This window comes from Cydia pomonella, chromosome 13 (assembly GCF_033807575.1).
Source record: "Cydia pomonella isolate Wapato2018A chromosome 13, ilCydPomo1, whole genome shotgun sequence".
Lineage (NCBI taxonomy): Eukaryota > Metazoa > Arthropoda > Insecta > Lepidoptera > Tortricidae > Cydia > Cydia pomonella.
Window position 1 is genome coordinate 16150737 of NC_084715.1, and position 127634 is coordinate 16278370.

Sequence of the window (127634 nt, forward strand, 5' to 3'; positions counted from 1 at the left end):
CCAATGGTTGACTGGTAGAGAATGCCTTTTGGCATTAAGTTCGCCATTTGTACATTTTTCTTTATGTGTGCAATAAAGTTTAAATATATAAAATAAATAAATAAATGAGAAAAAATCTTGCCCAAACTATACATATATTCCACGTTATCCTAATATCCCAGATACATATAACTTATAGTCACCCTAATTAGAAAGAGATGCAACGCCCCACCTTGATTTCTCATGTGGACACACTTTTTGGCCAATGTACCCTATCCGGTTAATCTTTTAAGTCCGTGGTTAGCTGCTGTTGCGTTTCGTTTCGTACGATTGTTTTGTATTGTTCGGCTTCTTTTCAATCATCCAAATTTTGACAGACGTGTGTATAGTGTACGGACGGACGGTGGCGGCGCAAAAGGAAGTGTGTGATACTGACTTCGAAATAACACGAAAAAAAACAGTTTCTGATTTAAATATAGATACAAACTCAGTGTTAACAAAATATACGTAGTGTTTATAATAACCTAATAAGTGTACTGTGTGTCTCGACTTATAAGTAGTTAATTATTCGGTCGTGTTTCCACTGCAATTTGAAAATACAATTGTGTTTTGGATTTCCTGCTCCAAGTTCTTCGCATGTATCTGACCCATGGCGTCCCTTTCATTGCCCCGAGTCCTTCAACTAAAGAAAAATAGTTTGGACGCTGAGCGTGAGCACTTTGAGAAGTTTCAGGTGAGTGCAAAGTACCTTGAAGTACACGACATTATGCTAACCTTTATTTGGGAAACTAGTGTATTAGTATACTTAATGACTCATTTCCTAATATGTAATTGGTTGATAGGACACTTGTATGTTACCATGAACATGGATTTCATTTTTTACAATATAATCTTCTCTATTTCTGTACCTATTAATAATTCTTCAGAACGAATCATTCAGAACCCGTTTAATTTATGTACAGAATTGAAGTTTTATCTTACAGCACATTAGATCTGATAGAGTCCCCATAAAGGGCTCTATCCCTCAAGGTAGCGTCTTAGGCTGTGTTCTATTTATTATTTACATAAATGATCTTACTGACATTCTTGACGAGCATAGCACGCTTTTTGCAGATGACATTTCTATACTATTGCCATGCGCTACTACTGTAGAAGCTCAGAATAAATTACAGTCAACCTTAAATACAATTACTAATTGGTTGCAATCCCACAACCTACAGCTCAACATAAATAAAACAAAAATTATCCAATTTAAACCACATCAAAAATCATCATTGCCAATAGACTTTAAATATAATAATTCAAAATTAGATAACGTGAGCTCTGCGACTCTATTAGGAATAGAATTAGACTCAAATATGAGCTGGAAAGACCATATTCTAAAATTGTCAAAAAAGTCATCGTCTTTTATATATGCCCTTCAGCATCTAAAGCTAGTTACAGGCCTACAGACATCCCTTGCGGCATATTACGCATATGCGTATTCGCGAATATCATATGGCCTGGTCCTTTGGGGAAATAGCTGCGATATTGAAAAAATATTAATTCTGCAAAAAAAGTGCATTAGAATTCTAGTAAACATTGATCAAATGGAGTTGTGTAAACCTTATTTTATTAAACATGAAATACTGACCGTTGCGTCTATATACAAATTCGAATCATGTAAATTCATTAGGAAACATTTAAACTTATATTTATTCAAAGATACAACTCAAAACAAAAAAGAAATAATCGTAACCTAAATCAACTAAAAGTGCCTTTCTCGAATTCGTAAGGAAATAATGTAATAATACAATCAAGTGATCATGCATGAATGTACGTGTAATATTAATTTAATGAACTGTGCGAAATAATTGTAATTTAATCACCTACTTGTAGCCCTCTTATATTGCTGTGCCCTTACAGGGTGTCCCATGTATACCTATATGTTCCATTCCATCCATGCTTGTAATGTGATATGCAATAAACTATTCTATTCTATTCTATGAAATACTAGTATAAGGCTCAACATATTTCGGGATTTAAGTTTTCTTATATCTCTGAACAGAGGCAAAGAAACTAAAATACCTGTACAAACAACTGTCTTGTATTCTGTTGCATGTGAATGAGCATTTTATTAGGTAATTAAAATAAGATGAATAAGAATAAGAATTGTTTATGTAAAAGAAACAACCTTATTTAAAAGATATCTTGCGGCCCCACACTAGGCTACGCCTGTTATGTGGTAGCCAGATTCAGTTTAAAAAAAGTAGTTACATAAAAAGGCTAGTTACTCTGGTAACATACAGCCAAAGATATGGTTAATTAAGAACTAGGTAACATTATTAAGGGAGAAGTATATCTAATAATTTTAATATGTAATCTAATAATGAAAGAATGCACAAAAAATTTAATCAGTGTGTGTGTGTGTGTGTGCATGTGTGTGTGTGTTAAATATTTAACATTACTCATAATTGCCATTACCATAAATTATATATCTTTATATTCACATGCTGTGCTTTAATTGCATGCATCTAAATAAACACTACACTTGTAAAATCACCTCAACCATTATCTCCATCAAATTCCAATCCAAAAGTTAATTAAATCTCAAGATGTTCTGAGCTCCAAATAGCTGTTGGCTGCATTACTTAATTAATGTGTATTCTAGTTAAGGATGTCAAGGCTGAAGTTAAATAAACTAGATGCAATTAATCAAATTACTTAACTCAAGGTCTTTAGAATTTGTATGTAATCATGAATTATGTTATTAAATTTGAAAAAGTCCCTTTACCCCCAGATTGCAAAAACATTTAGTACGGTCAAATTAACTCAAATTTCACTAAAGTCAGGAACTAATTCTAAGGACTAATAAAATCACTACGGATTGTTTTGTATGGGCTAAAAATCGAACTTTATACAGTCGTTACTAAATTCACCCCCCCGGAAAGGGGTGAAATCGGCTGAAAATAATGTAATGGTTGTAACTAAGAAGAGAAAAAAGGTGTACTCGGTGCAATTTGGCGTACGTTTTACAGCACTTATATCTAAATTCGCACGTGTTATTTATGTTAATTTAAGCTACGGAACAGGTAAAAAAAAAAACAACATACAAAAAAATCTATTTTGGCCATTGCGGGTCTGGGGAAAGTAATGTACTCGGTGCAAATTGAGTATATAATTAGAAAAAATATCTAAATCCAATGTCAAATTCGCACCAGGGTGCGACACCCGGAAAGTAGTTTTTCATGTTTTACTCTAGTTGTACTTCGGGGGAAATTTTAATACTATTGGAAATTGATGCAATCATATTCATTTGATTTTGTTTACATTCGCACCCCATAAAAAATTGGCATTTTTATACGGAACATGCAGTTTTGTAATCAAGTACCAAAAACGTAGAGCAATAAATACACAGAAGCGACAAGCGCGTGATTAGTGGCAAGAGAAGGAACGCGCGTAGATGCACCGACGAAGCACGGCTCTTGAGGCACGAGTAGTGGCATGTACGTACTGCAAAAATAGTATGTTTTTTTTTCTTTTATACTACGTCGGTGGCAAACAAGCATACGGCCCGCCTGATGGTAAGCAGTATCCGTAGCCTATGTACGCCTGCAACTCCAGAGGAGTTACATGCGCGTTGCCGACCGTAACCCCCTCCCGCCCCTCGTTGAGCTCTGGCAACCTTACTCACCGGCAGGAACACAACACTATGAGTAGGGTCTAGTGTTATTTGGCTGCGATTTTCTGTAAGGTGGAGGTACTTCCCCAGTTGGGCTCTGCTCTAGATCTGGAATGACATCCGCTGTGCTGTGCCCTACCACACAGAGCGAGATGACATTCACAATGCCCATACCTCTCGTAAAAGGTTTCTGAGTATGCAGACAGACAGTCAACAAATTAAATACAGGTACGCTCAATGTTTGTTAAATTCGAAAAATCGCGTTTTTCCATATACTTACGAAAACGTTAGACTACTTAGTTCACTCAATGATTGTTTAAAACAATAGTTCCGTTTTAATGCCAGAAGAAAGATTTGTGCTCGTTGCCCGTCAAAAGTGTCAAACAAACTGTCTCGGAACAATCGCTGCGCGTAGGGTTTGAGATCCGGATATCCGAAATATCCGGATATCCGTCAACTATAAGATCCGGATATAGCGGGTCATAAGATCCGGATATTACGGATCCGTTAAATATGGTTATTGACCTATAACCGAAACAATTTTCTAATGAAATTTATGAATAATTTTGTCATTTAAATATAGTATTTTCATATATTTAAGCAATTCAAATACTAACAGCACATCAATTTTGATAAGTACATCATGTCACGCAGTAACTTTATACAATGAATGCGAATGTTGCTTAATGCAAACATTAGATCATTGGATATCCTGATGACTTGGGGCTATCTATAGGCTCAAAACAAAAGCGACCTGGAGGCCAAGGCTAGGATAGTAGAGTAGGAAGGAGAGAAAATTGGTCTGATAATCAACCACTAGAATATCTCCAAATGAATAGGGCTAAGATGGTCGGCTCTTTATCATTTGTCATGAAGGGCATAGTGACAAGTGATAAAAATAGAACCATGCTGCCACCGCAGATCGAAAAGAAAAGACCTACCTAAAGTAATCGGGAAGAGGAGATAGATGTTCGAATCCAAAATGCCCTAAGATGCTCAGCAGCGCTTCACCGAGTTCTAGTATCCAAGCTGATCAATAGACTGTCCATGATTCAAGTCTATAATACAATAATTAGATTTTGATGAATGGCATCGGTAAGTATTACACTTGGACTCTGAATCAGAAAAAAAAGAACAAGTTCTTAGTTTAGAAGACGAAATTCTGGCGGAATATTCTGGGACGTATCAGAGATGAAAATAGAGAAGATGAAAGCGTAGGAAAAATAGGAAGCTAGAGTAGCTAGTTGCGGCACCCAATATAATTAGCGAGATTATAGCCGCACGACTTCGCAGACTTGGTCACTTGGAGTGGACGGGAGAGAATCGGGCTGTGAGAAGATAGGAGCGATGTAGCCCTATAACGCCCTCGGAGTATCCAACTAGCGTGGAGTGGTGCAGAATAGAGCAGAGTGACGTTGTACTTGTGTCAAAGGCCAAGATTCTTTTTGGGTCACTGATCCAGTGAAGTAAGTAAGTATTGCTTTCATACTTAGTATTTCATGACGAATGAACACGAGGTGAGGCATTGGATGTATTTCCAACTATGCACCAGCTAATCCAGATATAAACCCTCCTTATTAAGTACGGTTTTAGAGATAACATTATGTTAGCTATTATAATAATCAAGTAATCATTTAAAATTGGTTGGGATAACATCATTGTATTAAAGGATTAAAACATAGTTAAAAACGTTATTTCTGTGTTATCTAAATCCGTTTATTCGGATATTATTTTGGTGGATATTCGAATAATTAGAATATCACAATATTCTAATTGCAAACCCTACATATAGTAGTGGCAGCCAGTAGTGACACAAATAGGTAATGTAAATACTGCGAGGAGGATCTTGTTTAGGAAATAATCGGACAGACAGACGGACATGACGAATCTATAAGGGTTCCGGTTTTTGCCATTTGGCTACGGAACCCTAAAAACAGAGCGATCGAGTGTATTCCTTCAACAGGATGCTCTCTTACAGCATATAAAAAGGGCTTAACAGACCCACATTGGGACCAATTTACCGGAATAGCGACCCACAAATGCTAGATTCTTGCAACTAGGCTTGGCGAAAGAAAAATGATGGACCAGCGTACACCTCTTTGTAGAAAACCTTTCCTGATGCTAGTCTCAGCTGCAAGGAGCTATTGTCTTGCAAGTGCAAAGAACGCTGTACAGGGTGTGGGTGAGTAAAACACGGATTTAAATACACTATGCTTTGCGCATGCGAAGGTGCATGCTCTGGGACAAAATAACACGTAAAAAATAATTTTTGTTTAATTAGTGTGTAACTTTAATTAGCTAGATCCGGAGTAAATTACAATAAAACGATCTCAGTATTCTTAATTTTGATAATAATACTTTTATCGAAAATATTACTTTACTATAAATATCGTTCAGCAAGTTACCTTTACTTAAACATCATTTGCCTTGCAAATTGTATTGAAACAGCCATCCGACTCTTGGTGGTGTCATCCGGTATGAAACAAAAATAGTGTAATTTGCTTGTTTATAAACCGATTTTCAAAATTTTAATGGAATTTAATAGCTTACTAATGTAGCATTCATATCTTGATACAATGTTTTCCTGTAAAGTTACTAGTAAAGTTGATGAAAACAAAAAACGGATTTTTTTTCGGGAAAATTTAAATAAAACTTAAAATTTCTCGCAAACTATGGTACTTACAAGGTCAAATGTATAAACGATATTGTAGCGCATTTAATTTTGCTTTTTATGACACCCCACACAAGCTTACATGTGATATACTTTCTGTGGTATACGCAATATTCTGAACACGGCACCGGCCATTTTGATGACGTCATAACTGGTGACTTAACCACGTTAGAAACTGTCTCCCGATGGTTTTTTGTCAAAATAACATGCTTAACAACATACTAAAATATGGTGCTGGTTTCATCAAAGGCACCTTTTGGGCCCTATATGACCCTAAGGGAAGCGCCTTCATACCTACTCGTATAACATTTTTTTATACAATCAAACACATTTGAATAAGTAGTCGATAAAGCGGTCAAACACCGATAGATTATTAATATTTTGTAACATGACATCACTATTTTTGATCTCACATAGACAATTTACGCACAAACTTGCATTTCATTTTTGGTCGCACTTTTGAAGTTTGACAGTCGTTCTTGATATCCTATTTCTATGTATCCGGATCCGAAAAATTGTCGGATATTGCAAACCCTAGCTGTGCGCTGCGCTATCTCCCCGCCCCGCGCGCCCCGCGCCGTGTGCGGCAACCACCTTCGCTTGCAGTTCGTTGCGATTAATTCTATTTACTTTTTGACAAACTTCCGGTAAAAAAAATCTATTTTTTATTTAGTGCAAATGTAGTGTCTTTAGATAAGTACCGTTTTTAAAAATTTCACGTCTCTCTTAATTTCCCCCGAAGTACAATGTACAAAATAATTAAAAATACATGTTCCATAATTTGCCCAGGCGTGCAAAGTTAACTGAATGTTTATAATGCTTTAAAAAGCTTAACTTGAGATTGCACCAACCGACTGACTTATCCTCGAGCCGCAATCGAAAAAAAAATTTTTTTTAGGGTATCATACATTGCACATCTTTTTAATTAAGATATACTATGCATCAAGGTGTTCTCTATACACTACTTAGCTTGAACCCAATAGCTTTTAATTTACTCCAAAATTACGGAACTTTATAGTTTATACCTAAAATTTAACGGTCTTCCGTACATAATAGAAACGGTGCAACTCGGGGGAAATAATCTAGTTGCGCCATCTAACCAATCCAAAAAAAGCACGACTACACGACTTACTTCCATACTTTTCGTTAACTTGACTATACTAATTCAGAAGAACCGAGGATCTACTGCGAAAGTCGAAATATCGTTATCTGCCTCTCTATCACTCTTGCATATTGGAGTGATAGTGAGGCAGATAACTAAATAAATATTATACGACATTATTACATAAATTTACTAAGTCCCACAGTAAGCTCAATAAGGCTTGTGTTGAGGGTACCTAGACAACGATATATATAATATATAAATATTTATAAATACTTAAATACATAGAAAACACCCATGACTCAGGAACAAATATCCATGCTCATCACACGAATAAATGCCCTTACCAGGATTTGAACCCGGGACCATCAGCTTCGTAGGCAGGGTCACTAGTCACTACCCACTAGGCCAAACCGGTCGTTCGAGTTCTCAGATACGTGTTAGCAGCAGGTGTTTCTTCCTAAAATTTTTGTCGATGAAATTATTAATAGTGTACTATTTTAAAAAAAGCTTATTCACGGAATTGCCTCTATGACGGATTTGGCAGCATTGACCTCACAGAAGAACGTCCGAATCAAGCTACTTGTGATCGAAACTAGTTCGAATAATCAAAATGTGGATTTTTTGGGCGAAATCAAGTAAATTATTTTATTAGTTATTATTATAAAACACCTGAAAAACGTTCGCATGGGTTATTGAGAGTTCAGATAAAATATTCGGATAATTGAGGGTAGGTACAGATTACCGAGGATCTACTGTACCATAAAAGACGGTCCTCCATTGTCCTTCATAGTAGCCGAATATGGGGTTTGCCGAATACGAATATTCGGCCGTATGTTCGGTTCAGATCTTACCGAACCGAATATTCGGCCGAATTAATCGGTTCATCTGTACAATTTTAATAACCATTTGAAAACACTTCAATTACATTAGCAGCTAGAGATGAATTACTTTTTAGATAATTCCCTCAAAACAAACTGGTCGAAGGACTAGGGACTCGCAAAAAAAAATGCTCAAAACATACATGAATAATGACAATGGGAAAATGTAACCTGATGAAAGAGATGGAACGCAAAATAACAAAAAAACATAATAAACTTATTTGCCGAATATTCGGCACCTTTAACCGAATTATTCGGTCGGATACGAACATTGGAAAACTTGCCGAATATGTCGAATACCGAATACCTAATTACCGAATATTCGGCCGATCTCTATTTATAGTGTGACTGCTAGTAAGAGTAGTAAGTGTAGTATACTAAAGCATATAAGAATTAGTAGTGTGCAGTCAGTGGACTACACAAAGTGGAACTGTGTCGAGTTGCGTCATCACTCCGTCCGTGACAGCTGTGTGTACAAACATTGCATATCAATATCGTTTACGTAGACAGACAGTCGTTGCACATGATCTAATACCAAAAGTCGACACATTAACGATTATCTGTATTCTTTACAGATCTGATTTTGGTAGGTACGACTACGACGATGGCTGTACAATGTTACAATTTGGTTACAATACGGATGTCCAAAATGCACCTTATTCTTTTATCAACAAAGTCGTATTCATTTTGAACATCTCGCGTATTTAGTCACTTCTGCTGCAGACTACACAACGTTTAGGTACCTACTCTAGCTTTTCCGCCATCGCACTACGCGACAAAATTTCCAGCTTCACCACTTTGATGGTTGGCACTCCTCAACTCTGCATTTCTCCACAAACTTCCTGCCTTGCCTTCCACTACTAAACTGGAATGAACTGTCGCCTTCGGTTTATTGTATTCGGAATTTCGGACCCCTACGACCTTCATACCTTTAAGAAAAGAGCGTGCCGTATTCCTATCTTAAAGGCCGGCAGCGCACGCAAAAGAATATATAATTTAAGCGAGGCAAATACGAAGTATTGCTAACAACGCCAATGCCAGTCTCAAAGACATTCTTTTCCACACTACTGTCAGCGATGTCGATTATGACGACAATGTCTGGCCTAGTGGGTAGTGACTAGTGACCCTGCCTATGAAGCCGATGACCCTGGGTTCAAATCCTGGTAAGGCCATATATTTGTGTGACGAGCACGAATATTTGATTTCGAATCGTCGGTATTTTCTATGTATTTAAGTATTTATATATTACGAGTATTTATATCGTTGTCTAAGTACCCACAACACAAGCCTTATTGAGCTTACCGTGGGACTTAGTCAATTTGTGTAAACATTGTCCTATAATATTTATTTATTGTTATATATTAATATTATAAGTATCTACTAATTACAATGTGTCAATATGTCATGACGTGAGCCATCTATTATGTATTATTCGTCATAAAAACGTCGATTTATGCCCTTTTCACCATAATTGGCTCAGTTGTTTTGGCGCATACATTTCATACATACATTCCCTAAGAGTCGGGACGGGTAAAATTACGAGTTCACAAAGTCTTGATTTCAAACAATATAGCATAGTGTTATAATCTATCGCAACTATTCAGAGCACGACAATTATATGAGTCTTGGAGGATTTAACAACAAGCCTCCAAGATATGAGTATATGACAATGCTAATAAGTATGTCATCGTTTGTAACAATTGTAACGCAGTGGTTAAAGGTGGGGCAACCTTTGCACTTAAATATTGCACTAGCGTTACTATACTGACTATTGTCATGTGCTCGTGTCGTAACAGCGAGTCAGTCAACCATCTCAGAGCATTCACTTCCTAAGTGAAACTAGAAATGCTATATTTATATTAAATTACTAGGTTTCCATTACAGCTTTGTCCTTGTGCCGTGAGTACTTTTTATATCCTTCGGTAACCTACTGTGTTTAGCTAGGTATTTTGATATGTTATTAAGGAAACTATAGGTATATTTACTGCTGCTTAATCTACTGACTGATTAATGTTAATGAATGACTGTTTGTTTCATAATAAATTAAAATGAAAAAAAAAAAAAAATCGGGCTAGTATAAGTAAATAGTTTAGATCTATGACTCATTTGTATACGCTTTATCATTGTTAAATGTTTATCACTTACTCTTCGGTAAAGAAAATATCCTGGGGAAACCTGCTATTAAATCTGCGAACTTGCGAAGGTTCAAAGGTCTGTGGGAAATCCCGAGTCTGCATTGGGCTAGCATAGAGACTTTAGCCCAAATTCTCTTGCGAGATTCCTCCCGGGCTATACCTAGCAATAGATTGAATATATCTAATCGTCACACAACTTTGTCACTAATGTATTTGATATTATTCAATTTGGTTCCAATAAAATGCATCACAACACAACAGAAGTCAGAACACTGCGACAGATCGCATTGTTTTAATCTATTAATGCCGGGGAACGGAGGAGATTCAATTTATGATTCGTGTGGGTTTCCCGTTCAATAATTTACATTCAACATTTCTTATGGCTTGCGTAATTCCCTTTGTTCTGAGAAATCTTCCTAGTTATTTTTACTTTTTATTAGTTATCCGCAAGAATCATCGATAGATACGAAAGTTAGTATCTGTGATGTGAATCTCTTTAGTGAATAGTTCGTGTCATCCACGAGGACGCGCAAATTTGTCAAATTTAACCTTTAATAATATGACAATATGAGTCAAGGCACGCGTCGTCTTTAATGACACAATATATAGGTACGTACTTACTTAAGCCATTCAGTAATGAAAAAACGAATGTCAGTAACAGCGCCTTATTAACAATAACAACCCACTCTGCGACACCCGGTGCCCAAAATAACGAAAATAAATGATATATATATTAGGTAGTTTTAAAATGTATAAAGGACGGCAGTTTATTAGCCCGTTGCACTGCAGTCGAGGCTGCGGCGGACATGCTGACTGCAATTTACGAATTTAAACTACCGCCACGCAAATGCGCGCCGGCCCACTTAAATTATCCAGGCCATGTGCTTCATTCTCGTTGTGAGGGCGAGGGCGAAGAGTCTAACAAATTCGTAATAAAAGAATAATTTGTTTATAAAAAATCTGCATACTATTTTAAATCATTTGTGTACGAAATTTAAATAGAATCATATCCATGTAAAAATATTCGTCTAAAAAGTGCTACCGGCCACCGATCATTGATAATCAGCATCAAACTAAAGATCATTATACAGTAATATTCATTTTCTCAAACTTGCTATGAAATGATGACATGAAATGAAATGAAATCGTTTATTTCGGACATAATTATCCATAGTTTTGCTTAAAATATAATGAATAATTTCTAATCTAATTTACTTAATATAAATAAAATCTACATTAAAATAATTAATTAACTTACATTAAATTAAAATTATTATTCTGTCTCACATGCATGGACATCCACGTCAAATTAGGTCCGGAAATACTACATATCAGGTGCGATGAGTGAAGATGATATGTAAAGGAATTTCATACTGCCTTACACAACTAGGACTGTAAAGCAACCTTCTTTTGTTTTTTAACGTCAAATTGTGACACAACTTCTTGGCATCCAACCATCAACTAGCTTCAGTTAGCTTGGTATGGTGATTTGTTGTGCATATTCGTTGCTAAGCAACGGCGGTGGCGCATCGCGCTGGCGCGCGGACTTACGCGCGCAAGTTTGTACACCGCTGATACAGTAGCGAGCCGAGTAGGTCGCCACAAAACAAATTGACTACAATTTTTTGTTTTAATTGCAAGTTTGAGAAAAGCACTATACATATCTCGGCGAGAAACGGGGTAGCCGGCCGCGTATCTCTATCCGGTTTCGCTACGCTCAACCGTATATATCTACTTGGCCTGCAACCCTACGTTTCCCGGCCTCTATTGTAATGTACTATTACACATTTATGACCCTAACTCTAGTCGGTGGAGTACCGCCGATTTAATCCTGTTTTTTGTTCAGTTTTGATATCCTATCATAACATAACATTAACCTCCTCTTTAGCCTAAATCACAAATGCCTTCTTTGACATCCACATCCTTTAATTTTTCCTTCTATTACAGTAGCTATTTAATTAATCGTCGTATCGTGCCACCAACATGAACGAAAAAGAAATCCTCTTCTGTTCTCAATCATCGCCATATTAAATATCTTCTTATCTTACTAAATCTAAACTTTTTCATTCGTTCTTTGTTCTATTTAACTCATACCTTCCATCAGTCGCCTTTAACTCATCTAAAACAGTCGTGTGTGCTGTATTTAGGCGTTTTTTTTATCTTACCGGATCCGGTAGGTTCTAAAAAGTGCCGGATCCGGCCGGATTACCGGATCCGCCAGAACGGATTGCAATCCCTATTCGGTTCATCTGTATCATTCTAATAAACCATTAGAAAACACGCGGGAAAATAAATTTAACCTTTTGAACGCCAAGAACACCTAAAGTCATCGTCACTAGTTGTGCCCACACAGCGTCAGGAAAGACTATAGGTGTTATGGCAGATGCTGTCAAAGTAACCTTCACACTTTTAATTAATGTTTAAATTAGCTTGCTTGCACCCGGGACCTAGAAGTGTCAGTGACGTTTTTGAAGGAACTTACATTTTACAGTGTTGCAACAACAACTAAAAAAGAAATACTTATTTATTCACTTCTATTAACTATATGTAAAACAGTAAATGTTTAGGTCATTTTGAAATGGAAATCTACTTTGGAGTAGGCAGCAATTCAAGCAATTTGGATACGCTTGAGCCAATTGCCTGTACGAACGTTATTAAAATCGATAAACCGAGAAAGTGTAACAAATAAACAAACACTTTCATATTTTACTTTCATATTTTAAGTCGCTGTTTATAACTACGATGTCCACATTTGGTGATAAAAACAGTTAAAAAGTTCATTTTGAACACCTCGGCCGCTTATCTAATTCTGCTGTTGACTATATATGTAGTACGAAATGAAATATGTAGTATTTTCGGCTCTCGCTGTTGGTCTGTTATACCTGTTTCTTCGCGTCCATCCCGATTCTATTTTCACACTTTTACATGCATTTGAAGGAGCTGTTGTTAAGTCTAAGATTATTAATAAAACCGGCCGAATATTGGACATGATATTTGTCTCTTTTGCTATCGATAAACAGTCGATAATGGCGATTGTTGTGAAAACCTGACGCATCTGATAACTTATCACTCGCCACTTCATACTCCCACTTTAGTTTTTCACCGTACGCCCTTTTATTCACAGGGATTTATCTTTTTTTTTTCGAGAAAAAGTTGTATTGTTGTATTTCATTATTCATCGGACTAAAGGTAAGTCTTTAACTTTATTTTTTCAAGTCTTTAAAAAATGTACGGTTAATGATCTCCTGAGATGTTTTCATTTCTATTCTGCAATTTAGATAACATTGAACGCCTTTTAATCTCATCAACACATGCCATTCTTTTGTTTGAAGCCGTTAACGGCTTTAAACAGTTGGAAATCTCTGAATGCAAGCCACTTGAGATCGCAGACAAAGGATGAAACAAGTCGAGATTAGACATAAAGTGGTGTTCCCGTACTTAAATACACATTGCTCTTGCATGAAGACGTCTCTGCCCGTTGAACCTTCAGCTTTTTCACTGGCTCTCAAACATTTTGGCCGCAGACCCTTTTCTTTTTCTTTGAAAGTTGGAACCTCTAAGGGCGTCTGCTAGCTGGCGCGGGTAATATCCGTCGCATGCGTCTGTGCCAGTTATAGCGTTGTTCATACTATTTTTCGTTAACCCGTTCACCCGCTCCGTGCAACCGCGCTAGCTAGCGAACGCCCTAAATATTTGAGTAAAGATTTCTAAAAAAAATCTGCTATGCGAGAATAACAGCTGTGCCGGCGCTTTGGACTGGATTTTCAGAAAGCCCCACAAATAAATTTCAATGACCTGCGGTCTGTGCAAACTTTAGAATAGATGGTGTAGGTAATCAGATCCCACGTTCCCATTCGAGAACCTACTGCGATGCGAGAAACCCACTTTATTCGTTCTCACAAACCGATCGATTTCAATTTCCTGATAGCATGGAAATCTAATAGCATTAATATTGCCTTTATAGCCTTAATAATCTTATCTTGCTAAGCGTACAAAACCAGTAAAACTATTAAAGTAAACCAAAATTAAAATTCTATTGTGTAAAAATCTCGCTTAGGTAGTTTTTAACGTGTCGATTTATGAAATAAATTCGCGCTAGATTTGTGATAGCGGCTAAAGATACTTCAACAAACATGCCAAAATATTTTCAAATTACTTTGTTAAATATTTTGCCTCATTCAAGTGAGTTTTCTCACTTTAATGAGGCAAAATATTGCGTTTATATTATATAATGCGTTTATGATGATTACCGAAGTTAAGATAAAAATCTACTCTAAGATAAAACGTTTGTGGTCATACACAGCTATAACCAGTTTATGCAACCGCATACATGCATTGTTTGTACTGTCTATGTATTAATAACATGCAACCAGCAATGTTACGCCATCCTACGTTGTATACTTATATAGTATTTATAAATATTTATATATTATATATATCGTTGTCTAGGTACCCTCAACACAAGCCTTATTGGGCTTACTGTGGGACTTAGTCAAATTGTGTAATAATGTCCTATAATATTTATTTATTATTTATTTACTTATTTTTATTTTTTTAGTTTATTCAGAAACCAAACAGTCATATAAACACATTAAAAAGGCAATACAAATGTACTGCAACAAAAGAACAAGGCAACAAAAAGACCTGTACCCCTAGTGTAAATATTTTCGACAGCGAAACGTGACGTACGCGTTTGCGTTAAGTGTCATTTTGTATGAGATTTTTGACTTTCCAAAACGTCCCGCTTGGCGCGCTGTTCAAATACCCATACAAAATGAGACTTAACGCAAACGCGTACGTCACGTTTCGCTATCGACTACATTTACACTAGGGGTACTGTTGGTTCATACTTATAAATTATGTTAACTGAAATAAGTACTTATAGGTACAAGTATATCTAATGTATAAATCAAATGTACAGATGGAAAATGAACTGCATACAACATAAATATATAAGTACATGGGTACTAAAACAACTTATGTTTAACTATATTTTTTAGACTAGCCAATGAACTTTGAAAGCAATCTACATCGTATAAATGTTTATTATAGTAACTCGGAACTCGTCTGAAAAAAGTATGTCTGGAATAGTTCTTCACACAAAAACTGATATGAAACAGCGATCGAGGGCGTAAGGGGAGATGCGGACAACTGAAAGTAATTAAACTTAAGAGATTAGGACAATTAATAATACCTTTAAGCATTTTAAACAAAAACATGACATGTAATGACATGATTTATTTATTTTTATACTGGCCGTATATTCCAATTTTAGCGCGATCATAAGTGAACTGTCCGAGTTGTGTCTTCTAATCTAATCTTACCACTTTACCAGCCAGTGTATGGTGAGATTGTTGAGACATCAATTAATTAATTTTCTACGAAGCGGGCCGCTTGTTATCGATAGATTTCGATTTGCATTTTTAGTATCCTAGGTAATACAAAAATTAATATAAAAATAAAAACAAGGATACAATTTATACAACAACAACTACTACTTACATTACTGCAACAACTAATAGCAAAAAACTACAGTTCTTAGTATAAAGGAAAAATTGAAGAATTTATCGATTCTGGCAAAATGGTCGGGTATCCCAGGTAAATTTTCCAAATTAAACTTTATTAAAAAAGTACTTGGATAATAAGAATTGGAGTAGAATCTACTCCAGTAGATAATGATTAATTTCATGTTTGAATAACCAAAATTTTACAGCATCATACAAAAGGTCTAACTAGTTCATCCGATTCCAAGGACTCTCCTAGCTCGGCTTGCGATGTGAAGAACATAACGCATATACTTAAGAGGTACGGGCTGTTTACTAACAGATATCCGCGTATAAGATGTGTGATGATTTACACCACACACGCAATCTATATGTAGTTGCTATATAGCTATAGTTATGTGTAGATGTTACTTGCTTACCTTGCGATGTTAATGTGTTTATAGTAATTGTTAGCTACTTTAGCGAGTAGGTAACACATTCCGATTGAAGCTGCAAGCAATGCTTAATCAAACTAAATACGTTTTATTCCTCACCTTATGCGTAAAAGACACGGAACAAAGTAATACATAACAAACAAAATAATTAGATAAGGGGTCATTCTGATAAAAGTGTGATCTGTTTTTGGCCACCAGAGCAGAGCAAGGAAGTGGTCACACTGGTTACACAATTTACACATCAACTATAATTGTAGTGCCAGGAACCACATGAACCCACAGATAATTTTAATTTCCAGATCAATCTGAAAATCAAACTAGATATCTACCTAATACATATTTTTTTACAATAACAAGAGCTCATACACAATTAGCAGGAATAATCTTGTAGCTAGGACAAATATGTATAATATGCATACCTATGTCTCTGGAACATCGATTTAAATAAAATCGATGCTCTGTAAACCTCACCCAACCGAATCGGACCCAAGGAAGTCTCAAGCAAAAAATGGTTAGTTTACGTTTTTCACACATCGCTAAAGTTGTTTTGGCACAGCTGCATGTTTTTTGAAAGTAACGTTAGCACGTGAGAACATTCCCAACATGCAAGACGTGTAAATAATGACAATTACCTTTTGTACCGCAAGTTGCCGATACCCATAACATACCCCTGTTCTACATTCTTATTGGGACCCGATTTACATACCTCGATTCTTCAATAGGCGCCGACAAATTAAATATAGTGTTAAAATCACGGTTTAATGATTATGCAGTTTTTGCGGTGTGCAAAAAGGTTCAATCCTTTTCAGCAGCTCTACCTTTTTTTCGGGATGTCTGAATAAGCTCTTTTTTTACAATAATGCCGATTGTATTCAGCTATCTCGTCTGTGGGTGTTTTAACAGCACCATTTTAATGCACAGCCAGTCATTACCAGCAGTCAGACCGTAGATATATTATAATAACCTTCTGGGATATGTATCAAATACTTTGACCATCAAAAGACATTCAAACGAATTGACTCCAAGTCGAATACGTATGGCACATGGCACAGTCTCTTACTTTAAACTTTTTATTTTAGATATTTTGAAGTAAAATAGTGCTGCATACGAGTATGCACAGTACCTTGATGAAGATAAAGATACTTAGTTTATTTTCCAAGTAGGCATATTACATTTCGCTTATGAACGTCAAATAAAACTGTAATAAGAATCCTTATCTATGTTCTCACCTTACTTAATAGCCAACGGAAATACTTGCCTATGGTGTGTAGTTTTTGCTGCCGACTCGGTAGTCGGTATTTATCATTGAAAAAGTAAACGTACAACCTGTTTGCATTGAATTTTTTCATCTATCATTCTTAGTCAATCTGTCATCATAGTCGTTGAATTATTGTAATAACGTCGTTCTATTTGATAGTTATGTCTATAAGATAACATTTTCCAGCGTTTCTTGTATGGAAGGCGGAGGTAAGGAATGAAATCTTCATGTACCAAAAAGTGTCATCAAAAAAACCTTAAATAGGTGGCGACAATACCTAGAATACTTGAAAAAAAATCTAATCATAGACAGCGTACCTACTTCACTCCGTCAATAACGCCTAGGTTCTTAGCTACTCTAGCGCTACTCTGGAGGATTTTGGAACTATTATTTATAGCTGACAGCTGGACACTTTTGCAACAGTTCTACATAAGAGATTTCACTCCTTTTAATATCACACTCCATAGTTTCTGGAATAAACAGACTCTTTAAACAGAGTGTCGTATGTTTATACAGTAGTCTATCCAATTAGGTATCTAACTGTCATATAATTCCAATACTATTCACACCACTTATGACTCTTTTCGACAATAATCTACGAACTATTTTCGCCTATTGAGAATAACTTGTCGGGCTCCTTTCCAGAGCAGTGGTAGTCCAGAAGAACCAAAACACTCAAACCAACTTGCATGCTGGCACTTAATAAAATGATATCTTATAGTAATTTACACAGACTAGTTGATCAATCTACTGCCTTATAGGGAAGGAAATTAAGCAACGAGGTCTCGACGACGTTACGTTTAAGAATGTCCGTCCATATTTTGCGAAATCACTCCACCGTAAATATCATTCGTATCATTGTATTAAACTTCAAACATCAATAAGCTTTCTTAGAACTTGCTTATCGAGAAGGATTGTTATTTTTTCAATAACATTTATCGTTCGACGTGACCGGAGAAAAGAAACTTTGTTGAGGTTGCTTGTACTTCTTTTTACACGCAATATGCGACGTGGATAAAATAAAACATGTGTTGTTATGAAACGTATGAGACATGAATGAAATACGTTTAAGCTGGAAATCTAAAACTTTGAATTGTGGATTTTCTTTTAAAAAATCACTTAATCAGGTAGAATTTTTATGGTACGATTTTTTTAATTGAGAAATTAAAAGTTCATCCGTTAGCGGAAATAATGATACATAGCCATAAGGAAGGTTAAAAGTTCTTTGCACCAATGTGTATTAAAGCGAAGTGAAAAATATAACTTTGTATTGAGCTGGCCATACACAGTAGGGTATGCCTGCGCAGTTTTGCCTGTACAGTTCAACTGCACAGGTAAAGCTGTGTAGGAAACTGCATAGTCGACTGCCACACACGCTCCGCATTAACTGTGCAGTTGATAAAACTGCGCAGGCGTACCCTAGTGTGTATGGCCAGCTTTAGGTTTATAGTTCGTGATTGGACGGATACAGATAGGTAGATTATCACAGGAAGAGTTCGTTGAGCAATGGCTTCCTTGTTAGTCTAGAGAAAGTACAATTTTTAACGGTTAGAAAAGTGTTTAAAAAGGAAATTCTTCGCGGCATGATAAGGAAATTAGCTTTGGTGTAACAGTCACGCTTCAAAGTATTTATATGTCGACATTTCAACATTGAACAGCATATCCCCAATGTTCTTAACTTTTGGTAACAGAAAGGAAAACATTGAGTTAAATCTGTCTGCTTGATATTGTTTTGTCACTTTTTATCTTAGTTCAAAGTGACAAAAATGTGACAAGGTTATCAATTATTGCAATTAGGCTGTCAAATGCAAACGTTTACTTTATCACCTAAATTTATGAATTAGCTTACGCCACATGTTGCATGGACCGGTAATAATAATGAGTCATTAGCAAGGAGTTTCCTCTGACTAAGCCGGCATCGGCAAATTTGACGAATAAGAGAAAAACATAACGTAACAGTAATTTGTAAAATAAATTTTACAATAAAGGTAAGAAGTTATATGTTGCGCGGCGTGGTCTTGCCATAGTCTAATTGTCATAACTAATACAAGAAGAAATACATAACTTATTAACGTTTTACACTTTCTCACTCGTAATAGGTAGCATTAAAATTAAGAAAATTAACTGTCATAAATGAGCCGGATTCCTGTTTCTGCACTTTTACAACTTTCTTCCATTTGTTCTTAATGGTAGCTTGATATTCTTTCTGATTGTTCGGTCTAAAAATTGTATGCGGTATGATTTTAGTCCCAAATAGTATCTGTGCGTATTTAGTTACGGATTATACTCGTAATGTAAAACTGCAGGTACCTACATTTCTTTGTTCTATACGTGGTTATACACTCGTCAAGAAACGAGAACGGGTCTCTTTGTCTGGAAATTTTGGATAAAATCCCCCTTGTGCATTGCTCTCGAGTATAAGTTGTACAAAATTGGGAAAGTGTGAGCGAAGTAAGCTCTCATACACTTCGTGGAAGCGACAGCGATTTCCACAAGTCTCGGGCTTAATGCGAGCAGCTTTCTAATTATCGATTCCACGACTCTTACGGCATTTCTTTATCGTCTGCGAATGAATAATAATTAGGTACATTGTTGCAGTCGTGCAGCAAGCCAAATTAAATTCTTAATGTATTTACATACATTATGTAGTCGTTACTTTTCGGACCTATTTGATCTTTTTTATTCAATTTAAAACGGGAATGTTCGGTTCGATTTATCTAAAGGCAAGGAACCGTTGGGCCCGCACGGCCGATGTACACCTAAAGAGCAGAGGAGCTCTTTTGAGCTATATAATGATGATTATTGATTATGGCGTCATTCAGGTTTTACCTAACTAGTGCCTCGGTGAGCTGTAGACCTCGCGATAAGTTATGATTATGAGAGTCTTGAGTCATTATCACAGTGAACTCGCAATGGTCGTAAGTGCCACAGACCCTATCGGCGCTTAAGTACTATGACAGAAAAAATATCTAACTCCCGAACCCGCTTACATAATTTCACAAGAATCGGTTGAGAATTGCGACCTGTTGCGATCCGGACATATGAAAGCATTTTGCCCGCGTTAAAACGGAGACCGTCGCTAACGCTTCGATCAATAATTTTTTATCATTTGTTTTACTCTTCACCAGTAGGGCTAAGATGGTCGGCTTTTTATCATTTGTCACCATGCCTGTCACGTTCTAACAAGTATGTAAGTGCAAAAGTGACGGGCATAGTGACAGGTGATATAAATGGAACCATGCTGCCACTGCTGCGTGGTATAGAGTAACACCTCTGATTATATTTGGCCAAAGTGTGACATGTCAATCAATATGTCGCCAAAGTCGCCATTTCTCTTTAAAACTAGATGTCCTTGTGCATTCGCGTGACAGCCATCTTCTGTTGCTGTAATTTCATCTTTACATTTATCTACTCATCCCTCACACATGTTATGTAGTACATGATAATCACTCATGAGAATCCCTTTGTATTTTTATGTCTATCGTCCATTCTTCTGTCATCTAGTCATTAATCTAGATACTGCTTTAACACCGTTCTCTCAAATGCCCTTAATTTTGCATAGATACCAAATTTTCCACTTTTACTGGTTACTGTTAGTTTAGCGTGGTTATGGGGAGCATCGTGTGTGACCGCACTGATTAACTCAACGGTTTCATCTGGGCTATGCAAATTTACTATGATATCTAAATGTTCATCATAAAAATTAGCTTTTCTCCAAGTGAGTGAGCAACTAGATTATTTTTGAAAGAGTTACTTCATGTAAATCTATTACAATATTTATACGAATCGTTTAACCAGATCTCGATGTCTTTTTTATGGTCTGTTTAAATCATAATAACACTAAAGTTTAATCGGAGAAAGCTATATGGACTATATCCCAATATGGTGTAGTTCGCTATCTTAGTTGCAAGAGTTAAGATTGCGAACTTAACTGTCACTTTCACAAAAACCGATACAAATAAGGAGCGGACTATTTTTCCATGCAAACGCGGTAAAATATGCACGAGAGTAGTTACAATTACCTTTAGTAACAAGTGTGACGGTGATTCAATAGAAGAAAAATGTCGAAACAAAAACTTTCTGTGAAGTTCTCTATTGGCCTAGAAATGAAATTGTTTAAGTATCGAGGTGTGGATAGGTGCGGTGCCCGTAATGTTTAGTTTAGACGTGTACGCTCATAATAGTGTATGCATTAATAACTATGCATGTGTGAACTCGGCCGCTCCTCTATACGCCCCATCATATGTAAGGCATATATATATATATACGCAAAGTCCATAAAAGGAGAACAAAATTTCATATCTAGACATTTATAATAAGTATAGCTCTTATTTTTATTGTTATAGATTTTAAAGCTTGTAACATGGAATGGTATACGTGATACGTGTGGCATTGTAGAAATCATCATGGTGTGAAATTACATGTTAAATGTTAATCATTATTCTGTTCTTAAAGTTGAGTCACAATAAGCCCCATAATTGCTGGAATGAATGTTTTATTTTTATTTTATAATGTATCCATGCCATTTTGCAGCTCGTTATTGTTATAATATGAATACACAACCACGTAACTTAAGTAAATCAGGCAATTTCATTATAAAGTCACAAACAAGAACTAAAATGCTTACTAATTTTCGAAAGCAAATATGATTACGGCAATTAAAAATATATCTGCCTTAATTCAGCCATTGACATAATACCTTTATCTCAATTCATGTTATCGAGTGTGGTTTTATTTGTTTACATTGTGAAAAATGACTGAATGATTTTAGATCACTATGACGGTAATAGTTATAAAACATAAAATAGGTAGTATTACGAATTCTATTGCTTTGTAATGTCGTGATTAACCACCCCAATTGCTCTGTGACGTACCTAAATATGTATTTCTTGAATAAGACCGACTTGTGGAGTCGACTCATTTCGTTTTTGTGTTACTGTTAAATGTTTATTCCGAAATTTTCACACTCTTCTGCCATTGTCAATTTATCACATTGTCATCAACCATCCACCAATTTCCGCCCTCGTAAGTACCCGTTATATTATTGTCCGCCAACTGAATGTTAGCTCTATCTCTCATAATCATCACCATTCATACTTACCGTGGCTACATTATAATGGTCCCTGTTTGTAGGGAGGAGTTGAATGGAGGGAGATCTTTGTTGTGTGGTCTGGTTGGTGGCAGATGGCAAGTGGGGGCAATCACCGCCACATCCTCTTCCGGCAGCATCCCGAATCTCATTTATGTTCCTGTTTGTAATACCAACTTCTCTTTTAGTGTTTAGCTATAGATACTACAACGTACTTATACTTGTGATACCCTACAAGGGTGCCATGTATTTCTCTAATTTAATTGCAATAACTACATGTACCATGGTTCGCAACGCAATAAATGATTCTGATTCTGCTTACTTACGGACATATTGAATTTAGTTAGATATGCCTAACCATTCTATGGTTTTCGTAAAAGGAAACAATTAATCAATTTAAAAATGCACATTGAAGACTACCAGATAAACTTTTGTTAAGAAACTTTATGTCGGGAAACACAATTGTCGTGATTTATTTTACAGGGAAGCGTTTATGTACAATTGTACATTCAATCATAAATTTCCCCGTTGTGATCTATTGGGAAATAAAACTTACGCTATAAAAACCCAATCACATACTCGTATATACATATTTTCATTGACCTACTGATACTCCCCATAGGTAAGGTGTTATTTGCTAAATGTCTGCCGTCATATTTCCACGAAATGTTTCTCTGAAAATCCCACCAGTGTCAATTAATATCATGCAAGTTTCAGTTTAAATTTTATTCATATTCCAAAAATTACTCCTAATAGTCCTAATCTATGTAATCGTCCATGCATATCGTGTTGCACGTCCATTTCTCGTTGTAATTTCGTCAAATATTCAGCAGTTACGTGCCATACCAGGTCGAGTGTTCTGCATAATTAAATTCGTTTCCTCACCAATAGCTGGCACCCTATTCACAAACCAGTTTCTACTCAGCTGTAAGCTGGTGACCAGCACTTATCTATTATTGCATACCCTTAACTAATAAGTATGTCAGTAAAATAAAAACCCCAAGGATCGCTATAAATTTCTTTTCTAAGATCGGCGCGAGGGCATTCTTAGTGGGATGCGCAACGGCTATCTACTAATCTAGTACCGGGAGGAAGTCGTATGAATAACCCTCCTCAACACAAGGGGAGCAAATACTGTGGTCTGGTTGCAAATCCCTGATCTTACAGATTCATGGGCTTCAAGCACATGGTCCGATGATCCGATCATATTGGCCATCCCTGAACTCTTTGGTCCCGGAATAGTACCGGAAGAACTAGTTTTCTCGGGTATTATCCATCCCAAAAGGTTAACATTGATTACCTACTGCTACATCTAGCTAGAGTATTTAGAGATCCCAGTTCTCTCGTAGTATCATACAGAGTTATACTAGTGGACTACAGCATAGCCGACGATTTCATGAATTGCAGACCGTGTTTACAATGGTTAATGCCAGCGATAGTGATACCGTTTAGCTGCATCGGCGTGTGAACACCCACGAGATCATTACCCTAGTTGTCAGCACGTTTAGTATACGTAATGCACGTTTCTGGTATAAGCGCACGATATTGGCTTTTTGTCTATCGTGCATAGAAATTTTGTATGCAGGGGGGTACTTTTTCTACCGTATTAGTCAACATTCATCCACTTGTAATATTGGCTGGGTCGTTGTTTTGGCCGTAAGGCAGATACTGTTGGTAGTTATAGTTATCCTAAATTCTGTAATCTGTATCCAATTATGCATACACATATTAACCCTTTTCCCAGTAGCAATCTGGTTTAGAAACGGCAAAATGGTTACATCTGACCTGTCAATCCAAAAGGGGAATCTAATAATGTTTTGTATATACATACACATTATTAGAATTTGTAATGGTTTGGAAATCATTCAAAGATAAAAGATAGTTTATTTTTGAAATAGGCATACCCTACACATCTGACCCGAGAAGATTTAAATCCCTCCTAAATTGTAGGAGGATATCCAAATATGGGACTGGCAAGAGAATCTAGACCCAAAAAAAACACACTTCATTTGAGGTTTGTGGTGTAAGTATTTCACTTGTCACTCCCTGACACTGCGAGGTTGCGAACTGCATCGCAGTCATAATTGTGTTTTTAGAATTTAGATATAAGTATATTTATAATAATATGTATGCTAGTTTATAAGGTATTTATCTATGGGCCAATAGTTGCCTGAAAATAAAGATTTTCATTCATTCATTCAATAGACAAAGACTAACGCAGAAATCTTAAGGTAGACGGACTGCCATGACCGCGCCGATTCGCACGCTCGATCCAAGTCAAGGTACTGATTATGATACTTATGACTATACGTGTAGTATTATGAAAGAACAAGGGCACGCTAATCTGGGTTCTACCTCCTATTGAATATGACACAATGTACAATGGCACCTTGTGAAATCCGTCGCTATTGTCCCCCTTCCCGCCTTGTGGATTGTGTGGGCTAACTAAGTAGCTGCGGAGGTGGCCACAACGGGCTTGAAATGTTAACATAGTAAAATTAATAGCATAAAGATGGTATTGTAATTCTAACAAAAGCTCGCCTAACGATTAAGTTTTACTCGGTGGCTCCCTGCATAGTTAATCTCAGAAACGGTTTAAAGTTTCATTTTAAGCATGTCGCCATCGCCCACACAGACATGCGGACGCAAGTTAATTATAGGCTGCAATCAATTGGAAATTTGTTTAGATAACGAAAATGAAATCAACTACTCAGGTTTCCGGGTTATATTTCTTTATTGTAATAAAATAAAATAATCGTGTGTGTTGTAAATCTTGGTTATCATGCACAGGAGGCATCTAATCTAATTGACATGTGAGTAGGTAAACTAGGTAATGGTATTGGCTGGCCTTGTCCTTTATAATAAAAATACAGTTTAACGTCACCAACGTCACATATCACAAGCATTCATACCATCATTTTAATCTTAGTTCGGCTTACTACATTTTCCTATTCAGAAATAGCATAACCTACATAAAAACAAATAAAGTCCCTTCCGTTGGGTGTTTACTCGGATCCGTCTCCAGTACCAAGTGTAGTAGTGTTTTTCTGATCCTTCATAATTTATGATAATCTGCCATATGAGATACTAATAAAGTGGTGTTTAAAGTTTTGTAGAGTAGGTATAGGTACCTAAGCTAACAGTCTCCTAAAAATATATCTCGCGATTCAGGTATTTTTACAATTGATTATTTTTACAAACTACTCTTACGAGTATAAGTTGGGTGACAATGCAATGTTATGGTACCATCGAGCTGATCTGTGATAAAACAACGCAACCTAATTGTGTTCGGGTTTGTTACAATTGTCTCGATGATAGTTGCCTGTGAAGAAAATTACAGTCAGTGATGAAAGCTTGTATCAGTAATTAATTGTTTAACAAAAAAATATTTTGACATCATAATACTCCCGCCAACGTCAGTTAGATAGATGCATCTATCTATGGATAAAAACCATTAATTTCCACAACATGGTCGGTAGGTATATATAACAAAGAAGGCATGTAGCTGATGCTTGCTTGCTTAGCATGGAATAAAAATAAATGCTAGTTTACACTACGTCATTCGTTAGAATCATTAGGTACTACTACTGTACTTACTCGCTTCGCTCTGTTAGCGGGGATCTCGCTCGAGACTCGTAATCCTGAAGTACAATTTCCTGATTTAGCCCGTCCGCTGCGCGTGGGCACGGCAGTTCTAAAAGGAGTTCTAAAAGATATAGACTATAATGTTTTGGTACAGTTTCTTACAGAGTCATTCACGAGGACGCGTGCCTTGGTTCGTATTGTCATGCCATTAAAGGTCAGATTTATCAGATTCGATTATTTGTAGCGACAAGAAGTTGCTAATATTTATGCAAGGATGTTTCTAAACTTAAGTTTAGCATTTCGTTGCCGAGTTGGTACCATTTCGTGCGGGACGGGACCAGAAGGACTATCTGCCGAGCGCTGGTTCACTCCATCCGAATAACGTGCATCTAAATGAAAGTCACTTAACAATACCGAGATAATACTTATACCTGTATGTATTATGTAATGTTATGTTACCGTTACCATTCCATTCCACATTCCAATGCGCTTTTAATCAAACTGGTACAAGATAAACAACCACGCAGTTTCATTATCTAATTTACTACTATTTCATTCATGACACAACGGAACTCGACCATTTATCCCGATGTACATTATTCATTTATGTATCATATTATTTACATTTGTTACTGATTATTAAATTATAAAGACTGTCAATATTGTACGTATGTGGTGGTCTAAAACCGTGGGACCAAACCTTGGTCGTGGTACTTATATAGTGCAGTAACAATCGTTTTCGAAAAAAATGCAAAAAGGTTACTGTAAATTCGCTCAGCACCCTTATCATACACATTATACACAGAGAAGAGGTTCGTAAGTGTAACACTGTTCGTAGTAGTAAAATAAATGGAAGTGAATGATACGAAATGGAACTGGGACCTCGCTAATAAGACGCCATCAATAACAGTGAAGAGGAACGTAGCCGTGATTTTATAAAACAGTCTAACCCATTCATTTGTCTCTGCATTTATTAACATCTAAATGCACTATAACGTAATTCATTTGCTCACTTTGTTTTCATCACCAAGACGAGCTGGTCCTCTTACTTAAGTAGCTAGTATAGCGTCAAGTTTCATGTAATTTTGGTCGTTTTTTTTCGTTTACGTCATGTAGCTGACCTGATTTTAATTGCCGCTGAAGCAGCACTAATTCAGAGATTATGTTGTGCTTGAAGCCTTACAGTTTAGCCCGCCAACGAAGACAGTACTAGGTTAAGGTGGTGTGTCTTTTGAACTGTACCCCTAGTGTAAATATTTTCGACAGCGAAACGTTACGTACGCGTTTGCGTTAAGTGTCATTTTGTATGAGATTTTTGACTTTCCAAAACGTCCCGCTTGGCGCGCTGTTCAAAAACCCATACAAAATGAGACTTAACGCAAACGCGTACGTCACGTTTCGCTATTGACTAAATTTACACTAGGGGCACTGTCCTCTAAGTGAACGTGTCACAAAATTAATGCAATAAAATAAATAAAAATACCTAAATAATTAACAGCGATCAAAAAAGTACGTTTTTTAATTAAATTACTATTTTTTCTTTACAACAGTATGAAATTCTTCAAAAAAAGAATGTATAGATTTATAAAGGGTCGGCAACGCACATATAACACCTCTGGCGTCCATAGGCAACGGTGACTGCTTACCATTAGGTGGGCCGTATAGTTGTTTGGTATTAAAAAAAAAGTATAGTTAGATTTTTATTTACATTTTTGGGAGAGATTTTAAGTATAAAATTTAACTTACTGTAGACTGATTACTTCAATATACATACCTGAAAATGGGAAGAATGAGTTCTGAATTTTAATATACTTTTTATCAACGCACCCCCGAGAATCTCATAATAAACCAAGTTATCAACATTTGCCCTCTATTTTTGGACCAAATTTTAAAGTTTAATTATGTTGTTTTTAAAGAATGTGAATACTTATTTTATTTTATTTGTTTCAGGTAATAAACGACTTCTAACTCTCGACATCTACTTGAATACTTCAAGTATGTTTTCCTACTTAAACAATGTAATATAATATAAGTACTACTTAAACAATTCGTATTTAGACACGCTTTTGATGAAGATTACTCGCTTCCGAAGCTGGAAATAAAACAATATAACTTTAATTCTGTTTGTATAACACAGAGTTCATGGGTGAATCAACTTTTTCCTGTCACTCGATGCCATGGTTACTTTAAAACCCCTGGTTTTATGGTATTTAAAATAACCAAACATACATTTTTTTTAAATGTTATAAGCCCTTTCCATAATGGGTCATAATTAGCATAATTATAGAACGCAAGTATAACATTTCTATACTATATTATTGTTGCCTGACTGAAGGGACAGAATAACAACGAAAAAAGTTGATCCACCCTCATATAAATACTTACTTCATATTAAAATATGCGTGCCAAGGGACCGCACTGTAGCATTTTCATTTCTTATTTATATTACTTAACACAAGCATTAGTTTGTGAGTTATTTGAACTTCTAGTGTACCGTAAACTCCTCAACTTTGCCGGCCATACCAAACAGTTGTCTACAATTGAATTGACCAGGTTTGACAAATAAGGCCAGGCAACATCACACACACGTTCACATGGTGGGCAATGATGAGCAAGTTTAGGGCATCAGGCATGAGAAGTTTCGCTAAATTCAGCGAGTAAGTTCGCGTATTTTGACTATTTTGAGTATGCAATGGATGCCTCCTTGTGTTATTTTGTAACGTCGCATTTTATCTGTTTACTTACTTGAATCATTTTTCTTTTCTAGTCTTTCCCTATCACATTTTTAAGTGGCGATACTACTCATGTCTTCTTACACAGAAAAAAGTAGCTCTGGAACCAAGGAATATTATTTGTTTCAAGATTTTTTCGAAATTCGATATAAGGAAACTCGAGAATGTTTTCTTCCAAGAAATATAATGTCTTGTATTATCCTCCTAAGGCCTAGCTATACAAGAAAAAAGTCCAAAATAAGCCAGTAAAATTTGAACCTGCAAGAGTTGATATTGTTTTGTTTTAAAGTTGAACAAAACAAATAAATGCAATTCTGTTACAATCGAAAATGATTTAAATTTCATCGTCGAGCTTTTTTTTTATCTCTCTCTCTCTCTCTCTTTATTTAAGAGCTTGTCACCGAAGAACATGTCGCTCCATAGAAAACAACAATACAATATTCTTGCAATTAACTTATTCTACAAATAAGTACGCAAATACAGATTTCGGGCCAAGTAAGTACTTCTTTATTGTATCAAATAACAAAAGGTCAATTTATTCAATACACATACATACATACATATAATCACGCCTATTTCCCGAAGGGGTAGGCAGAGACCACGGATTTCCACTTGCTACGATCCTGACATACCTCTTTCGCTTCCTTCACTCAATATATATATTTATTCAATATGTACCTATAACTGGAAGATATCACTCTTGGGGATAAGTTCGCCTTTGTACTACACAATTATGTTCTATCTGGTATATTCAATATTTATTAAATTTTTTCTCGTACAATAATGTGTTTACTTACCTACACCCAAAGCCAAAAATATTGAAATAACGTTGTTTCCTTTAATATCTCATGTTTTTATCTTTGTTGTAAATTTGTAACCTAAAACTTACATTAGGCAATCCCAAAAGATTAAAAATGCATGCTAAATATCAAAACATCCTAAAATATTGTCAAAAAGATAACAAAAAAGTAATTAGGAAAGAGTAACATAATTGTACCCTTTTAATTACCTTACAAAATGTGGACCTGGCAATTTTATTATCATAGCCAGAATTTGAGTAATTATCTTTTAAAATGTTTTATTATTATTATTACCATTTATTTAATTGTCGATGAGTAGTGTAAATTACATCGCTTATAAAATCACACTTATACTTGAAATTTAACCTTGTCTCCATACTTTTGGCCGGTAGTGTACAATCTTGATCCAAGTTATAAGATTCTTGTCACAAGACTTGCAATTTTCAGAATTTAACGTCCATGAACCGTTGGTGAGATTACCTTAGTCCAAAATATATGCATCTTGGATTAAAATGTCAGTTGAGACATATCTGGTTCTTGTTTGTAACTTTTTTTTCTGTGTACCTATGCCTATTATTCGGAATGCGTATACAATTAAATCATGTACATATATTCATAAATAGTTTATACATAGGTATACTCAATGCTCCTGCAGTGGCATTTTGAAATTATAAGTTGTCGATTTAAATGTATACGCAATTTGTGCTGTCTTTCTTCATTAGTATCGTTCTCATGCAAAAGGTACAACTTTAGTGTTTTTCAATAAGTCATAATTAAAAATCATTTTTATTACTCTTAGAGTGCTCCACGAACCCTTGCAAGCGTACAATGTAAGCGGTTGTCGAAAATATATGCTAGAAAATAATGTTACTCACATTAACAAATGTGACTGCAGAACAAATCTGTCAGTTTGGCGAAAATCTGCCTCCACTTAATTCCATTCTAATACGTGTCCACAGACCAGATGACAATCGTTTACGCTCCGTAGCGTAGCGTAGTTATCTTTCTCTATCACTCTTCATTATTAGTGCGACAGTGACAGTGCGTTTCGTTGTCTAATACGGAGCGTAAACAATTGGCATGTTGGCTTCGCATCCTGAACTTAACAGGTACATTGACATATTCGCCCGCCAGACAAAATTGACGGACAAATATATTCGTATATCCATAGTTATTAATGTGTTTGGAAGTAATTTTACAAACGATTGCCAAAGTGTACCCTTTTGCACGAAGACTCATTTCCATTTTCCCACTAACAGTACTAAACTGGTGTGGCGCGTCTCGTTTCAGCGCCACATCCCGCACTTTAACTAATGCATGCCGACTGCCGAACACTAATATAGTCATGGCCAACCCGACTGACAAGCGCTTCCATCAGCTGGTAAGTACGCAATACTTATTGCACATGTTCATTTCATATAATTACTAGTGGTTACTTGAGCTGTAGTCTTCGCGAACCCCAATGGCTCTACAAAAACATAATCGACGAAAAAACTATTAATTATCCAACTTACCAAATTTCAAGAAAATGGCTTGAAAAATGCGACGTTTAGATGAGAACATCTGGACATACCTACGAAAGAATTTTTGCTCAAGCTGAAATAGAGACCTTCTTTTTCACTCGGTCAACAAGGAAACAATCCTCATATCCAAAGAAGGCAAGAGAAGAAGAATGGGAGAATCACAAAAATTACTTTAATTTTGTGCTAGTAAAATGATAATTTATACGTAATAGGTCGGAAGAGGAAGGCCTTATAATAGTGAATAAATTAATCTGAATCACTATCGCTTCATGCAAAATTTTCCCGTCCGATTGGCCCGATTGGTACGTTGTCCGGGAATTTTATTTTATACGTACCGAGATGATCATGTTTTTGTTGATTTTGTATAGAAATGTTTTAAAATACATATACAGCACCTGAAAACAAATTACAACCTTAGGTTTTTACACTGTCTAGCTAACGACCACTTCTTCAATAGCTTGATACAGAGAAAAACAGTTTAGTAATCTAATTTAACAAAACTAAAGATCTGTGTCCTTACCTGAAGGCCCTTCCATCGTAAAACAAACGTATTGTAGAATGTATTGGATCCCATACATATCACAACTCTTCTCATTCCGCACAGACTATCAATTCCGTTTACTTAGTTTACCGGCTGTTCAAACAGACTTTACAAAGTTCAGACTTGCGTAGATTATCGATAATCGATTATACTTGCCTTAAGACAATTGACAGTCGTTACTTTTAATAAAAGCTATCGAAACAATAGTATTTTGAGGTAACCAGGTCACGTAACCAAATAACTCATTTCTACGATTCTGTATTTGGTATTATAATGAGTTATACTCCGTATACATTGTAGGCTGCTTGAATGATTTCGTGTGTCAAAATCTTTGTTTGTGATTTAGGCTTAATAATTTTGGATTTGCCTTTGCACATCAATTTGATGTTTTTTTACGTTATGTGCATAGTGATGGATCTACAGAAAAAAAATATATTTCAAGCAGAACAAATACGACTACCTAGAGCGTGCTATATTAGTTAACCGATAATATTTCGCTGTTATTTTTACCGCCTAAGATAGTGTTAAAAGATACATATTTAAGAAATAATGAGTTAATGACCCCTTAACTAGCCCCGGGCTAGCTTTTTGGCAAATTCAGTTGGTGTATAAAGTCTCTAGAGTATAAGAATTAACAAAATAATACTTTTGAATAATTCAACAATCTTAACGCATCCCTACGTTTCAAGGCTTTGCCTATCTGAGGATGGTACAGATACGTGCATTCATGTAATCGTCTTCTGAATCCTCACTTGTCTCATTTAGAAAGCGTGTCAACGCCCTTTGCATTTTTAGTTGAGTCTAATTTTGTTAAACCCACGCGTGCTGTTTTAAATATAACAAACATAAACATTACAATAAGTGTTGTTCTACTTCTCACCTTATTGTAATATTAATAAGATTGTATTTAACTCTATTCGCTATACTTTCTACTGAGCCGATTGTTTTAGATGCATAACTAGAATATCGCGGAAACTGGGAATTGCTTATTTGTGTATTTACAGGTGTTCCAGAAATTGAAACGTAGATTTCCTTTTATCATTTCGAAAAAGTATATATAGTGGGTAAAGAATACTGCGGACTGCGGTTCATGGTTATTCTTGGAGGGCGGGATGCGCGTTGCACCGCCCGCAATGGAGAAACTCAGATACGTTTAACATAGAACTATATGTATAGTTGTCCTGCCACCATTTCCCCGTACAAGTCTAAATGAACTTCGATTGCGCTTACGAAATTACGAGTTCTATTTATTTGTCTATCTAAATTCAGTCAAACTAAAATATCTATGTTATGGGGAGCAGGGAGAGAGCGAGAGAGTAATTTTAGTATTAAAACTATGTTGAATATGCATCCGTAACATTTATTTATGTAAACTACACTAGATTGTTACTTACCTGGTTTACAATCAAATTTCTTCGCTTTACATTCAAACGAACTTCGTAACGCGGCGGCGCGTCGTCTTTTCAGAAACGGTCTCGGACATTCAGTGACGTGCGAGGCTAAAAGAAACAAAAAATATCTCTGTACACAAAGAGAGCTCAGTGCACTGATTTGTGGTTTTTTGGGGCTGAAATAACTAAAAAATTGACTGAAGAAGTGCGGCAGTGAACTCGAACTTTTACGTGAGTAATAGCTACTATAAATTTAGTTAAAATACAAATACAAAATTCTTTATTCAACAAAAACACGTAAATTATGATAAAAGGGATGGAGTCTCCCTGTAAGCAAAATAAATGCTTGTATTGTGTTGGGAGACACCGCTCTTCCTTTGGTAACTTGAGGTAATCATGAGATTATTTTTAAGTATAAATATCTTAGGATAATTATAACCATATAAACTATTAACTAAACTAAACTATAATAAGTTAAATATATGTATATATCTTATCGTTATCGTACCGAAACTTTAAAAAAAATTGCTTTATTTTTATCGCGTCTTTAGAATTTAAAATGTCAGCCATTCGACCTGCGTTCAGCCCCGCATAGATTAGATCAGAGGCTACCAAACTTATTTCTGTTGAACTCCTCTTAAAATTATTTCACTCAAGCGTTTGGCTGTTTCTTAATCTAGAAGAGAAGACAGGTCGCCCACCATATAAAACTGTAAATTAGCGCTTATGCTATTCTTACCGATATTCTAGTACAAACCTATAGGTAGTACAGATCTAACCATAGTACAAACACGTGTTAAATGGGGGGCAGTGCCTTATCATAGTTATCTAATACGCATAACGGCCCAAATCAGTAGTATCACTTCCACTGGATATGATTTTGAGCTTTAAGCTTAAATCACTACAAGGTACCTAATCCAGATATTGCTTAGTAGAGTGTATTGTGTAATTTGTGTATAAATAAAATTCGTAAGATAAAAATCGTAGCTGTAACAATAATAGCTGAAGGATACAGATACAACCTACAGTATAATATTATTGTGCGACCGGGCATTTAAGACTATAAGTTCGGTTTCGCGAGCCATATACGTGCTCATCAGAGGAAATTGTAAAGGTCGCCGTTGTCGGATACGACATGGAGGACTATACTCGTATATAAAATATGACGATATGGCAAACACAAACAGTATGGTAACTCATAACATATGTATCGCGTTGTTAACAGCGAATTATATGGAACAATTTTTGAAGCTTTCTGACTAGTTTTTATTAGGGTTCCGTAGTCAAATGGCAAAAAACGGAACCCTTATGGATTCGTCATGTCTGTCTGTCTGTCCGTCCGTATGTCACATCCACTTTTTTCCGAAACTATTACAACTATACTCATACTCATTTATTGGTAAAATATACAATTTTACATGTCAGCAATAAAATACACAGTTGAAATTAAATTAAATTAAAAATTATTTACTTGATCTACATTCGATTAAAATAAAAGGATACAAATACAAATAAATAAAAATGACAAGTATACTGTTGAAACTTGGTAAGTAGATGTATTCTGTGAACCGCATTAAGATTTTCATACAAAAATAGAAAAAAAAAAACAATAAATTTTGGGGGTTTCCCATATTTAGAACTGAAACTCAAAAAACGTATTTAATACTGTATCCGTGTAAATAGCTTTGCAAATGCCACATATTATGTGATCTTTTTCTAGAAGTTAAGAATGGGTATAGTAAGTCATCCTTAAAAGATAGACATTCAACTTCGCGGACTTTTTTGTAGACCCATGAAAGACAGACAACCCCAGTATACATTGTGTTATAGCTCAAACTGATTAGGCAGCGTTTTCTATTAAAGCTTTATCGTTTCCGACAACATCTTCATATTTCAACCAATTTACACAAAACCTTAACACTCTGTTTATATGTAGATGAAAGTCGTATGAAAATCTATTCAGTTTTTTAGTTTTGGAGTAGTTTTATAAGATGTAGTGTAGGTATTGACGTTTTCCCCTAGACTTGCGGACGCTATTAGGTTGCGTGACAGTCGTGCACATAGCGAATACATATATTTGGCCTTTTGTATTATAAGATTGTTTTTCTTTTGTTCAATAAAGATTAAATAAATAAAATATTGAGTAACTCAGGGTTCCAAATATAAAATCAAATCAAATGCTTATGGGTCCACCGCTTCCACCGGTCCAGGTGGTGAAAATTTCGTGTTTTGTTCTGTTTTGACGTGCGCTGTAGTAATTAGGATACAGTTAGATTTTGTATATTGTTAGTGTTAAAAATGAGTGCTATTCATATGCTAAAGATTAAGCGTGATGATGTCGTCACGCGCGATAACTGTCGCGAGTCATTACCCGCGCATTAAGGTCATTTTGCTGATGATGACGATAACATATGCTGAGACAACGACGCGAACGTAAGAGTATGTGTGAAATGGAGCTGCAAGTAACGGTGATTCATAACTGATCTTAATATAATGCATAAGTATTAAGGGTGATCACTTAAAATAGACACGTTAGAGTCGAGGGGGTACGACTGCTGCGGTTGCCAAGGGAAGCACGAAAGGACAGCTCACGTGTACTAAGAGGACGCAGATACTAAGGAACCATCAGCAACACATGAGGGGTACGTTAGGAAAATGTTTGAGAGCCTCCAATGTGAATCAATTGAAAAACTATATCTATAAAAATATGCTTAGATAAAAAAAAAATATTCAGTGATTTTATTTATGCCAACTTCAGTTTTCCAGTAAATAAAAGAGATAATGAATAGTTAGGCAGACACTTCCAAGGTATTCCCAAATGTGTGGCTTCTGAAATAGAAGTATTTTGCTTTATTATTTTACATAATGACTCACCTCACCTGCCGTAACCATATTGATTTTTGAATACCTATTTAGCCTTCCGTCCTGAACTCCTGAGATCCTTTCTTCCAGTCATAAATGTGTCTCCCTAAGCGGCGTCCGAAAAAGCTAGTTATAGGCAATTTCTCTAAAGTGCAGTGGGTCAATAAGTATAGAGCTTTATCATATGGACAGAGGATTAGGTATTATGATTGATTGTCTGCCATACAATCATAATCATAATACAGTAGAGGCGTGTCAATAAGTAGGCAAATCGGAGCCAACTGACCTCCCTGGAAAAAAATATAAAAATTATGAAAATAAGGCGCTACGCGGGCGCCTCGAATCGTATTATTCGTATCGCCTATAACGACTGGAAATTCCGTAATATCGGGAACTTTCCCGCTCCGTTATTTTATTTACAGTTGATAACTTAAATACCTATTTCCTTCTAACAATTTAAAATCAGTTCACAAGGTCAAGTTCGCGTACTTGTCAGAACTGCGATGAATTGTCCAGTGCGTACGTGACGTTCGAGGAACTTGTTTACGACTGCACACAGCCTGTAGATGAGTCACAGGTTACGTGAGAGGAGGAAGATTTTGCAGTCAATTGCACTAATCTATACCTATCCTTACGAGTTTGAAACTGACATATTCGCTAGCGACTGCGTAAATTAACTCACAATGTTGAGGGTACTAGTATAGTATGCGTACAAAATGAGGTTCAATTCGCTCATTCTTTTTCATTTCGCTAAGCAAACACACGCAGTGGCCACACCGTTGTCCTGTCCGCTGTGCGGATCAGCATCCAATATGAAGACCGCCTAATTGTACTAATCGTTAATCGTGTTTAAAATGTAGGTACCTATATCTCTCTCTCTCTCCAATCTAGCCCCATAGTTATATGTAGAAACATTTCCTGTTAATAATAATGGTTTTAATAGATATTTATATTTTATTCCTCATTATTGGTTAGTTAAATTAGTCGTGTTTTGAGTTTTTCTTTGCCATTTGTGCATACCACGTCATAGAGTGATATTTACCCATGTAAGAGTAATCGAAACTTATTTAGCAAACATCACATAAAACGAGTTCAAACATCTACAAAATGTCTCTAGTGAGTGACCATAAGCGACAATGACCTAGCGATCATAGGGTAGCCTTCGGGGTAGTCTTGTCATGTCTATAGCAATAAACTATACATAATTTTATTAAAAAACACCTTTTTAAGGTATTTGTATAAATAAGGCATATTGTGGTATTGCAGACGCTAGCAGTCCAAAAGGCGACCAACTCAGTAGAGACCCCCGTGAAAGAGAAACATGTGCGCAGCGCCATCATCGGCACCTTTCAGGAGCAGAGCGCCGTCACCTACTGGGTAAGTTTGATTCTTAATCTATTGCAAGGTGCAACAAGGTCTACTTTTCCACGATTCACCTAAAGATGACTCATGTGATGACGGGTGTAAAGTAAACACGGACAATTGTTGTATTAATAATTGAACTAAACATTAAGTATGGCACCGACAGATGTTATCCCATTCAGAACTGATAAACTTCATACAAGCATTTAATGAACTACAAATAAATTCAGTGAAGGTATAGTGTGACCGGGCCTTAGTTTGTCAATTTAGAGTCTTTTACACCAAACCGTCTGTAACCGTAATAACCTAATAACGTTCGCCAAATTTTATTTTATAGGAAGTTTCCTAGTTCCCTGCTGAGTGACATTGATCAGTTCGCCAGTACGCTTAACATGAGATTGCCGTTGTATCTCTCGCGCAAGTTTTACTACCCGTCGTTTTCTAACTGATTAGAAAGGGTCGGGTGGTCATCTCACGCGCGATATTTTGACGCGGCCCTTAGTGATAATAAAGCCTACTGTGTTGGTTGGTGTGATTCATTCACCTTAACGCTTTGGGCACCGTAGCGTTTTGGTCATAATCTGATTCTAGAGACGAACGTTTTGTAAGTGCCAAAGTTGACTGGGCTCTAACTCACCTAAACAAATTGCCATTTTCGGGCCCAAGTTTTGGCGGTCTTAAAAAGGGGACATAAAATATAAATGATAACGCTCAGATTTCCTAGTTGTTAAAGCAGTTTCAGGGCCCACTCAATATTAGCTCGCGACCCATGGTTTGGGAAATGCTGTTCTAAGTACTTACTCGGATTACTTTTGCTGCATAGGAAAAACTGTAACACCAGATCTGTGTCAACGGGAAATAAATGACGACATAAATGTTTAGATGCTAAAATTGCAACTATTAAATACCCATACGGGCTTAAATTTGTCCGAGCGACTTATCTTCATCAATCAAAAAATCATTTGTTTAACTTTTAGAAACACAAAGTAAAAGTACTTAATTGAAATTGATTATACAAATACTCTAGATATTGTCGTTCCAACGAAAGATGGGAATGGGTAGAAATGTATTCGCAAGGACCCTCAAAAATATAAGATAAGATTGGTCCAACAATACTTATTTTATTACAGATGGTGGCGATCCGTCTCCCGCTCCAAGACAACCGCATCGTGGCATGGAAGTTCTGTCACGTGACACACAAACTTCTCAGAGAAGGGCATCCGGCATGCCTTGATGACTCGCAGAGGCACATCGGCATGATACAGAACCTGGGGAAACTATGGGTGAGTCCAACGCATTCGTGATATTTCTGCTGGGCTATTTTTTTTAATAAGACGAAGGCCTTCGGTTGCCTTGGCTGGATTTAAACAAGCGTCTTAACCCTTTGAACGCCACGCCTATCGTGCGCACCGTGTCATATTGAACCTTTGCATTCACGAAGATATTGAGCTATAGTCGCGCGCGTCAGTTGACGTCTATGTAATTCCGTATTTATAAATTATAACTCCTAGTAAAAGTGAGCAGTTGTCCATATTTTTGACTAAGTACATGCAAGGGTTATCACCTCATTATCACCTCTATCGTCTTCTCCAAAGGTTGGCTAAATAGTATAATCAAATCAATTTAGAATTTACATGGGGTGTGTTCTTCCAGGTCCACTTACGCGAGGGCTACGGCCGCCTCGTGCACCTGTATTGCTCGCTGCTGGTCTGCAAGCTGAAGTTCCACGCGCGCAACCCTCGGTTCCCCGGCAATATGCAGCTCACAGCCGACGAGCTGGACGCCATCGCCGAGAACGACGTCAACAACTAGTGAGTTTGATAACATTCTACACCAGGCTGCAGCCTATTTCCTGCTTTTTTTTAATACCACGACGGTGGCAAACAAGCATACGGCCCGTCTGATGGGAAGCAGTCAACGGAGCCTATGGACGCCTGCTACACCAGAGGTATTACATGCGCGTTGCCGATCTTTTAAAAACATGTACACTTCTTTTTTGAAGAACCCCATACTGTAGCCCCAGCCCCTCGGGAAAACCTCTGCTGGTCTGCAACATGCAGCTCACACGGCCGACGAGTTGATGGACGCCATCGCCGAGAACGAAGTTAACAACTAGTGTGTACCTAATTAAATCTCCGTAGCCGAAATCTTGGTCTACTTACTTAGGGCCTTGCCTGTCTTGGCGGTACGAAATTGGTGCAGTATGCAATCAGGCAGCAATACCGATTCCTTACTGCCATGTCAGGAAAGAGCTATAGCAGTCTTTGGATCATTCGTCAATCGTGCATTGTACACATTGTAAACACATCTTGCATCATATCAAATAAGATTTTAAATTTAAATATTTGTGTTGTTACAGCTTCCAGTTATGTGTCGAGTTGTTCGACTATATGGATGATATATTGAATCTACAAGCAGCAGGTTGGTATTTCTTAAACTCATATTTTATTTTAATCACATAAAATTGCACTTAATTTTGTATTCGTCAACAAGTGGTAATCTGCAAACCTTATTGCAAAGAGATATAAAGCCCTAAAAGTCAGTTAAGAGTACAGTCAGCATGAAAAGTATCTACTATTCTCTAGTTGCTTAACTAAAACAGTCAAGTCTCTATATATGTAGATCAATTAGACTATAACAAATACTTTTGAACGATAACTGTAGATATTTGTCTCTATAATAGTATTAGAGGGTGGCAGAAACTTGGTGCGTTGTTTCATCTGCTGATATTCTGGAAAGCCAACTTTGGCACTAGAAAAAGGCGCGAATTTTCAAAATTTATATGGGAGATCGATCCTTCGCATCTACATTTTTCAAACTACCAACAAACTGGCTTGCAGAGTAAACTCGTACTAATATGATTCCTGGTTCAATATTGCGGTCCTCTTCCAGTTTTCGACAGCCTTGGCAACGCGCGTGCGAATTCCATGACCGCAAGCGGGCAATGCCGGCTGGCCGCACTGATCCCGTGCGCTCAGGACTCCTCGCAGATCTACGACTGCAACGTGCGCCTGCTGTTCCGGCTGCACGCGTCGCTGCCGGCCGACACACTGGCCGGCCACCGCGAGAGGTATGTTATAGCACCAGCGATTAGCACGTTGCACACTGCCCAATGACAATACGATTTCAATGTGTGTGACTAGACCTCGCTTAAATGTAGCTCCTCATATCTTAATACATGTAGGTTGCAATTTCGAGGTGTTGCTTTTCACAGACAGTGATTTCCAAAAAATTTTCAGTTTTCCTTACAAATATTGCCTCACGAAACACTTGTGGGTTTACGGTGTTGTCCTTTAACCTAGACGTTTTTCTCACAGACCATTTTTTTTTCTATGATTTTATGGATATTTCAATTAAAACAGAAATATTTATAAAATTTCAAGCCTATTATCGAAAACACAAAATTATATCTTTTTTTAGATTCCGGCAACAGTTCAAAAAGCTGAGCTCATTCTACAAGCACGCGAGCAGCCTGCAGTATTACCGCAATTTGCTGACGCTACCCTTGCTGCCTTCTAACCCACCTAATTTCCTTATTCAGGTGAGCTCATTACCCAACGCTACAACGGGTTATAACATGGCATCATATTACGTAATCAACTAGTAGAACGTAACAATTTTGTAATTAAAATTAAGATATAATAACTGTCGTGGAAATGAAAGGCTTTATTTTATTTTATAATTGTTGTGTTCTTTTCACAAGATTTATTTAACTCGCCGTATATGGGTCTAATCTGGGAAGCTAAATTATGACCACTTCCTGACGTTAAATGGGGCTCAACGTTGCGATACTTATAAACGACCGGTGACTATGCAATATTATGATAATATCAAGCCTTGGGGGATTTAAAAACTGGAGACGCCTTGACTGTAATTTTCTGTACAAAACAGTCTGCCGATTTTTACGGGGGAAGGGGAACGTCAAATGTATGGCTATTTCTACGTAACGTATAAATAGCCATGTCAGATAAACGTCAGTCCATACAATAGAGATTTTCGACAGAGGGGTAAGCTCTTAAAGACGTCTCCAGTTGTTAAATCCTCCAAGTATCAAGCTGATCTTATAAGAGATACCAAAGGTGATGGGAAATCAAAATTAGTAACCTATTATTAATTTCTCATGGGAAAAAAACACAACCCCACTTCGAACTTTATAGTATTGTCCTGATTCATTCTAGATGATTACAAAATTGAAAGAAAAGTGTAAATTATTTTTTTCAGAGCGACTTCGGAACGTATGTGACGCCGGTGGTCTCAATTCCGGAGCCCCCGCCAGACGAGGTTGACGCCGTAGGCTCGCTTATCGACACCTCCGATACCTTCAGTTTGGTAAATATCTACCTTTAAATTCTGTACTAGAGCTATTTTAGAACGTCCGTGATGCCGGTGGTTTCGATCCCCGAGCCTCATACTCGTTAAGTCGTGGCCTCACAACCATACATATACGCTACGTGATAAGTGCGGGGCTCGCGATACACGGAGTCCGCGTTCGCCGCGCACATAGCCCGCTCTCTCCATCTGCATCACACACTCGACCTCTAAGTCGGAAAGGGATGCCGACAGTGCGGAGTCTGTGGCGTCTTCTTCTTCTTCAGCAAGTGCACTGATCATACGCCTTTCCGATTTCCTTACATTAAGCCCATTTGCTACTTCTCTCTTCGAGGTCCAGCAATCTTCTTGATATCCTACCTTTGGTTGGAGGTCTGTGGTCCGGTTACACCTACATGCTAGAACACGCTCTACCTCCTTTCATCTCGGTGGCATACATGTCCCGCCCAGGTCCATTTCAGAGTAGTAATCAGTCGACTGATGTGTACTACTTTCACTTCATTTCGGATTGGATAACCTATTGGTACCATAGTGACGCCATCTGTATAACCAAGCCTTTTTAAATGTTGTTTCATAGCTAACAGTTTATTTTAACAATTGTTATTGTTGAGAGTAATGTTTGCAGCAAAATGTTTTTTTTTCAGGCTACGACCCCGGACAATAGCGATGTGATGGACACCCGGACCACTCCGTCGCCGCAGCCCGACCCTGTGGTGGAGCGAGACAGGCTAATCGACCATTTGCAAAACGAGCTTAAAAGGATGCGGTAAGAGATATGTAATCAGGTCACGACCCGGACAATAGCGATGTGATCGACACCCGGACCTTGCCTTCGCCGCAGCCCGACCCTGCGGTGCAGTGGGACAGGCTGATCGATCATTTGCAAAACGAGCTTAAAAGGGTGCGGTAACATGGTGTTTAAACAAATCTTCTTCTCTATTCCTTCTATTCATAATAGTTAAGCAAGAGTTTACTAGGTTATTGTTCGGTAAATTAAGAGGTATTAAATGAACAATCTACTCATAATTCTCGTTACCTGAAAAAGGACTTTACTAAAATGTTGTCCAATAAGCAGGATAGCTTGACGTATGCGCAATCCAGTTATAAATGTATATTTGGATTGCGGAATAGTAATCGTCTTTCAATAGTTCTTTAAAGTTGATCGCAACTTAATAGTTACATATATTAAACAATTATGATAACCGAATTAAAAAATGAATGGTCTTTAACAGACATCATTTTATGGTCAGCGAAACAAACTTTACTTGTCAAAAACAAATGCACAACTTATCCATATTACTATAGGTTTACTTATTCTTCTTCTTCCTCGCGTTGTCCCGGCATTTTGCCACGGCTCATAGGAGCCTGGGGTCCGCTTGACAACTAATCCCAAGATTTGGCGTAGGCACTAGTTTTTACGAAAGCGACTGCCATCTGACCTTCCAACCCAGAGGGTAAACTAGGCCTTGTTGGGATTAGTCCGGTATTCTCACGATGTTTTCCTTCACCGAAAAGCGACTGGTAAATATCAAATGATATTTCGTACATAACCGAAAAATTCATTGTTACGAGCCAGGGTTTGAACCCGCGACCTCCGGATTGCAAGTCGCACGCTCTTACCACTAGGCCACCAGCGCTTCAATATAGTTTTACTTATTATTATTATTCGTTAATTTTTTCCAAAACCCCATAACTAAATCAAATGACAATAGGACACTGTAAAGTATACGCTCTAAAATAAAAGATTTTTCCAAATCGGTACGTCGTCCAGTCAACTTTTTAATTTGTCGAAAATTAAAAAGTTGACTCGACAATTTATCAATTATTGTGTTCGTTCTACAGATTAGAGGTATCACAAATGGTACAAGACCGGAATACAATGATGGCATCCATGCGTGAACACTGCTCGAAGCTAGAGGCGCAAATACACACCACAAAGGTAATTCATTTGCTTTAACTCGTTTATTTTACATCTGTCGAAAGACTAAGTTGTTGACCAAATCCTCCTTTTTGCAGACTGAATTAGAAGAAGAAAGACAAAAGGCTGAAATTTTAGCAGCAGAAACCCCAGAAATTAAACGTAAGCTTAAATTATTTATCATCTGAAATCACAACGTATCAAAACTTAAAGTTCCAGTCATAACTTAGGTATTATTATCCGGTTCTAAATGAGATCGCCTGTTGGTAGTTTTACCGAATCATATTGTTCTCTGGTAAAAATACTGATTATCATTTAATATTAAATTTTATAGAAAAATTAACACAGACTGAAGAGAAAGCGAAAATACAAGACGAGAAATTCCAGAAGTTAAAAGGAGCTTACACACAGCTACGAGAAGAACATATCACACTTATCAGACAGGTAAAACCCTCACTTACTTCCTAAATATCATTTACATGAAGTACAAGTAGTTACCGCGATAGTAATTCAGGTATAAAAAACCTATATCATGTTTCGAGCCTGTTGGTCACTTGCAGACTGACTGGATAATATATGGCAAAATTCAAGTTTACTATTCTTCAATGTACTTTGCTGTCCACTTGTGTGTAGCTAACAGTATATAGTCGTAGCCACACTAGCCACATATATCGCAAATAGTAACAAAGGTGTATATTTTGTTCACTTTGGCTGTCACTATTGTTGCTGATGGTAGTGATGGTACAGCAAGCGTACGATGATGAATCGTCATTACGCACATCGACAGTAGGTTTAATATACGCATAATGTTTATAGAAAGCCGAAGTCGATAAGACAGCGGCCAGCTTAAGGGCAGCAGCGGCGCAGCACGAGAGCGCCAAGACCGCCTTGCAGCAGCAACTCAACGACAGGATGAAGTACGTATTGACATTTGATGAACTTTGATAAACACATTTGAAATTTGATAGGCGCCCAAATATAATAATTAGGATAATGTAGCAAACAGAGCGTAAATACAATCATGAGAGTAGCGAATGCGATTTCGTCACTCAAAATCGATGTTCACTGCTCCTGACTCTGCTGGTCCTTTGACTTCTGATGCAAGCAAGGACACCGGCAGCAGCATGGGCTGAAAGGTCCAACTAAAACGGCAAGTGACATATTATTGAAGGACTATGCGATCAGTGGCTGTATTTAGCATTTGATTCTAGTTGGCAAGTTACATTACATAATATTATAAAAACATTCCTAAATGCCGTTTCAGAGACGTAGAATTACTCCAGCAAAGCGCATCATCAAGTGAAGAAATCGATGCTTATAAAACGCAAATAGCTAACCTTCGAACCGAACTTGAACAGGTCAGAGAAAAGGAAGCAGAACTAGAAACCGTTAAGGCTTCCATGGAAGCATTAGACATAGAGCATAAAACGACAACCACGGTTCAGCAGGAAAAACTAACAGCGCTAGAAAACGAATTAAAAGAAGTCATGGAAAATTTAGAAAATATGAAAAAAGAAAGTGAAGAAAAAGAGATAGCGTTAGCAAAAGTAAAGGAAGAGTTGGTAGGGCTTAGGGAGAAGAGTGGAGATGAGTATAAAAAAGTGGTGGAAGAACGAGAAGCTGCGCTGAAGCAGGTTGCGGAGTTGACTCAACAGCATCAGCAGGAGAAACAGGTCAGTAAACTTATCTTCCTAGAGAAAAGCTTTGTTATATGTAGAATTGTAGACAGAAGTTGTAGAACCCATTACAGACTAAGTGCATGGTTAGAATAGTTTCATTTTTAACAAGTAACATCTTCATTTTCTGTATATAACTGCATGAATGCTTTGAACGTCTAACAGGAATTACACTAGTTTCATTGAATTAACTAGATTTTGTAGGCATTTATTTACTTAGTTTTAACTTTAATAGGAGCAAGAAGATTTAGTTAGCAATTTGAAAACCGATCTTGAAAACGCCCAGCAAAAAATACTAGAAACAGAATCAAATTATAAAAGTTACATCCTAAAGTTAAATGATGAATTAGATGCGAAAAATAACGAACATGAAAATCTTATTAAGAGACGTGACGAAGAATTAAGAGAAACGCTTGAGAAATTAGTCAAACTAGATCAAGATAAAACCGATGCCGTAGAAGAACTAAAACAACAACTTGAAAGCATAATCACGGAGAAAGATTCGAAAATACACGAAATACAGAAAGAGCTTGAGGAAAAACAAAATAGCATAGGAGAACAAAATAATGAATGCAATGCAATGAAGAATACTATTTCTGAGCTGGAAATGAGAATAGAACATACAACTAAGGAGCGAGAAGAAGTACAATCAAAATTAGATAATGTTATTTTAGACTTAGAAAAAGAAAAAACAGGATATGAATCTAAATTGAAAGAAAAACAAAGACAGATACAGACATTGAAAGATGAATACAAACAACTAGTACAGAGCACGGAAGAAATTATAACAGGTTTAAAATCTCAGATAGCCGAAAAAGATGAACAAGTAATATCTTTTGACATTGAAGTGAATAATCTTAAAGATAACGTTTCCAAGCTTGAAGAAGAGTTAAATGAGACCCAAGCTGAACTAGAGATTGGTAAAAATGAGCTACTACATATAAGAGAGGAACACGACGCTTTTGTAGAACGGAACGAAAATAATTTAACTTTAAAGAATGAAGAGTTGAGGAGTCTTCACGATGCAATTAATAAGCTGAAGAACGAATATGAAGTATTAACGAAAGAAAAACAAATACAAAGAGACGATTTCGAATTAGTGAAACAGGTTTGTTCCTTTCTGTACTTCTTGTATCGTCCTGTACAATAATTATTGCGAAAAAACTAGATTCTTAACTACGATTGATTTTGACAGTTTCCCTCGCGTTGTATGGTTTCGTTCAAGGGATATAGTTTTGTTTGCAAAATCTGTAGAGATGTAGTGAATAATTCTTTACCATCGTATGTTCTCGGAAACCATCGTATTTTTCATGATACAAGGTTTTATTTGTACAAATAAAAACACCAGTAGTGAATAATCACTACTGGCGTTATTCATAAACTCGCTACAAGCGTCAATTAGCTAGCTATTTCGAAGAACCCCATACTGTATGTAACCCGTCGAGAAAACCTCGACAGGAAGCTCTAGGTTCTAGGGTCATTTGTCTTTATCTATAATGTTGTCGTATGTTGTATTTGTCAGAAAGGGATAAAACATAAATTAAGTAATTGGGGCTTGTAAAGTTTTATGAATAAGGAGGTAACTATGAACTAGTTTTGTAGAGTAACGCAAATTAAAATTATTTATGTTTATTAGGAATTCGAAAATAAAAAAGAAGAATTAGAACAGGAGTATTCAAAATTGCGTAAAGATTATGAAAGTATGCAAACGGAAACGGATTCAATAATTGGTAAGCTTAATGATGAAATAGTCAATCTGAAAATACAAAATAGCCACATACAGGATAGTAAGGATGACGAAATAAAATCTCTATACGAAAAACTTCAACACCAGGAAAGTGATTTCGCATCACAAATTTCTGAGAAAGATAACACAATTCTAGAAATAAACAAAAATATTGAACAATTGAAGGCTCAGTTAAAGGAATTGCAGACACTTAAAGCAAAGGAGAAGGAAGATGCGGATCTTTTGTTGTCAGAGAAAGAAAGCAATGCTAAGGTTAGGATAACCGTGACGTCTGGGCTGGTTATTTGTTTGTGATCGTCACAACGTGTGAACATGTAGTTCCTGTTTAGGTGGGAGGATCCAGAAGTAAAATAACACTTTACTGGATATCCTACTTGTTTGTCTTGGGAATTTCCCGTCCTAGTGTCATACATACATTTCCCAGCATTCGTTTTCTCTGTTAAGATGATAAATGTATTTATTTATTCATAAGCACTGTGGTGTTTGGTTTCACTGGCTCTATCTAAACTGGTGTTGGATTTTTAATTAATTTTAGTATTGTCTCAGCTGTTTTCTTTTCAGTATTAAGATGTTTTTTTTTCTACTAGGTACTATACCGTTTAATTGTTTACAATCTTTTTTCCTAGTACAGTCAGCGTCAAATACTTTGTAGCAACCAAAGTAGCCAAATAGTTCGGTACACCATATATTTAGTATGGTGTACCGAACTATTTGGCCACTTTGACTGCTACAAAGTATTTGACGCTGACTGTACATATATCAAGCAAATATAATATTCTGGCTTTGATTATTATTTTGTATTCCTAATTATTGTTTCATAAGTATAGGTCATTCACGCTTTTTTTAATTATTATTGTTCGCCTGAGGCACAATGGCATTGGTTTCCAGGAATTTCAATATTTCACTTTGGACATTTCCAAATGTATAACTTAGCATCTCGTAGACTAGACTGATAGTATATCTAACGCATGTTTTCTCTCCTCTGGCACCTCCAACTTCAACTTCGGCTTTCAACTGCTTTGCATGGACTTCGATGGCATGGCCTACACACGTGAATCGCTACGGTATAGTTGTTGGAAGTAAGGCTCGGCCACACGGAGCGGGAGAGACTGAGCGCGGAGTGTGAGTTGCAGGATCTGCTGCAACACAACACGGTGTTGGAGGCGGACTTGACCGCGGCGAGGATACAGCTGCAGGAGGCGCAGGCGGAGCTGGAGAAACGTGAGTGTTTGTTATTGTGTTATTCACTCACGCTCTCGAATAACGCTCATATCATCTTTCTACATAATTTGAATATTTGCGATGAATACCAATTAAAGACCAATCAACAAGAACCTCTGAATGGAATGAAAAAAATCACGATGTGCAGATAATATAGGTAGTTCAAGAAAAATCTGATTAGTTCAGAGTCTTAAAGATATCGGAAATGTATAATTTATGCTTATTACAAACTTATAACGGTAGTTAATGTTTATGAGCTATATTTAGTCTAGAGGTGACAGTCAATCTTAAGGCTATGTGAAGTAAAGTCACGGTGCTTATGGCAGTGTAGGTTAGGTTATAAGCCTGCGGTGTTGCGTCCTTCTTCGAGTTGGTTGCCTTTTGCACTTGCAAAAGCTATAATTACACTCATTGCTTCTGCTTCGAAGTCGACTACGCTCCTTATATCGTTCCATTACATTTATCGAATTTTCCAGAACGACTAAAGCTAGTGACGATAGCAAGCGCCGCGGCGTTGGATGTTACCAGTGGAGCGCTCGAACGAGTAACTGCACAAGATTCCAACCGCGCCGCCGCTGAACTCGCCGCTGAGGCTCTAAAGGAATTGGCCAGCACCACAGAGGTAACTATATAATGTGGACATGTCGCCTATCATCCTAAAACCTTAGCAGACAAGACTATAGAAATTCTCAATAACCAAGTTAGGTTTATTGAGAATTCATAATGTTAGTAGGTCAGTTTCAATAACTTATTTTTTTACTTGCAGATCAAAGGTCATGAAGAAACTCTGGCGCGCTCGGCTATCTTCGCCGCGCATAATGCAGCGCAACTTTCAGCGTACGTAACAGAAGTATCCAATCTCTCTACCGACATCGAGCTTACAGACAGTACGTGTGACTTCAGTTATTTATTTCATGCTTCTACATGCTACGTAGCATGCCGTATCGTAATTAAGATTGTGTATACTCATTGAACGCTTTTCAGTTTGTTCATTCCTGCTCAATTTTGCTTATAATTGAAACAAAGGTTAAACACAAATGGTTACTATTGATTTTACTGACCACTGTGTCCATTAATAATGGCTACTTTAAATTATATACCATAAAATCTCGATAACTTGACATAAGCCATGACTTATTGAAAATTTTAGCCTTAATGCGGCATTTGGGACCGAAACGGTTGACCTTTGTCGAATGATTTCGCAAAAAACAAATTGAGGATTCTTTTCAGAACTAAACACCGAATGCCGCCTAATGTTATCAGCAACGGCTGACTGTCTCACGCATCTCTCCCGTGGCGAGTTGGAAGCGCCGTACGGTGATGCACGTAGCCGCATCAGCACCGTGGCCGCTGCCGCCGCCGCTGCCGACCGCGCTAATACTGGAGCTCGAAGTGTGGACGACGAGCTGGCCGACATGGACAAGGCCATCGAGCTGGCTGCGGGACAGATCGAGGTTCTTTATTTATATTGTACTGACTGGTTTGTCCATTTATAGTGTTGAAGCCGAAACTATGGCTCGGTAGTCAGAAGAACATTTAATATTTAAGTTTAGTCCCAACTTGGCACTCCCTTAGCCTGACAGCCAGCCACCCTCTACTAGGATATAACCACTCACTTTCAAACATTTATTTATTGATTTATTATTATTATTTATTTATATATCTATCGTATTAACACGAAGACGTCCGTTAGTGCATATAATATTATTATTTTTATGTTCACTTACTTTGAATAACATTGATCTAGGTAGGTCAATCTATTATTTCTACGTATGTACGTATGTTACGAAATGTTGATTGTTGCAATTAACAATGAACAAAACATTTGAACCGTATTATAATCTGCCCCGCAGGAGATGCTCGCGGCAAGCCGCGCGGGCGACTCGGGCGTCAAGCTCGAAGTGAACGGCAAAATCCTCGACGCGTGCACCACGCTCATGGCCGCCGTCAAAGCTCTAGTCCAGGACGCCAGGGAACTGCAGGCCGAGCTCGGAGACCCTGGTACCAGGCTGAAGATGTACCGGCGCAATCCTCAGTGGTCGGAGGGACTCATATCCGCCGCCAAGGCGGTTGTGTTCGCTGCTAAACTCCTCGTGTAAGTATACGCACCACTTGTTAGTTGTCGCTGTTAAAGATTAGTTTAGGATGTGAGGAAACTGCAAGCTGAGCTCGGAGACCTTTTTATTTATTTGAAGGTGTTGCGGGCCTTTGAGTGCCACATTGACCAAGCAGTGATCTACTGTGACGGCCCTTTAAAGTTCATTACTAATGGCCGTGGAATCCAAGAAGTTCCAGATTCTTTCGGCCGTAAGTTCTGTACCTCATAGGGTTGTAATACATGCCGCCCTAAGTAGGTACTTCTTTGTGATATTAGCGGTCCACAGGAACAGAGAATGTGCATTGCAGTCTGCTCTGTCTCTTGGCAGAACCTGCATGTCGCATCTTGTTTCTTTTCAATTTGAAACATGCAGAGGAGCCTGAGTTGATGGAGATATGTTAGTGTCTTAGGTTCCTATCCAGGTTAATTTCCACACATTTGTTGGTGGCGAAGACTTCTGCCTGGAAGATTGAGGCCTGTCTGCCCATGCTGTCGCTAGCTCTTGAGCTTAGGTCGGAGACCTTGGGACCAGGCTGAAGATGTAGCGGTGCAATCCTCAGCGGTCCGAGGGGCTCACATTGGCCGCCAAGGCCGTCGTGTTGTTAGTTATTGTTGTTAAAGGTCCAGTCCAAGACACTAGAAAGCTGCAGGCTGACCTCGGAAACCCTGGGACCGGGCTGAACATGTACCGGCGCAATCCTCAGTGGTCGGACGGACTCATCGGCTGCTAAGGCGGTCGTGTTCGCTGCTAAACTGCTCGTGTGCTTAGATTCACTTGTTATTGGGCTTTCGAAGCCTTTTTTCAGGAAGCGAGGAAACTATAAATGGAGTTTGGAGGTGGAGACCCTACTAATTATTATCAGTCGTTACAGTGGTTGTGAATAATTTAAATGGACTTGATTATTTTAGTAATGAACAAAGAGCGTGTTCGTCCACAGGAGCTCGGCGGACGAGGCGGTGAACGCCGGCGGGCGCGTGGAGGGCGTGTCGGGCGCGGCGCACGAGGTGGCGGCCAGCACGGCGCAGCTGACGGCCGCCTCGCGCGCGCGCGCCGCGCCCGGCTCCGGCGCGCTGCAGCGCCTCACGCGGGCCTCGCGCGCCGTCGCCGCCGCCACCGGGGCTGTGGTCGCTGCGGCCAGAGACACCTCCAGAACGCTTCACGATCAAGGTAACCCCGCTAGATGGGTAGCCATTTATGTCAATTCTCTGCAATTCGTGTGAACTGATTAGTTTTTGTGTGGCTAGAATTGGGGGTATCGACATATTCAAGATGCAGTATATTAATGTGATATTTGTTTTACAGAAGCCCTCGACACATCAGCGTTAACGCTCACTGCAACGCGGATCCTCGAAATGGAGAGCAAAGTCCGCTCGTTGGAGTTAGAGAGCGCTCTAGAGGCGGAACGAGCGAAGCTGTCCGCGCTCCGAACGAGGCACTACCAGCTCGCACAGATGCAGGAGGCGAGTATAGTTTTCGTAGTTTACACAAGTCCTGGAGATGGACATCATTCCGCTCCCTAAAGCTAAAAAGCGCTCTGGAAGCAGAGCGGGCGAAGCTCCATGCGAGGCACTACTAGCTCACACAGATGGAGGAGGCCAGGCTCTCGTTATGACGTAGGTGATGTTGTATGCGTTGCCCCCTATTGTGCAACACTGTCCCGTCCTGTCCATACCTACCACGTTTTAAGATACGCAATAGTAATACATTTATTTCGATTTAGCGCAGCATGACAAGCGGAAGATGTAACGCGTGGTAAGCGAAATCTAGAAGCCTGGTGTGGATCACTTGTGCTAGCCATTCTAGAAGGATATGTCTTCACATACTAACTTTTTTGAACATTATAAACATTTGCCATATCTATCCAAATTTATCACGCACACTTCAACCAGGCTAGCAAATATAAACCTTACTGGAAGCTTGAAGGTTACTTCGACAGCGTATATGTACAGTAACCTGCAGAGATAGTTGACCCCCCCCCCCTCCTCCTCCTCCTTGCAAACATGGTACTATGGGTAGATTAGGTAGGACAACTTACTACGCCTTTAACCGTTCATGGCATTCAACAAATCAAAGAGAATTGATTGTAATAGAGAGGTTAACGATTTTATAATATCTTCCACAGAACGGCGGCCTTACAAATGGACAAGAGTGAAGAACATTACGACGAAATTCAACCCTCCGCTGCCCTCGACGTTTTGCACGCATTTACCAATAACAACGTATTTTTCAGTATTTTCACTGCACCGTCGACTATTTAATCATTGCATTTTTCTTGAATGGCATTTGTTTTTTGCTATACAACGAAGCTTTTACATATATTTGTGAGTATTGTGACAGATGAGAGAATCATGTCTTCCCTAAGGAGGCTCAATGGTAAATATCGATACCTATGGCTGAAATATCATATGAATTGTACTGTAGCCAGATATAGCCATACATCATAACGTCCTAAGGCCCATCATATAAAAATAGTAGCAGTCAATAAGTTGAATTTATTTCGTATTAAAATTGAAAGACACAAAAGGAATGAAACTAGGTATGTTCCCATTGAAAGTGGTTTCAATTTTATTGAAGTAATTAGCATAGGTAGGATCGTGGGCCTTGAGAAATAGATGTTCGAAAACTATAAGTTGTCAGTGAAACATGCTGTCCTTTTTATTTAAAAATCTGAACGGGCAACGAGCTTAACCTTTTTGCTGTCAGCCTCTCACTTTTTTATCATCTTTTATACAGACATTGGCATTAGAAAGATTAAGCTCATTCCCTGAATATATTTTATTAAAGTATTAACTAAATTGTTTTGAATATGGAAACTAACGCATTTATTGGCTATGTGTACAACTGCAGCGCTCGCTTGCTGATTATGGGCTATTGGTGGTTGATGGCAGAGTGTAAAATATATTTTTAACATATTTGTCACGGCGATCGGATCAGCTATAGTTATTTTTTTAGATTTTGCACCATTCCGCAGTTGTAGATAGCCAATATTGCATTTATGACAACGAATTAGAGGTCGTATTATTAAAATGACAATTTATTTACATGCATTAAAATAAAAAATAAAAAATTAATTATTAATTTTTAAATTTTATCTGTGTATTGGTGAGACTAGTCTAAATTTGAGTTATTTCTAAATGAAATAAACATCTAAATTTGATCATAACGTGTAGTGTGTAACCCCCTTATTCATAAACGTGTACTAAAGTAACGATGCCGCTGATAATCGTTTGTCCCTTTCCATCATACCAATACGTCGGAAAGGGACAAACGATTATTAGCGGCATCGTAACTTTAGTAGACGTTTATGAATAAGGGGGGTAAGTGTATAGATAATCTATGTCGCTAGAAACCCATTAGGCTAACACGCCTTTAACTGTTCCCAGCGTAATCAACCTACCGCCCATTACTATAGTGTCATTTTCTTATGTCACTTCATTGAGTAATTGAAGCTCTGCTCACGAGTTCTCATTATGAAGCCTTTGATAAAAATGATGAATCGTTTACGCATGTTATTCGTTTCCTCGTAGATGAGTTAACAAAACAAGCCATTCAAATATGAACGTTCTTGTCTATGCTAGAAGATTCCAATTGCAACAACTAATTGTAAATTATGTTCTTGTAATTTTTTTATGTATTGTATAGAGGTATAGTATGTAACCTACTTACGTTTAGGATCCACTGTTGTCTCTTATGAATACGTTAAACCCGTATAGTTATAAGTATTAAACGTAAATCTACTCTCAATTAATGAAATGGAAATGACAGTAAAACAATAAGATCACTAATCGGTAGCTGTAACTCGTAATTTTTATAAGTCCTTTTGGATGTCTAAATCGGTTGAAGTCTAGATCCTTTGTATTAATTTATAGCTTACATTTTGATGTTTAATAATAAACTGTACACAATATTTTACTGTTTTTCCTCTACTATATTCGGTATATTTTACTTATGCAATTTTTTAGGGTTCCGTACCCAAAGGGTCAAACGGGACCCTATTGCTGAGACTCCGCTGTCCGTCCATCCGTCTGTTACCAGGCTGTATCTCATGAACCGTGATAGTTAGCCAGTTGAAATTTCTACAAATTATGTATAGTTGGTCAAGCAAATCTTGTCAGTAGAAAAACGCGGCAAATTTGAAAAATCGCGGGCTAGCAACACTGTGTTCGAATAATTCCAAAATCGCGTGTAATCTGTGTTTTATCTGTAGAATGTGGATCGTCCATCTTGTTTGTTTACATTCCGAATCGGTGCTAATTCAAGAGAAATTTCTGCTCCCAGCATTAAAATAAATATCAATATATTAAATAATATTGTGCATGACCATAAGCAAAGTCAAGATGCCTACAATGTAAGTAAAATCATGCTCGTTGATCTTAACCATTAGAAAATTTTGAGGTTATGATAATTACTTCAAGATCCCGGAGAATTTTTAAGATAATGTGCAGTTTTTTCTGTTTCAGGGTTAAAAGGCTTAAATAAAGATAAAACGTATGCCTAAATATATCCAATAAGACCACGAATTGTGCCCTCGAAACCGCAACTGATTCGATTGTTCCCAATATCAACAGACGAAGTCCTCAAATATTTTCAAAGGTAACTTTTTTAAACAATCTTAAGACGTTTAAGAACCTTGATTATACCTACTTTCTTTCGCAACATCAACCTAATACTTCCATATGTTTGTTGCAGGATTAAAACTCGCCCAATATAAGGCGTTCGTAAAAGTTTCTCTTCATACAAAACTTACCTACGGCGGTTTACGTACATACGTGTACAACGCAAACAAGACGAAAAATAAACTTGTTAATTAAAAAAACTAAAAAAATTGGGACAATAGTTTAGATTATTATTGTAAAAGTTGTCCGTTTGTTAATCATCACGAAAATATATTATTTAGGCTGATTTGTTTCATGCACTCAGCTATTGCACATGTATACCTATGGAAAATCCTAGTTTATACTTTCTGAAGTCGGTATGTACCTATTTAAAAGAAGTTTTAAGTCGCTTTACCTGTTTGTTCAATAAAATAAAATAATTTATTCAGTGTGCATAATTTTAGAAAAATATTTTAACATTTAAATCATACCTTCTTTTATCCAGAAACAATATAACTCCATATTACTCACATGAGTGGAAGTTGTTAAGTTTCCATTGTCAAGGTATCTTTTATTAATATTTTAAGTACCTGAAATTGTGTCAGTTCCTGACAAGTCTTGAATAGACTAATGTGAAAGTTAATAAAATTTCTTAACAGCATTCTCCTGATATCTAAATGACTTTTTTAAATATCTACATATAAAATATGATCTAGCCAATACATGTAAATATCTAACATTTTTAGCCTGTATAAAAACAGTAGTGTGAGCAAAACCTTACCAAGCTAGCATGTAAGAGTGGTCTCAGAGATATTGGAATATCTCTGTACTATAAATTAGGCAAATTGCTTTAGACTAAGTTTTATGTGTAACTACTACTATAAGAATACATTTTGAAACTTGGAATGGAAACTTTAAACTTGAAATTACAAATTTTCAAACAGATCTGTTTTATGCTTAAGATGCAATAAGTGACTAGGTACAAAGTATTCTGATGCTTGGTTGGAGTGGACCAGTAACATTGGTACCTTGATGATATTTTTTCAATGAATGGCCTGAATTAAGTGTAAGTAAGCTAAAGTGACCCGTATCTTAATTGCCTTGAAATTAAATGAACACCAAAATATCTGCAGTTGTGTTTTATTTATTTTTAATCTGTATATTTATATAAATATATTGTAAAACCATTTCAAAATTACACTGGTATGTGAATGTGACATTGTTCAAGAGAAATACACTAATTTACAATTAACAAGTGGCATAATTATTTTCTTGGGCTTCTTCAGTTTCTGAACTAATGTTAAAAACAGCTTTCTACCGTGGTGCTCATGTTCTCTTTGCTCCCTATTTGTCTTCTAAGTTTGCTAAAACAGAATAAAACCATATCAAAATGATGTAAATAGTCCAGATATTTGATATTTAATAAGCCCTGCAATTGTGACAAGAATAGTTACAGTGATACCCTACCAGGGCTACCGCTGCCAGTGATGGCTCAGGGGTTACTTACCTAGGTTTTAATATTTACCTATATAAAACAATGGATTGTTTTATTCTAGTTAAATTCAGTAGTATAGGTACCTACTAACAGCTCGTTTGGTAAAAAGTACTCAAGTGCAAATGCCTTAACCTTTACATTTATTTAGCTATGACATCTTCATGTTTAAGTTGAATATATATGTAGCAGATCTGCTCCTAAGCATACCAAAGGTTAAGAATGCGAGCGTTCGCCTTTTGCGTCCACCTTTTACTAAGCATACAAACCTTTATTTTAATTCAATCTATTGATATATTTTTCGATTGTACCTACCTAAATATGTCTAATTAGCTTTTGAAGGTTGCATAAAGGAGCATTTGTATTGCATTTTATCGTGATATATCTTTAATATTGAATTCCAACCGAGAAATCTGATAATATATTAAAATCCAGCTACCTGCGGAAGCAATGACTTGATTCAAACATTATTTTCTCCAGCATAGTCCGTTTGCAAATAGGTATTTTTTGATCTCGTTTATCATATTGATTGACATCGTTTTTACTCCAGTTTAAAATTGTCCCTCTCATAATAATAACAATTTCCAAATGCTTCAATAAACCGCGAGCGGCAATTTTAGTTGACGTACGAAGAGCGCGCTCAGCGGAAAAAAATATGTTTCGGTTCGATGTACATTGCTGCTTTACTTAGCGCAATACTGCTCTGTGAGTGTTGCCATACTTCAGTTTGCTTTACATTGCTACTGACAGACTTTGCTTGACAGACTATATGTCTGTTGTCGCTATAGCAACAAATACCAAAAACAGAATAAAATAAATATTTCTTCCCAATCTCGAGGTTTCTCATTCAATCACCGAAGTTAAGCAACGTCGGGCGGGGTCAGTACTTGGATGGGTGACCGTTTTAATAGACAATGGTACGGAACCCTTCCTGTGCGAGTCCTACTCGCACTTGGCCGGTTTTTTGTAAGATATTAACAGATGGTAAGTGCAGTACAGAAGGCTGTACAAATAAGTATTTTGAATGAATTCATATAGCCTAATAATGCTGAATGTATGTAACGAAAGGTAGCGTTAGGTGTGGGCGCGTGGATGACTCGAGCCACCGCCTACGGTCTCGCGGTCCGAGGGGCATCAAACTCTGCCACCAGAAGGCCTCGCTAAACGTACATTGACCACGTCAAATTATGATTCTGCCCCGCTATTGTATGAAAATGCATTGTAAAAAAAGCGTATAGTTCATAATTCTGACTCCCCGAACATTGAGCTAAACTTCGATAAGATAATCAAGAATAGTGATAAATTACAGAACAAATGTATTACTGTCGATTAGTTCAGTGCTCGTGTACAGTGGTAAGCAAGGGCGGATCCCGCTTTATAGTCAGGGGCTTAATGAACTTAGATATATGCCACCAACATACAGCTGGGAGTTAAAGTGGTAACAACCATACAACTTGGTGTAAAAATGTGAGAATAAACCAAACATGTCTTCTCTAAAACTTAGGTAGCTTACGACTCATAGGCATGGCTATTGGAACGGAACAAAACAGAAATTTACTAAATTTTATTTTTAACGGAAATTTTACTGCCTTACGCCACTACTAGGTAGTGTCTTTGTAACACTACTACTACTTCACTGGCTCAGTGACCCAAACAGGATCTTGGCCTTTGACACAAGAGAGCGCCACTCTGCCCTATCCTGCGCCACTTCACGCCAGTTGGGTATTCCGAGGGCGAACAGGTCTTTTAGGACTTCGTCACTCCAGCGGTATCTGGGACGCCCAGACGGACGTTTTCCACCCGGGTGCCCACAATAAGGGAAAATATATTCAAGGATTTCAAGTTAAAACCAGTTAAATTGCTTATACATAGATACTATATTCGCTGTCATATCTATAATTATAATACTAAGTAAGGTTTGCTAACTCAAGCATGGCATACAAAAGTAGTGGAGAATTACAAATAAAATACTGCAATAAGGGCGGGTTATTGCAACCATTAATAACTGTTTTAATATAACCCAAAAATACTACAAAACGTTTATTTACGTATTCTCTATATACGTATATTAGAATCAGAGGCATATATTGGCAACCCACCCATAATTAAAAACTTTAAATATATTAAAAACACATTAATAATTCATTGAATTGTTCGTAATTTTCATTCACATTAGCTTGATATATTTGAATACTGTAAAATGCGTTTTGGAATGGTAAGAGGTATAAAACGGGTATTACATTTATTATCGTTTTTAAATTCATTGATCGTTTTTTTTAAGAGTACAGTCAAGTGCAAAAATATGTATCGAAAAAATCGTCTCATGAATATGGTACTACGCTCTTATTACACTGGAATAAGATGCTATGGGACATATTTTTGAGTAAGATGTGTACACCCATATTTTTACATTTGACTGTACAAGTAAAGAACCAACACCTATAAAATTAAACACATTTGCAAATACATCTTAATGTAGTGATAACGTTAGATCTTTGATTGATATCCTATCACAAATAGCGGCACAATTGATTTGTGCTATACTACATCACAAGAGGAAAGAAACATAAACAGACAACTAAGGGAACAAATAATTTATTTTATTAAATATTCTGATTTATTTTTCTAAGTAGTCATACTACTACAATAATTATACCTATGGTATAAATTATAAACCGAAATAGATGTTATATGTATATATATCAGTGATAAATTATATTAAGTATCATCGACTAGCTGGATGTAATTGTAAATTGTTTATAGTTTAAGCCCATTATAAGTTAACTTTTGTTCTTTATGAGTTATGAGTAATAAAAATGTTTAAACCGATATACTTAGTAACATTTAGCCAATCTACAGATAAGGATAAATCACTTTTGCAATGTCATGTCTGGATCCATTTCTTTCTCTTGTGGCTACAGTCTACATTTAAATAAATTAACAATGCAACATAAGACACTGACTTCAGGTTATATATAAAGCTACATTTAGGCCAAATAATTCATTTGAATTAAATTACTAATTATAAACTTCATTTTTTTGTGCAAGTTAGACCACAACACAAAGTTGCCAACTCACTAACCATCATTAATATAGTTTTCATTTTATTTTTATAACTGCATCAGGGAACAAGTCTCAAAGACAGGAATGTTATAGATAAACAATGAAATTAAAAGTTATACAGAGTGGAAACCTTAAATATGTCAAAAGTCATAAGCTTGTCTCTTGCTTAAACACTGAAATGATCTTAGGAGAAAGAGAACCAGTCTCTAGTATTTGTGACCCATCCAAAGTTTACCACCTGTATAAAAAAAAAATACTTCATGTTCAGATTGATAGTGGTCCAACTACACATCTAATAGTACACGCAAGAAGCCGTTACCCACTCTGTATGACTACAATGATATCAAAATCTTAAGATGATGGTAAAACCTTCAAAAATTTAGCACCACAATATTGGCTTCTCACTTTTTCAGTACTGAATTTGTTGTGCAATATAATATAGCGATACAACCTTAAATACATTATTTTGTTCAAACAAAATGTGACTTTAGTTGTTTTATGTTAAGTGTCATGAGATCATGTCTCAGATAAGATTATTAGGCCAGTTTCCTGTCACTTTAGATAATATTATTATGGTAGGTATTATCTGAAATGAACATTGACAGAGTAGTGTTCAATAAACAAACTTGTAGATGTAGAATAAACAAACTTACTTTCTAAGAAAGAAATTTCATATTGTAAAAACAGCTTTTGCAAATTATGTTCATCTCAAATAACTTCTATTATACAGAATAGTGTAAAGAAATGTTTGTTTCATTCAGGACCCTTAAATGGGTTCAAATTATTAAAAGGAGATTCCGAGGGCTGCTGGGTATGAACAAAAAATAATATTATCTAAACAAGACAGAAAACAAGTTCTTCTAAAAAAAAACCATTTAAAACATGGAGGACTGATATGGCAAGGGAGATAAACGCAAAAACAAAAGTGTAATTATTGGGCAAATCTGTTCTTAGGCGGTTACAGCGGGGGCTCATCCCACTTGAGGTGCTTCTCTGGAGTCAGGTGCACTATGCGCACATGAACAGCTTGGTACTTTTCGAACTTAGGCGGGATGGGGCATAGGCGGTAAATTACTTCGTCACCAGGCAGAGGAACATACTCACCTTCAATGCTGAAAAAAATTAATATAACATGAACTTACAGAATACTGAACAATTGCTGTCTTAAACAATTATTCATTTAGGATTCTCTCCTGGTTTTGCTGCACTTTTCATATGTCATCAGTTCACTGACCCCTCCACTCAAACAAGACTTAACAGACAGTGTTAGTATTGAAGCACCCATACATTTCCTACATTCCACTTACAAAGTCCTAACTGTCAGTGAAATAAATGAATGATGGTTTTATTCAACACACTCATACACAACAACATTAAACTAGGCTATAAATACCACTCCTACCTAACCAACTCTCATTGGACTTTTGTCCCCAGGCATAACACACGCCTAGAGAGAGTACTCTCTATTGGCCTTCTCTACATACTACAATTGATTGTTCCAATATTCTTAGATTGGTTGTCTAAGTAACAGCTATAATACAATGTAATCGATTGTGAGAACACTTCTTGCCAAGAACAGCTCAGTCAGGATTTATATAAAAATCATTTGTTTCATCTGAATACTTTTATGCAGAGATTTCTAGCATGCTAAAATTGCTATGATTGAGTGTACTGAATTAGAAAACACAATCATTTCCAAGTATTACAGCCCAATCACGCAATATACATGAAGGAATGTTAAGGCTAGAAGCTATTGAGGACGCCTACTGACCTCATATGGAGGTGTTAATTAATTCCTCAACAAGATACTATTTTGACTCAATGCCAAATTAAAAGTAATTTAAATTATACGAATTTATTCTTGATTTCATTTTTTTATACAAGACATTTACTTACTCAGAGATGTGTACAAATATATCTTCGCCACTTTTTTCAGGCGTCACAAAGCCATGACCTTTCGCCCGACAAAATGATTTAATTTTACCGCTTTCTAATGGGTTTCCTAGAGCTCGCTCAGATCTGAAATAAACAAACAAAATTATACTTTCGTTACGGTTCTTGATCCTAGTATGTTTATATAGTAAACCACAAGACCTACGTCGAGGCGGTCCGGTTTCGGCGAGTAATAATAGGACTAGGAAGTTGCAGGTGTGAGTTCGTTTTGTTAGGAGAATCATCGCTGTTGAAACCGTAGTCGTTGGACATGGTTTCAGAAAACTAATACTGATATAGTAATCGAATCGAAGAAAGGATATAAATCAAATAGCGTCCATAAACGACGTAGGCTGCGAGCGAAGGCCGGATACAGATAAAAAATCAAAGAGACAATTAAATGTCAAACAACTCTCTACAGTCCGAATCTTAGTAACAGTCTTCGAATGTAAAAAAAACAAATTATCAAGGCAAAATAATTATTTATTGTATAATATAACAAAATAACTGTTTTAAATATTAGTAACCTTTTTCTAAAGCTTTTAACACGAGTGTAATTATTTTGATGTCTGACAAACCAATATTGTTATTAGAAAAGGCGCCACTGTCAAATATAAGTAAGAGCGAGAAAGAGTTTACCGTTTTTCAATGCCATAATACGAACCTGTGAGTATTATAGTTGGTCAAACCAATTTGTCAGTAAATAAGAACAAAAAAAACTATACTCATCCTTTTCTTTTGGATGCTAGTACTAGTGTAAGACAAAGATATTATGACTCCCTCTGTCTATGTTTGAAATGAGATAGCCCTTTGACAAACTATATATTTTATTCTTTAATACGAACACGAAAGTACATAAAGTGCAAATTACATCCACACTTTATCAGGCCTGATATCAGATCCGATTTCGGGCCCGAAAACACAATAAATAATAGTACTACCTTGGTACTACCGTACAGAAATGACACTTCCTACCACGGACTTAGAAAACTTCCTACAAAACCGAAGTTTGACAGCGATTCAGGGTCGAATTATGCTTTTCCTTTCTAATATATGGCAGTCTTCTATCCCTGTCAGCCATTTATGGTAGTCAAATTTAAAATGTAAAAAAATGGTTCATGTGCTAAAATATTAAACAATGAACATTATGGCAATTAGAGACAAAGTATTTTTACCGACTTCAAAAAGGAGGTCTTGACTTTGCCACCTGTACAAAACAAAGCCCCACACAAAAAGAGAATTCAAATATTTCGATAAATGTGCCATAAGGCATAGACTTCATGAATTTTATGCCGTGCGAAAACAAGTACCGAGTATCAAAACTCTGCTCACTGCTTTCAAAAAAGGCATTGGATTTACAGGGAGCAGAGAGTACTTACGAAAACTGATGCACAGTATGGGATTCAAATATAAAAAATGCAGAAACCAACGTTCAATATTGATGGAGCGTTCCGATATTGTGGTTTGGCGTGAAAGTTATTTGGATCAAATACAAGAAGTAAGGGATAAAAATATGCCTATAGTTTATTTGGACGAGACCTACATTCATACTTCTCTGAACTCCACGCCAAATGTTGGCAGAGCGAAAATGAACCTGGAGTATCGAAAGCCGTTTCAACAGGGAAACGACATATTATTCATGCCGGTGGACCATCCGGATTTGTTCCTAATGCACTTCTGGTATATAATAATAAAGAAAAAAAGATTCGAATTCGATGAATAAAAATAATTTTAACAAATGGGTTACGCAGAAATTAATTCCCAATCTAAGTGAACCCACATGTATAGTTATGGATAATGCCCGATACCATTAATAAACCACCAACATCTACTGGCTACAGAAAGCATGTCATTGCAGAGTGGCTGCGTTCGAATAAAATTTCATTTCCACAAAAAGCATCCAAAGCTAGATTGGTGGAGATTTTGAGACGTCACAAACCTGAACCAATGTATGAAATAGACACGATTCTCTCCACATACGGACACAAAGTGATAAGGTTACCGCCATATCACTGTGATTTACATCCTATTGAGATGATTTGGAGCATTGTAAAAGCTAAAGTGGCAACTAAAAATGTGTCTATCGATAATAAGGCTTTTCTAAAGCTTGTTGAAGATAGTTTTCAGGTATAAAACTTATTTTATGTTGAGAATTTAGTTGAGTTAAGTAAATTATTTTGAATTCAGTCTATGTCATTAATGATTAAATTTTTTAATAAATATTATCGTATAGGAAGTAACTCAAGAAAATTGGAGCAATTGATGTGACCATGTTAAAAAAATTTAAGACGATTATAGGAATAAAAGTCCTATAATCGAATTGGAGACTGAACGTTTTATAATCGAGGTTGGTGGTCCTGAAAGCGACACAACATCTGATGAAAATCAGAATTCGTCAGAGTCAGAAAACGAAGAATATATAAATATTGAATATTTATTAGAATCAGATTTTGACGAATAGGTAAATTGAAAGAACCGAATTCTCTGTAAGCAATGTTTTGACATTTTACGAGTATCAACATGAAGCCAATGCCCACTAACCCGACTATACATGACGTACGCACATTATTGCCATACGTAAGCTCTTTGCAGCGACACTATTTCGGGGTTAAATAACTGGTTCTCAGGCTTTACTTTATTTTCATGCGTGTACGACAATGTCAACGAGGTATTAAAATACAAATTCTAATATTCAGCCAACTTTATTATGGTCTGTTTTTTTTTCAAATATTTGATATATATGCTTAAATCCATATTTACATTTTGAGATCTAACTAACCTTATCACCTATTTATTACTCTTTTTATTTTTAATGATAATACTCATATTAAATAAATAAATTCTACGTAGATACATCTGGGTTCATTATTCAACATGCGTATAGTAATATTAAGCACAACATTATTATTAGGCTTTTCTTATATGGCTCAAATTTTAATATAATAACAGTCATATAGCTATTTTTTTAACAACTACTTACTACTCGTACTCGTACTAGTAACTACAACGAGTAGGGTAATATGTGTACGCAAGTCTTTTTATTATTTTTAACCATATTCTTTTAAGTAAGGTAAAAGTACTAGTGCTTGACGCTGCACTAGTACTCGACATGGGCACTTTATGTCAAAGTGACAAGGATTAAGTTTGAATACAGAAAAATCTTCGTTGTTCAAATTTAACCTATATTTCTGTGACATAAAGTGCCCATGTCGGTAACTAGTGCAGCGTCGAGCACTAGAACTTTTACCTTAGGTACAGTTTGGCAGGCCCAACTTGGCAGATGGTAATGATAGTGACGGTTAGGATAAAAAAGACATGCTCAAGTGACAATGACCATTTGCCAAACTTATCTACCTAGTATGAGTAACTAATACTCATTAAATAAAGTTGGAAATAGATTAGGGTACGACATTGATAATTATGGTCGTGATTGATTGGTAATGTTTTTATTTATCTATTTTTTAAACTGGATTCCATTGTGGGTGTTAGGACAAACACGTCGTTCGGCTGGAAGGGGAAGCTTGATTCTGGGGATAGGCAAACCTTCCCAGTCACCCTGAAACAAATACATACAAATATAATGATAACATGTATGATTATATGGCTGTGTAGTATAATATTTTTTTTTTATATACACATAGTATATTATTATTTACACACTGCGGTTCAGACTGATTAAATTGCATGAATATCGGCCGCTCTATGAACATGTAGCAAACACTATGAGTGGGCTCAACGGTTCTATATACGGATAGATTTGGCATGGAGGCAACAATTTACATGTCTATAGGGACCGTGCGCGTTGGAGAGTCTGCCATCTTGTGGCCTGAATCGAAACCATAAACATGCACATGTACACGTCACGTGTTTTCTTATGCGTAGTAGGTTCTGATGCCATCTTGTGGGCTACATCGGAACAAAAGACATCACATTTGCGACTCGCGCCAAAAATCTGACGGCTCCTGGGCTGCCTCCTACAGTTCATGCACGCTCCCTATAAACAAAGTTATCGGGTAACATCAGGTAGCGCCAGCTCTCTCGCAGTAGGCTCCATGAAACCATGGTGTAAAGGTTACAAAGTTATATGTAAAAGCTATACATATATTTAATATTAGGTGTGTATTACCTGGAAACGGTGCCCATCGGACTGGTTGCACTGCATTGATATCGGCGACTCTGTATAAAGCGTGTGTAATGAGTTTACTCGTAGCGGGCTCCACGGGTCTATGGACAAGTAGCTCTGGCGAGGTGGTGAAGACTTGGAGATTGACATGTTGTCCCAGCTGAAATAAGCAATATAATTTTATTTTTAATTAGCGGACAGGAAGATGTACATGACCCGACTTTATAACTTTCTTTTCTTTTCTTTCTCATTTTCTCAATCTACCAGTATTCACCTTTGTGAATACATGTACCTGTCTGTCGTAGTACCTGTATTCATCTTTGTGCAATTTGTTTCATTGCCATCTAGTCGCTAGAGTGCGTTAGGTTTAGTTTAGTTTACTGATGACCTTATCTATATTATGTATAGTTCTTAGTGAGAGCGTTTTAGGAGGTAGGTGCACGTCTATTGCACTGTATAACTTATCATTAATATTATTATTGTACATACTTGCTTCTGTTGTTTCTCCAATAAAGAAAATAAAATCTAACTGTTATGCCGATTAGGTTAGGGTGTTGAGAGTCAATTTACTTCAAAACCAATTTTGAACGCATGAGGCAATCTAAACCCTTGATGTTCAGGTAACATGTAAGCGAGGCTGAAGGCTTCGAATAGGTTTAAGGGCCTGGACTTTTCTGTGGGCCTAAAGGACCTAAAGAAAGGCTTTGGCTTTTCACGGAAGGGCGGCCTTGCATTTAAAACACTTGGGCATTGTTCTTTTCCCACTTATTTTCTGGTCCTTGGGGTTCTACATAGACAATACACTCATAGAATAAAGTATATTGAGTTATAAATAAGATTATGTTTTAAAAACGATTGCGTACTTCCTCTCAAAATTAAAGAAGCTCTCCAGGGCGGCGTTAGAGACGGCGCTCTTGCAGACCTCGAGCGTGGTGGCGGGGTAGTAGTGGATGTAGTTCACGCACATCTCGTCCGTTATGGCATGGCCTCCGATTGTGGCGTTAGGGCGGTCCAACGTGCGGTAGATGCAGGTTGTTTCCAAGTAGTCACCCTAAATTACAAATAATAGTCACGTTATGTTGAGACAAACTTGATATTAGAAGCTAAGTACTCGTAAAAGTGGTAAGCTAGCTCAATTAAGCAACTCGTTATAAGAGCGTAACTACTTAATAAAAAAAAAACTATTAATACTTTTTTTTTAAGTTTGGCCAACAGGTGTAATACATATTTAGAATTAGTGAAATTACGACGCAATAACATGTATATGAAAGTAATTCAAGTACTTGCTTACATAAATCTTAAATTAAGTAGTTTATAAAACAATTCTTGCTTCCATTATAAGTAGTACATTTAATCACTAAAGTTGCAGTATTGACAGCTAGATTATCGCAAATGTATGTTAATGAACAGACTGCATCGAAATTTTTGTTAGAACGAATTTCAAATTCCACGGAAGACCAGCGCTGTAGCATAAATATGTTGGAGCATATGCTGAGTGGTGTCCATTTGTAGCCTCTATTAAAGCATCATCACTGTTAACTATTGCATGTTAGTATAAATTACAAGTAGTTATAATTAAAACTGTTTAGTCTATTAGATCTTCTTTCTTACTTTTTTTTTTGTTTTCTATTGTGGTGCTGTTTGCATTAAAAAAAAATGGTTTTGCAATAAAAAAAAATCTATTCTATTCTAAATTGTGAAAGATACTCGTACAATTATTTTAAAACTTACAATGTACCTTGAGTTTGTGCAAATGTATTTTTAATTGGTTATGTGATATTTTTAATAAGTCTACCCTATTCAGTTTAAATAATATATTGTGCTCTTTATATATTCTTGGTAGGTATAATGAGATCAAACATTGGTTCTATATGGTTTATACAAGAATGGCTGAAAGGTATAGGTATAGCTATATTATTAGGTATAGGCACGATGGTGGAAATGGTGGCTTGATTAAGTGACTAACCGGCAGTACTTTAACAGGTTTGTGCAGCAGCCTGATCTCCTGGAAATGCGTGGAATAATGCATGTCACGGTTCAGCACTGGCAGCTCGACGCCGCGCCGAGAATGCCTTGTCCAGACCGCCACACCCGTCAAGTGCGTATGTAACTGACTGCCAAAGACGACGATGCCTTCCGCCGGCAGACCCTGGAGACATCAGATTAACCGTTCATTCGTATTCCTTTTAATAAGCAGAGTTAGACCAAGATAACTCTGCAACGATTTTGAAAACACAGACTGTTCAAGTGTTCTTTATGCGTCATGTCACACTTTCACAGACTGGGCTATCAAAATCGCTGCCGACTTATCTTGGTCTAACTCAATTCACATAAATATTTTGGGACATTGTACTTTTTGTTTTTTTGTCCCCAAAGCAAGTATTGATTTTTATATTTGTGGATAATGTTTATTTTATTTAACTGTATATCAATATAAAGCACACTATAATGCCGCACTAACGATACCTCGGAACCAAGGTAAAAAATGTTTTATCTATTTTTAAATATATTATATTATGATAAAAAAAAGTCAAGGGCCACATATTGAGGCCTATTCTATGTGCTTATCATGTTTTAGTAGCTAGTGTAAGTTAAAACGTATTAAAAATATTAAAATTTCAAGTTTTCTTTGAAATCGCGATATTGCAGATGAATTTGAACATTATGGGTAAAAATTACTAGCTTCTTAGTACCTTTTTCATATACCTATCGGATTAACCTTTTGACCACCACTAACCGGTTAAACCGGTATGAGTTGCAATGACATTTCTCATTACATTAATATATATTTTAGCGAATGTATGACGGTAAACTTACAACGCCTGTGCACTGCGGCACACAGTAACCGGTTAGCGGGAAGGCGTCCTGGCCTGGTGGAATTGCCATTTTGTCCGTATATTCGAGGCCCAGTTCCATGATCGCCGCATCGTATTTCCGCCGATTGGAGGTCACGTAGAGCATGATGCCGGAACTATCCACCCAGTCTAAAATTACAAAAATATAGACAGCAGAGAACGAAATAACAGCACTTAACCAAGTAAAGAAATAATTAGCATTATTTTCTACCAATGAAAGATTCACTATTTTTTTTATTCGTAATTGTCGTGGAACACTTGGTTGGAACGAAGTTAAGAGAAGGTCGTGACAGATTCAAGTGTTAACGCCTAAGGTGGAAATATTTTTGCTGCCATGTGACACATAGGTACTGCTTTTCACATCACTTTTTTAGGGTTCCGTAGCCAAATGGCATAAAACGGAACCCTTATAGTTTCGCCATGTCCGTCTGTCTGTCTGTCTGTCTGTCTGTCTGTCTGTCTGTCTGTCTGTCTGTCCGAGGCTTTGCTCCGTGGTCGTTAGTGCTAGAAAGCTGAAATTTAGCATGGATATATAAATCAATAAAGCCGACAAAGTCGTACAATAAAATCTAAAAATTTAATTTTTTTTTGGGTACCTCCCCTACACGTAAAGTGGGGGTGAAATTTTTTTTTCAGTTCAACCCTAGAGTGTGGGGTATCGTTGGAAAGGTCTTTCAAAACTAATAGGGGTTTTCAAGAAACATTTTTTAATAAAGTGAATATATTCGGAGATAATCGCTCCGAAAGAAAAAAAAAATGTGTCCCCCCCCCTCTAACTTTTGAACCATAGGTCCAAAAAATATGAAAAAAATCGTGGAAGTAGAGCTTAAGAAAGACATTAAATGAAAACTATAGCGGACATGATCAGTTTAGCTGTTTTTGAGTTATCGCAAAAAGTTTGCCCTTCATAGTAAAAAGACTTATTTTAATTAGGTACTGATTATGCATATTTGCCTATTTGTTTAACTCAGGTGAAAGGTACCGTTTCATCCCTTGGTTAACAATTTACTATACTTTAAGCTCCAGTTTAGCTTATTGTGACGGAAGAGTAACTACGGAACCCTACACTGAGCGTGGCCCGACATGCTCTTGGCCGGTTTTTTATTTATTTTTTATTATAGGACATTATTACACAAATTGACTAAGTCCCACAGTAAGCTCAATAAGGCTTGTGTTGAGGGTACCTAGACAACGATATATATAATATATAAATATTTATAAATACTTAAATACATAGAAAACACCCATGACTCAGGAACAAATATCCATGCTCATCACACGAATAAATGCCCTTACCAGGATTTGAACCCGGGACCATCAGCTTCGTAGGCAGGGTCACTACCCACTAGGCCAAACCGGTCGTCTTACATATGAGGAAATCAATTTATGTTCATGAAGCACTCGATTGGAACGAAGTTAAGAAAAGGTCGTGAAGGAAACTCGTGACGATAATTTTTTACACTTTTTTTCGCCTTGCCCCCATCCGCCAAGTCCGTACCGTGCGTTGTGCGATAAGGATCTTCACCGTACAACTTCAAACTTCAAAAATAATCATACCTAGCAGTGTAAAGCCCGACCAGCAATATATATATATATATATATATATATATATTGTCAAGAGGGCGATGTTATTCTCATGTACAGGGTGACAGTTCAGTGGAGTATGAAAAATTTAGTTCCAATGAAATTCCGCAATATATATGACTGGTCGGGCTTTATGTGTATCACAAAGTGCGTTAGATAAACGTAAGAAAATATGATGTCATGTCGCTTGACTGGTAAAACTACCGCGTTAGGGCCTCTAAACACCTCACCGATAATTGCATGCGATTTTCATTATATTTCAGCATTTGTTTCATCGATTGAATTCGTTACACCTATTTAGCCGGTAATTAGATAATTGCTGGCTAAGTAGGTATAACGAAATTGGTTTTGGCGTCGACTAAGTACTCGATTTACTCGTACAAAATTTACTCATAGAGGCAGCAGCAGCAGCCAGCAGAATTTATTAGCAATCGAAAAAAGCCAAGATGACAATGGCAACGTAAAGCTACGCCATTTAAAAATGCCTTTAGCTAAAAAAATATCTTTAATAAATACCTTTTCTTAATTCAGGGTTGTTGTAGTGCACCTCTAGCATGACGAACTTGCTTGCCTGAGACCCACCAAGCGGTAGACCGGCATCATCAGGGTACGTAAACGGACGAGCGCCCATCGCCCATGCCGCTTTTACCTTCGCACATCACTTATATAAGTGGAAAGTGGGCTGAGACAGTCTAAGCTAAGTTGGCAGTGATATTGATAGCACAGATTGCGCAAGTGTTATTTTAAACGTCAACCTTTTATGAAATTATGACGTTTGTTTAACACTTTCGAAGTCTCTGTTATCAAAATCGCTGCCAACTTAGCTTGGTCTGACTCTATTAGGCTGTGTGTGTGGGCTGAAGACTTTGACATGGTAATATGGTTAATAAAAAAAGAGTTTGTTGAAAAAAATAATGAAAAATGTATTTTACATATGTAAACATGGAAGTTTGTAATGATGGGTGAAGAGAAATTCATACCTAAAATGAGAAAGTCGCAGTGACTAGTACTATTTGTTATAACATCAGTAAATGAATAGCAAGAGAAAACTCACCTTAGAACATTTTTTGGTAATCTCAGGTCTATCCGGAGCAAAGCAATCACCCTCGTATAACGGGACCTCGTTCTTAGGATCCACGTCACAGTAAAAAACTTCCATGTGGTGCACCAAGCCTTCATTTCCTCGAGTTATAATCGATTGAAACTTAAAAAAAAACAATTAGGCAATTAAACAAACAATTAAACAATGCCTTCTAAAATTACATATATAATCGATACAATATCTGTCATACTATCTCTATTATTTTCATTTTTGTATGGAAAAGCCGCCGTCCGCTATCCTCTTAACTGAATAGCTAAATTCGAACTAACTTTAAATTATTTAGAGCTAAAAGGTTCAATAATCTATAGACTAGACAAACCTGTGTAATATGATGAACCTTCTCAGTAATGAAATCAGGCAACTTGAACACTTTGCACCAATAAGTAGTGTCACGGCTTGGAACCTTAAGGTCTTTATTGGTGACGTGGTACTGGGTTCCCTCAGGTTTGGGTGAGTTCACAGGAGTCATGAGCCGTACTCTGATGAAGCCATGGTTTTTTGTCGAGGTGCAAGTCAAGCAGAGCCCTTGGGATGAGAAAAGTTTGTCGGTGCCCCTAGCCCAGACCACGTGGACTGTGCCTTCCTGTAAAAAATTTTTTTTTACCTTTACTGTAAGTTAATATAAATTAAAAGAAAGCCTTTTTAAAATAGTCAGGGAGCTTTTATCGTTAATAACCGACCGGTAAAATAGATAAAAGAACAAACGTTAGCGTTGATGACGTAACCGGTATGCGGTAAAAGATTACATTTTTGTAAAAAAACTTTGTTACGGTAAATCAGTAGATAAGGTTAAAATGTGAAAACCTCTATGACGTAATCATGATCATCGCAGGTGTCGAAGGGGCGTTCAAAGAGGATGGTGCGCGTTCGGCCGTCGAGGTGGAATCCCTCACAGTCCTGCCGCGGGTCACGGAGCAGCCGCCCGGAGCCGTCAGCGTGCATGTCCTAGAAGAAGCATCATATCTGTATTAGGTACTTTAATATTAGTTATTAGGTCAGAGTTTAATTATTTTGGTGATCAGTCCTTTTTATTGCTATGTTTAGGTCGGTACTTTTATTAGGTTAGGATCATAGACGACCGTTTCTTTTTTGCCATTTTTTTGTGACCTTTTTTGGCACTGTTGTGTTATTTCTAGTCAGATTCGTGAGCCCTTTTCATCCTTATAGGAGAAAAAAGAGTCCCATCATTTTGATACATTTTTGAAACTTTCCTAATTATTACCGCCATACAAAGTATATGGGGAAAAAATGAGTTCGTGATTCTGAATAGAAATAACTAGCGTACGGACAAGTGGTGGGCATTTTGAACAGAGCGGGAAATGGAGTCGCCTAGGTGTACAGAATATCAAAAAAATATTTTATTTTTCGGAGAAGTTGTCCTGCCACAAAAATTTTAAGCTTTCATCAACCACAGATGCAATTGTTTTAGCGTTTACAAGTCTGACGACTTTACATGCTAGTAAATATGGCATTTGCAATGCATCATCTAGTGATTTTATAATTACGTTTACCACGCAGTTGCCAACATCATCAAGCGTTTCATCTACTGCAAGCCATAAATTAGAATCCAAAAAAAAAAACTTATTTTGTGAGCTGTTGCAATATATATTTTAGCAAGGTAATACTTTCTTAAGACAGTGTCTTCAGGAAGCTTTCTGTTTTTGTCGAGATATTTTTCAAAGAACTTTCTAAATTCTGGATGATTTACTCGTATCCAAGGGATGTTGCAAGCAATTAGGAATATACATAAGTCGTAGACAAAGGTATCGTTTTGGTTTCTACAATTTATTTGGTGATTTTTACTTTTAACAGAATTTCAATGTTATATTTTTTCATTTGTGTTAGATATATTTCACATTATATACAGTACATGCTATTGTTATCCTTATATACAAGATTATCGTATGGTTAAATCCATTTGTATTTCTGCTGTAATGCTGTTTTAAATTATTATCGTATGGTTTCATTTATATTTCTGCTGTCATGCTGTTTTAAATTATTAGCTTAGCGTATTACAAAAACACATACAGACATATAACATAACTAAATTGACAACATCAAATTATTTTGTCGTATCTACAGTTTATAAAGTTTTTGGTCAGTAATCAATTAAGGTTGTACATGGTTAAAAAGTATATTCGTTGAATGTGAGAGAGCACGAGAAATAGATTTTATGAGTAAAGTAAATATCATATAAAATTTGAATTTATTCATTCAATCATAAAAAGTTAGTAGATAATAACGACTCCATTTCCTGCTCTGTTCAAAATGCCACCACTTGTCCGTCCGTACACTAGAAATAACACAAAATGTATAAAAAAATACAGAATTCATGAAGGTGGCATTTTTTTAAGAAACACTCAGGCTATGATTGAACTACGACCTAATTGTATATTAATGTAGATTTGCATATTTTACTGTTAAAGGACGGTTAAACCAAATTAAAAACGTGAAAAGTCAAATAGTACTTGAAGATCCCAAAACCGGTAAGAATTTTTATCTCAGGCTACCGCCTCGTCCTCCTAAGGCAAACCGATAATTTAGGTTAAAAGGTTAAAACTCGTCGATGAGGTAGTAATAAGAATTGTCATTCAATTAAACTAAAAGTACCTAGTTGAAAACTTACTAAAACAAAATAAAACAGTAACATCCTCCTTAGCTCCTAACATAAAACATTAAAGTTCTTCTTTCTCGCGTTGTCCCGGCATTTTTGCCACGGCTCATGGGAGCCTGGGGTCCGCTTGGCAACTAAATCCCGAGAATTGACGGAGGCTCTTTTTTTACGAAAGCGACTGCCATCTGACCTTCCAACCTAGAGGATAAACTAGGCTTTATTGGATTTAGTCCAGTTTCCTCAGAATGTTTTCCTTTACCGAAAAGCGACTGGTAAATATCAAATGATATTTCGTACATTAAGTGCCGAAAAACTCATTGGTACGAGCCGGGGTTTGAAGTCCTCTGGGTTGAAAGTGACACGCTCTTAGCGCTAGACCACCAGTGCTTTTAAAACATTAAAATTAATTAAAATAATCAATAAATATGTACCTCGAAGTGCTCAGAGCCGTTATAATCAGTCCACAGCACACACACATCTGAATTCTTCAGGTCCCCTCTGTCGGAGAAGCCGAGCGCCAACCATTTGAAGACGGGTGCTGACTCGGACACCAGCAACTGGAATTGAACCCTTCGGTTCGCGTAGTCTACGCGCCATTTCAGCACCAGCTGGCCGTCCGGGTCCAACACGGACTGGCTTTCTGCGAGGTGCCCTGAAAATTAGAGTTTGAATGAGAGCGTCGACAGCAGCACGGTACCGGTAGAGTCTGTCTAAACTAACTTTGCACCGATATGACCAGAACGAAGTGAGGGAGTTTTCTGATTATTCTCTTGTAGTATAAGATGATATATATTACTTGCCAAATTTCATAGTTCTAGGTCAACAGGAAGTACCCTATACATTTTGATTCCCTTGAGTGTAATAAAATTATTTTCAGTTGGAAAATAAATTGCGACCTATGTTGATGTAAGGGGACAACAGTTTTCCAATGGCAAAGTTAAGTTTTGGGAGTCGAAATAATAATAATATAGGTAAGTTCGTACGGAATGTCAGTCATGAATCCTCAGTATAATTAGGGGAGGGGCTGACAAAGAAGAAGAAAGTACGAAACCTCGTTGCTCGAGATTTTTTTGATGATTGTGCCATTTACTACACGTAATTCAAAATGTTTTTTTTTAGTAACGTATTCGAATTTATAGAGTTTCATAAATCGAAAGGAAAATATGGAAACTATAGAGTTAAGATATGAAAACCTTATAAGATCACTCGTGTATGTGTCTGTATGTCCGTCTGTAGCTGTCACAGCCAATTTGCTCCGAAACTACTGGACCGATTGAATCTAAATTTGGTACCTATTTGGCTACATATATTGTATGTAAGTCGGTGACCCAAACATGGATGTGTAGTGTGTACCTACTTGTACCGTCAATAATGAAAGTTTTCGAATTACATTATGTACATCTTGTGACACACCAAATGGAAGGGCTTGTTGTGAACTCATTTTTTATTTAAGTATTTTGAACATCGGCTTACCTGCATCACGAAAAGAGTACGTTAGCAACGAGCACACGCACGAAGCCAACACGAGCAGGACTCGTTTGTCCAGCATCTTCTCAAGATGTGTTCCGCGCGGCGGCAGGCTAGAGAATGGAAATGCCGAACGCCGCCCCAAGTGTGACGGAATGTCGGAAATGTACAGTCGGAGGAATATTTTTATTACTATTTATTTGACTTGCTGTGTTTGTATGTAGGTAAGTAACTAACTTACACACCCATCAAACTCATATCAAACTGTAAAAAGTATTCAAGTACAATAAAGCTTTTAGGCATTTTTTATGTTTGTTTTTGTTTCAATGGGGACTTTATGCCTACGTTGATAAAACGGTTTATATAGCGTTTCCGATCGGGATTTGGTTTTGTTAGTTCATTGATAAATAATAGTGGTTCTGTGAGCTGTAGTCACAGACCAACGGTAGACCTAGCGATTAGCTTAAAAATGTAAAAATTAAAAATACTTACTTCGTTCAGTCATTTTCACAGCGTACTGGTTATCCTATTAATTGTAAGTAAAAAGTTTCTAAGCAATTTGCTAGTCGTTTTAAAATGAGGGCGAAACTACGTTCGTATGGAGAAGCGAACATGCTGCGGTCTCTTAAATATACAAAATTATGATTAAGTAACCATTATCTTCACTGTTAACTGTACCCCTAGTGTAAATAAATTCGATTTTGAAACGTGACGTACGCGTTTGCGTTTAGTCTCATTTTGTATGGGTTTTTGAACAGCGCGCCAAGCGGGACGTTTTGGAAAGTCAAAAATCTCATACAAAATGACACTTAACGCAAACGCGTACGTCACGTTTCGCTGTCGAAAATATTTACACTAGGGGTACTGATTATTTAGTTGGCACTTAGTTAAGTATACTATATATAAAATCCATTTGAACAATTAAGATTACCTAAACTAATAGAGACCCCGTGATAGTCTCGAATGTTTCGATACTTGCACAAAAAAGCCCAGTAATAGTGTACCAATGTGCCTCTATAGTTTTGACTATTTGCGACTCTTGACTAAAACCACAATAAAAGGTATCTAACGGCTCAGCCTGCTACATATTTGGCCTCCATAGCGTGGCAAAGTAACAAACATTAGTTATTTGTGCAACAAGATAGGAAAGTTGGTTTTTCTTGCGAGTGTTGATTTTGAGTCTTGAGTGTTGACATTGAGTCCTGAGTAAGCGAAAGATTTTATAATTGAATCACGAGCGAAACGAGTGATTCTAAGTTAGAACATTGAGTGTAGCGAGGGACTCAAAAATACGAGATGTAAAATAACTTTGCTCTCGTGTGACACATACAACTTTTCACCTCAGTAGTGAGAACATATTAAAGGTTAAAAAAATTCAACATCAAGTAAAGTTAACCACATTTATTTACATTCATGAATCATCAATATGACGAAAGCTTGTCTCACTCCCTGGAGTGAGGAAAGTCGCACTTTCGTCACTCCCTGTAGTGAGGAAAGTTGCACTTTCGTCACTCCCCGGAGTGACGAAAGTAGGCTTGTTCGAGCTGCTGAGGTGAAAAATAATACGTAGGTATGTTACATCAGGTGAACTTTATGCACTTCACGAGCTCAAGCCGAAAAGTTCATCTGATATTAGGTCTACTATACAACCACATGCCAGTATTAAATTTGTAACAGCAATTAAAATTAAACAGCAATTTGGTATACCGATATACCTACCTGCTGTTGATCAGGGATGTCACGAATGTAGCATTCTTCACACTCGCGAATGCGAATGTCCAGGATGCGCATGCGAATACGAATGTTAGCGAATATGTAGTTGTTATTATCATTCCTAATTAGAAAAAATCTTTTAGTTATAGGTACCTTAGAACATAGTTAACCTTAGAACGGGATGTTATTTAAATTATGTTAAACGAGGCAGGACACGACCTGCGCACATTCGCATTCGCAAAACATACGCTTCATTTGATGCGAATATTCGTATATACGAATGCTAATGTTCGTGACATCCCTACTGTGGAATTTTTAAGTTGGGTACTTAAAAAGTAATATAACTTTATTATATAAGTTTCTTTATCTACCTACTTAGTTCCATGTCGCATTAGGAAAGTATAGAGTTAGACCAAGATAACTCTGCAGCGATTTTGATAGCATAGCATAGACTGTGTAAGTGTTATTCTTAACGTCAAACTTCTATGATATTATGACGTATAAATAACGCTTCCACGGTCTATACTATCAAAATCGCTGCAGAGTTATCATGGTTTAACTCTACCTTCCTAATAATAAGTAGGTACAATCGAGCGAAGCGGAGATCTTACATTCAACCTAAGGTACTAACTAGCTAGAGACCTAGGTCTCTCGTGACAAATTTACTAAGTATCTCAAATTCATAAGGGAGCGTGCATAAACTGTAGGGGGCAGCACACGCGACGTCAGATTTTTGGCGCGAGGTGTAAATGTGAAGTTATGCTTCCAATGTAGCCCACAGGATATTAACAGAACCTATTATGCACAAAAAAGCGTACGAGAACAGTAGATGACAGCACTTGATTTGGCGTGAAATGTCAATGTACATGTTTATATTCAGGCCACAAGATAACAGACCCCCGAACGCGCACAGTAACCGTGCGCGTTCGGGGGTCTATAGAAGGCACAAAAGATGGGTCGCGCAGCGGATCTAAGTATATATCTTGACTATCTAAGTATCTATCTTGCTTGCTTGCTTGCTTGTGTATAGTGTATATCTTGCTTATCTTGTTTTTTGGTTTTGACGACCGGTTTGGCCTAGTGGGTAGTGACCCTGCCTACGAAGCTGATGGTCCCGGGTTCAAATCCTGGTAAGGGCATTTATTTGTGTGATGTGCCTGAGTCATGGGTGTTTTCTATGTATTTAAGTATTTATAAATATTTATATATTATATATATCGTTGTCTAAGTACCCTCAACACAAGCCTTATTGAGCTTACTGTGGGACTAAGTCAATTTGTGTAATAATAATGTCCTATAATATTTATTTTTATTTTATTATTATTATATCTAAGTATATGGTCAAGTAAGTAAAGTTTGGTATGAAATGAAAGATGGCACTGTTCGTGTAGTTCTGAATCTCCAATACAGACTCATACAATAATATTTACCTATGAAAGCTAGATGGCGCTGTCAACGTGTGTATGTATAGAGTCGGACCAAGCTAACTCTGCATGCCATTTGCAATGACAAGGAGTTGCAATGTCATAATAGTCAAACTATGAAAATTAATATGACGTTAACAATGACTTCCTCACTTTGTTCTATTCAAGCTGGTCCAAAGTTAGCTTAGACGTCTTTGGGTCATTCTCCAGATTTGTGCCTGCGTCTAAACTTCGTCAATGTATAAATAGTTTGAAGGAGTTGAGTCTGACCGTAGTCATATAATTTAAGAATGACCCCTCAACAAACATTTTGATTCCTCGTGTAAATAATAATTATTAAGATGTCCGAATTTTTTAAGGGTTTTTCCAATAATTTGGGCATCTTAAGAAATCTAATTGTATCTTCGGACTTTAAACGAAATCAGTAAAAAAATCTTAAAAATGTAAGATTTTTCCGTCAGACTGTCCAGTTTGAGAGGAATTAATAGATTTGCACACAAATAGGTGGCTCGGGAACGGCGAGGAATGCACCGCGTTATTAAATTCCTGGCGCGGGGACACCTCGCAATCCAATAAGGCTGTAATCATGCCGCGGGCCACGAGGAGATGGAGCTCCGTCTGATGTTTATTGGGGTATGAATTTGGTTTAAGAGGGGTGTTTGAGAGTTTGGCGATCTAAAAATCGTTAAAAATACGGAGATGACATACTTATATATAGATCTTTGATAATACTAAGCTAAAGGAGATCGTCGATTTTGTATAGGCACTTGGGCCCAGAACAAACTGGAGCGTTTTGGGTTGAAACGAACGTCTTATTAATCGACGAATCTCTAGATTACGATGGTAAAACGGGAGTGTTGAAGAAAAACTTTTAAAGCGCCATTACGTTTCGGCGATGAGCGAGTTTAGGTATTTTATGCGCTGCGGCAGGCTGTGCGAGCTCAGTATGCCGATCCCTTCTAGCACATTTTCCCTCTCGCTCGCACTACAGTGATGGATTAAACAAACTTGATCCTTCGTGAAGCATATTAAAAACAATCATAATAACACTAAATGTACTTAAATTTTAAAATCTTAATAAATGTTACTGTACGAAAATACTTACTTAATCCGCAAAATGTACTTTTGTATACTACTAATTATAGAATTTTTTTTTTTTTACTAAAGAGAAAGGAATTGTAGTCACTTATGTAATTCGTCATTGCATTTGGTATCGGTTGTATAGTGCCCCCCTCAATTTGTATCAACGAGGGTTTAGAAACGAGCTGGGGGCCTACCGCGAAAACCGAAATTCGCCAATTGCGGGGATCTTTCTCTTTTACTCTCACTAAGACGTAATTAGAGTGACAGAAAAATGCCAATTGCTAGCCATTGACGAACTTTGATTTTCGCGGTAGGCCTCCTGGTACTTGTTTTACCTTTAGTACGTGTACTTGTTACTGTCGTCGTTTCGGTTTACTAACTGTTTATTGTAATAACATAGACTAGACAAAGCAATATTTTGAATTTTTAAGGATACAATTATTTGCGTAATCAAAGTAGTCCTTCGAACCGGATTGTATTGTTTAAGTCCTCTCCGTCGAATGTTTCCATTTAATAGTAATATTAATACTTTGCTGAGAACAAATTTACCAACTCGCCTCCAACGCGCACATCAGTATAATCTTTTTTTTAGTTTGTTTTAGTTTATTCATAAACAACAAAAAAAAAAGAAAAATGACAATAAGTGTTGATTAATACTAGATTGTTAACCAAGGGCTGAAATAACACCTCTCCATGGAGTTGCAGGCGTCCATAGGCTACGGTGACTGCTTACCATCAGGCGGGTCGTATGCTTATTTGCCAACAACGTGGTATTTAAAAAAATGGTTTGTTTCACCCTAGTTAAACAATCTATTTTTCATATCGATTGCAAGGAAACCAAATAAGATAAGGCAAATTGCAAAATCAGTAATTAAAGAAATAGACCTATGGCTTGCCAAAAAGGTACAAGAGAGAAACCCTTATGGAGCGACTCTGTCCGTCCATCTGTCTGTCACAATACCAAATATCTCTAGAGCTACTTGAGCCATCGATTTGAAATTTGGAATAGCTATGAACAACGCTAACTCTGTCTGGGTCATTGAAAGTGTTATTTTTATTAACTATAGAAAATGACCAATATAAAAAGGGGGCAAATATTGAAAGTCTAGTTACTAGGTCAAGCAGGGTAGGTATAATTTGAAAGCTAGAGCTCAAATTGAACATTCCAAAACATTTTTTTTATAGTGGAAAAAAGTTTCTTTAAGGAAAATGTGGAAAAGTACCACCCAACTTGTTCCGTTTTGGTGCACGGAAAGCCAGTGCCTGTGACGTTATCTATGAAAACGGGACCTTATTGTCGATGGCGCTTCCGCCGTCATAAACGATGCTCCGATACACATACAACGCTGCGCGACGCAATGCGGCGTAAGCGCCATCGACAATAAGGTCCATTTTCCTAGATAATGCCACATATTACAACTAATGTTGCGATACACCGATAAAAAGCCACTACACAATATGTCTTTATACTAGGTAAAAATGTATACAAAACAGACATTAGGTAATATCAATTAACGTTTAATAATAATTACATTATAACAAGTAATAATATATGAACTGGCATTATGGCAAGTGTATCATATTTTATACTTATATTAAACCATACACACCTGAAAAATGCCCGCAAAATGCCCTCAAACGCGAATACGTCAGACATTGGTATTTTGGCGGCCGCGCCTCCTATCGGTAATATTGGTCATAATCGGCGAACGAAATCGGTGAGTCAAATTGAGGTTTGCGTCCACACGAATCGATTTTATCAGACAATGTGACCGCGCAAAATTTCCCACTTTGGACGCCTTATGTTTTTCGTATAAAGATACAAGCAACTCTCGTCCTTATTGCAAGCGACAAAGTGGGACGTTTTGCCGGCCGCAGTCATGCACATTTAATCAAATTGGCGAATAATTGTTCCCGTTTGGATCAGTGTCGGCCGAACGTTAATTGCAATTAACCATTATAAATTGAACCGTAACTGTAAATTGTTAAATGGTTAATTGCATTAACGTTTCGGCCAACACTTGTCTGGACTAGCCTTATAGCTTCGATAGCCAACGGGTATTTTTATTTCCTGAAAATAATATCGCCTAGTACCTACGTTAGTGCTCAAAAGGCAGCCACCATTTTTGTGGCGTCATAATAGCAGTAATTACATACTTTTATGACAGATGAAACTCCTATTACATTATCTATATAAAAATGCTTAATCCCGTTTAAGTAATTTTATTAAAATAATTTTACTTTACATAACGAAAATATAAAACATTTTAATGGACAATAAAATAATAAAAACAATTATTTATAAATTGCTCCAATCACAACATTCACAAATTGGTTAAAAAATAAACATGTTGATGTAAAAATAAAAATTGACAGCATAAGGCACTTATTTGTATCCTGTTTATATCTTTTAAGTATTCTTACTTTGTAGTTTAACTTGTACTTTTCTGATCTCTTGATACGTTCGCTTCTTATTTATAAGTTTCTTTAGCGTGTCTGACACGGGCGTGAAGTAGACGAACGACTCTATATGTCTCGAAATCCCCACCAGCACATGAGGGGGAGAATCATACAGCGGCTCCTTTAAGTTGCTGGACATCCTCACCAGAATTACATGATTTGCCTGCTTGCCTTGGAATTCATGTATAGTTGATACATTATACCCAGCTTTTTCCATACGTTTTTTTTCAGCTTGCTTGAAGACTAGATATTTCACATCCTCGGATTCGTACTTAGGAACGCATTTTAGTGTCGTAAAGGTTTTGCATCTTAAGCTACGCAGTACCTTTGATGCAGAATAAGCACCTCCATCGTATTTGTTATATATGATGGAAATCACGTCTACAGGACATCTATATGACACATTTAAGGCAAATGTTGGTTTGAAGTACATCGATGACTTATAATAGTGTAGCGTTATTTCCTTAACTCGATTTATAAAGCCAAGCTGGTTGGGGTCACCCAGCAAGTATAAATTCTGACAGCTGCTGAACAGGCACACGAGGAATAGCTTCCCGGGGTGCTCCATAAGCGCCTCGTCTACCCATACAGTGGAGTAAGTGTCCCTGCTGTTTATCAAGTATGAGTCGATAGTTCTGTAAGTGTCCTTGTAATCAGTCGGATCACCGCCCCATTTTTCTGCCATACGTGACCGTATATCTCGAGCACCATCTGCACATGAGGTCAATACCAAACTTCCAAGCTTGTGGTTCTTAATAATATACGTTGTCTTTCCACAGCCGGGTACACCAACAGTCAAGCTTATCTTTGGCATTGCGAAAGAGCTAAATAAACTTGGAGCCAATTCCGTTTTATTCAGTAGGTTCGGTTCTTGTATCAAAATTGTGAATTTCCCTAAAAGCAAAAGTCTGTTACCGCTTTTCTCTCGTTTAGCATCAATAAATTCCACAAAGTCTTCTCCGTTGAAACAATATTTATATTTCGGCTCATCTGTTTCAACCAACCATTTTTTACGTTGTTTATCATATACAGCAAAAGCTTGCGTGTGTTTTTTTAATAGCCGTTTTAGTTCATCACTTATGCGAACAGTTAACAGGGAATACACTTTCGGGTAGGTATAGACAGCTTCTAATATCACATAGTTCCACAGTTCTCTGATTTCAATTATAGAATTAATTGCCTTATTGTTTTTTACCTGGTTGCCCAGATACTTGGGGTCAAACGTAGGCAAATAACATTGGTCGGAATACTCGGAATTCTCGGAAGATGTATCACTTGTATCTTCAAGTTCTTCTATAATCCACTGTTCGGATACCGATGATTCGATTTCATTTAGAATAAGTCCAATATTGTTGAAGTCAAATCTTTCAGAACTCATATCGCTTTAAGCTGAAATAACAAGAAACTGCTATATTGGTTTCTACGCTAAAAGTGGCTGCTAAATAATAATTACGTAGGCACGTGATCTAAAACTACAGCATATACCTACACAAAATAAGGTGTAACTGGCTACTAGGATACTTAATCCAATCTTATGTAGAAACTGAATACTTTTAAAGACACCGAATAGATATTTTGCGAAAATTTTATGTTTAAAGGTCTCATAATTAAATATACATTGCTTATATTTTAAATCTCCGAATACAACTCAAAGATGTAGTCGTATGTAGGGTCAGTAGGAACCTCGTATACGATCTTTAAAAAAGGTTTGTATACTATGTCTACTAGTAGGTAAACAATTTTATTATGGATTCTCCATAATTCCCAATTTTCTGTGTGCCTAATAGTTTTAAACGAAATGTACTTACATGTATTTATTAATTTAGGTACTTACATAAGTACATTTACAAAGTCGAAGAAAGTTCTCGGTGTCTTACACAACTCACCGTAGGAATGTAGGAATAGAACTACTTAATCAGTTCCGGACTATATTTAATAGGTATGGTATGAACTACCGTTAACTATTACATTGTTGTATACATTTCAAATGGCAGTATTGCATTCCACGAAATGTAAGATAAAAAATGCCATACCTCTCTTTCAGCTATATGGTGATAGAAAAGGACAACTTAAAACCCAAAATAGATTCATTGGCACAACTCTAAAGCCCTTCACACACGGAGCGATAATATAATATAGTAATATACCTACTGTAAGATACCAACAGATATCTTATCGTATAGCTAAGCACCACACATACCAACGAAACCAAAATATATACAGCTTCGTGTGTGGACTCTGTCAAATAGTACGTAAAATATATAGTAAGATGCCTTGCTTAACCATACCTTTTGGTATATTATCGCTCCGTTTGTGATGGACTTAACATTTTCCTAGCTTCCGACAAGTTCCAATGCTAAAATAAGGGCATGGCTGATAAAATTAGTAACAGGGAAATATTGGTAAATCTGGGCAGGAGTAGGTGATACATCAACACCATTTACACCATTTGCACCAATTGCACCTTTGTACAACTCGGGTATTCCCCTGTCTTGGGTTAAACTACCATTACACGATACAATAGTATGTCGTTAAAATTGCAGTGTTTTTTTTTGTGAGACCTATATTTGCATTAGCTGATTGAATTTGGATTTTAAATTTTCATTAATGATTATAATATTATTTTACTTAAAGTAACGAAAATGATTACTTTTATTATTCGATAGTGTGATGCAATCTTGGATAAAAAAAAACGATCTGTCAAAACTACGAGGGATAACCTATAAAATATTAGGCTCGATTCCTTATGTTTAGTTAATAAGCGTAGAAAAATCTGCATTATTGCTGATAATGGGTGACGGAGAAGAAGCCGAAGTCCGCGAAGAGTATGCCTATTTAGACCGAGGTGGGTTTTCGTCGGAAAAATTCAAAATAGAGCTTCGAGGACTACCAAAGTTTTACGGTATAGCGGTTAGTAAAACTTTACTTTCGTATTGGTTACTTTTCTTGTTACAGACGTTACTTTGTTATTTTACAACTTTTGAGTACTAATACCATGTATTATATGGTATATATAATATTATACTTAAGTTTTTAAAAATACTCTCACTGTTGGCAATCTAGTTGACGAAAATTCTTAAGCACGTTTTTATTCTAATTAAATTTTCTATCTACAGCTACAAGAACAGAAGACAATTAGCTAAATTAGAAAAAAATATAGTATACTTTATGTAATATGCACATTGTGATCCTGCGCTTGGGCTGTGATCCACGCTCTGGGTTGTCTGGTGAAAACGATTTCATTGGGTATACAGCGAGGAAATGTTGCTAATGTGATTGGAATGTAACGAATGGAATCCTTTTTTAATGTAATGTGTTTTAAATAAAAAAACTAACAAAAAAACTGTGTAAAACTATTTCAGGAACTGAAAAAGCTTATGAACCAGAAACTGTTACTGAATACAAGCAAGATAAAGCGACCCAAGAATGGGAGCCACTGGTTGTTTGCCTGCTTCCAGAATGATGAGGATCGGAACAAAGCTATTGAGGCATTGAATGGCTACTCATGGAAAGGTATATAATCAACTTCATAGGTTAGGTTACTCAAATTTACCAATTTTGCCTCCACAGGTATCTTTGCCCAAAAAAACGTTTTTTTATAAAAATTTGTTGATATAGCCAAATGTGTAGTAGCACGTAGTAGGAAACGTAGGTTATATTTGTAGCAATTATACTTAATAATTATAGGTGAGTTGTCAAATGTAGGCTGTATTTGCAAGCAAAATTTTGTTGAAACATAAATGCAAGTAAAAAAATATGGAGAACCCTTTAATGAATATTTCAGATTTTCAGTATAGAACATAAACTGTATAAAACATACATCAGTTCTAGTTTGGTTAAAAAGGCCCAAAATCACAAAAGTTGTGATGGTGGATAATGTAACCAAGCAATTTACAGACATGTTAACATTGCCCGGCACCAAAAACAGATTAGGGCCCTTGCACACTGTGTCTTTAACGCACAGTCACCTGCGTTTTGGGAATTTTTCATTCAATGAAGAAGTTTGTTTGCGTTTGTCGCGATACGATCGTTATATTGATGGTGCATTAAAAAAATGCAGTGTGCACAGGCCTTTAGGGTTTTGACTATTGGAGGTTTTACCCAACTGCGTAAGTATTAGAAGTAATATTTGTACACCCGAGTAGTTTATTTATAAATATATAAAACATTCCTGTGCCTAGTATTCCCATGTTGGATATCTATGGATAATCTGTGCACCATCAATTATATAGGTATAATTATTCATATATTTTTTCAGGTAAAACACTAATAGCAGAGGTAGCAAAACCAGCCCCTGATCCACTGGTTAGAAAGAGAAAGCAAGAAGAAGAAGAAGCTGGCCCTGACAAGAAAAAGAAGGAAGAATTCAGTCAGGAGCAGAGGATCAAAGATGCTACTACTCCTTATTGGAATATGCCCTATGAAGAACAGGTTAGTTAAGTTATAAAAAAAACTATGATTGATTGCGTGTTCAACTACATAGCCGCATGGCACACTGCATACGATTTGCACGTTGACATGCGATCGGAATGTCGCTATAATACGCGCATAGCATTGTCTCGCTCAAACTTCGGAGTGATGTGTGAATTGGATGCAGTGTGCCATGCACCATACCATGAAGGGATCATATGATGAAAACAGACATACATACAAGCAAAACAGCGTATCTTTGCGACACTTACGGCTTCATTCTTCATTACTATGTTTTCTTCACACACATACACAAAATTCACTTGTGTTTCAAATTTCATAAAAATATATCTTCAATCAGAAATACTACTATACTCGTATCTGTCTAAAAGGGTAAATACTGTAAATAGCAGTATTATTATTGCTGTGTCTCTTGTCTGTGTGTTTTCTGTAAGGTGGAGGTAATTCCACAATTAGCCTGCTCTAGTTTCAAGTGAGTTCAGCTAAGCCCTACCTTTCTTGTGGTTAAATGTAGTTTAAGTACATACCCCTGCATTTTACCTGCTGCTAACCTATGTATACACCCTTTTCCTACTGTTGCTTTTTGAAACTGGCAAACTGTCAAACTGAAAAAAGCAAGTTAAAATCATTATCTTAAAGCTGTGCTCTTTGGTGAACTATTTTTTCATTACAGCCTTTTCCTTGACAGCCTGATATAATTCACTTCCTTTAGGTACTTAATCCATGTGTGCTCCTCTTGGCTTTCTTCTTTACCTTCATCCTTTGATTTTCCCTTCATCGTGACAGGTGCCCTGACACGCTCGTTCTTTTATTTTCGGACAACCTGTCTGGCCTAGTGGGTAGTGACCCTGCCTATGAAGCCGATGGTCCCGGGTTCAAATCCTGGTAAGGGCATTTATTTGTGTGATGAACACGGATGTGTTCTTGCTTGAGTCATGGGGGTTTTGTATGTACTTAAGTATTTTTAAATATTTGTATATTATATATATTGTTGTCAAAGTACCCACAACACAAGCCTTAAAGTGTTTACTGTGGGATTTAGTCAATTTGTATAATAACGTCCTATAATATTATTTATTTATTTATTTTCGATGGTTTCGCTTTCCTTTAACTCTATTCAAGTTGAAATAATAAATTTGTATACAATTTCAGCTGAAATTAAAAGAGAAAGAAATAAAGCACCTGCTTATGAAATTTGACAATGAGAGATGGAGGTTGGACAGAGATAACCGCGGGGCTCTCGAAGCGAAGCGCAAACTTTACAATGGGCTGAGCTTCGAACTGAGGCCCATAGAGAGGTCCCCTGTCACGGAAGGATACAGGTAAACCTTTTAATATTCGGCATTAGTGCATTTTCACATTGCCTGATAGAAAGTCTTTTTGGAGGTAGAATTACGGCAGCCTGGATGTTTCAGACCAAGGAAACCAACGTTTGCGGCACTTTGTGGTTAAAGAATTTTTATTGATCTCAAAAGAAATATACATTTCACTTAATGAGATACATACATGTACTAATGAATTCTATGTTAATTTGTTAGTTTGCGCCCGTGAGCGACAATTTGGTTGTATTTACAAATTTACAAAATTAATTTCATTACTCTAAGTATATTTAAGTCTTAAGTTAGGTAACAATAACATAATAATAACAATTGTGTTAAGTGGCAGTATAGTGGGTAGAAGTAAGTTTAAATACGCACCGCCGCACAACTGCACTAAGTAGTGGTCAGCGGTAACTGGCCAGGGCCGCATTTAGGTTTGGATTATAGGGATGTTATTTACAATATAAGTTTTTAGATTCGTTTTAAAAATGCTCATTGTGTTAGATTCTTTTACATATCCGTTTATATATCCGTGCCCCTTCAAATTTTATATTTTTGGTGCCAAAATTTTTTGTGCGGGGAAACTGTACCACTAGATGGTCCGCGTTGCGCAGTCTACACCGTCCTTTTTCTCTGTTAGTGAAAAAAACTGTTTCACAGTGTATCTGTTTTTTAATTATCTTTCTTATTAACATACATGTATTAGAGTACACACTTTGAGGTTCCTAAAACTAGTGATTTTTACTGTGGTTGGCTCTATTTCTCAAAAGTTTGCCTACATATCAGATACGACCATGAAGAACATTTTAAGTAAATAAGTTTTTAGCAAAAATTAAATTTTTGGTACAAACTTTTATTGCTGACTGTACTTTTCTATCCACATGCAACTGATACTCATAGAGACAATTCTAACAACGTCAAACACAATTTAACACAGAGTTCCTATGGCGACCTTCTGTCTCCAATCAGATCAGCTCCATGTCATCATTATATTAGAAAAAATAAAATTTTAAATTTTTTTTTCGGACAAGATATCCATATTAGAATATAAATAAATAATAAAACACAAATAATAAAGGAACAAAGGTAAAACAATAAATTAAATATTTTTTACATTGATTTAAACCAACACGATTTTCGTTCATAGTTTTAAAACGAATACGGGACTTAATCGCGTAAACTTACGTTTATTATATGGCCTAACGTTTCGAACGTGACGTTACGCTCGTGGTCACAGGCAGACTGGCGAGGAATTGTATCAACATCTTGCTGCGCGGGTTTTGCGAACTACCCGCACTTGATCTTGATTATTCACTTGTACGCTAGGGTTGTCACTTTGCCTACACACAACACTCACGACATCCGAACGGTAATCACGACTAAGGGCAAGTTAAATAAAAACTTGTAAACAGTACCTATTTATATTTATTAATTTAATTAATAATAGTTGTTGTTCAAAGAATAATACTGTTTCTATATCTGTTTCTCTCCAAGGGTCATCTGAAGTCGGATCGGACAATGTAAACACTATGAGTGTTGCTGTTAGCATAATGACTGATTTTAGCTTTAAGCGCCATTTAGAAGGTTCCAGAACTTGCATGCTTTATTCGATATATTTCTTGTGCACTTCAGGCACAATGAATTCAGTTAACCAACAAATACTGGAATGTAACGAAAATCGCATGTAAGTTCGTGAATCGTCTAAAGGGGGCTTCAGTGTGTATAATGTCTTATTCTAAATTTGCCCACAGAAATAAATGCGAGTTCACAGTGGGCATAGATGAGGAGACCAATCTCCCCACAGTTGGGTTCCGGCTGGGCAGCTACGCGACGGGCACTGTAGCGGTCGGCCCCATACAGTCACTCATACATATCTCTGACAAAACGAAAAAGGCAGTTTTGGTGAGTCATTAGGCGGGTCCACACAGAGCGAGCAGCCTCGCGAGGAAATTTCGTTGCGCGGCAAACGACGGGTGTAACTTTTGCCTCAGCCGAGCCAATTTGCTCGGCAAGATGGCGTCCCGCAGTCAGCTGTTCAAAATGGTGCTGCACATATTCACTGCCGTGGCTCGTGTATGATTTATTTTATTTTGCTTTTCAAAGCAATCCCAAAGAAAAAAATGAAAACTAACAAGTTGCAGGAGATTTTGGGTGCAACAAATCTATAAAATCAATCACGATACGGAAATCGGCTCTTTTGAGGTTAGAAAATGGAGTAAGACGAATTTTAAACGCATTTAAAAAAAGGAGGACGTAAAACTTAAATGGCAAGACACGAATTGAAGAAAGGTATCACTTTCAGGGAGATGGTGCTTCCCACGCAGCGATATTTAACGATGGAAGACTCGTACACCAGTCTCAGTCTATTTATTAAATTTTAAATCAAATTAAACATCAATCCTCTCTAAATCCCCTATTCATATAGTTGGGATCTCTAACCTACCATTTCATGTATTTGCTACGTAAAAGTATATTAATTTGCAACATTGGTCTTTATTCATATTTTCCAATTTGAGGAACACCACAGTAACCACGCGCACCAAACAAACACGTCCCGACCAGCGCGCGGCAAAAGACTGAGGCGCCTTTGAGCATGCCGAAAAACCGATACCGAGCGGCTCGGCCAAGGTCGCGCTCGTCCGAGGAAAACGTGCGCTCTGCCTCGGCCGAGGCACGTCTACATTGGCCGTTTTGTGCGCGAGGAAATTGCCTCGCGCGTATGCTCGCTCTGTGTGGACCCGGCTAATCTTTGTAAATGCACTGTTAATTGATATTTATAAATCGTATTGCAAAGGTATAAGATCCACCAATGGTCCGCTTATTGTCTTGCTGTTAGTAGTGTACGTACATAAGTACACATTCGGCAACAGTAGGTAAGGGCGATTTATGAAAATTTCATTACCTTTCATTACCTACATTTTAATTTGTCGTAGCATTCAATGGCTCGAGTTTGAATTTTGTTTTCTCGCTACTTGTCATTTTGTCAAAATTTAAACACCGATATTTATAAATTAAAAAGTTAGAAATGTTATTTTTTTGTATCATTGAAATGGCCGAACATGGCGCGCGCTTTAGTAGTCAAAGAAATTTGTACCATTTAAATAGCCGCAGCAGTGATCGCAAACAGTTTTGAGCGCTTTTACTCTTGAAGACGCCATGACTTATTTCCGACCTTTATTTTTTATTTTTCTGGGCACAGTCAGCAGGCAGAAGTTGCTAAGCGGCTGAGATCTTCGAAATGAAAATAACACCTTATTTTAAGGGTTATGAAAATAAAAATGCGTGCAGGTCATTTTGAACACTTCTTTTGCTGACTGTATTTGGTCTTCATTGTGATATTCATTAATAACTAAACCTGTTCATAAAATAATATGATTTATCCTCGGTTTACCTTTGTTTAATCGACGATTTTTCTGTAGATTTTTGTTACACAGAAAATAATTCAAGGAATTTCATATTGCAAAATAATCTTTACACAGAATATTTACTTCAAATAATTTTAGTTCAGATTAGTTTAGTTTCAAGGACAATTTGTTTCAGCAACAGTTCGTTTTCTTGGGGGTCGCAATTCTAACTTAACCACTAACCCACTTTTCTGACAACAGTTCGTTTTCTTGCGGGTCGTAGTTCTAACCTAAGCTAACCCACTTTTCCAGCAACAGTTTGTTTTCTTGGGAGTTGCAGCTCTAAACTAATCTAAACTCCTTTTTTGGCAATTTAAATGAATAAAGTAACATAATAATCGTTGAAATCAATATTCTGTGAACTGTAGTTTCGTACAAATATTAATCAGGGAATAATAATTCTACAGCCAGTTATTATTTTATTTAAAAATCTTTATATAAATATTAGAATAGAATAGCAATCATTTACTCAGACAACACATCAAATCAAATAACACATACCTATAGCAAATACAGGGCAAAGATAAATAAAACAGTAGAGACAGAGATGTGAAGCCGAAATGGTCTCCACTCATCAATGCAACTGGCACGACTAGCGTGGTCAACGGCGCTAGGCATATTATTTATTTATTTAATCTTTATTGCACAATACATGAAGGTACAAATAGCGGACTTAATGCCTTAAGGCATTCCCTACCAGTCAACCAATGGGCTAAACCAGAAAGATTAACTAGGTGCAGTGTCTTTTAAAGTAAATGAATTTGTAATCGAGACTATATACGAATTTATACTATATATTGATAAACTTACACATATACTCTGAACAACACTTACACTTATATTTTGGCGTAAAGTTTGGCGATAAAATAAGGGTACACACCTTAAACCTCACGTGTATTTGACAGATCTTCCAAGAGTTCGTGCGCAAGTCTGAACTTCGTCCATTTTCGCCCGCGGACTATTCAGGCCACTGGCGTTATCTCACCGTTCGGCACTCCATGTCTAAGGGCGACCTCATGCTGATCGTAGCGTTGCATCCACAGGTATGTCTGTATTCTGAACCATATAACGGAGGCACAAGGTTCAAAATATTAAATAAGGGTTAATTTTATAATGGTTTGTGAAAGTGGACCTTAAGTATGTACTACTACATAAATAAACAGTCTGTTAATTCGCTAGCCTAGGCACCTATGATAATGATGGAATGGTGCATCGGCACAGACGGGTAAGTCTCATTAGCTCAGTTGTTAGAGCGGCGGTTATTCTGTAATCGTGAATTCGTATCTGACCGAGGCGTTGAATCGCGCCTTCAATGAATCAATGAAATATTTATTGATAAAATACAGGTATTTGACATGACAACACTTTACAGCGAATGGGATAACACATATTATTATTTTTCGAATTAAACATTACTCTAGATAAGTAATGAGGTACATTATTATCTTGTGTCAAACAAAAATTTAATGTATTTTAATTCAAATTATACCGAATATTCCAATAGGTCCTTCATCTCCAATAGGTACTGCTAGTTCGTTAGTAGATAATATATAGTACATTAATAATTTGTTTTTAGGAGCTGACAAGCGAACAGAAGGAGAAGATACAAAAAGAACTAGTGGAGCATTTCAGTTCGGAGGAATCGGCAGCTTGCGGGATCAAGTCGCTGTACATAGACTACATTACGAAAAGGTATACAATACACTATTTTCTTTTTCTACTCGCCGACTGTAATGGTTGAATTCAGATTTCGTATACCAAACTGTAATTGGGTACTTTTCATGCATGGGCTCCCAACTCAACTATAATATTCATTTCGAAACGGTTTAGTTAACTATAATGAAATGGACTAATCACAGCTCGCCGCGGTCAAGAGGACGAAACAAAACGATAGCTCAAATTAATTATTTATTTTAGGTTGTATAGTAGAAACAATTGCTTTATAAGTCATAAACGCACATGTGACACCCTTAATAGAGCAACATCCATAGACTACGAAAACTGCTTACCATTGCTTGTTAGTCTCCATAGGCTACGGTGGCTAAAATTGAGAAAAAACTATCTAAAATAGAATTTAGCAAGGAGCAAGTACCCAGGCCTCATAAGTTACGAGAAGGTGTCGTTGGCCAACCCGCCGGGTCCCGACGGCCGGGGCGCGCACGAGTATGAAGGTATCGCGGCTGCTCGCATACGAGTATTTTAAATAGCTGTATACTTTTGGCTTGTTTACCTGTGTGATTTTATTAGTTTAAAGTTTTATTTTTATTGACTTGTAGAAAAAGTATTGTATACAATAGTGATATAATCAAGCTTTTCAATCTCGTACCTCACTTTGGCAACTCAGCAAGCTTCGTTGCCAAAACACGGTACTCGACTGAAAAGCTCTCTATTATATCACGATTGTATAAAATACTATTATTGTTCATCAATGGATATTAATATTATTGAGTGCGAAAGTAACTCTGTCGTAATGTCTTACAGCCCGTTGATATATAAAGCCGCTGGGATCTCATATCAGTGCCACTGTGACGAGGTACAGGCGACATCAAAGATAAATTTACAATTTGCACCTTATTCTTTACTAAGAGGAAAGGGGACGGCATCGTCTGCGTCATTGCGTTCCGTTCCTCGCAATAACTATGCTATTTCGCACAGTCGACATCAAAGATATGTTATCTTAAGACGAAAGTGGAGGACCCACGCGAAATCCCCTTTTCATACAAACGCAGTCCCCATTTTCCTCTCTGGATATTGACAGTATGGAAAATATTTGTACATAATTTGATGTATATTAACCGTAGCTGGCCCCACGTTTGACTTTTTTAGATTTCGTGATTATTGTAATGATTAGGAGCGAGGACCAGATTTCAGATAATTTTTAAATGCCGAGTCTAATAATAATAAAAATTCGAAAATAGCTGTGCACAACAAATAGTTAGTTATTGCGAGGAACGGAAGGCAATGACGCAGACGATGCCGATTATCTATTGTTTTCTTATTACAAAATATGGTTGCTGAAAAAAGCCAATTAATTAATTTGTGCTATTATTTTAACATCATTGGATTCATTGGTGATGAGGACAGGATAACGAATAATACGTAGATAGTTATCAAATTACATAACTGAATGAATATATCTAATTGTCTATTAGACATTATATATAGCCATGTTTATTTTACTTAGGCGAGTGGGTGAGGAGGCAAAAAAACCGCTACATATGTGGGGCGATACGCATATAGTGGACACTATTCTCGGCAGGCAGTTCAGGATATCGCCTGAGGCATTCTTCCAGGTAATAACGTTTTTATGTCTTATTATTTTATAATACTCTTAACATGTATAAAGGATATTTACACCAGAGGGCCTACCGCGAACCACGTTCGACGTGTTGTTTCCCTGTCACACTTACGTACGAATTTACAAGTGCAACAGAACACGACGAACGTGGTTCGCGGTAGGCCCTCAGTGCACAATACACGGTGCCCGTCAGCATTACGAGAGATTTCAACAGTATATTCCTGATCATATTTAAAGACTACAATGTCCCATAAACTTTTTTTGGGATTCGCCTAATTTCAGAGTTAAAGCCACTTACAACAAAAAACATCCTTTTATTGTTACTTAGTGAAAAACGCCTTTACACCTAGTGCAAATGTCCTTATTGATAATGTCAAAAAGTGATAACACTGCAAAAAATACGTAAAAATAAGTTCAAATTATTTTTGAGTTACAGGTTTTACAAATAGCACAAAAAAAACGAAAATATTTTAATATTTTATAAAATTGACCTAAACTCATATAACATTTTTTTCTTCTTTTGGCCTCAGAAATGCGTGGTTAAAATCTCTCAGATTCCTCGTGGACACCTTGTATTGTGGCCGTAAATTTGACAGTTGTACGTTGCGCTGTACGGCGCCATACGTTTCGTGGTAACTGGATTGCCAAATGTTTGCGTTTTGTACAAAATATGTATATTCTGTACATCTTATACAACAAAGTCCCCACTGCGTCTGACTGTCAGTATGTTCGCGATAAACTCAAAACTATAACGGATTTTCTTGCGGTTTTCACCTATCAATAGAGTGACTCTTGAGGAAAGTTTAGTTGTATAATTTGTCATAGTTTACCCGCTCGAACCCGGGTCGGGTCGCTAGTAGAGTCAGACCGAGTTGGCAGCATTTTTGGTAGCCCAGACGGTGCAAATGTTATTTTAAACGTCAAACTTCTATGACAGTATGACGTTTACTTGACACTTGCACCGTCGGTTATCTAAAGCGCTGCCAACTTAGCTTGGACTGACTATATGATTAATATTTTATTTATCAAAAGCGATCGTTTTCGGTAAATGTAACCATTGTAAGTAAACTGGGCTAATTCAAATAAAACCTAGTTTCCCTGGGTCGGAAGCTCGCAATCATAAAAACTAGTGCTTCTGCTAATTCTTGGGATTAGGTTGCCAAAGCGGACCCCAGGCTTCGTTAGAATGCAACCAGGAAAACGCGAAAATTAGGAGGAACCTCGTCACTGCAAGCACGGATGCGCATAAAGCGCCGTCTCTTACACCTGTAATAAATGCGGCTAGTAATATATAGTTAGTGTCATCCACGATGACGCGCAGATTTGTCAAATCTAACCTTTAATAACATGACAATACGAGTCAAGGCACGCATCGTCGTGAATGACATGATGTATAACTTTAGGTATCTTAATTCTTTATTCCTTTGTATTCATGAGCCACCACTTATGGCAAGACAAAGTTAATTAGGTACTAATTAATCGCATAAGTTTATAGGAGTAGGTACAGCTAGCTGCAAAATTGCATAGATACATTGTGAATCCATTCATTAAGTGGCCATGCAATTTTGCAGCTGCGTGTATAATGTTTTTTTGCCAATCAATGCATTAAATAAATATACGTATTACAACTAGATAAACACAGCGGGTGCAGAAATACTGTACCAGAGCGCCATCGACATGAGTCAAGTGGACAGCGGGTCCACTGTCGTCGACATATGCTGTGGCACCGGTACCATCGGGCTTTGCTTCGCTAAGGTAAGGATAACACAGGTCGTAAACAACATACATAAAAATGATTCACAAATAACATTCTCACTTCTCATGCTCATTACATTTAAGTCGCGTCTAAGCGACAAAAATTGCTTATTATCCTCTAGAGCACAAAGTAAAATCATTTTCACGACTCTTATTAACTTAGCAATAAACTTTAAAATCTATCATACAAACTGCCAGCCCTGCCGGCGCGACCCCGACCGGCCCGAGTACGATTTTCTTTAGTCTTGAACAAATACGGTAAAATAATCTAAAATATTGGAATTTTTTGTTAGTTTTCCTCGCAATCGACGTGAAAAGCAGAGTGTATAACTCAGGCATAAATGTCCATTTTTATCCTCGACTATATTAGTCCTCGCGATAAAAATGGATCGTTTTATACCCTTGTCGTATAATCCACTAATAACCAACTAGAACCGACTTCACTAACAGCTTAAAATCTTTCCTATAAAATAAAAAAATACGCCACAACGAACCATTACAGTACTGCGGCCAAGTGCTAGGCGTGGAGCTTATACCAGAGGCGGTGCGCGACGCCCGCGCCAACGCAGCCGCCAACGGCATCGACAACTGCCAGTTCTTCGCCGGCCGCGCCGAGGACGCGCTGCCCTCCGTGCTGGCGCGCGCCGCCGCCGCCGGCCTCGTCGCCGTCGTCGACCCCCCGAGGGCGGGCTTACGTAAGTTATAAGTATACTATAGGAACCATAGGCCTAGGCAGGACCTCAATTTTACATACAATGTATGATTCCCCCGTTGACTCGCTGGCTGGCTACGCCCTTGATACGAACTCGGAGAAACACATTCAATTGACCACAGATAGACTTTAACTCCTTACATTAAGGTCTCTCCTAACTGTGATATGATGAAAGTATGGGGTCTATACAAAATTACAAAGTCGACATCTGACGCTGATGACGTGATCACAGAAAGCAGGATTACGTTAAGAGGGTCTCTAACGCCAATGACCTTCGATCTGAATCCCTGAGTTTTCTATTGTTTTTTTTGTTCCTTATCATATTAACAGCGTAAGCAGTAGTGTCACATATTTACTTCAAAGTTCACTGTCTTCGAGATATTTGGCATCAAAGTTGAACAATTTTAGGCGAAAAAACTGGTTTACTAGCCATAACTTTTGTGTTAATTAGTTTAAAATTAAAATCTCTGACCAGATTTTAGAGACGTCGAAGACGAACCAAAATGTGTAGATTTCGTACATGTAAAATCCTTAACAGCAATCGAGTAACCAAAAAAGGCAAGTATCTTTTACATTATCTTTGAAACTCAAGTACCACCTTTCTCCATAGATATGCGAGCAGTAACTCAACTACGCAACACGAAGTCAGTCAAGCGTCTGGTATACATATCGTGCAGCCCGGCCTCGGCCGCCAAGAACTTTCTAGATCTGTCTCGGCCCTCGTCGAAGACGCTCAGAGGAGCGCCTTTCATGCCCGTCCGCGCCGTGCCCGTCGACATGTTCCCGCACACTAAACATGTCGAGCTCGCCGTCTTGTTCGAGAGGGAACAGGTACAGTCACCGTCAGATATATTTGAGCGCCCGAGGTGCTTAGAAATATCTGAACATGCATTCTAACGTCTTGACATTAAAGGCGTGATCAAAAACTTCTCTGTTGCTTACACAACCTTTTAATTTTAAGGTTTTTCGAATAACGGTCGATCAAGCTCGTATCCGACACATATAATCATTTAATTTAAAAAATAAATAAATAAATTCTACTTTCCGCCTAAAACCGCGAATAAAAAATTCGTATATTATAAAAATTTAAATTAAATTCAAAATAATTAAACAATATTAAGTATTATGAGTAAGGTCCGACCGAGAACGCTTTTTTTGTCTTGGCCGAGACCGAGATTCAATGGGATTCTCGGCCGAAATCGAAACCGAGAATTTATAAAATAGAAAAAAAATACTAATTTTGTACTAAAAATATTTTTACAATCGAAATTCGACGATTTATCAGAAAAAAGTTATTCATAATCAATTCGCAGCGCTATTAAATAGTATTTTTAGGGTTCCGTAGCCAAAATGGCAAAATTGGAACCCTTATAATTTCGTCATATCCTTATGTATGTCGGTCTGTGCGTATGTCACAGCCATTTTACTCATAAACTATACGATATATTTTATAACCAAATTTGGAACGTAGGTGTACATGTATTATGTAAGTCGCTTCTTAGTTTAGCAAAAAACATGAAAAAATATATTTTCAAATATATACTCCATATAAAAGTAACTAAAAGTAAAAAAAAGCATGTGGCACATCCTTAGTCGTTCAAAATACATAAGGTAGCTAATAAGGTTTTTTTGATTAAGTAAATACTTTTGGAAATAATCGCTCCAAAAAAAATAGTGTGATTCCGTCTAACTTTTGAACAAAACCATTTAAAAATATCTAAATAATAAAGCTTAATAAGCAAATATTTTTCAGGAAAACTATTTTGAAGATGGTCGGTTAAGCCATTTAAGAGTTATAAAAAACTGATCTTATTAAAACGACGAAAGTGCCACTAACATACGCTCTTTTGCTTGTACGGCTTTTTTGTATTGTGTGAAGGTACGGAACATTCCATTATGCGTGGTCCGACACGCACTTGGCCGGTTTTTTTTTCAGTACGGATGTGCACAAAAATAGGTACAATAATAATAATCAGAATAAAGAGTTCTATATTGTAACCCAAAAAATCCGCCAAAGGTGTCGTTTTGTACTTACCTACTGCTTTGCTTTTTCCCGTTAACACAAATATATTTAGTATCAATATCCAGTGTCATCTTTCACTCACAACAAGTTAATCTAAGTTACATCCCGATAACAATATACATTCATTTATTCATCAATAACAAAAACCACAAAATGAAAAGACCCAAATGTGTTAATTTGTCATTTCATTACTTGCAACTGTGCCTATCCGATCCAAACACTTAGTATTTGATAAGTTTGGCTTTGCAATTGGCTTAAAATGTGGATACGAAACCAATCAAAATCACAAAAAAACGTCACACCAACCGGGCGATGCAACCAACGGGCTTAGACCCTGGCGCTCGTGCGCGGAAAATTCAAATTCACCAATGATAACTCATTGCCTAGTCTCGGTGTCGGCAAGAATCTCGGCCCATGTTGGCCGAGAGCCGAGACCGAGATCTCGGCTCGATTTTTGGCCGAGAATGCCGAGACCGGACCTTAATTATGAGTGCTGTTAGTTGTGAGAGTTAAAATGTTGTATTAATTATACAACATTTATGATAAGTTGTTAAAAATAAATATATTATTATAGACAAAATTAAGGATACACAATACAAATATAATTTAAACTAAAACTGTATACAAATAGACCCGGCGCGAAGGTGCCCATGATGCTAGCATAGCAGCATTACCACCTTGGATTACTATGGGCACTGAGCAGCCTTTGCACCAGGAAAAAAGTTAGAATGTAAACACTTAATTTATGGATGCAGATATTATTATTCATAAAAAAACATTGAATAAAATCTAAATGTCACAAAAATAGAAGTATTAGTAGTCTTAACATTGGATGCGGCATGTTAATGATACCCGAGTAACTTTGATTTTATAACTTTGCCAGTGGCTGCAACTAAGTATTCAGTAATAGCAGCAGAATAAGAAATGTCTAAGATCTAGCCTTCGCCTCGTCCGACAATTACATGTGATCTGAGACTTTCTTATTTACTGACCGAGATGGGTATACTATTTTTCTGTTCGACGGAGCCGGAAAGCGGCAACTTCGTTTAGCGCAACGGGCCAATATTTGACGCTTACCGGCTGGAAAACAGAAAATATATTACATAATCGTTGTGCAAAATAGTGGAAATCTGGTTTATTGTACCCCAAAAATATATATAAAATTTAACAAATAAATTGGAAAACAAAAGTTATTCATGTAGAATATATAAAACAAAGTATCTAAATCAGGGGTTCCCAATCTTTTTCAACATGCGTCACAGTTACAAGTTTAGTATTTTGCAACGGCGCCCTTGTAAATTTAAAATCACGGTCGAAAAAGAGTGACACGACGCTATATTATTTAACGCTGCGAGCGCTCAAATAGGTACGAATATTTGTGGTTTCGGATAATGATAGAACTCACGGCGCCCCTCTTTACTTTCTACGGCGCACCAGGGCGCCGCGGCGCACACTTTGGGAACCCCTGATCTAAATAGAAACCATGGGTTAGAAATAAGCTTTTGAAATTTGTTTTTTTTTTTCAATTAGGTTCCTGAAGACCAACAAGAGAAAATGGAAATTAAGGAAGACAAGGAATCTGTTGGCCACGAAGGGACCACACGAGACGAAGCTGTCCGAAAAGAGGAAGCTGTTCAAAAAGAGGAAGCTGACCAAAACGAGGAAACTGATAAAGGAATGGAAATAGAAATAAAAAATGAAATAGAAGCTAGTAAAGAGGGGAAATGATTAAAGAAACTAAGCAGATCGAAAGGTGGAATAAAATAAATCAATATAAGTTTTCATGTCTTAATTGGAATGAGAAGACAACTTTTTGCGACATTGTGACTGTAATGGTCTAAAGAAGGTTTGTGACTAAAACAAGTTTATTTACCGGGTAAGGCCTGTAACAGGAGCAACTGTAGGCTGTACTCCTCAAACTGACCAACATTTGTTCAGCAACTTGTAAAATAACTTATTTTTAGAACACTTTAAAGTTTATTCTAAGGCACAATGTGTTGGGAATTACAATGATAACGTCAATCACAATGATGTTAGCGTACTGTAAAGGGGAATGCTTCTAATCTTGGTGGCGAATATAAACGCAGACGTAGATTACTGATTTTATATATATTTTATAACATTCAGTTAGATTACAAAATCGACTACCCTTAATGACTGTTAATATGTTATGTTATTATTTACATGTCAAATATTGTTAACGATGTGCCAGACTTCGCGACTAACATCGGGCGATAGCGAATGTAATTTTTTTAAAGTTGTCAAAGAAATGTTTTATCGTTGGAGGAGCCCTATATATGTTTACATTACACCTGGTATTACATTTTTATTAACTTCTTATAAATCAAAGGCCACAGGTATAGCGACATCGTTTCGAGCGATGGCGTCATAACCTTTAGGTAGTGCCCGGTAAGATATCGCCACTTTTTGATATTTAACAAATTTAACGCATATCAGTGAAAGAATAAGAATCAAAGTGTGGTGTTCTAAAAGTTGTGATCATGTGTCGGATGATAGCAGTAAATTGACGTGGCTACAAAGTTTTCAAAATTCTCTTTGGTCCGTAGTGACCATAATAACTTCTTGCCAAACCTCAGTTAAACGGTGGACTTATAAATGTGAATATAAAGTCCGTTTAAATGCAGCCCACCGCAGGCCCGGTAGCTCAACATCTGCATCCCTTTGCCGCCTTTACCAGTTGCCAACCCCGTGAGAGATTGTTGATCTTCCGAATTTCCCGTTAAACCTCCGGTATACGACAGAGGTCAAAATTGTTCTTTTTCTTTTTATTTGTTGACCTAGCTTAACTTTTAATTTTAATGGTTAAGGCGCTCTTATAGACAGATTTTAGGTTTTTGAGGGGGTGAAGCAGACGAAGTGGTAAAGCAGGCAGGCGGGCGCCCCGCGCGCCGCGCTCGCAGCAAGCCTACGTCCTTATTCTGACGCCATCCGTATTCTGGTTTGTTAGTTCTGGGATCTTTTCCGGAAATTTATATTGATTATGATTTAAACTTAATGAAATAAAAAATTTGATAATTATATATAATACTAGAGTATACCGCGGCAAATTGAGAACATAGTAAAATGATACCAAATCGTTTTGTGTCGAAATAATATTACTTACTAATTCAGACAAAAGTTACAACAGTCTGCTTTAAATCATATATAGATACCTATTCAAAACTTAGTTGACCTTAAAAATGCAATAGAAGTCAATTTCGGGCAAGTAGTGAAAAAAGGAAGAATACTAGCAAAGCTAAGTAATTTGTGGAAGTGAACGTAAAAAGGTAGCATGTTTTTGCTGGTATTGAGATAACTGAAAACATAAGCATAAGTAAAAAGTAGATAAATTATGCTATCTTCTCAAAAAAGAACCATGACTCTAACTGTAACGACTATTTCTATATTATTTTTTGAATTGACGACAATGAAGACGATTATAAATTTTAAATACAAAAGTCGACAAAACTGCTATTATTATTTATTACTTAAAGTTTATAATGGCAAAAATGCACTTATACTACTACTACTACTACTACTTCGAAGTTATATAGTAATGAGTATAATTGACTGACTTTAATTAATGTCTAATAAAGAATCAGTCTGTTGTCTGTCTACTCTGTCTGTAATCAAATATTACAAGTATATTTGACCCACTGAGGTTTCAGATGAAGTTGAAAATCTGCATACATATGTAAGTAGGGTGACAATGAAATATTATGGTACCATCGAGCTGATCTGATGCATGAGAGAGGAGGTGGCCATAGGAACTCTGTGTCAAAATATCGCAACCAAATTGCGTTTGAGGTTGTTAGAATTGTCTCAATGAGTATTATTTTCCTTTGGAAAGAAGTACAGTTAAGACCTGTTCCGTAAAGTTAATTAACATACAAAACTTTCCGATGAACAAAATTATTTTATCGTCAACTATGTTATTTATCCCTTCAAGTGGTGGCCCACCACTCACGGGTCGATGCGATAGCCAGAAAGCTGTCGGCCAACAGAGGGTGGTTAGTGAGGTGTTGCCATATTTAGTGGCAAAATTAAAGGCTTTGAAGTATATTTACGCTCTTCTAGCGCCCAAAAGTAGCTAGCAAGTTAGACAAGGAAAACATACATACACACGCTTGTTAACGCTTGGTTGCTAAGGACCGTTCATCCGGGATCGAACACCTAGGTCGAGTTCTGTCTTGATTTTTAAAGAGGTTATTTTGTAAATACACGGTACCCTCGAGGAAACGGAAAGATTTTAACAGTATATTCCGGATCGTATTTAGAGGCAAAAATGTATTATAAACTTTTTTAATTCGCGTAGTTTCAGAGTTAATACCAATTTTAAAAAATATTTTTCGTTGTGTTTTAGTGCATAACGCCTTTTTGATGGCTATGTCGCCAATCGCCACTTTGGGACTTAGTCTAGACTACCTTCTTGACAGATATCAAAGTCACAAGGTACCATTTGAATAGACTAATTTTTACGAAAAAAAATGTACCAATTTATATTAATCCATAAATTTTCCAAGAACATGAACTTAATATGTTTAAAAACATACAAAAAGTAAAAAAAAAAACGATTCTGGCCTCGAATGTCCAATTCCTTGAATGTCCATATGCCTCGAACGTCCAATTCCCCTAATGTACATTGCCTCGAATGTCCAATTCCTTGAATGTCCATATGCCTCGAACGTCCAATTCCTTGAATGTCCATGTGCCTCGAACGTCCAATTCCTTGAATGTCCATGTGCCTCGAACGTCCAATTCCTTGAATGTCCATATATCTCGAACGTCCAATTCCCCCAATGTACATTGCTTCGAATGTCCAATTCCTTGAATGTCCATATACCATTATTTGACGTTTAAAAACAAAAGGTTGCCTTACAGGCCTAGGTGTGTAAGGCTGTATGAAATTCCTTTACATATCATCTTCACTCATCGCACCTGATATGTAGTATTTCCGGACCTAATTTGAAGTAAGTCATGTCAACATTTCATTACAAGTTTGAGAAAAAGTATCTTGCCACGCGATCGGATACCCCAATACAAACCGGTCACTCAATTTGAATGATCGCCCGCCATCTTGGATTTGGGCATTTAAGTCAGATTAAGATGAAAATCGATATCTGAGGATCCCAAAGGACCTTTATTATGATTCTGAGATCAAATTTGTAGAAAACGCACGCCATTTTGAATTTCGGCATTTAAGCTCAGATTGAGATGAAAATCAATATCTGAGGATTCGAGTGGACCTTCATTGTGATTCTGAGATCAAATTTGTAGAAAACGCACGCCATTTTGAATTTCGGCATTTAAGCTCAGATTGAGATGAAAATCAATATCTGAGGATCCGAGTGGACCTTCATTGTGATTCTGAGATCAAATTTGTAGAAAACGCACGCCATTTTGAATTTCGGCATTTAAGCTCAGATTGAGATGAAAATCAATATCAAAGGATCCGAGTGGACCTTCATTGTGATTCTGAGATCAAATTTGTAGAAAACGCACGCCATTTTGAATTTCGGCATTTAAGCTCAGATTGAGATGAAAATCAATATCTAAGGATCCGAGTGGACCTTCATTGTGATTCTGAGATCAAATTTGTAGATAACGCACGCCATTTTCAATTTCGGCATTTAAGCTCAGATTGAGATGAAAATCAATATCTTAGGATCCCAGAGGACCTTTATTATGAATATAACATAACTTACTTTTACTTTTCACTTTATCTAAATCCACGAATTCCATGATGAATGCCTTGCACTCGCGTTTCGACTCTGGCCTTGTCGGTGTCAGTCTTACTCATGGGGCGACACTTAGAAATGTAGTTAACGTTAGTATGACAGCCATAAGAAATCTCATACTACTGTCACTGTGACAAAGTTGTATAGTGGCAAATAAATCAGCGATCGTAGGGTTAATTAGGGTAACGGGTAGGGATTTGCAGATCCCTTACCCTAATTGGCCTACGGGCGGAACCTTATGAATAAGACGTTCGTGTATTTGGACGTACGGGGACTGGACGTTCGAGGCAATGGACATACGAGGACTGGGCCTTTGGGGGCATTAGACATACGGGGACTGGACGTTCAGGGCAATGGACATACGAGGACTGGACCTTTGGGGGCATTAGACATACGGGGACTGGACGTTCAGGGCAATGGACATTCGGGGACTGGACGTTCGGGGCAATGGACATACGGAGACTGGACTTACGGGGAATTGGACATTCGAGGCCAGAATGAAAAAAACATTTTTTTTGTTTTGCGGAATTGACTTAAACTTGTACATGAAATTCTTCTTATGACTTATGACCTCAGGAATACGTGGTTAAAAAAAATCCGTTTCCTCACGGGCACTTTTTATGACTTAACCTTTGAATTTTAAGCCCTACGTAGAAAATTAATTAACAATTACCTCCAATCATAACTTTGTTTTGTGGTGGTAGTCATTTTTAATAAGGAAACTGGAAAACTGTCACTGTTGCTAGGTTTGATTAGTTAGGTGCATGTGGCGAAATGCATAAACATTACAATAATTTAACAACAACAAGGACAACTTCAACAGAAGGACATGATGTCACGATCCTCAGCATTGAGGGACCAAGAAGAAGAAGACAATAATTTAATTGTTCTAATCGAATAGCGTATTTAGTGCTTATTATTTAATATTGGCGAGAGGTACAAATATATACGAACTTCCGAACCGAGTACTTGCAAAATTTTGAATGGAATTTGAAGGGTAAATATCACTCCTGCTCACCTTACAAAATAAAATAGTTGATAAATGTTGTAAATAAAGTCTTAAGTGTATACCATATGAAAGTTAATAAACCAGAAATACCAAACAAATTCAACACTTATAACATAAACTATTACAGCCATTTGAGCACTTCCACAAAAACGTGAAATGGTACCTTTCACTAAGCACTATTTAAATCCAGTATATCTCCTGCAACCTGTATGTGTTAAAAATGAAGCTGTTCCAATATACTGACTTATATAAATTAAACAAGCGGATTAATTTTATTTGTTTACGTTTAAAAATAGGTATTCAATTTGATTATTACTGTAATAGCCATTTAAAATATTATTTTACCTGAATTGATAATTAAAAGTAGGTACCCCTCACGAAATAAGTACTACTGAATTTTATACTTAGCAGTGTTTTTTAAAATGTACATGTATTTTACCTTCCTCGTATTAAAAATGAAAAGTAGAGTGTTTAACTCGAGTGCAAGGCACCATTTCATCATTTGGTTAATCGTGGCTGTATGCCGGACAGGTGCGTGTGTAAAACTTGTCAAAAAAGATAATATGACGGATGGATGTCTGAAATGTCACCGTATTTAAGAATCAATTAGCTTAAAAATTAGTTTTTTCTTCGTAAGAGTGATGAAAACATTGTGTGTATAACATATTTGTGTATTTATAGTGTGATTATCCATTTTATGTAACGTCCGCTAAACTAGCACAGGTCCGACGCTGACAGTGGTCACGGGCGTACTGGCGTACTGACGGTATTGCCGCGCAGGGTAACGTTTAGTAGACAAAATGTTGAATTCATAATTATGAATGAAAAAATTAACGCATCGATAAACTGACAAGCAAAATGTTAGAGTTACTTAAAAGCTATTGAATGAAGTAAATTTCATATTGATATTCATCATAGTACTTCTAAAATATCGAAATAAATACAGTTTTAAGCATATTTTCAAAGCAAAAATCTATCGAGAAAAAGATGAGCCATCGTGTTTCTGACAAGCATACGGCTAGTTCAAAGACTGAAGTTATACATACTAGAAAATAATCGATGAAATCCTTGTACAAGCCTGTAAATATCGTTTTAAAAATAGCGCATTTTACTATACACCGCGCCTTAAGTATTATGTTAAGATGTTACAAGCTCGTAATAAAAATTTGATTATATCCATGAGTTGCTTAATTATCTTTCTGATGGAGAATGGAAAGTAATTTTTCATGTATGTTTGATTAGTGTTATCTGAATAGTAGTATTTTATTAAATAGTCGTGTAGGTAACTACTAGAAAAGATTAATGTTCTTCGAATTTGAAAGCTAGTTAGTGAACTTCGTACACTACGGTTACTCTGACCAAAGAGTAAAGTATGAAGTGTGTAAAAGGACTGAAATCTCTTATGAGTTATGATAGAACTGTTGCAAGAGAGTGTCCAGCTGTCAGCTACAAATAATAGTTCCAAATCTCTCCAGAGTAGTGCTAGAGTAGCTAAGAACCTAGGCGTTATTGACGGAGTGAAGTGCGCTGTCTATGATTTGATTTTTTTGTTCAAGTATTCTAGGTATTGTAGTTGTATTTAAGGTTTTTTGATGACACTTTTTGGTACATGGAGATTTCATTCCTTACCTTCACCTTCCATAGTATCTGACTGACAGAAGTTGCCGTTTGACATATATACCACAAAACATGGAGCCGTCTAGATCGTGTCATTCACGAAGACGCATGCCTTGACTCATATTATTATGTTATTAAAGATTAAATTTGACCAATCTGTGTGTCATCGTGGATGACACGAACTTTGCAGCGCTATTTCAGCTATCAAACTATCAACTACCAAGCGATTTATTTCTTAGACTTATTATAATACCTTGTAATAATCAATAATTATTTGGTGCTAGGTCAGGTATTCTATTAGGTCGAATTAAGTATTTATTTATTTTATTGCTTATGTCTGCGTTAAAAAAACTTAAAAATTAATTTATATACCTCCTATTTGATTTCATTTCATTTATTTCATAATAATAAATCACTATAAATTATGCTATGTCAATCTACACGAATTTATATTATGATCGTCAGTATATACAATTTAAATGTCAAAAATGGAAATAATGCCAAATATTAAATAAGTAAACAATGTAAAATCATGTCAACTTAAAAATAAAAATATATCTCATAATGATCGTCATCTTAAAAACTAAGAGCAATATATCAAATAAAAATAATACAAAATGTTCAATAAAGCCAAATTACAATCAAAGTTAAACAAAAGCATTACAATTAAGTCACTGAATATAATGGGTTTCTCAATTGACGTTCAAATGCTTCGTCAGAATTTTCAGTTCGTAAGTCCGCGGACAGATGCTCATAGTAAGTTGAGCCTATCACTTGTGGGTTTTTACATGAAAGTGCCATGCGACGCGACACTGTTCGCAGCCTTCCCGTTGATCAGAGGGCTTACCGCGAACCACGTTCGACGGGTTGCCTTCCTGTCACACTTACGTACAAATTTACAAGTGCGACAGAGAGGCAACACGTCGAACGTGGTTCGCGGTAGGCCCTCTTGATTTGTTTGCCCATGACTCCAACACGTTTAAACATCGGCAAGTTTTTTCTTACGAATATTAGAACTTCATAAATTTACAGTGAATAATGATACCGTAAATTTTAAAAGTTCCTTACAAGGATGCCTGTTTTTTACTCCAGCTAATATTTTTATTGCGTTTTTTTCTATCATTCTTAAACCAAACAATAATAATTATAAACCAACAAACCACAACACAACCACAATAATAAACAGTACGAACCAGTCCGCTTATTATTGTAATACTGTGTTTTATAGGTGCGAGATAAGACATAAGCGACTTTTGATGACTTCTAAGCTCCTCATCAGTCAATCGCGTTTCCATAAGTTTTCTCAGGCTGTCTCTCACCGGCGAGTAGTACACGAGCGACTCTCTGTGTCGCGACATGGCCACCACCAGGTGCCGCGCCGACTCGCTCTGTGTCTCCCGTGAGTTGTGCGACATCTTCACTATAACTACATGCGCTGCCTCCTTGCCCTGGTACTCGTGCACGGTCGACACGTCGTACTCAGCCTCCTTCATTAGTTTCTTTTCCGCCTGTTTAAACACCAGATATTTGGTACCTTCCGATCTTGGAACGTCTTTAAGCGATGTAAATTTTTTACACTTCAAACTGCGCAGAACATTCGACGCTGAATACACGCAGCCATCGTAGTCACACTTTTTAGATAAAACGGCCATTACGTCAACAGGACACCTGTAAGAAACGTTTAAGGTTTCGGTAGGCTTGAAGAACATGGAAGACTTGTCATATAGCAATGTTACTTCAGTTCTGTTGATATAGCCGAGCTGGTTGGGGTCGCCCAGCAAGTATAAATTCCGGCAGCGACTAAACAGGCACACGAGGAATAGTTTCCCGGGGTGCTCCATAAGCGCCTCGTCTACCCACACGTCGACATACATCTCTCGCTTGTTTATTAAGTATGAGTCGATCGTCCTATACGACCGACTGTAATTAGATTGCGGAGCATCATTCTTTTCGGCCATACGCTTGCGGATATCTTCAGCTGCCTCTTTACCGGACGTGAGCACCAGACTGCCCGGGTTATGGTTCTTGATAATGTACCTTGTCTTCCCGCAGCCAGGCACCCCGACAATCAGCCTAATATTCGGCGCTACGAATTCATCCAAATATGCCCAACAACTGTTAGTTTCTGTCAGCAAGTTCGGTTCTTGCATCATTTTTGTAAATTTCCCTACAAGCAGAAACCTCCAGCCCTTTTTATCATTTTTAGCCATCGAAAAATCTATGAAGTCTTTTCCGTCGTAACAAAATTGATATGATGGTTCGCTTGGAACAACGAGCCACTCTTCTGTTATTCTATCATATACGGCAAAACTCTCACTGTGCTTCTGGCATATCACCTTTTCCTGGTCAATTAATGGATATTTCAGTAGAGAATACATGTGCGAATAGTTATGGAACGCGTTATTTACGACATATTTCCACAATGTTGTAATTTCTATGATCGCATTGATTATTGCTGCCTTTTTATTGTTGCTTTCCAAATATTGAGGCTTAAATTCAGGTTTTTCGTATATTTTCTTTTCGCCCTCCAATACGCGCCCTCCTTTTCCTTTGAATTTATAATATATATGGGCCATTGAGGCAGTGGTATCTTAGACCTTTATGTATAAGATACTAAATTAATTACCTATTGTTTTAAAATAACTTTCGAACCTTCAGATATCTTATTTTGCAGTGAAGACCCTGAAACAAAATTAACAAAAGGCAGTATTATTAACAGAGCGTTAGCGAAGATTTCCGTTTCATTCGTATGTCCGAATGATCTCTGCAGGTCGAATTTTTTAACGGAATCTTGTGACATTTTGTGAGCATGTTTGGTTGTTAAATAAAAAAATCGGAGGGGAGTGACATTTCAGTGCAGATGAAGTAAGAAAAATAATAAAGAATATGAAGAGAGGAAAGTCACCCGGTCACGATCATTTAAGTATCGAGCATCTGCTGTTTGCTGGTCCTCACCTGCCCCGCGTATTGGCAATGTTTTTTAACCTTTGTATATGTCACTCGTACCTGACCAAAACAATTGTTGTGCCCATTGTCAAAAATAAAACGGGTGATATATCCAACAGGGCCAACTACAGGCCTATATCTCTAGCAACAATTGTAGCTAGGGTGCTCAACGGCTTGCTCAATGTGCAATTGGACAAATGTATAAAATTACATGATGCACAGTTCGGCTTTCAGAGCCGGTTTATCTACTGAAAGTGCCATCATTTGTCTAAAGCAAGCTGTTGAGTACTACACACGCAGAAAGACACCTGTTTATACGTGTTTTCTCGATCTTTCCAAAGCCTTCGATCTTGTTAACTATGATCTACTTTGGAATAAGCTTGACGAAGTGCATTTTCCTAAGGAACTCACACGCATATTCAGATGTTGGTATGCTGGCCAGCGAAATTGTGTTCGCTGGGGTAGTGTCTTGTCGGAAGAGTACGGTCTGGAGTGTGGGGTGCGGCAGGGGGGACTGACCTCACCTAAACTTTTCAATTTGTATATCGATGCGTTGATCGGCGGGCTCAGCAGTACACATGTCGGCTGTCATATAGATAGAGTTTGTTTCAATAACATAAGCTATGCAGATGACATGGTACTGTTGAGCCCGTCAGTTGGTGGTTTGAGATTGCTTATTGAGAAGTGCGAGTCATATGCCCTAACGCATAACCTTAAATACAACGTAAAGAAGAGCGAGTACATGGTCTTCCAAGCGGGAAGCAAGTGCCCATCACACATCCCACCTATTCGTTTGAATGGCATGCAACTAAAAAGGGTTTCCTCATTTAAGTAGCTTGGGCACTTGGTAACCGACGATTTTCGTGATGACGCTGATATTGAGAGGGAGCGGAGGGCCTTGGCCGTCAGGGTCAATATGATAGCTCGCAGGTTCAGCCCGTGTACAGCATAAGTTAAAATAACATTATTTCGAGCGTTCTGTACATCGCTGTACACCTGCAGCCTGTGGACTCGGTACACGCAAAAGGCTTTTAACGCCATGCGCGTACAATATAATGACACGTTCAGGGTAATGTTGCGGCTGCCTCGGTACTGCAGTGCGTCGGGCATGTTCGCAGATGCACATGTGGACGGATTCCACGCGACACTGCGCAAGCGCTGCGCCGCTACGCTCCGCAGGGTGTGCGACAGCCGCCACAGAGTCGCACCGTCGTGGCTGACATTGGTCCTCTCTGCATTTATCTCTAGTACCTAAGATAGTTATTTAAGTTTTTTTTAAGTTAACCTTAGTCATAGATTTTAATTCTTAACATGTACTAATAAATATGGACCATGTTTGTCTGAAATAAATGTATTTAGATTTTTAATTTTTTCACTTTGGAAGTGTCTCTCGCGCAAACTATTCAGTTTAGAAAAAAAAATATTAGAAACCTCAATATCATTTTTGAGGAGGTATCCATAGATAGACGTATGGGTTTGATGAAAAAATTTTTTTTTAAAGATTTATGACGTATTCAAAAAACCTACTTACTAGATCTCGTTCAAACCAATTTTCGGTGGAAGTTTGCATGGTAATGTACATCATATAATTTTTTTAGGTTTATTTTTCTCTTATTTTATTAGTTACAGGGGGGGGGGGGGGGGGACACGACACATTTTACCACTTTGGAAGTGTCTCTCGCGCAAACCATTCAGTTTAGAAAAAAATTATATTAGAAACCTCAATATCATTTTTAAAGACCTATCCATAGAATTGATATCCCACACGTATGGGTTTGATGAAAAAAATTTTTTTTAGTTTCAGTTCAAGTATGGGGAACCCCTAAAATTTATTGTTATTTTTCTATTTTTGTGAGAAAATCTTAATGCGGTTCATAGAATACATCTACTTACCAAGTTTGAACACTATAGTTCTTATAGTTTCGGAAAAAAGTGGCTGTGACATAAACGGACAGACAGACGGACATGACGAATCTATAAGGGTTCCGTTTTTTGCCATTTGGCTACAGAACCCTAAAAAGACGAGAAAAGTAGGCAAAATTATTCCCTAACCATTCCAAAATTTCAAAAATGCACAATGTTAATATTCAAGTTTTCACTTCTGCCGGCACTCCCGGAGTGCAACCCGTTGTTTTTCCGTACCCAAAGGGTCAAACGGGACCCTATTACTGAGACTCCGCTGTCCGTCTGTCACCAGGCTGTATCTCATGAACTGTGATAGTCAGCCAGTTGAAATTTCTACAGATTATGTATTTCTGTTGCCGCTATAACAACAAATACTAAAAACAAAATAAAATAAATATTTCTTTCCAATCTCGAGGTTCCCATCCAATCACCGAAGTTAAGCAACGTCGGGCGAGGTCAGTACTTGGATGGGTGACCGTTTTTATTGATAATGGTACGGAACCCTTCCTGTGCGAGTCCGACTCACTTGGCCGGTTTTTTTTAAGACGGTCGCGAGGTCTACAGATCATTTTTTTGTGCTTAGATATGCATATCTAGGTGGATAGTGGTATTGAAATACAGCAATGTCACAATTCTATTTTTAGAAAAAATAGACGTATTCGCGTACGTTTTTTTCGTTCGCTGCGTACGGCTCATAAAAGGCATCTCGGAGGGCTTACCGCGAACCACGTTCGACGTGTTGCCTCCCTGGCACACTTACGTACGAATTTACAAGTGCGACAGAGAGGTAACACGTCGAACGTGGTTCGCAGTAGGCCATCAGGACTCGTTTTAATAACACGTTTGCATTAAATGTAGGTTCTATTCTATTTTGATTGAGCGAAAAGCGAAGGTCTCCATTTCACCTGAGGCGAAATGCTTTCTTTTTTTTTTCTTTTATTATTTAGGGACTTACGTATCTTTCATATCTTTCATATGTTCAGATGATGTCTTCCACATATTGCATTTCTCAACCGATTCTCGTGAAATTTTGTGAGCAGGTTCAATCAGGCGTTTTTTTTATGTCCAAAAGAAAAGGGAGGCAATTGATATAAAAGACTTAAGCGCCATTAAGGTTCTATGGCGCTTAAGACTTGTCAGTTCGCGGTGCTAATGACTCAACGAGGCAAGGATTTCTTGTTTTTATGCTTATCGCGAAGATAATTTAAGGACGAATCACAATATATGAATACTACCTATCATTAATATAAACCTGAGTTGACTTTTACGTCAATAATTTGTCTGTAAAGTAGATACTGACGTGGATTTGGGTAACCTTGAAGTTTGCGTTTGATTCATACATAACCTAATCTAAGATAACCTCATCTCTGTGAATGGAAAAATCAGGAGTATACAATAATGCGCGTTGTTACGAGTAAAAATAATGTAAATTCGTTAGCACAAAACTCTGTTTGCTTACTAGAAAAGTAAAGTAACGAGAGTAACGAGTTTATTTGTCTTCACTTCTTTTATGATACATATTTATAATATGTATATAATTTCAAATAAGTACGTACCCTTCATCCAATTTTCCTTTGAAGTTAATCACATATATTATTGCTTACGTTCACAATAATTAATACGTCTTATGTACGTCTTATGCTTGTTCAATCAGCGCATACACTGGCTGGATAAATAAATTGACACTTGACAGGATAAATATGGACGTGTTTATATTCTAGATGTTAGACGAAATCTAGGTAGGTAGTAGGTATAGGTACCTAAACGTAGAGGTTTCAAAGTATCCAATGATCTAATGTTGCTATGGCAGAAAAATATGGAATCCCCGTAAAGTTCCAATTATACTTGACGCGGCGAATGGTGATTTCTATGACAGTTCTTCGAATTCGCTTTTGGATAGACATAATTTAAAGGATAATTGTTTATTATTACCTAATTAATAATAATAATAATAATAGATATTAAATGAATAAAGATAATAATAATAAAATTCTTTATTGTGCACTACTAAAGAAAAGCTCATATTACAAACAAAGACAGGACTTAAATTAGTAGGTAACAACAGGCGGACTAATTGTTATATTTCTAAATAAAAAAAGTGTAAGTACCAAAAAAAAGTTCAAAAACATTTGATTTTGACATCTTCATTCGCCGCGTCATGTATACATCCACACTTTATCAGGCCCGAGCAAGAGTATTTTTCCGTTTCACCAAATATCAGCACATCGTTTACAATATTTGAAATGTAAAAAAAATGCTTTATATGCAAAAATATCAAACATTGAACATTTTTGGCAATCGGAGACAAGTATTTTTTACATTTCAAATATTGTTAACGATGTGCCGAATCTGAAACGGAAAACGATTATCACGCCCGACATCGGAACTGATTTCGGGCCCGATATTGGTGTAGATGTAATTGGCGCTTGAATGATTTGCATATATTATTAATATTAGGTTACGTAGGTGTCGGATACAATATTTTGAATAAGTTTCTCCAATATGCTACCTATACAGGTAAACATGCACTGTATATTGGCTCGAATTGCTACTAACAGTAGTAAAATTTCGCCACAGTACAGAAAATTTATAAATATTTGACATCATAGATAAATTTATACCTATAAAGAGTATAAAATAAGTTATACAAGTTATACACTTGGACTAAAAATACTGGTTATACAATATCAAGTCAAAAAGTTACGTCATACCGATTATAAATATTAAAATATCAAAAATAATTACAAAAAATGAGAGAGAGTGCCATACAAGTCAAGTTAAGGTTTACAATAAGGATTAAAATATCCGTAAACATTTAGCTCCAGATATTCTTTAAAATAAACACATGAGTAGAGTCAGACCAAGCTATTTTGATAGCCCAGCCTGTGCAAGTGTTCAAAAACGTCATGATTTCATAGAATTTTGACGTTAAAATAACACTTGCACTGTCTGGGCTGCAAACTCTTATCTTGGCCTTACTATAATGATATCGTGATTCGGGTCCTTCTTGCAGCTGATGGATATCAGGCAAAGATCGTGTCTTGTCTACGCACGTACCTCCATAGATGCACTCTAGTGCATCATACAAGTCTCTATCGGAATTAATCAAATACTTAGCAGAAATCTTTGCAAAGCTACGCAGGACCGGGTAAAATGGCGTGCTCTTGTGTTGGAGGCCAAGACTCATTTTGGGTCTTTGCGCCAAACTAGTACTTAAGTCATAATTGAGCTATGACAGTTGTGACATCTGGTGATGTAGTTTGGATCCAACTAATAAATAAGTATCGCCACCATCTTTAGTACTTAACGTGAACTACATTTCTCAGTGTCTCCCCCGCTGTACCTACACATTGAACTTCTACATAAATGTCACTTCCTACAAAACCGAAGTTTGACAGCGATTCAGGGACGAATCATGCTGTCCCTTTCTTATGTATGGCACTATCCCTTTCGGCCATTAAGGGTTGTTAAAATTCAAGTAATTATCTTATCTGTGGTCATGCAGGCAAAGTGACCTCAAGTTGTGCCAACCCTAATAATTGCTCGGAGCAATGGAGGAGCGTCGCCCCACTACTATAGCCTATAACACATGTGTGACCTTGGACGATATAAAGTATGTGACGGTATTATACTCATATACCTACTTCTTTGATACCTACTCTTTGCCATTGAGGTTATAGTACATATATGTCAGTGCTCTTTGCTTACAAATCACATGTCATTCTGAAGATGACAGGATAAAAATATTATAAAGAGTTTCTAATTGGATTCTTAGTTCAGGTAAGGATGAAGATCTTAGGACAGGTTTCTTTTTATTTAATTAGGCAGGTTCCTGGTTTTCTATACCATAGCCCAGTATTAACTCCATCGCTTTCACCAATTGCCTAGTTCATTTTAGATTCCATCAACTCTCAGTAGTCCTTACACCCTGGTGTTCCTGGCGGGTGCTACCTCTGCTCTGCGTGCGTCCCTGCGTCCCATGACACGGGCAAGGGCAACATTCGCTCGGCGTATCCCTTACATTTCATTAGTCAAAAGGGGCTCTATGGGTTGGCTTCGGCTCCGCACTCGCCTTCCAAAGGTCCGGAACACCATTGTTCCGTGATGGGAAAGACATACAAATGATACTAGAAGTTTATGCAGGCACCTGTAACAACTGTAGTACTTCTAGCCAAAGAGATTAGATGATGATGAAGGGAGACGTGAGTCTGTCACAATAAAGAGTGCGCTCGTGTGTTCTATGACTCTTAGCAAATGAGACTAAAATCTAAAATATTTAACGTTGGATGGGGTAAGAGACATATTTTATTTTGCTCGGGATTTCTTACAACCTCTTAATTGTGACAGACTCACGTCTCTCTCCCTTCATCATCATCTATTCTCTTTGGCTAGAAGTGCTAGGAACCTTAGGGTCTATTGTGAAAATCGAAATTACGTTATTTGTTTCTCTGTCACCCGTGTGGATTCGAGCGCTAGAGAGGCAGCTAACAAAATTTAGATTTTCGCGGTAGACCCTCTGGATTGAAGCGAAAAGCGAACTCTTAGGATGGGAACCCTAGTGTCGATGCCTCAAAACTGCACATGGGTTGTAGCTGCTGACTGTATTAGGTAAATAAACCATTTACTTAGTCTGTTTTGGTTTCAGCATATGATAAAGTGTTGTACCTACGCTACTTACATATACCTTAGTTACCTAAGTAACTGCAATTTATCGACATATAGGACATACAGTCGCAAGATATGTTTGATGACGATATTGATAATTTACCCGTTGGGCAACTTCTGATCTAATTAGTTTTTAGCAAGGTACATCCCAAACCTAAATTTCAACCACGATATTTAAATGGTGATGAAAACAATGACAAAGAGAGGCTTAACGCCTTAAATGCCGTTATAGAAATAACAGCTCTATGGAAATATGTTGAAAAGGAAGCATTACATTATTATTCATTAATATATTCCAAGTTATCAATTCCATTAAGTAATGGAATGAAGGAAACATGTCAAAGACACAAGGAGAATTTTGCTATATACGATAGAATAACAGAAGCTTGGCTTATAATACCAGGAGAACCTACATATAAATATTGTTACAACGGAGAAGAGTTTGTAGATTTTATAGAAGCTAAAAACGAGAATACTAACAAAAGATTATTGCTTGTGGGGAAATACACAAAGTTAATGCAAGAACCAAACTTGCTGGCAGCAACTGATGCCAGTCGTTCACTTTTTTCTGAATTCGTAATGCCGAGCATTAGTCTGATAGTCGGGGTGCCCGGCTGCGGAAAAACGAGGCACATCATCAAGAACCACAGGCTGGGCAAGTGGGCAGTCTGGTGCTCACGTCCGGCAAGGAAGGAGCTGAAGATATTCGGGCGCGTATGGCCGCACTAAGGGGCGGTGAGCCATCCCACTACACTCGATGTTACAGGACCATCGACTCGTATTTACTTAATAGCCGGGACATGTATTCCGACGTGTGGGTAGACGAAGCGCTCATAGAGCACCCTGGGAAACTATTCCTCGTGTGCCTGTTCAGCCGCTGCCGATATTTATACTTGCTGGGCGATCCTAAGCAGCTCGGATATATTAAGAGATCTGATGCAACGCTGATGTATGACAACTTCTCGAAATTCTTGCAGTTCTTCAAGCCTACCGAACCCTTAAACGTTTCTTACAGGTGTCCAGTCGACGTAATGGCCATCCTGAATAAAAACTGTGACTACGACGGCTGCGTGTATTCAGCGTCGGATGTTCTGCGCAGTTTGAAGTGTAAAAAAATTACATCGCTGAAAGACATTCCAAGATCGGAAAGTACAAAATATCTGGTGTTTAAGCAGGCCGAAAAGAAACTAATGAGGGATGCTGGGTACGACGTGTCGACCGTACACGAGTACCAGGGCAAGGAGGCAGCCCACGTAGTGCTGGTGAGGATGTCGCATAACTTGCAAGAGCCTCTTTATAAGTCATACCCTCACCTGATTGTGGCCATTTCGCGACATAAAGAGACGTTCATCTACTACACACCTGTTAGTGATAAACTAAAAGGATTTATCGACATCTCGATGTTTACTGATACTGAGCTAAAAATATATAAATATATACCTGCCGTAAATTATTCGTATAACGATATACTCGTCGATCGTCTTGTACTTCAATATCTTTTGACTCAACCACATCTTCTTAGTCTCCTAGCAACACAAACACAATACTATTATAATAATTTTACTGACACAGCAAACAATCCTCAACCAATTCTTCCTTTGCCGTTGGAAATTTCCGATGACGCTCCTGAAATGTATTCGCCTTCTAGTAGCTCCGACCATTCTCAACTAACTTATTCGCCCCCTAAAAACTCTCGCCATTGTAAGGGTGCTATATCTGTCCAACCCGAGGACTCACAGTATATTCGGGATAGAATGTTAGGTTCCTCTTCGTTTGATGACGAACCTAACATTCTAAAGCCAATCATGATACTTACCTTTATGTTCATTATTATATTTATTATTTATAACTTAAAACGCATCATTTCAGAAATTATAAGATCCATATTTGTATGTGTATTTGCATTAATGTTAAGATCTATGTTCTATCCTTCCTAAGTATTGTTAGCTATGGAATATTGCTTGAAATTAAAAAAAGCATTTGCGGTATAAAGTTTTTGTTGTTTTTCCCCTCGGAAAGGCTATAATTATCCTTTGAAATTGGTAATTATAGCCATCTCGCGTGCGAGTTGCGTTGTTTTTAGGGTTCCGTACCAAAAAGGTACAAAAGGAATCTTTATAATGTTGCGACTATGTCTGTCTGTCTGTCTGTCCGTCCGTCCGTCCGTCTGTCTCCCTGTCTGTCACATCGCTAAATACCCCGGGAACCAAATAAACTATCGATTTGAAATTTGGAATAGTTATGAGCTAGACACATTGAAAGTATTTTTTTTATTAACAATGGTCAGCGCCCAATATGAAGAGGGGGCAAAATTTCAAAGTCTAGTGACTAGGTCAAATGGGATATCATAAGAAAGAGCTCAAATTGTACATTCCAAAAATAGTTTTTTCTTTTTTTTTATAAAGAAAAAAAAATATTTGTGAAGGAAATTGGGAAAAAAGATACCCCAAAAAAAGATGCCGCCGCGCTCCCGTGGAAAAGACTAAACAGGCGCGGGGCGTGAAGCCGCGCGTTTATGTATTTTGTACTACATTTTTGTCTACTGAGATACTTACCAAAGTTCATTAATTGTATGTCAAGGTTTTATAGTAAAAAAGTATTATTTTAGACGCCTCGTAGAAAAAGTATTGTATACCATAGGGATATAATCAAGCTTTTCAATATCGTACTTTACTCAGGCAACTCAGCAAGCTTCGTTGCCTAAACACAGTACTCGACTGAAAAGCTCTATTATATCACGATTGTATAAAATACTAGTATACAATAGTGATATAAAAGAGAGCTTTTTAATCTCGTGCCTTACTTAGGCAACTCAGCAAGCTTCGTTGCCTAAACACGGTACTCGACTGAAAAGCTCTCTAATCACGATTAATTATCACGATTGTATATAGATTACTAATTATTAGTAGGTGGGAATAATAAAAAGTTAGTCACGTTTAACGACATCAAATTATATTACACATAGTGTATTTATAAATAAATAACAAATTATAGATAATTAAGTAAACTTTTCTTAAATGTGGCTTTCCATCAGAGAAGGGTGTACCTGGAGCTTAAGGACCCTTTAGTTATGGAACGCCACAAATAGTGTTCAATAGAAGTGGCTATAAATAGTATAAATTTTAAAAGGGTGAATTTCAATTTGTACTTTCCGAAAGTGAATAGTTTCATTCTTAGTCATAGAAATTGTAATTTAAGTCACTTGTACAAACAACACACTTAATAACAACTTACTTTTGGTAGATCTTATCTCATTGCAATAAAGCTTGATTACGAATGGCCAGTTAATCACTAAAGTTCCTTTAAGCTCGGAGAGTTTATCACTTTTCAAACGTTTTCTAGGACCAATCAACTTCTTAGTGTCCTTCGTTGCCATGGTCACGGTGGTAATTACTGAGTTACCTTCATTTCATGTAAAAAAAAAATGAAATTTCCGGGAGTTTTTTCAAATTTTTGGAAACTTTTCGCAACTTGCACATATGTAGTAATAACTAGCCCTTAGAGTTCACTTTTACCGGGACTCGAGGATTGCCTACCTGTTGCAACTTCGAAACATTATTTGTCTGATGATTCATTAGCCAAATTACTAAGACTGATAAATGATGCATAAACAGAGGACGCTGGTTCGATTCCAGCATGGCGGCCTTGGTCATTTTTTCTTTCAATATGACATTTATTTCAGTTTAAAAACTTCATTTATCGGAACGCGTTTTATTTTAAAAACCGTTGAATTTTTCGAAGTGGTACCAATGTAACCGAAACTTTGTGGCTAGAAGCCGCGGATTCCTTTTTCAAAGCTTTTGAAAAATTAACGGCTTTTTTATAAAAACGCGTTCGGTCCAATGAAAATATGGCAGATGCAACATCGGGCAAACTTATTTCGAAGTTATGAAACCGGACTCGAGGAGTTACTGGACGATGAACGCTACGTGCCGTTGTCGGTCCCGAACATCTTTCTTAAAGCATCTTTGTCTTTGCTCTCCTTATCCTTCTGCAGTTTCCTTATGTGCGCTAGCTCCTTGTCCACCGTTGGGCCCATCGTGGGGTTGAGAGTCTTCAGGCGGAGGAAGTCCTCTTCCGCGAGCGACGGGTTCCAAGCTCCGACGTGGGCTTTCGCTCGTCTGTATAGAGCTTTTTCATTGTCTGTAAGGTAAGGTTTACACATTAAAAGAGTCAACTTATTTTATTAATACCACGTCAGTGGCAAACAAGCATACGTCCCACCTGATGGTAAGCGGTCATCGTAGCCTATGGATGCCTGCAACTCCAGGGGTGTTATATGTGCGTTGCCGACCCAACTAACTACTTCCTTGTATTCTCCGATAAATCTATATCTTAGGTCATGTTATCAACATAGGCAGTCTTCATAATTGACTGGTCTCTGACTACTTTTCATGACAACTGACTGCAGAATACACAATAGTACCAACTACACGACATCGGCCATACCACATCGCTCGTGGTCAATGGGAGACTAAGGAAAAATATGTTTTCCGCCGCCAAAATTACATTGTGCACACTACCCACATACAAAATAAATAGCATTGCTTTTGTTTCATCGCTTTCTCAAACAAACAAAATTCATCCCAATTAGCTATAAAACAAGGTCCAACTTTTGTATGGATGTTTGATTGGTTGTCTCTTTAGAGCTATAAAAGTGTAACATTCGGCTGTATAAAGCTCACGTACCTTTGTCGTGTTCCAGCACGGTGTTGCAGTGCTCGATGACGGCGTAGTACTCGCCTTTGATGAGTTTGCACTGCGCGTAGTTCAGTAGTAGCGGTAACTTTATTTTGTTCAAGTTGATCCATTCTTCGTCACATTTTCTTTCTCTGTTGAATAATAAAATAATTTATAAATGGCAAAGTGTGGAAACTACACAGAACAAAACTCAACTTAGGACAGCTTTCATAGCATGTATATCGTCATAAGTGTCGTAGGGGTCCACACTGAGCAAGCATACGCGCGAGGCAATCTACACTGGCCGTTTTTTGCGTGAGGAAATTGCCTCGCGCGTATGCTCGCTCTGTGTGGACTCGGCTATAGACTACAAACTACCAATATGCAAAAATTCCAAAATAAAAACCATAAAATAACATCCACTACTACTTTGGTGGCAAACAAGCATACTGCCCGCCTGATGGTAAGCAGTCTCCGTAGCCTATGGACGCCTGCAACTCCAGAGGAGTTACATGCGCGTTGCCAACCCTAACACTCCGCACCCTCGTTGAGCCCTGGTAACCTTACTCTCCGGCAGGAACACGACACTTTGAGTAGGGTCTAGTGTTATTAGTGGCTGCGGTTTTCTGTAAGGCAGGCACCTCGACATTGGTAGAAACCACCTTACTAAAGCGAAAAGTAAAACCCCTTTAGGAGAAAAAATATCTCCCGAAAAGGATCATTATATCATATACTCGGGCATACCCAATTTCTCAGTAGAAAAAGGCGCGAAATTCAATATTTCTTTGGAGGGACAACCCATTCCACTATTTTTTTTTTATTTGCCTCCTATTTCAAGTAACAGTTAGGATGTGCCACTTGTTTTACCTGTAAAGGGTAAGTAAATATTAAAAGACAAAATACCTTATCATAAGCTGTTCGCAAATAGCAATGGCCTTGGCGTACACCTCCTCAGCCTCGTCATATTTCTTCTGTCCGTACAGCTGGTTGCCCTTCTCCCGGAGGCTGGGCACCAGCTCCAGCCGCTCTTGTGAGGAGAGCTGCCACACTTCCTTCTCGTACTCGTCGGATCGTTCCACACGAAGCAGTTCTACAACACAAGATTGGAAATAAGGGCGTCCACAAGATGGCGCGGTTGCACAAAGCGGGTGAGCGGGTTAAGGAAAATAGTACGAGCAACGCTAACTGGAGCGGACTCGTGCGACGGATTTTACCTACAATGGTACCCGCGTGCGTGCGCCCGCTCCGTAGACACGTCCACGCTAACAGACGCCCTAAAAGATTCTTGAGGATGCTACCTGTAACAGCTGGTTCCTACTTGACGGATGTCGGGAATTTTAATTGGATGTCCCAGTTGCAGGCAAATCGGTGTCGGGCAAGTGTGAATAGCTTCATATAAAATTTCTGCCACTGGGACATCCGATTAAAATCCGGATCCTACATCCAACAAGTGGGAACCAGCTCTAAGTCGCAGTTTAGACGCCAGTGCATATTAGCATCCTAAGCCTCAGATATACAAGAAAGTAATCCAAAATATGCCAGTACAATTTGAACCTATAATGTACGAAGACCTTTGTTAATTTTTTATCAATGGCTTGATAGAATTGACAGATGTTAATGGATAATGCCAAAAGAAACTATTATTTGGACTAATGTTAGTATTGCTAGTAGACTTTTGCCATTCCCATACAAAATGGAGAATGTTCTTGCGACTTGCAACTGTAATGTTTCAAATTGATATTGAATTAGACTTTGCACTTTAAAAATGGCATTCTAACTGTAGGTCAATTCGTCCCACGCTCATGGCAAAATGGAAAATTGCTGACTGTTCAAATATCAAAGCACAAAGGTGCTTTGAGCTGCTGAGATGGAAAGTAAATTTTCTAACACAGTGTAACATACCTATGATGAATTCTAAATCACATGGCTCCTTCATCAAACTGTCCAAGTCAGGGTAGCCAATGCCTTCTGTGTGCAATGTCATAGTGCATGCATGTTTCTTCTTAGAAGTTTCCTGGCCAAGCTCCCGCAACGTTTTCGACACAAATGGATAGCTGAATACTAGCTGGAAAACAACATAAATATATATTTATAATATGTTATTTTTTTGTCTTGAACTGAAATATGTATGTTTTGCTTGACAAGACCATAATATATAAACCTGCATTTTGTCTTCAAACATATACAAGGTGCCCATGAGAAACCCGAGAAATTTTAACCACACATTTCTGAGGCCAAAAGAAGGAAATGTTATATGAGTTAAAGTCAATTTCCCAAAAAAAAAAACTTTTGTATGTATTTGTATATAAAATGTAAACGCTATTTGTAAAACTGTAACTCAAAAAGTATTTGATTTTTTTTTAAACTAATTTTTGCAAAGTGTTACTTGTCACTTTTTGATATCTATCAATACGGATATTTGGACTACGTGGCAACTCCTCCTCGCCCGAGCGTGCATATGCTTGCACTGTGTGGACCCGGCTAATTAATAACTAAATACCATTTCTTTGCCCAAAGGAGGCCTTTGTCCAAAGGCACACAAAATCAGTTATCATAGATTAAGGAAAACTATAGATATAGTATAAAAAAATGTTTTTCTGATATAAGCCCGAATCCGTAATCAGTGCACCCTCAGTGAACTCTTTTAAAAACAGATTTGACAAACATTTTATAAATGGACAAAACACAAGTGCAGGACATTGATGTGCATGTATCAGCTATAAGCTGCTTGTACATTCATAAATAATAATAAATAATAACTAAACACCATCATTTTTCCAAAAAAAAAACCTAGAGAAGTATTTTTCCTAAGTCAACATCATATTATCATATTATGTAATTGAAAAATTGACATTGGGTGTAATTCCCAGCTGTCCCGCCTCACATGACTGACGCCATACCTGAGGCAGGGACAGAAGGGAATGATTTATGTGAATGCATTTGTCTTCATCTGTGGCTTATGGGTGCAAATGTATTACACCAGAAATTCATATTTCTAAAACATGTATCAAAAAGTGCTGACTAATTAAATGAAAATAGTAAATTATAAGACATATAAAACAAAGTAGAAGAAAGACATATTAATTAAAAGTTAGCATACTTCTTTTTTAACAGTAAAGCTGGCTACTTCTCCAACGGCCATCATTTTGACTATGGACTCCCAGACCTCCAGCTTGAACTTGTGACCAATGACTAGAATCATGGGCTCCTTCTTGCCAATCTTCCTGCTGTCGTCGATGAGCACTCTCTCTTTCCCACACTTCCATGTTTGAAAATGAAAGTGCACCTGGAAAGGACAGTAAATATGTCACTCAAAAAATATGGGTTTCATGTGAAAAATGCACTGCAACAGGGGTACCCACCCACATACACAGAAATACAAGTTTACATTACATACCTACGAAATAAATATAGTTTGGCTAACTAACCCTGCGATTGCAGAAGATGGCTGTGGTCTATGAATGAGTGCCTCATCATGAAGAGAAAAAACAATATTTACCTTGCTTCCATCAGATATTGGTTTGTATTTCTGCCCAGCGTGAATTACATTTTTCACGATAGGTGCTGAATCATCCATTTTTAACACAAATATGTATCTAGGCCTCACTGATTGTCTTTAAAATCTACAGTACAACATCAAATACAAAAGAAGTAGAGGACTACGGATGATATAGATACAATTTTGGCTTGTTATTAGTCTTTGGGATATAGTCACACATCGAAACTACATATTTATTTATATTATATTAAAATTCACGACGGATCACAAGTCATAACAAGGAAAGATAAGATAAGAAATAAGAAATTTGAGTCCGGTTAATGCACAGCCAAATAATGTACATCCCAATAATTGGCGACCACTTTTTTGGACGCCAATTATCGGGTTGTACATTATTGCCCTGTACAAACAGTGGCTTCGTATTATTGGCCCGGACCGAGCTTGTACAGCCTGATAACGCTCAACCCAATAATACACGACCCTATAATGCGAATCCATTTAGTGGACGCCGAATATTGGTCGCACATTATTGGCCCGTACCGAGAATGCTCGACCCGGGATTGCTCATCCCAAGAATGTACAGCCCAATAATTGGCGTCCACTTTTCGCTACAAACCACAGATTATAAATATTTGACACATAGAGTGATATTCTAGGGATGGGGCGACGATTTTTAAGTTTACGATTCAATAATGTTGCCATGCGCAAAAAATAAGCAGATAATGGTAAAATCAGCCCAGACGGGAACAAGTTTTCGTCAATCTAATTAAATTTTCCGATCAATGAGACGTAGTTTTATTAAAGTGACAGAGAAGTGCCTGCAATCTGCAAACTTACGATTTTCGCGTTTAGGTATAGCCCTGGTGGTGTGGAAGTGACCAATATTATTGATGAAGCGCCAATTACATCCACACTTCGATATCTTCACGAAATGTCCCCATTTCGGGCCTGATAAGCGTTTTCTTTTCACGGAATATCAGCACATCGTTAACAATATTTGAAAAGTAAAAAGTACTTTGGCTCTAATTGCCAAAATGTTCAATATTTGTTATTTTGCAAATGAACCATATTTTTACATTTCAAATATTATATTTAAATTAAGTTTCTTTTCTCTACTACCTAAAGGTTATCTGGAAGAGATCGCTCTGTAGCGATAAGCCGCCTGTTGTTTACCTCTATCTATGTATTATATGTGTTTCCATTTACATTTTTTCAGAGGTTGTGCAATAAAGAGGATTTGTATATTGTAAACGATGTGCTTATATTTGATGAAAAGGAAAATTATTATTTCTCGGGCCCGAAATCGGGTCTGATATCAGGCCTGATAAGGTGTGGACGTAATTGGCACTTGATATGAAGATGCGGAAAGCATCAATTACATCCACACTTCCCGATTTCGGACCCGAAATCAGTCCCGATTTCATGTCTGATAATCGTTTTCGTTAAAAAAATACTTTGTCTCTAATTGCCAAAATTGTTCAATGTTTCATATTTTTTGCAATGAACCATTTTTTACATTTAAAATAATGTAAACGATGTGCTAATATTTATTTGGTGAAACGGCAAAATACTCTTTCTCGGGCCCGAAATCGGGTCTGATATCAGGGGGCTTAGCGCGAAAATAGAAATTCGCAAAATGGGGGTCTTTCTTTTTTACTCCAACTAAGACGTAACTAGAGTGACAGAGAAAAATGCCTGCAATTGACTTACTTCGATGTACGCGGTTATAGCCCAGGTCTGATAAAGTGTGGATGTAATTGGCACTTATATACAATCAAAAGTGATCAAGTGAAGATACTTTTGAATAATGAATACTTAGAGATGGTAGATAAAGCACTGTTTCATGGTTTAATTTAATTTAATTTAATTTATTTATTTCAAAAGACAACAATGGTCCATAATGGTTAGTAACATTTAAGGTTTAAAACTAAGTGTTAGTACATTGGACATAAATCTACAATGGAGTCCTCATATAAGAACGCTAGCAAAGAAACTAAGTTCGGCCGCTTACACCGTTAGGAAAATCAGGCAATTGACCAATGTTGAGACAGCTCGCCTTGTCTATTATATATATTTTCATAGTGTAATGTCATATGGTATTCTGGTTTGGGGCAGAGCAGCTGACATACAAACTATATTTGTCTTACAATAGAGAGCCATTCGTAACTTAAGAGCACGTGAATCATTAAGAGAACTTTTCAAAGAAATTAATATTTTAACTGTAGCTTCCTGTCGCGAACGTATTGCGATCCAGCTAATATTTGCCAACGTCATGGAGTAGATGGCGTTAGTAGTCACGTTTAAGTAACCGCTTCTAGGTTATTGGGATTTTTTGAGGGAAGTTGAGAGGGTAGATGAGAACGACAGTAGGAAAAAGGAGGTTGTGTGCGAACAAATCGACGCGGCAGTGATATTTGCTTTTAGATCAAGTCAAGAACGTTCTTATGGTGTTATTAGAATAATGATATGTCTCTGGTATATTGTGACCAACGTTATCAGTACTCAGAGTGAACAGTGATCCAGTGAGGCTAATATGAACTTAAGGTAAACTTTGTGTGAGGAATGGGGTCGCTATAAGGGGAGGTTTGGAGGCGACTATTAAGCTCAAGAAACCAGGTGGATAATC

The 127634-nt window shown here is 37.2% G+C and overlaps 6 protein-coding genes across 12 annotated transcripts; 2 read left to right on the forward strand and 4 right to left on the reverse strand.

Annotated features, from left to right (window-relative positions):
- Nucleotides 1–303: 303 nt before the first annotated feature.
- LOC133524391 (huntingtin-interacting protein 1) lies at nucleotides 304–54407 on the forward strand. 6 transcript variants are annotated; one of them, XM_061860373.1, is made up of 25 exons: nucleotides 304–712; nucleotides 31122–31212; nucleotides 37415–37525; nucleotides 38641–38793; nucleotides 39164–39321; nucleotides 39870–39931; nucleotides 40403–40580; nucleotides 40931–41051; nucleotides 41732–41839; nucleotides 42484–42605; nucleotides 43682–43778; nucleotides 43856–43919; nucleotides 44092–44201; nucleotides 44574–44674; nucleotides 45022–45430; nucleotides 45669–46541; nucleotides 47070–47432; nucleotides 48251–48401; nucleotides 48878–49023; nucleotides 49168–49288; nucleotides 49632–49855; nucleotides 50255–50496; nucleotides 51438–51667; nucleotides 51803–51960; nucleotides 52623–54407. In XM_061860373.1, exons 2-25 carry the CDS (start codon nucleotides 31177–31179, stop codon nucleotides 52650–52652), a joined length of 4368 nt encoding a protein of 1455 aa, XP_061716357.1. In that variant the 5' UTR covers nucleotides 304–712; nucleotides 31122–31176; the 3' UTR covers nucleotides 52653–54407. The 6 variants fall into 6 exon arrangements, with proteins under 6 accessions (XP_061716357.1, XP_061716356.1, XP_061716358.1 ...); XM_061860374.1 differs by lacking the exon at nucleotides 304–712 and adding an exon at nucleotides 13208–13618; XM_061860371.1 differs by lacking the exon at nucleotides 304–712 and adding an exon at nucleotides 24664–24728.
- A 4038-nt stretch (nucleotides 54408–58445) lies between these two features.
- On the reverse strand, nucleotides 58446–61972 carry LOC133524392 (cold shock domain-containing protein CG9705). Its single transcript, XM_061860377.1, has 3 exons — nucleotides 61749–61972; nucleotides 61547–61669; nucleotides 58446–60762 (listed from the first exon to the last, which is right to left on the reverse strand). The coding sequence occupies exons 1-3, from the start codon at nucleotides 61853–61855 to the stop codon at nucleotides 60609–60611; spliced, it is 384 nt and encodes a 127-aa protein (XP_061716361.1). The 5' UTR covers nucleotides 61856–61972; the 3' UTR covers nucleotides 58446–60608.
- A 3040-nt stretch (nucleotides 61973–65012) lies between these two features.
- LOC133524393 (tyramine beta-hydroxylase) lies at nucleotides 65013–75451 on the reverse strand. The gene is made up of 11 exons (XM_061860378.1): nucleotides 75334–75451; nucleotides 74292–74512; nucleotides 72051–72191; nucleotides 71566–71829; nucleotides 71199–71348; nucleotides 70661–70793; nucleotides 68523–68689; nucleotides 67672–67854; nucleotides 66569–66756; nucleotides 65709–65865; nucleotides 65013–65138 (listed from the first exon to the last, which is right to left on the reverse strand). Exons 1-11 carry the CDS (start codon nucleotides 75407–75409, stop codon nucleotides 65037–65039), a joined length of 1782 nt encoding a protein of 593 aa, XP_061716362.1. The 5' UTR covers nucleotides 75410–75451; the 3' UTR covers nucleotides 65013–65036.
- Nucleotides 75452–84684: 9233 nt separating this feature from the next.
- On the forward strand, nucleotides 84685–102063 carry LOC133524394 (tRNA (uracil-5-)-methyltransferase homolog A). Of its 2 annotated transcripts, none has more exons than XM_061860379.1 (12): nucleotides 84685–84917; nucleotides 85370–85520; nucleotides 86266–86438; nucleotides 87591–87760; nucleotides 89509–89659; nucleotides 92067–92204; nucleotides 92738–92853; nucleotides 94346–94454; nucleotides 96092–96214; nucleotides 96717–96909; nucleotides 97537–97757; nucleotides 100480–102063. In XM_061860379.1, the coding sequence occupies exons 1-12, from the start codon at nucleotides 84798–84800 to the stop codon at nucleotides 100675–100677; spliced, it is 1863 nt and encodes a 620-aa protein (XP_061716363.1). In that variant the 5' UTR covers nucleotides 84685–84797; the 3' UTR covers nucleotides 100678–102063. The 2 variants fall into 2 exon arrangements, with proteins under 2 accessions (XP_061716363.1, XP_061716364.1); XM_061860380.1 differs by having other exon boundaries at nucleotides 84708–84852.
- A 5628-nt stretch (nucleotides 102064–107691) lies between these two features.
- On the reverse strand, nucleotides 107692–114024 carry LOC133524396 (uncharacterized). Its single transcript, XM_061860381.1, has 2 exons — nucleotides 113721–114024; nucleotides 107692–109995 (listed from the first exon to the last, which is right to left on the reverse strand). The coding sequence occupies exon 2, from the start codon at nucleotides 109887–109889 to the stop codon at nucleotides 108378–108380; it is 1512 nt and encodes a 503-aa protein (XP_061716365.1). The 5' UTR covers nucleotides 109890–109995; nucleotides 113721–114024; the 3' UTR covers nucleotides 107692–108377.
- Nucleotides 114025–119759: 5735 nt separating this feature from the next.
- Nucleotides 119760–125311, reverse strand: LOC133524397 (aryl-hydrocarbon-interacting protein-like 1). The gene is made up of 6 exons (XM_061860382.1): nucleotides 125009–125311; nucleotides 124610–124795; nucleotides 123412–123574; nucleotides 122413–122599; nucleotides 121519–121661; nucleotides 119760–120972 (listed from the first exon to the last, which is right to left on the reverse strand). Exons 1-6 carry the CDS (start codon nucleotides 125084–125086, stop codon nucleotides 120755–120757), a joined length of 975 nt encoding a protein of 324 aa, XP_061716366.1. The 5' UTR covers nucleotides 125087–125311; the 3' UTR covers nucleotides 119760–120754.
- Between the last annotated feature and the right edge of the window lie 2323 nt (nucleotides 125312–127634).

Bases quoted from the DNA above. Each gene is read 5' to 3' on its own strand.
- LOC133524391 (XM_061860371.1), top strand. From the start codon at position 24,679: ATGGGACTGGCAAGAGAATCTAGACCCAAAAAAAACACACTTCATTTG. The intron at 44,202-44,573 runs GTAAAACCCTCA...TAATGTTTATAG, and splicing joins ATATCACACTTATCAGACAG to AAAGCCGAAGTCGATAAGAC. The intron at 49,024-49,167 runs GTAACTATATAA...TTTTACTTGCAG, and splicing joins AATTGGCCAGCACCACAGAG to ATCAAAGGTCATGAAGAAAC.
- LOC133524392 (XM_061860377.1), bottom strand. From the start codon at position 61,855: ATGTCCAACGACTACGGTTTCAACAGCGATGATTCTCCTAACAAAACG. The intron at 61,670-61,748 runs GTAGGTCTTGTG...TGTTTATTTCAG, and splicing joins CGAAACCGGACCGCCTCGAC to ATCTGAGCGAGCTCTAGGAA. The intron at 60,763-61,546 runs GTAAGTAAATGT...AATTTTTTTCAG, and splicing joins ATATTTGTACACATCTCTGA to CATTGAAGGTGAGTATGTTC.
- LOC133524393 (XM_061860378.1), bottom strand. From the start codon at position 75,409: ATGCTGGACAAACGAGTCCTGCTCGTGTTGGCTTCGTGCGTGTGCTCG. The intron at 74,513-75,333 runs GTAAGCCGATGT...TCTAATTTTCAG, and splicing joins GTACTCTTTTCGTGATGCAG to GGCACCTCGCAGAAAGCCAG. The intron at 65,866-66,568 runs GTACGCAATCGT...TGCTTATTTCAG, and splicing joins TTCTTTAATTTTGAGAGGAA to CTGGGACAACATGTCAATCT.
- LOC133524394 (XM_061860379.1), top strand. From the start codon at position 84,798: ATGGGTGACGGAGAAGAAGCCGAAGTCCGCGAAGAGTATGCCTATTTA. The intron at 92,205-92,737 runs GTATGTCTGTAT...ATTTGTTTTTAG, and splicing joins TCGTAGCGTTGCATCCACAG to GAGCTGACAAGCGAACAGAA. The intron at 96,910-97,536 runs GTAAGTTATAAG...CTTTCTCCATAG, and splicing joins CCCCCCGAGGGCGGGCTTAC to ATATGCGAGCAGTAACTCAA.
- LOC133524396 (XM_061860381.1), bottom strand. From the start codon at position 109,889: ATGGCCCATATATATTATAAATTCAAAGGAAAAGGAGGGCGCGTATTG.
- LOC133524397 (XM_061860382.1), bottom strand. From the start codon at position 125,086: ATGGATGATTCAGCACCTATCGTGAAAAATGTAATTCACGCTGGGCAG. The intron at 122,600-123,411 runs GTATGTTACACT...CTTGTGTTGTAG, and splicing joins TGATTTAGAATTCATCATAG to AACTGCTTCGTGTGGAACGA. The intron at 121,662-122,412 runs GTATTTTGTCTT...ATTATTCAACAG, and splicing joins TGCGAACAGCTTATGATAAG to AGAAAGAAAATGTGACGAAG.